This window comes from Mustela nivalis (genome assembly GCF_964662115.1).
Source record: "Mustela nivalis genome assembly, chromosome: 1".
In the NCBI taxonomy this organism is placed as follows: domain Eukaryota; kingdom Metazoa; phylum Chordata; class Mammalia; order Carnivora; family Mustelidae; genus Mustela; species Mustela nivalis.
The window spans coordinates 207,912,317-208,043,732 of record NC_139020.1 but is presented as its reverse complement, the minus strand read 5'-3'; the positions used below and the strand labels follow the sequence as shown (position 1 = coordinate 208,043,732).

The 131,416-nt window shown below is 54.1% G+C and overlaps 11 protein-coding genes across 46 annotated transcripts; 5 read left to right on the top strand and 6 right to left on the bottom strand.

Moving 5' to 3' along the window:
• Positions 1–18,033: 18,033 nt before the first annotated feature.
• On the top strand, positions 18,034–28,849 carry TSPAN16 (tetraspanin 16; the record flags this gene model as incomplete). Its single annotated transcript, XM_082728445.1, is given in 8 exon segments — positions 18,034–18,238; positions 22,085–22,196; positions 22,198–22,255; positions 24,449–24,538; positions 25,935–25,952; positions 25,956–26,018; positions 28,343–28,352; positions 28,355–28,849. Coding segments are annotated over 8 exon segments (591 nt in total). The 3' UTR covers positions 28,390–28,849.
• Positions 28,850–32,374: 3,525 nt separating this feature from the next.
• RAB3D (RAB3D, member RAS oncogene family) lies at positions 32,375–43,151 on the bottom strand. 2 transcript variants are annotated; one of them, XM_082731148.1, is made up of 5 exons: positions 42,994–43,151; positions 41,354–41,626; positions 40,563–40,681; positions 40,349–40,473; positions 32,375–36,068 (listed from the first exon to the last, which is right to left on the bottom strand). In XM_082731148.1, exons 2-5 carry the CDS (start codon positions 41,579–41,581, stop codon positions 35,881–35,883), a joined length of 660 nt encoding a protein of 219 aa, XP_082587274.1. In that variant the 5' UTR covers positions 41,582–41,626; positions 42,994–43,151; the 3' UTR covers positions 32,375–35,880. The 2 variants fall into 2 exon arrangements, with proteins under 2 accessions (XP_082587274.1, XP_082587275.1); XM_082731149.1 differs by having other exon boundaries at positions 42,942–43,138.
• Positions 43,152–44,485: 1,334 nt separating this feature from the next.
• TMEM205 (transmembrane protein 205) lies at positions 44,486–46,924 on the bottom strand. Of its 6 annotated transcripts, none has more exons than XM_082731088.1 (4): positions 46,772–46,924; positions 46,104–46,212; positions 45,836–45,999; positions 44,486–44,851 (listed from the first exon to the last, which is right to left on the bottom strand). In XM_082731088.1, the coding sequence occupies exons 2-4, from the start codon at positions 46,201–46,203 to the stop codon at positions 44,546–44,548; spliced, it is 570 nt and encodes a 189-aa protein (XP_082587214.1). In that variant the 5' UTR covers positions 46,204–46,212; positions 46,772–46,924; the 3' UTR covers positions 44,486–44,545. The 6 variants fall into 6 exon arrangements, with proteins under 6 accessions (XP_082587214.1, XP_082587213.1, XP_082587215.1 ...); XM_082731087.1 differs by having other exon boundaries at positions 46,674–46,841; XM_082731089.1 differs by having other exon boundaries at positions 46,708–46,822.
• A 151-nt stretch (positions 46,925–47,075) lies between these two features.
• CCDC159 (coiled-coil domain containing 159) lies at positions 47,076–52,905 on the top strand. 9 transcript variants are annotated; one of them, XM_082731009.1, is made up of 13 exons: positions 47,076–47,183; positions 48,456–48,574; positions 48,687–48,913; positions 49,650–49,683; positions 49,966–50,054; positions 50,143–50,224; positions 50,422–50,617; positions 51,248–51,315; positions 51,392–51,468; positions 51,783–51,904; positions 52,145–52,224; positions 52,562–52,675; positions 52,837–52,905. In XM_082731009.1, exons 1-13 carry the CDS (start codon positions 47,173–47,175, stop codon positions 52,839–52,841), a joined length of 1,224 nt encoding a protein of 407 aa, XP_082587135.1. In that variant the 5' UTR covers positions 47,076–47,172; the 3' UTR covers positions 52,842–52,905. The 9 variants fall into 9 exon arrangements, with proteins under 9 accessions (XP_082587135.1, XP_082587133.1, XP_082587132.1 ...); XM_082731007.1 differs by having other exon boundaries at positions 51,230–51,315; XM_082731006.1 differs by having other exon boundaries at positions 47,076–47,190; positions 48,456–48,566.
• Positions 52,906–53,037: 132 nt separating this feature from the next.
• On the top strand, positions 53,038–61,667 carry PLPPR2 (phospholipid phosphatase related 2). 4 transcript variants are annotated; one of them, XM_082730983.1, is made up of 10 exons: positions 53,038–53,536; positions 54,819–54,993; positions 55,777–55,856; positions 56,280–56,468; positions 56,580–56,715; positions 57,565–57,836; positions 58,761–58,937; positions 59,750–59,872; positions 60,169–60,220; positions 60,354–61,667. In XM_082730983.1, the coding sequence occupies exons 3-10, from the start codon at positions 55,791–55,793 to the stop codon at positions 60,695–60,697; spliced, it is 1,359 nt and encodes a 452-aa protein (XP_082587109.1). In that variant the 5' UTR covers positions 53,038–53,536; positions 54,819–54,993; positions 55,777–55,790; the 3' UTR covers positions 60,698–61,667. The 4 variants fall into 4 exon arrangements, with proteins under 4 accessions (XP_082587109.1, XP_082587110.1, XP_082587112.1 ...); XM_082730984.1 differs by having other exon boundaries at positions 55,737–55,856; XM_082730986.1 differs by having other exon boundaries at positions 59,750–59,856; positions 60,354–60,518.
• Positions 61,668–66,083: 4,416 nt separating this feature from the next.
• SWSAP1 (SWIM-type zinc finger 7 associated protein 1) lies at positions 66,084–68,038 on the top strand. Its single transcript, XM_082730920.1, has 2 exons — positions 66,084–66,371; positions 67,331–68,038. The coding sequence occupies exons 1-2, from the start codon at positions 66,123–66,125 to the stop codon at positions 67,832–67,834; spliced, it is 753 nt and encodes a 250-aa protein (XP_082587046.1). The 5' UTR covers positions 66,084–66,122; the 3' UTR covers positions 67,835–68,038.
• Positions 68,039–69,150: 1,112 nt separating this feature from the next.
• EPOR (erythropoietin receptor) lies at positions 69,151–75,224 on the bottom strand. The gene is made up of 8 exons (XM_082730814.1): positions 74,443–75,224; positions 73,472–73,607; positions 72,918–73,096; positions 72,682–72,839; positions 72,036–72,189; positions 71,864–71,951; positions 70,549–70,636; positions 69,151–70,454 (listed from the first exon to the last, which is right to left on the bottom strand). The coding sequence occupies exons 1-8, from the start codon at positions 74,555–74,557 to the stop codon at positions 69,843–69,845; spliced, it is 1,530 nt and encodes a 509-aa protein (XP_082586940.1). The 5' UTR covers positions 74,558–75,224; the 3' UTR covers positions 69,151–69,842.
• Positions 75,225–76,659: 1,435 nt separating this feature from the next.
• On the bottom strand, positions 76,660–90,773 carry RGL3 (ral guanine nucleotide dissociation stimulator like 3). Of its 10 annotated transcripts, none has more exons than XM_082730649.1 (19): positions 90,584–90,771; positions 90,022–90,135; positions 89,213–89,436; positions 89,031–89,084; positions 88,698–88,912; positions 83,332–83,480; positions 83,014–83,229; positions 82,187–82,290; positions 81,957–82,041; positions 81,030–81,086; positions 80,845–80,931; positions 80,611–80,643; positions 80,400–80,494; positions 79,592–79,687; positions 79,423–79,491; positions 79,245–79,338; positions 78,481–78,633; positions 78,275–78,389; positions 76,660–77,243 (listed from the first exon to the last, which is right to left on the bottom strand). In XM_082730649.1, the coding sequence occupies exons 1-19, from the start codon at positions 90,614–90,616 to the stop codon at positions 77,125–77,127; spliced, it is 2,112 nt and encodes a 703-aa protein (XP_082586775.1). In that variant the 5' UTR covers positions 90,617–90,771; the 3' UTR covers positions 76,660–77,124. The 10 variants fall into 10 exon arrangements, with proteins under 10 accessions (XP_082586775.1, XP_082586773.1, XP_082586778.1 ...); XM_082730647.1 differs by having other exon boundaries at positions 80,400–80,521; positions 90,584–90,770; XM_082730652.1 differs by having other exon boundaries at positions 80,400–80,521; positions 88,698–88,828; positions 90,584–90,770.
• A 394-nt stretch (positions 90,774–91,167) lies between these two features.
• Positions 91,168–100,340, bottom strand: ODAD3 (outer dynein arm docking complex subunit 3). Its single transcript, XM_082730799.1, has 13 exons — positions 99,358–100,340; positions 98,000–98,121; positions 97,801–97,878; positions 95,711–95,881; positions 95,525–95,626; positions 95,304–95,429; positions 94,989–95,111; positions 94,303–94,455; positions 93,215–93,375; positions 92,972–93,128; positions 92,182–92,337; positions 91,707–91,791; positions 91,168–91,525 (listed from the first exon to the last, which is right to left on the bottom strand). The coding sequence occupies exons 1-13, from the start codon at positions 99,596–99,598 to the stop codon at positions 91,407–91,409; spliced, it is 1,794 nt and encodes a 597-aa protein (XP_082586925.1). The 5' UTR covers positions 99,599–100,340; the 3' UTR covers positions 91,168–91,406.
• Positions 100,341–100,440: 100 nt separating this feature from the next.
• On the top strand, positions 100,441–111,524 carry PRKCSH (PRKCSH beta subunit of glucosidase II). Of its 8 annotated transcripts, none has more exons than XM_082730733.1 (18): positions 100,441–100,548; positions 100,937–101,089; positions 101,282–101,398; positions 101,983–102,078; positions 102,177–102,234; positions 103,111–103,228; positions 104,674–104,803; positions 107,313–107,397; positions 108,003–108,081; positions 108,720–108,806; positions 109,096–109,263; positions 109,356–109,455; positions 109,923–109,992; positions 110,266–110,355; positions 110,551–110,625; positions 110,736–110,835; positions 110,917–111,081; positions 111,195–111,524. In XM_082730733.1, exons 2-17 carry the CDS (start codon positions 101,014–101,016, stop codon positions 111,061–111,063), a joined length of 1,596 nt encoding a protein of 531 aa, XP_082586859.1. In that variant the 5' UTR covers positions 100,441–100,548; positions 100,937–101,013; the 3' UTR covers positions 111,064–111,081; positions 111,195–111,524. The 8 variants fall into 8 exon arrangements, with proteins under 8 accessions (XP_082586859.1, XP_082586857.1, XP_082586858.1 ...); XM_082730731.1 differs by having other exon boundaries at positions 109,096–109,284; XM_082730732.1 differs by having other exon boundaries at positions 109,093–109,263.
• Positions 111,525–111,903: 379 nt separating this feature from the next.
• ELAVL3 (ELAV like RNA binding protein 3) lies at positions 111,904–129,848 on the bottom strand. Of its 3 annotated transcripts, none has more exons than XM_082730864.1 (7): positions 129,416–129,848; positions 122,408–122,627; positions 121,978–122,081; positions 118,489–118,642; positions 118,108–118,333; positions 117,116–117,154; positions 111,904–115,639 (listed from the first exon to the last, which is right to left on the bottom strand). In XM_082730864.1, the coding sequence occupies exons 1-7, from the start codon at positions 129,422–129,424 to the stop codon at positions 115,288–115,290; spliced, it is 1,104 nt and encodes a 367-aa protein (XP_082586990.1). In that variant the 5' UTR covers positions 129,425–129,848; the 3' UTR covers positions 111,904–115,287. The 3 variants fall into 3 exon arrangements, with proteins under 3 accessions (XP_082586990.1, XP_082586992.1, XP_082586991.1); XM_082730866.1 differs by having other exon boundaries at positions 111,904–115,618; XM_082730865.1 differs by having other exon boundaries at positions 122,408–122,624.
• Between the last annotated feature and the right edge of the window lie 1,568 nt (positions 129,849–131,416).

Sequence of the window (131,416 nt, the reverse complement as noted above, 5' to 3'; positions counted from 1 at the left end):
GGTGGGTTTCCAAGGCCTCCCAGTGGGAGCCCGGGCATAGCCCTTCAAGCAGTGGGGAGCCATGGAAGGGCGCAGAGCCCCGCAAGGACACCCTGGGGTTTGTTTCCAGAAGAGCCAACCTTCCTGTCCATCACTGGCAGAGGCGTCTTTAGGTAAATGCCAAACGGAGGACAAATTGGCTGGGTATTTCAAAATTACAAACCTGCGAACCCTCAGACTCAGCAAGTCCCTTCCTAGAAATCCAGTCTTTCCACTGGAAATGACGATGACACACATGACTAAATGAGGTTGACGGAACAGTCAAGGTTGGAAATTACGATCCCCGAGGGTCTGAGTCCACAGCGCATGCGCAGCGGGGTAGGGCACGGCCTTACGGTGAGTGGGAATTCTCTTTCAATAAAAGACACAGTGAGGAGGGGCATCTATGCAGCGCATGGAATGGCCTGGAACGAGAAAAGCAAGGTGCAGATCAGGGTGTACAGAAAGCCGCCTTGGGTGTCAAATGTTAAGGAAAAATGTATGTGTATAACATCTTTACTTGATTTTCTAGATACTCTCTTAAAAAAATTTCAAGAAACCGGCGGGGTTGGGGTAGAGGGCAGGAAGGACGCGTTTCTTTTTATTTTTAACTAACAGATTTTATTTATTTATTTATTTATTTTGGTGGGTGGGGGGAGGGGCGGAGGGAGAGGGTGAAAGAGAATCTCACGGGGGCTCCCCGCCCTGCGCAGAGCCCCCCCACGGGACTCGACCTCACAACCCTGAGATCATGACCTCAGCCTTTTAACCGATTGAGCCATCCAGGCCATCCAGTCCTCCCCCCACCCCCCCGTAGATTTTATTTCTTTAAAAGAGTTTTCAGTTCACAGGAAACAGCAACTAGCGCAGAGTTCCCGTGTGTTCCCCGCGCCGCGCCCAGTTTCCTCCATTAGTAACATCTCGCTTTAGTGAGCGACATTTGTTGCAACGGAGAGGTCATTATGCACTGAAGTCCAGTAGTCCCCATTAGGGTACACCCTGCGTGTCCTACAGTCTATGGGTCTGGATAGACAGAATGACACGTATGCACCATAACAGGATCATACATATCAGAATGGTTCCACCTAACATAACAGAATGCTTCCACGTAACAGAATGGTTCCACCGCCCTGAAAATCCTCTGTGCTCCCCCGCTCACCCCACCCTCCCTCCCGGCCCTGGCAACCACTGATCTTCTTAGCATCTCCCTAATTTTGCCTTTTCCAGAATGTCACATGTTTGGGATCATACCATACGTGGTCTTTTCAGTCTGGCTTCTTCCACTTAATCACAGGCAGCCTCCCTGTCTTTTCATGGTTTGAAACCGCATTTGTTTCTTGCTAAATAATATTGCCGGGCGGTTATCAGGGAAAAAAAGAAATCCAGGGACAGGCACTTTTGCCTGACGTTCATCATTACATCAGCCGCAGTCTGGGCTCAGATTCTCGATCTCTTTGGTAGTGGGGACACTGAGACTGAGCGAGCTGCCCCAAGTTCCCAGAGCCCTCAGGCTGTCCTCCTTCCCCTGGACTGGTCCCTAAAGGACTTTTTCTCTGCCTGAGTTTCCTGTGCCATCTCTTTCACCATCAAAGCCCAAGTGTGGGTCCCGTGTGTAGGACAAACTCTGCAGGAACTTTCTCTCTGGCTGCCCAGGGCTCTGGGGGACATCTTGCCTCTGTGACATGGGACTTCCGAGACGCATTCACCAGGTAACTCAGCTGGGGTTCTGCAAGGTCCCAGCGACCCAGCTGACAAGTGGGAGACAATGGGTTTCCCTCTTCTAGAGGGACCTGATTGTCTCAGCCCAGACTATTCCTTTATCTTCAGAAAGCAGCTGTGCCAAGAAAAGGAGGTTAGATGCTCGGATGCTTGAGTTCGAATCCTGCACTCCCACTTTGGGTGCCAGGCTTAAACGATTTTTGTTTTATGCTTATGAGAACAACTAAACTAAAAATACCGACAATACCAAATGCTGACAAAGATGCAGAGAAACTGGACGTCTCAGATGTTGCGGGTGGTGATGCAAAATGGTGCAACCCTTCTGGAAAAGTTTGGTGGTTCTTCAAACACTAAACAGGCAGTCATCACATGACCCAACGATCCCACGGCCACATATTTGAAAATGAAAACTGGGTTGAGCCTCTGCCTTCAGCTCAGGTCATGATCTCGGGGTCCTGGCTCAGTCAGTTGAGCATCCAGCTCTTGGTTTCAGCTCAGGTCATGATCTCAGGGTCATAGGATCAAGCCCTGCATAGGGCTTTGAGCTCAGCACAGAGTCTGCTGGAGAGTCTTTCTTCTCATCTCCCCGCTCTGCCCCTCTGCCTACTCTTTCTCTCTCAAATAAATAAAATCTTTAAAAAATATATTTAAAAAGTAAAAAATAAAAATGAAGGGGCGCCTGGGTGGCTCAGTGGATTAAAGCCTCTGCCTTCGGCTCAGGTCATGATCCCAGGGGTCCTGGGATGGAGCCCCGCATCCAGCTCTTTGCTCAGCAGGGAGCCTGCCCCCCCCCCACTGCCTGCCTCTCTGCCTACTTGTGATCTCTGTCAAATAAAAAAAAAAATCTTTAAAAAAAATAAAAATGAAGATTTTGGGGGTGCCTGGCTGGCTCAGTTAGTACAGCACACAAGTCTTGATCTTGGGGTTGTGGGTTCAAGCCCCGTGTTGGCTGTAGATGACTGAAAAATAAAATCTTGGGGTGCCTGGGTGGCTCAGTGGGTTGAGCCTCTGCCTTCAGCTCAGGTCATGATCTCGGGGTCCTGGGATTGAGTCCTGCATCGGGCTCTCTGCTTGGCAGGGAGCCTGCTTCCTCTCTCTCTCTCTCTCTCTCTGCCTGCCTCTCTGCCTACTTGTGATCTCTCTTTGTCAAATAAATAAAATATTTTTAAAAAATCTTTAAAAATAATAAAACCCAAGAGAAAATTTATGTTCACATAAAAACCTGTCCATGATTATTTATAGAAGCTTTATTCATGATCACCAATAGCTGGCAACAATCCAATTGTCCCTCAACGGGCGAATGTGGAACAAATGGGCGTCCATGGGTACAATGGAATATTCTTCAGTAACAAAAAGGAACGAACTATTGATACAGGCCACAAAGCTTTGGGCTTAAATGCTTTATGCTGCAGTGAAAGAGGCCAGACTCAAAAGACTATATATTGTATGATTCCATTTATAGAACGTTCTCAGAAAGACAGAACTCTAGTGTGGGAGCGCAGATCGGTGTTGGGCTGGGGCTGGGGGGAGGGGCTGACACAAAGGGGCAGCGTGAGGGAGTTTAGGGATAGTGTGGAGTTTCGGAGCCAGCAGGACAGCAGATGATGATGACCCAGTAATCAGGAACATCATGGGGACTCCCGGGCACCAGGGGAGCCCTGAGGGCATGTCCGACCCAGCTGGAGGGCATCTCCGACCCAGCTGGAGGGCATCTCAGAGGAGCAGGCATCGAAACTGAGACCTAAAAGCTGTCTTTTAGGTAGCAGGCAGGTGAGCAGCCGGGCAGACAGTGGGAACAGCATGAGCAGAGCAGAGGCTCCGAGGAGGGACATTCAGGAAACTGGAGCGTTTATCTGACTGGAGTCCACAGGGTGTTTTTTGTTTGTCTTTTGGTTTTGATTCATCTGCTCTTGAGTTGAAAACTGGAGACTCCGCGGTGGGTGGCAGGGATCCCACCCAGACAGCTCCAGGCCGGGTCCAGCCCCGTGCTGTGAACTCCGCCCAGGTCTGCCATGCCCATTTTCCAGACGAGGAAACCCACGCTTAGAGAAGAGGTCCTTTATCACCTGATGTGACCTTGAGGATCCTTGAGGACAACTTTTGCACAGGATTAGTCACTCAGATTCTGGAATCAGACAGGCCTGGGTTTGCTGGGCATGTAAAAAGGGTGAGAAAATCCAGGAAGCCGGCCTGTGGAGGTGACCCTGGAGGCTACAGGATGAAAAGGAACATGGTAGATGTGGACCTCATAGTTGAGATCCTGGCAAACACGACTCCAGCATCCAGATGCCTTTGTTGGAGACTCCTCTCTGGAGGGTGCACAGAACTGGGAAGGGGGGGGGGTCCTGTCTCAGAATCAATGCCCCCTGGGAGTAGCCTTCAGCCAGTGGGGGTGATGGATAAACACCGCGGCTCCCTTGCCCGCAGATGGGATGACCAAGATGCGTGTCCTATGTTGTTTCCCAGTGGTCCCCAGGGGTACTGAACCCCCAGTTGCTTGCTGAGCTAACCTGCCTTAAACACCCCCCCCCCTTACAGGCTGCCTTCCCTTCTCAGTCTCATTTCCTTTCACAGACTGAATTATGTCACTCCAAATTTGTATGTTGAAGTGTACACCCACCCCACCACCCCCCCGCCCCCGCAGTTACTCGGAATCACACTCTATTTGGAGATAGGGTGCTTAAGTAGGTAATTAAGTTAAAACAAGGTCACATTAAGACAAAACCTTCTCAGGGTACAGAAATGGTAGAGGTATTGAGTCTCGGGCATCCGGGGTCAGAGCGCGCCTGCCAGCCACGCAGGGAGGAGCCAGGGTGCTCTGCCCCGCTGCGGCCAGACCTCAGTGCCACGGAAGCCGCAGTGTTTGCCCCAAAAACCCACGAAGAGAAGCTTCGGATGTGGGCGGGGCGATGCCACCGCAGAAGCCTCCTCTGCGGTTTCAGGCCACAAAGGAAGGTTGCAGCCCATTTCTTCCCAGCCACAAAGGAAACGGTTACTGGTTACTCGTTCGGGGCTGGGCGGGCTTGACCTCAGCCATCTGGGCTGAGCGGGCGGCGCTAAGCGCCTGCGGGCGTCTCCTCCTTCGTGGGTCTTTCTGATTTATTCCCGCGGTCGGAGAGCTGACCTTGGTCGTCTTCAGCGCGCAGCCTCTCTTGGCCCCCAGCTCAGAAGCAAAACACAATTCCTTTTAAAGATAACTTTATTGAGGGACGCCTGGGTGGCTGGTGTTAAGCGTCTGCCTTCAGTTCACATCATGATCTCGGGAGCCTGGAGATCGAGCCCCATTTTGGGCTTCTTCCCCTGCTCAGTGGGGAGTCTGTTCTTCTCCATCTGCCCCTCCCCACTGCTCATGGTCTCTCTCTCCAGCTCTCGAAGAAATAAATAAGATCTTTTTTTTTTTTTTAAGATTTTTATTTATTTCTTAGAGAGAGAGAGATACAGAGCGCAAGCACAGGCAGACAAAGTGGCAGGCTAGAGGCAGAGGGAGAAGCAGGCTCCCTGCCCAGCAAGGAGCCGGATGCGGGACTCGATCCCAGGACGCTGGGATCATGACCTGAGTCGAAGGCAGCTGCTTAACCCACTGAGCCACCCAGGCGTCCGGAAATAAATAAGATCTTTTAAAAATAGCTTTATTGAGAGACGCTTGGGTGGCTCAGTGGGTTAAGCCTCTGCCTTCGGTTCAGGTCATGATCTCAGGGTCCTGGAATCGAGCCCCGCATAGGGCTCTCTGCTCGGTGGGGAGCCTGCTTCCTCCTCTCTCTCTGCCTGCCTCTCTGCCAACTTGTGATCTCTGTCTGTCAAATAAATAAATAAAATCTTTAAAAAAGAAAGAAAGAAAGAAAAATGTCCTGCACCCATTAGCTGTCATTCTCCTATCCCCTGTCCCTTGAGCCCGAGACTACTCCAGCCCACTATTTTGGACTCCTGGAAGACTACGGTGTTATATGTTATATGTGGTCTTGTTACATGTTATACATGGTGTTTTGCATCTGACGCCTTTCATTTCGTGTCATGTTTTCAAGACTCACTCTCACTGTGCTGGCGCTTCCTTCCTTCTTGTGGCTAAATCACGTTCCATCATCCATGGAGGGACGTTTGGGTTGTTTCCACCTTTTCCACCTTTTTTTTAAAAAAATGATTTATTTATTGTTTTATTTATTTGAGAGAATGGGGGTGGAGATAGGTGGAGGGGGAGCAGAGGGACAGAATCTCAAGCAGACTCTCTACTGGGCACGGAGCCCAACGTGGGGCTCCATCTCATGATCCCAATACCATGACCTGAGCCGAAATCAAGAGTCGGATGCTTGGGGCGCCTGGTGGCGCTCTCTCTGTTTGTCTCTCTCTCAAATGAATAAATAAGATCCAAAAAAAAAAAAAAAGAGTTGGATGCTTAACCCACTGAGCTACCCAAACACCTCTGGATTGTTTCTGCCTTTGTTGGTTATGAATCACGGTGCTCAGAATATTCAAGTACAGGTATTTGTGGTGTATGTGTGGGTGCATATCCAGACAGGCCCTATGGTAATTCTAGGCTTAACGCCTTGAGGAAACGCAGGACTGCTTTTCCGGGGGCTGCCCCAGTGCACAACCTGCCCAGCAGTGAATGCGGGAATTTCTCCACACCCTCATGTGAAAACACTTCCTGAGCCCATTTTGCAGATAAGACTTTGGTACCTTGAGGCCAAGCAATGGATCTCGGTCCCACAGCCAGACGCTCGAATGAAGAGTCATGGGTATTTTTCAAGCTCCTGCTGTGTACCAAGCACTGAATAGAGTAGACAGGAAAACTTGTGATTGTGAGGTGTGGCATGGAGAGGACCTAGATGGTTCAAAATAAGAAGTTATAAAGCTTAAAGTAAGGTAGACAAATCTGGAGGACTATACGGGACTAAGGGACTTGTACTAGGTTGCGATCAATTTCTACAACTGGATATTTTTACACTAGGTTCTACAACTGGATATTTTACACTGGGTTACTTTTAATGTTCTATTAAAATCGTGGTAAAATACATATCAGATAAAATTGGCCATTTGAACTAATTTTAAGTGTGTAATTCCGTGGTGTTAATTACATTCACAGTGCGGGGCCACCACACCCCGTTTCCAAAATTTTTCATTGCCCCAAGCAGTTCTGCTCTCCTGTAGCAATGACTTCCCATTCTCTGCGCTCCCCTGTCTCTGTAAGCCAGCCTCTTCTAGGTATTTGTATCTGTGACACTAGAAAGCACAGCCTATTGGTGTGATGAAAAATGGCCAGACTTCATTTTGGTTTTTAAATCTTTTTTTTTTTTTTCTTTTGTTAGAGAGAGAGTGCAAGCAAGTAGGGGAGGGACAGGGGGAGATGGAGAGAAGAATCCCAAGCAGGCTCCAGGACCAGCAGCACAGTGTCTGATGTGTGGCTTGATCCCTGGACCCCAAGCTCATGACCTGAGCCAAAACCAAGAGTTGGACGCTTAACCCACTGAGCCAGCCAGGGACCCCTTCTTCTACTTCTTCATCTTCTTCTTTTTTTTAATATTTTATTTATTTATTTGACAGAGAAAGATCACGAGCAGGCGGAAGGGCAGGCAGGGGTGGGGGGAAGCAGGCTCCCTGTTGAGCAAGGAGCCTGATGCGGGGCTAGATCCCCTGACCCTGAGACCATGACCTGAGCCAGAGGCAGAGGCTTAACCCACTGAGTCACCCAGGCTTCCCTTCATTTTGTTTTTTAATAAAAGAAGCCGGCCCTGGTGTGGGTATTAAGGAGGGCACGTATTGCATGGAGCACTGGTGTGGTGCATAAACAATGAATCTTGGAACACTGAAAAAATATAAATTTTTTTTTTTTAAAGATTTTATTTATTTATTTGACAGTGAGAAGTCACAAGTAGGCAGAGAGGCAGGCAGAGAGAGAGAGAGAGAGAGAGAGAGAGGAGGAAGCAGGCTCCCTGCTGAGCAGAGAGCCCGATGTGGGACTCGATCCCAGGACCCTGAGATCATGACCTGAGCTGAAGGCAGCGGCTTAACCACTGAGCCACCCAGGCGCCCTAAAAATTTTTAAAAAATAAAAAGAAGCTAGGCATTGGCGTCAGCTGCCACACCTGCCCACATTAAACACATAAAAGTGTCAGGTGAGGGCACCTGAGTGGCTCAGTTTATTAAGCATCTGCTTTCTGCTCAGCATATGATCCCAAGGTTCTGGGATCCAGCCCTGCATCGGGCTCCTTGCTCAAGGGGGAGCCTGCTTCTCCCTCTTGCTCTGCCCCTGCCCCCGCCCCCACTTGTGCACACTCTCTCTCTCCCAAATACATAAATAAAATCATTTAAAAAAAGTGTCAAGTGATGTCTTGATGGTCTTCAGGTGTTAGAAGGACTGAGGATGAAGGGTCAGAGGCCACCGCGGGCAGACTCCCGAAGCCAGGCCCAGGAGAAGGAGACAGCAATTTGGATATAAGGCCAGAACTCCAAGGGGACAGCTGGAAGGTCAAAGTTCCGTTTGGCTTGTGGACATCTGAGGACTTCCAGGCCCAAGGAATAAGGGGCTCACACTGGGGTCCACCAATAATGGACCAGGTTGCTTTGTTGGGTAGTGAGATCCTTGTCATCCCGGATCCAATGTTGTCATTGTCTGTTTACACGCCTGGGTCCCTCGAGTATCTGAGTCTGTGACGGGAGGGGGCAGCAACTGTTTGGTTTGGTACAGCGGTTGGTATCCACTGGGCGCTCAGTGGATGCTCCCTGGATGAAAAGTTGAATGCATTAGTGAACAGGCAGATTCCACCCATCGGGAAGGAGCCCCTGGCTTTGGGCTCAGAAGACAGCTTCAGATCTTAGTAGTGTGGCCTGGAATGCAAGGCTGTCCCCCCACTAGGCCCCCCAGAGTATTGACGGTAAAACAGAAGAATGAGAGCGCCTACCTCCCGAGACAGAAGAGGAGATGCCGCTGAGTTCAACACTGGTGCAGAGTAAAGGCTCCAAGCATCGGACACACCAACTCCCTCGGTTCTTTTAAGAGACAAGGACCGAAAAGCAGTTGGCGAGCGGCCCGCAGAGGGGATTCCAGTGCTGGGGTGGATTGTTGTCCAGGATGCCTGAGATCATAGTGGAGTTTCGGGCCAGCGCTGTGTTTGTGTTTCTGCAAATTCTCTCTTACTTCTGTGGTCAAAGATTAGGTCGTGGTTTTCCGATATCACAAAACCCCCACCAGACAGCAAGGAGCATCTGCTGAGAGGGTGGGAAAACCCTTCCAAGAATACAGTGGTCCTGGTTGAAGACAGCACCGGTCACTCAGCCTGGGCACCTGTCCTTGGGTCCCCTGGGGTCTCCTTTTACAATCACAGCATTCTTCCATTTTCTTAAAAACAGTTTTTTTTTTTTTCTGGGACGCCTGGGTGGCACAGTCGGTAAGCGACCAGGTCTCGGCGTTGGCTCAGGTCCTAATCTCAGGGTCGTGAGATCAAGCCCTGTCAGCTCCCCACTCAGCGTGGAGTCTGCTCGCGATTCTCTCTGCATCCCTCTGCCCCCCTCCCTGGTGCTCTCTATCTCTCTCAAATAAATAAACAAATCTTCAAAAAATAAAAAAAACCCACAATTTTTTTTTCCCACACACCGAAGGAATATATGCTCATCATAGGCAATTTGAGAACATTTTCAGAAAAGACCACGTAGGAACAAAAATAAGCTGTTCAGCCGCTCACCAATGCTGATGCTTTTGTGGCTTTCGTTCTGGATGTTTTTCTCTACAGAACAGGTATCTGCTCTGCTCTTTTCAAAAGTTATGATTGAGGGGGGGGCGCCTGGGTGGCTCAGTGGGTTAAGCCTCTGCCTTCGGCTCGGGTCATGATCTCAGGGTCCTGGGATCAAGCCCCGCATTGGGCTCTCTGCTCAGCGGGGAGCCTGCTTCCCCCTCTCTCTCTGCCTGCCTCTCTGCCTACTTGTGATCTCTCTATCCAATAAATAAATAAAATTTTTAAAAATTTTTAAGAAAGGTTATGATTGCTCTGAAAACCCAACTTTGGAATCTGCTGTGTTGGGATGGTTTTTCCACACCATTGAACTTCCAAGGCTGTGATGGATTGTATATATATATATTTTAAAAGATTTTATTTATTTATTTAACAGAGATCACGAGTAGGTAGAGGCAGAGAGAGAGAGGAGGAAGCAGGCACCCTGTGGAACAGAGAGCCTGATTCAGGGCCCGATCCCAGAATCCCTGGGATCATGACCTGAGCTGAAGGCAGAGGCTTTAACCCACTGAGCTACTCAGGCGCCCCTGGATTCTATATTTTAACGTAAGAAAGACTATATGTATGTCCTCATGGGCAGAGAGCTGGACAGGGGTCCTGCAACCACCAAAAGGTCTATGTCGTGGTTAAGATTGAGACCCGGGGATCAAAATCTGACTTTCACCACTTCCTATATGTGACATCACCAAGGTGTTTAGACTTTCATGCCTCAGTTTATCCATCTGTAAAATGGGGATTTATGATTTCATTGATCTCAAAACAACCCTGGGCCCCCAGTGAATGACTAGCAGAGAAGAGATTTCCATGTTCTTTCTTAGAGATTTTATATATTTATTTGAGGGAGAGAGTGAGCACCAGTGAGAGGAGGGGCAGAGGAAGAGGGAGAAGCAGACTCCCTGCTGAGCATGGAGCCCAACACGGGGCTCCAACTCACGACCCTGATACCTGATCTGAGCTGAAATCAAGAGTCAGATGCTTAACCGACTGAGCCATTCAGGTGCCCCAAGATTTCCATTTTCTTTCTTTCTTTCTTTTTTTTTTTTTTTTAAGATTTTATTTGTTTATTTGACAGACAGAGATCACAAGTAGGCAAAGAGGCAGGCAGAGAGAGAGAGGGAAGCAGGCTCCCCACAGAGCAGAGGAACACACCGCACTGCCTTCCCAGCAAGTTATAAAAAATCATACCTACGGTACTATATTTTTTACACAAAGTTACAAAACATGCTTGCAATGTTGTCTGCTTTGTCATGATTCACTTGTCCCATTTAGAAGGCATATGTGTTTTATGGAGTTTTCTGCATTTGTGTTTCATTTCCTCATTTTAAAAAAGACTTAAAAAAAAGTCAAATTACATAAATGAGTTTGGAGCAAAAAACAGATGCCACCACCAGTGTTTTCTTTAAAAAACATTTTATTTATTCATTTATTTGTCGGGGGAGGAGCAGAAGGAGAAGGAGAGAAAGAATCCCAGTTAGACCCCCTGCTGAACATGCAACCAGGCACAGGGACTCGATCTCACGACCTACGAGATCATGAATGGAGCCAAAATCACAAGTGAGATGCTTAACTGACTGAGCTTATGCAGGCACCCCTTCTTTTTTCTTTTTCTTTTAATTAATAGAGTTTACTTTTTAAAAGTTTTAGGCTTGAAGACTAATTGAATGTAAAGCACAGAGAGTTACTACATGTCTCCTTTCTCCTCAACCCGCAGCTTGCCCTATTATTAACGTCTTGCATTCGTGATCAATTACTTACAACCGATGGACCAATATTGATAAATGAAGGTAAAACGATGTTCCTATGGATGGAACCTGATCCAATATGAATGGTGTCGTCATAGGAAGGATTAAGAGGCTGCCTGGGTGGCTCAGGCTATTAGGTGTCTGACTTTGGTACAGATCATAATCTCAGGGTCCTGGGATCAAGCCCCATGTCTTGTTCTCTGCTCAGCGGGGAGTTTGCTGGTTCCTCTGCTCCTCCCCCTGCCTGTGCTCTCTCTCAAATAAATAAATAAAATCTCTTTTTTTCTTTTTCAAAAAATTTTTAATTAACATACAATGTATTATTAGGCCCAGGGGTACAGGTCTGTGAATCGCCAGGTTTACACACTTCACAGCATTCACCATAGCACATACCCTCCAAATCTTTTTTTTTCAAGACGAATATTAAGAGACAGATTCTCCTGGAGGGAAGACCACGTGAAGGCCATAGAAAAGATGTCCATCAGCAAGCCAAGAAGAGAGACCTCAGGAAAAACCGATCTTTCTTTCCTGCTTTCTTTCCAGACTTTTCTGTTGGGTAGTATTTTCTGACTTCTCACCTCTGTCCCCAGTGATTATTACTAAAATAACTTAACCCATAAAATAGCCCCTTGTTAGGGTCGGGTCCAGGTTTTGTAGGACCTAAATGCACAAATATATCAATGCTGTTGATTTTGCATGATCAATAAACGAAGTGAACCTATCCCCTGAGGCTCCCGTTGGTGGGCTCAGCATAATGGGGTACTGGGGAGGGGGGAGGGCACCAACGTGTGTGTATTGTGTATTTAAGATGCTTGATTTTCTTGGTTGCGATGCTTTTGAAAAACATTTCCTAGGGACACCTTAGGTGGCTCAGTTGGTTAAGCATCTGCCCTTGGCTCAGGTCATCATCCCAGGGTACTGGGATGGGGCCCTGCATCGGGCTTCCTGCTCAGTGGGGAGTCAATTTCTCCCTCTCCCTCTGCCCCTCCCCCAACTCATGCTCTCTCCCTCTCCCTCAAATAAATACATAAAATCTTAAAAAAAAAAATCTCCTAAAATAAAACGAAGGAGACCAGGCGGGGGAGAACCAAATTAGGACTATCTTAACACACCTTAATCTCTATTCTTAAGCAAATATTGGAGTAGTTCTATTTCTACAATAATGTTTAAATGTCTTCCTAATGGGTCTGTAGCTTCCCTTCAAAAGAAGCTTTTCACGGTTTTCTAGAACCTCTGAACTATCACTGATAGATTGCACTAATTTTCTCTGTTTGTTTGTTTGGTTTTTTTGCCGAGCATCTGACATTTTACAATTTGCCGGATGCTTGCACAATTTGTAATTCGCCAGATGCCTGCACAATTCTGTTTCTTTGCACCAATTCAGTTGGCGTGGGTTAGGGGGACTTGCAGGGTGCGTCACAGACACACTCCGTTTCATCCCGCTGACCCGGGTGGGTCTAGGGCACCTAGGCGCACTCGGCGGGGGCTTGGCTGGGAGACTCTAGTAGGGGCCCACGTACGGCCGCGCTTTCCGCTGATGGCCGCCAGGGGGCGCGAGAGGCCGAGACGCACGCCTGGTCCTTGCAGGTAAGCCGGGGCGGGGGGGCGGGGCTTCTGCGCGGGGCTGCCGCGGGGGCGGGGCCTGGGGGAGGTACCTCACGCCTCCACCTAAGGGTCCTGTGTTCCTCTGGCTTTGGCAGGGTCAGCTCTCCTTCAGCCTCCAGTGGGCCTCTCATCCTCCCCGCCCTTATTTTTTTTTAATCATTACTTTTATTTATTTATTTATTTATTTGTCAGACAGAGATCACAAGTAGGCAGAGAGGCAGAAAGACAGAGAGAGGAGGAAGCAGGCTCCCTGCTAAGCAGGGAACCGATGTGGGGATCGATCCCAGAACCCTGGGATCAGGGCCGGAGCCGAAGGCAGAGGCTTTAGCCCACTAAGCCACCCAGGCACCCCCTCCCCGCACTTATTTATCCTTCATTTTCCCGCCTTCTTTGAGCACCAACCCTTTCCTGTGCACTTCTGCCCACATTTTCAAGCCCTCATTTGCATCCTGCATTTTCCCATACTCCCTTGCTCCTGCATTTTCTCACCCTCCTGTGCATCCTCATTTTCGGGCCCTCTGCACCTGGTTCTTGGGCTCTTTATTTCAGTGACCTTTTAGAGAAAGTCGTGAAAGGACACGCTTCTAGACGGGAACGTGACCCGCAGTCCGGGAGGAGATGGTCACTCCTACGTGCAAATTTTTAGTTCCACATATTCCAAGAAGCAGATAATTTGACAAACATTCGTTAAATTAATTCAAATGTGTGTGCGGGGTGGGTGTGTGTGTGTCTCGATGTCTACAAGCACCGTTTTTCCTCTGAAATGCCTGCTACCCACGTCTCATCAGGGCCCACTGATCAATGGCACTTGGGCTCAAGGAAATTTGCTGCACCTGCTGTGGCTGAGCAGAGGGAGAAAGGAAAGGTGTTGGCGGGAAATGGGGAGAGGGGCTGGAGTGGGGAGGGTGGAGCGCTGTCAGAGGTTCCCACGTTCCTGTCTCTCTTGGAGTTTCAAAGCCCAGCCTTGACCTTGATCCCTGGGTCTCCCTGAGCAGTTTCCTTGTCCTCTGAGCCCCGTGAGGAGGGTGAGGATGAGTCATGTGAGCGAATGCGAAGGCAGAAGCTTGGGCGACCTGATGGCTTGTAGCTCCTGCTTCCTGGAGCTCCTTCATTCATTCATTCCATATTGGTTTCTCAAGCAACTACTGTGGGCCAAGCTTTGGGAACACAACCGTGACTAGGGCAGAGCTCAGGACCCTGCCCACTTGGAGCCCCCAGTCTAGTGGGGGCATTAACCGCAAGAGCGGTCAGTGCTGAATGCTATGCCCAAAGGGCCCAAGTGGCATCTGGGGGTTACGAGGGCAGCCCATCATGCCTTTTCTCCACCCCAGGTGCAGCCTGTTTGGAGAATGAGGAACCGGCAGGGGTAGCTCAGGGTACCTGCTTCCCGGACACAGGGAGCCTCGCTCTGGCATCCAATTGTGACGTGATAGAGGCTTATGACTGCGGAGGGGTGGCTGCTGGGGCACCTTGCTGGCAGACGATCAGACAGCCAGGAGAGAGAGGGACGAGTCAGCCTTGGTGCCCCTGATCCTAGACCTATACCATCAGGGGAAACAGGAGCCCTGAGGTTTATTCAGGAAGATGCTGACCTGAACGTCCGGAACCCCCGGTCTGGCCAACATGGATGAAATGCACACTCTGTATTCTTCCCTGAAGAGACTGTTATCTTTCTTCAATGACTTCAGAGTTGTAAGTATGTCACCACCCAGGCCCTGGGGCTTTGCAGCCCTTCCTCCATAACTGGCTCCCTCAAAGACAGAAATAAGTTGATCCAAATTCACTGACATCCAGATCGGTGGTCTCCAGGGAAGCAGGAAAGATGTAGGGCAGACTGACGAGGAGCAGGACACACTGGGAACAGGTATAGGCTCTGTTCACCCAGAGTCAGTGAAATCAAGCACAGAGGTGTGTGATGGCAGGGGCTGGGCAGAAGGGGAGGGGGTTGTGGCTGGGATTGGTGGCTGAAGAAGAGCTTGACTCTAGGTCAAATCCTGTAGAACACTAAGTTTGGGAAGGACAAGAGAGGGTGACTGTTAGGCACTTGGATGGCTCTGAGCCATCCATCTGAGCCGTGTCTGCCCGCGGCTCAGGTCATGATTCCAGGGTCCTAGGATTGAGTTCCGCCATTAGGCTCCCTGCTTGGCGGGAAGCCTTCTTCTCCCTCTCCCACTCCCCCTGCTTGTGTTCTCTCTCTGTCAAATAAGTAAATAAAATCTTAAAAAAAAAAAGAAAGAGGTAGTGGTTGTTTTGGGCGGTCCTTTAAATTTTTCAAAACACCTTTTTTTTTCTTACTATAAAAGCAACCCAAAATGTTCATTGTTAACAAGGATTTGTTTTGGGGTACCTGGGTGTCACAATCAGTTAAGCAGCCAACTCTGGATTTTGGCTCAGGTCGTGATCCTCCAGGTGGTGATATCAAGCCCGTCCCCCGACCATGAGCTCAACACAGAGCCTGGTTGGGATTCTCTCTCTCCCCCTCGGGCCCTCCCCCACTCATATGTGCTTTCTCTCTCTTTCTCAAATAAATAAATAAATAAATAAATAGATCCTTAAAAGAAAAAAAAAAAAGACTCTTGGGTGTCTGGGTGGCTCAGTTGGTAAACGTCTGCCTTCGGCTCAGGCTGTGATCCCAAGGTCCTGAGATCCAGTCCCTCATCAGATCGATGGGGATCTGCTTCTCCCTCTGCCCTTCCCCATGCTCATGCCCCCTCTCTCTCTCTCAAATAAGTAAATAAAATCTTTAACAAAAAACAAATCTCTTCCTCTGCCCCTCCCCTCTCTCGAAATAAATCTTTTTTCTTTTTTAAGATTTTATTTGTTTATTAGATTTTTATTTTATTTGTTTACTTGTTAATTATTTGTTTATTAGATCACTGGAGCAGAGTGGGGGAGGGGCCGCGGGAGGGGCGAAGCAGGCTCCCCACTGAGCCAGGAGTCTGATGTGGAGCTCAATCCCAGGACCCCAAGACCGTGACCTGAGCCAAGGGCAGATGCTGAACCAACTAAGCCACCCAGGTGCCCCTAAAATAAATCTTTTTTTTTTTTTAAAAAGGCAATTGTTTTGATAGCAGAATGGCATTAAGGAAAGGTCACCAGGAAAAAGGAGGTTATTAAATATCACTCCTCATCTAGTTACTGGTGTTGTAACATTTTCATGGGAATTAAATGAGATGGAACATTTAAAGAGCTTATGCCTATCATTGGGAACAGTACTGAATAAATACCATCACCACTTTCATACCCTTCCAGATTTTTCTATATACCTTTTAAAAACAGCAAAATGAACACAGGAAAGCTATTGCTTTATGATCCACTTTTTCCCTTTAGAAGAATTTAACTTCCCCTCCTTTTGGATAGATTTTATTTTATTTTTTAAGATTTTATTTATTTATTTGACGGAGATCACAATTAGGCAGAGAGGCAGGCAGAGAGAGGGGGAAGCAGGCTCCCCGTTGAGCAGAGAGCCCAACGCAGGGCTGGATCCCAGGACACTGGGATCATGACCTGAGCCGAAGGCAGAGGCTTTAACCCACTGAGCCACCCAGGCACCCCTGGATAGATTTTATTTTTTAGGGCAGTTTTAGGGTCACGGCACAATTGAGCAAAAGGTACTGAGATTTCCCATATACCCCTGTTCCACACAGGCACAGCCTCCCCCATCAGCAACACTCCCCCCAGAGCAGTAAATTTGCTACAATTCAATCGATGAATTTCCATGGGCATTATCATCACCCAGAATGCATAGTTTTCATTAGGGTTCACTCTTGGCGTTGGACATTCTATGGCTTTTGACAATGAATCCACCATTTTAGTATTCATGGAGTAGTTCACCATATAAGGGTGCTCTGTGCCCCCCCCCCATCTTCCCTACCTCCCCACTCACCTCTGGCGACCACTACTGTCAGTCCTCTACTGTCTCCATAGTTCTGCCTTTTCCAGAATGACCTATACTTGGGATCGTACACTGCGTAAGCTTCTCAGATGGGCTTCTCTCATTCAGCAATATGATTGTGAGTTTCCTTCATATATTTTCACGGCTTGATGGCTCATTTCTTTTTAGTGCTAATAGTCCATTGATTGTACCACAGTTTATCCATTCACCTGCTGAAGGCTGTCTTGGTTGCTTTCCAGTTTTGGCAATGATGAATAAAGCTTCTGGAAACTTCCATGCGCAGGCTTTTGTGCAAACATTAGTTTTCAGCTCAGTTGCATAAATCCCAAAGAGCATGACTGCCATATTGGTAAACATCTTCCTCTGACAATAAGGGTCAGACAACTACAGCCTTGTAAATAGAGAGATAAATGGATAGATGGATATTATTTATTTGTAAATGAAATGTATTTGTTTATGAAGTGTGCATGGCTGTCTTTAAGCTACACTGACAGGGCTGAGTTGTTTCAACAGAGGCCTTATGGCATCCAAAACTCACAAAATCTGGGGCTTTTTGCGCGCATGTGCACACGCGTGCGGGCGCGCATGCACGCACACACACACACACACACACACACACAGATGGCCAACCCTTGTCCTGGAGCATCATTTGAAATAAGTGTCTAGAGTCCCATTGCATGGCTGTGCCATGGTTTACCTACCCAATCTGTATTACTGATTGCTTCAGCTAGTTTCATCCCTGACCATTCTAATGTTGAGGTATGTGTGTGTCTATGAGGATATCAGATATTACACTGAATATCTACAAATATAATTTCTTTTTTTTTTTTTTTAGATTTTATTTATTTACTTGACAGAGAGATCACAAGCAGGCAGAGAGGCAGGCAGAGAGAGAGAGAGAGAAGGAAGCAGGCTCCCCGCTGAACAGAGAGCCCGATGCGGGGCTCGATCCCAGGACCCTGGGACCATGACCTGAGCCGAAAGCAGAGGCTTTAACCCACTGAGCCACCCAGGTGCCCCTACAAATATAATTTCTAGATAAAGGGTTTTATTGTAAAATCTTTAAGATTTTAAATATGAATTGCAAAGTGTCCTCCCGCATGCCCTCCCCCTTAAAAATCTTGTTTTCCGGCAACAGTATATAAGAATGTCTCTCCACGTCCTCACTAACTCTGGGTATTAACATTTTTTAATGTTTTTGCTGATTTTATTGGCCTTTGCTCTCCCCACCCCCCTACCCCGCACACCCCCCGACCCCGCACACCCCGGGAGAGTTCTATTTGTATACAACTAACAGACTATCTTTTCCTGTCTGATTTCTGTCCTAAAGATGTCTGGTTTGATCCTCATAGATGGCCTGGGCATCTATGTCAAATTCAGAGAGGCTGTCCTGGCAAGGGTCCTTGGGTTATCCTCTGCATATCTCCTTAACACTGGCTGTCTGTGCCCGTCAGTGGGCTGCCTCACGGTGCTTCTTGGCTTTGTTGGGTGGTATGGAGCAACCAGAGAAAATAGGGGCACTCTTTTGTTTGTAAGTTGGATCTGCACCCATCCCCCCAAACTCCCACCCCACCCCCAGGTGAATTCTTCCTTGCACTTATTACAAACTCCTGCCATCAGCCTCCCCTATTTTTCAGTGCTTGTGGTGTCTCACTTTGAGCTCTTTGGCTTTTGGGAGTTTGCTTATGTGTGTGTGGTGTGAGGTGTGAGGTAGGGGTCAGTCCTCTCCTGCCTACACTAATTTCCATTATCCTTGGGTCTTTCCTGGGCACACTGCTCTGTTCCATCGGCTCATGTGTATGTGTCCCTACTAACACAACACCGTTGCTATCATTGTGTCTGCGTTAGCACACGTTCAAGTACACGAGATATGAAAGTTTGGAGCACGAGCAAGCAGACAGCGTGTTGCCGATTTTATGCATCTTGCTTATTCTCACGTGTAGCCTTGGCTAACTCCCCAAAGGCCAGCATCCAGCTTCCCCATTCCCATTTCCCTTAGAACTTTGTCTGAGTGGATAGGTGGGATAATTTGTCTCCAGCATTTTTTGTTTTCCTTCTTTACTGTGTTGCTGCAAAACTCTGGTTATTTCAATTTGGGGTTTCAGGGAGATCCTTAGTGCGGTTACCTTTCAGAGCATAAAGAACCTTCACTGTTAAAAGCACCCTGCCCCCACCCTCCTTCTCCCTGAAGCTTTATCATCTCGTTTTCTTTCTTAATTACTCCACTCAGCAAATATTTATTGGAGAGTTCCTGTGCCTGAAAAATTCTATTTCATTTTCAATAAGATGTGGACTCTATTTTATCCATAGTTTAGCTTGGAGGAATCAAAGAGTCCTCACCCCCTACGTCCAGCCCACCAGAGAATCTGATCGATTTTCCCTTTACACCTGTCCCTCCAAAGTCTCTGAGATCTCACTCAGAAAAGCAAAATTGTTTTTTTATGGTGTTGGGAGCTACAGAAGATTCTGAGCACAGGAGGGTCCCGCCGGGACTCAAGGGCTCACAAGCGCCCTCTGGTGGTCCTTGGGGGAACAGAGTGTGGGGGATGAGGGCCCAACCCAGAGATCAGGGTGGAGGGACTGTGCTGGTCTAGGTGGGAGACCGTGGGGGCTGGGCCGAGTGAGGCTGTGAAGCCGGGGAGAAGTGGGCAGATTAGGGACAGATTGTGAAGATGAAACCTGTAGGCCATATGGACTCCTGGATATCTATCCAGCCACCTTGGTCACCTAGAGACAGGGAGGTAGTAATATTAATATTAATCCCCACAATCTATTACATGAACCACTTGTCAGGGGTCCCACAGCTGCTAAGTCCTGCATCCATGTTTGTCCTTGTGGGCCCTGGCGTCGCTGGGTGTGTCTCCACAGAGTGTTCCTGCCTTTCCATATCAGGACTAGATAAGCCCAGCCAGGGGATGGTCTGACAACTCAGAGCCTCAATCAGCAAACAGATTTTAATAATCATAATCAGCTAGATGAAAGGAGAGCCAGGAGCTGACCTGCTTTGCCCCCATCTGGCCTTCAGATGATCTCCAGAACTTACTGATGCCGCTTGAGCTGGTCCCATGCTCACCCTGTTTCTACAGGGAAACTGAGGCCCAGACTGAGCAGCAGGTTCTTGATGGGTGACTTCAAGACATCCCCTCTGCTGACTGTCTTTCTCATTGTTTTCCACCGGGCTTGTGAATTTTGTCTGAAACATAGGCTAGCAAACAGAATTTCCTCCCGCCTCCCCACCAACCCTGCAGCCACCGACCTTTCTCACCTGGCATCTTCCCTACAGCACCCTCCTCCCCCATTTGCAAGAGTTCTCGCCTGCTTCTCCTCCCCTCCTCCTGTCTCCATTCTGTCCTTTCCACCGACCCTCCTGTATCACCACGGGCACCGGCTGTCAATGCACAGAGCCTTTACTGACCTGGAGGTCCCCTCCTAGGGCCTCCCTGGTGCCCAGAAAATGCAGGACATGAAACGGAGCTCCAGCTAGTGGCTCCAAAAACACCTCGGTGCCAGCATCCTGCGCAACATGCAGGAAAATGCCCCATGAAAGAAAGCAGCTCCATACCCCACCGGGGGCTGAGTTCTTATAAACAGAAGAGGCCGCAAGGCCTGGGGTTGGGGGAGGAACAGTCCCCACCCCTGCAGGGACACTGGCTGAGCAGGCTTCCAGCCTCCTCCGGCCCCTCTGTGTCTTCCAGTGTCTCCTGTCCACAGTTACCATTCTCATTGTTGAAATCATAGTTGTCGCCGTGGTCCTTGCCCTATTCCACATTGTTCCACATTGGTCGCTGTTCCCACCCCACATTAGAAAGAAATTCAATCAATAGAAGAACCACCCCTCCCCGCCAGGAGCCATCATGGGGTGATACCTGGCCCATGGGTCCCTGGGGCCGGAGATCGGGTCTCCAGACATGGGGCGAAGAACCAAAACCCTCCGCCGTCCCCTCAAGGGGTCCAGGAGATGGGCCGAGTTAATTTCATTCACCCTCTCCCTGGCGCTTGATGGCGAAGCAATGGGGCAAAGCTGTGAAAGCTGCTGGGGTTTTGAAAGGTGTCAGAAACAGAGGGCTATTGAGCCAAATCCGCCAAAATGACAAAGCACAGATGCTTTGACCCAGCTATCCCATCCCTAGAAATCATCCAAGGATTTGCTCGCTGGGGTCCAGAAGGACGTATATACCTGGATAGGCAGGAGATTGTAAGCATCAGTAGAAGGTGGTTCATTTATACTGAAGTTCTTGGATTATTTGAGAGGGGATCCCAAGAGGAACCTGGAGGGACGGGGGTGGGGGGGGTAGTGAGGCAGGGAAGGGAATGCTGCCCATAAAGGATGACCCTGCAGCCAGTTGGGCTCAGTCCTGTGGGGGGAGGGGGGCACCTGGGATCAGCACTGAACAGGGGGCTGATTTCCTACTCGACTGGCGAGTGAGCTGCAATACTGATTCATCTCCCATCAGTGTTGCTTGAGGGCACACGTGGGCTGAGAGGCCACAGGGAGCCCTTGGCTGCTGGCAGCGGGAAGGCAGACCCATGTGCCCAGAAATGATAAATCCCGCCTGGCACCAGGAACCACTGCTAGTCTTGCTAACAACAGCCAGACGCGGAACCACGAGAATAGGATAACACAGGGAGAAGAATAATGAGACTACGCTTTGCTTTGACACACATCGAATATCTCTTCGGGGACACAGGAAACAGTCACCGTCCCTGTAGTGGAGTGGGAGGAACTCGTTGGCTGGGAGAAAAAGGTGGGAGGGAGACTTTCCGCCGTCTACCCCTCTGTGCTTTGTGGATTTGGAACCCATGTGACTATTTACCTCATCCAGAAAACTTTTTAATTTAGACCTTGATTTAAAAAATAGAACATGAAATTTGCCCCTTTTGTGCAGCGATTGATTCAGTTGCTAAAGATGAGCTTCAAATCTTTAATTGCGTTCCAGCCAAATGAGGGGGGCGGAGCAGGCATGTGGGTGATTCAGAAGAGCAGATGATTCAAGTTTGTGGTGGGTACGACCAGATGCACGGAGCTCGAGACCCACGCTCTTCCCCATGTCCCTCTCTCGGGGGTGATGGCAGCCAGAATTTGTCCTCCTCCAGTGCAGACTCATAGCTGGGGGCCGGGGGGGGGGATTGTGAAAGAAGTAAAAGAAAGCAGAAGGGAGGGCACCTGGGTGGCTCAGTTGGTTAAGTGGTTAAGCATCTGCCTTGGGCTCAGGTCATGATCTCAGGGTCCCGGGTTCGAGCCCCACATTGGGGAGTCTGCTGATCCCTCGCGCTCTGCCCCTCCCCCCACCCATTCTCTCTCTTTCTCTCTCTCTGAAATAAATAAAGTCTTAAAAGAAAGAAAGCAGAAGGGGAACCCCACCCACCTGCTCTGTCCCCAGGAAACCTCCCTACAGGGGGCACCTTGCTGTTTTGTGGGCCCATCACTTTCAGTTTCATCTATGAGGTTCAAGAAATGGCCTTGGAGCACATCTTCACGACCCTGAGGAAGAATTAGAGGTTACGATGAGCCAGATGACTGTTCCACAGAATGGGACTTGGTCACGGAGAAGGTGAGCTCCATCCACATCCCAAGTGTGTTATCATGGTACAAGACCCCTAATCTAAACTGGCATTCTTTTTTTTTTTCTTTTTTCTTAAGATTACTTATTTATTTGACAGACAGAGATCACAAGTAGGCAGAGAGACAGGCAGAGAGAGTGGAAAGGAATCAGGCCCCTGCTAAGCAGAGAGCCCGATGCGGGGCTAGATCCCAGGACCCTGAGATCATGACCTGAGCCAAAGGCAGAGGCTTTAACCCACTGAGCCACCCAGGCGCCCCATAAACTGGCATTCTTAACCATCTTTAAGAGTTCAGTTCAGGGGTATCAAGTACATTCTTGTGGTTATGCGACCATCACTACCCTCCACCGCCTCTGACCCACCATTCTACTTCCTGTCCCTGTGAATGTCACTCCACTGGGGATCTCATGGAAATGGAATCCTGCAATATTTGTCCTTTTGTGATTGGCTTATCTCACTGAGCATAGTGTCCTCCAGGTTGTAAGCATGGGTCTGAATCTCCTTCCTTTTTAAGGCGGAATCACCTTCCATTGTACAGAGATATACCACATTTGATTCCTCCATTCCCCTATCGATGGACACTTCAGTTATTCCCACCTTTTACCTATTGCGAATATTGCGCACGAACATGGGCATATGCTTATCTCTTCAAGTCTCTGTTCAGTTCTTTGGGGAATGCATATCGGAATGAAATTGCTGGGTCATCTGATATTTCTCTGTTTAATTTTTTTCAGGGATTTTCATACTGTTTTCCACCGCAGCTGAACCATTTCACGTTCTCATCAACAATGCACAAGGGTACTAGTTTCTCGGTACCTTTGCCAACATTTGCTATTCTCTCTCTCTCTCTTTTAAAATTTTATTTATTTATTTGACAGACAGAGATCACAAGTAAGCAGAGAGAGGGAGGGGGGAAGCAGGCTACCTGCCAAGCAGAGAGCCTGATGCGGGCGGGGGTTGATCCCAGGACCCTGAGACCATGATCTGAGCTGAAGGCGGGTTTTTAAAAAAAAAAGATTTATTTATTCGGGGGCACCTGGGTGGCTCAGTGGGTTAAAGCCTCTCCCGGGGTCCTGGGATGGAGCCCCGCATCAGGCTCTCTGCTTGGCAGGGAGCCTGCTTCCTCCTCTCTCTCTCTCTGCCTGCCTCTCTGCCTACTTGTGATCTCTGCCTGTCAAATAAATAAATAAAATCTTTTTAAAAAAATATTTATTCACTCATTTATTTGACAGAGAGATCTCGAGTAGGCAGAGAGGCCGGCAGAGAGAGAGGTGGGAAGCAGGCTCCCTGCCAAGCAGAGAGCCCGATGCAGGGCTCTATTCCAGGACCCTGAGACCATGACCTGAGCGGAAGGCAGAGGCTTAACCCACTGAGTCACGCAGGTGCTCCCCCCTCTCTCTCTTTTTTTTAAATAACCATCCTCCCGGGGTGGGAGGCAATGGCGTTTACTTCTTGAGTCTTGGTATTTAAGGAGTAGGACCTGCCTGCCTATGTCATTGGAAGCTCCTGGGGCAGGTAGTTTAGAAGGGGCTCCTGAGGCCAGGGAGAGTTTGGAAGGAAAAAGCATTGTCTGTCTCTAGGATTGTTTCACCTCTGAGTTTTGGGTGCAGGAACTGCTGTGGGGTCCTGGGCAGGCTTGGAGGGCAGCCCACAATGGGTAGGGGGCTTCCGGCATCCCACTTTTGGCCGCCGAGGCTTGAGATGGTGGCGAACATGTTTCATTCATTCTTACAGCCCTTCTGCTAATCTTTATTGAGCACCTACTGTGTGCTGGGCACTGTTCAGGGCTCTGGGGACAAAGTGAGGGGACCGGTGTGATTGGGACTGAGTGAGTAAGAGGGAGGGTGGGGGCAGAGGAAGGGCTAGGGGCGACTGGGCAGGCAGATCATGCCTGGCCTTGGAGGCCGTGGTGAGGCATTCTGCTTTTACCCCAAGTAAGATGATAGCCATGAAGGGTTCCGAGCCATGATGGGCTCGAGTAAGGGAGGCTTTCAGCACAAGCCCCAGAATAGCATGATTGCTCTAGACAGTAGCCATGGTGACCGTGATTTCTATTGTTTTTTATTATTTTGATATTTGAAAGGGAGTTTTCAAGTGATTATCCTCCTCTCTGCAGTGGAAGTGCCGTGGGGAGAAGAAATACACAGATCTTTCCGTCTTCTCCTTTGAAATGACAACTGGTTGGTTACTCCTGCCCCAGGAGCCATGGTAGATCCATTAGGACCACAGCCTGTGACGGGCGCAACGTGTCCACGGACCTCACCCACCAGGAGGTAACTCGAGCCTTTGCTGGGTGTCATCTAGGTAGACCCCAAGGGCTGGTGACTTTTAGAAAACTTGCGTATTTGCCAGAACCCCAGCGAGAGGGGTCAAGAAGCTAAAGAGAACGACCGTCCTTGGGTGTTCACTTCATTCTGACTCCACAGCCTTGGGGGCTCAGTGTTCCCATCTTCATGTCTCCTATGGGGAAACTGAGGCTCAGGGACAATTCAATGTCGGTTTAGGCGGCTTTGGTGGAGCTGGGTTTGGCCTGAGTCCATTCTCTGGGCTACACTGCCTGCTTTACAGAGGGCTTAAAATATAGCAGTAATGATGGACAATGATCATTCTGGGAGAGTGATAGCTCCCACAGGGCTGGACGTTCACTTGGTAAATTCTGTCCCCATGGCATATCATCAGGTGGGGAGTGCTTTTCTCCCATTTTATAGATGAGGAGACTGAGGCACAGACAGTTTCCCAGCGCTTACTCACCACCTGACTGTGTTATCGCTGTTTTATTACCTGGGCTCGCCACTCAAATGGTAGCCCCACCAGGCAGGAATTATATCTGTTTTGTACATTGTTGGGTTCCCAGTGCTTAGCCTCATGGGAGACACTTCATCAATGCATATTAAGTAAAGGGCATTGAACCCAGACAAGCTGAAGGCAGCTCAAGCTTCCAGAACCAAGAATTGCCAGGGGCCTAGAAAGGGGAGCATGTCTGTGACTGCAGGGAGGGAAGTGGAGGCCCCATCACCCCACCCACTGTGTCTGGTCTCTTAATTTCTCTGAAACTGTTTCTTCACCTACAAAACAGAAAAAGGAATAGTACTCACCTCATGAGGTTAGAGTGATAAATAAGTGAGAAAACACATGTAAATAGCTGAGAAGGTGCTAGATACATGTTAGCCTTTCTGTTCATATGTAAAGAGCACCCAGAAATAACTAACAGTTACTGAATACTGGCTCTCAGGCCACTGTTATGTACTTCATGTAGATTTTTTTCTCTTGATCCTCACAAAAATCTTGGGTGGGAGATCCAGTGGGTCCCGTTTACCATTGGGGAAACTGAGGCACAGAGTGATGTGTGACTTCTCCAGGGTCACACAGCTAGCAATATCTTGGGGTATCTGGTCATACTCTTATTCACTACACTTGGAGGTCACAACAGATAGATACTGGGGAGTAAATGTATGTTCTGGGTGAGGCGAGGGAACGAGGAAGCCAGGGAAGATGCTGGGAGAGGGGAAGCAATCAAGCGAGAAGAAGCCAAGGTCCTTGTGGCTTTGTCCCCTTCTCTAGCCTGAATCTGAAAGGAATTTCATTGGCCCAAGGGGTGGGGCTGATGGGAACTTGGGAGTCCAGAAGCCTTTAGACAGGTCCTGCCTGCTTTGATATTTGTACCCTCAGGGCTGTTCCCTCAAGGTCTAGACAATAACCAAGACTCAGAGCTTCAACTTGAGTGGTGGCTCACTGGAGGCAGCAGTGATACAGGTAAGGTCTAGGACCTTTGGAACACACTGAGCTCTTTCACTGAGCACCTACTGTGTGCCAAGCACTGTTCTGGCCCCTGGGGATTTCTGCCATTCAAGTGGGCATGGGGGACGGATGATTGTTTCAGTAAAAGACTCCTTCTGGGAAGGGAGTAAAGCAGGGTGACACGATCAGGAAGGGAATCAGGGATGACTTCCCTGAGGAGGTGACATTTGACCAGTGACCTGAGGAGATGAGGGATAACCATGTGCATATGCGGGAGAAGCTGGAGGACGCAGCTGGTGCAAAGGCCATGAGGTAGCAATACGCTTGGCTTATTTTCGGACCAGTGGGGAGGCCCCTGTAGCTGGGGCAGGGTGAGTGAGAAGAGGCACGGGGAGAGATGAGGGCAGGGAACTGATAGGGTAGATCATGAAAGACCTCGTAGGGTGCAGAGAGGGGTTTGATGTTTATTCTGAGTAGGGTGGAGAGCTATTAGAAGAGTTTTAACATCCACTTTTTCACTCCGCAAACCTTACTGAGCACCTCCTTTGACCAGGCATTGTTGTAGACACTGTGGATACAACAATGAACTCCACAGGCAAAAATCTCTGCCCTCGTGGGCATTCTAATCAGCAGCAAAATATGATTTTTTTCAATTGGACAATTTACTGTATGGTAGTTTTTAAATTTTTTTTATTTTTGAGAGAGTTAGAGAGAGAGCATGAGCAGGGGAAGGGGCAGAGGGAGAGGAGGAACCCCAGGAATCCACACTGAGCTCCTGAGCTCCATCCCAGGACTGAATTTCCTTCTCCTACCTCATTTAAAAGACAACCGTAGGGACCCCTGGGTGGCTCAGTCGGTTAAGCGTCCGTCTTCAGGTTGGGTTGGGTCGTGATCCCGGGGTCAAGCCCCGGGTTTGGCTCCCTGCTCAGGGGGAAGCCTGCTTCTCCCTTTCCCAATCCCCCTGCTTGTGTTCCCTCTATCACTGTCTCTCTCTGTCAAATGAATACATAAGAATCCTTAAAATAATAAATAAAAGACATCAGCGCAAGGCAATACCTACAAAACTGTGTTTACTGACTGATATTAAGATGTAACTTATATGACCACAATAGCACAAAGAAGGGTGGAGAGAAAGAGACATACAGGAGTAGAGTTTGGATATGCTACTGAAGTTCACTTAGTATTGATCCAAACTAGATTGTGAACAGTTACGATGTCATCTGTAGTCCCCAGGGCAACCGCTAAGAAATAAACTTTAAAATCCAGCAAAAGAAACAAGGGCATAAAAACGCTGCACTAGAAAGTACTTAACATCAAAGAAAGTTGAGGTGAGCAATAGAACAAGGACAAAACCCAAATGGAAAACAAATAGCGAAACGGCGTATATAAATCTTACCTTCTCAATAGTTACGTTAAAGATGAAGGGATTACACCACTTAACCATACACTTTAGAAAGGTGAATTGTGTGATATATGAATTTTCTCAATAAAGCTCTTATTTTGTTTAAAAAAAAAAAAAAGCCTCCATCCCTCTGGGCTCCCAGGAAGTTGTTTTGTTTTGTTTTGTTTTTACTCAGGCGCTTCCCCCAGATTGATTTGCAAGATGCAATAGTGTTGTTCCGCAGATCACTGCCGGCTGAGATTCATCTGATCTGTTATTTTAAAAATGGGTATTTTTTTTCATGGTACAAATTTATATTGAATATATGTTTGCAAACTATACTACGCTCTCTTCCCCAACGAGGTCATAATAGTCAAGGCAGGAAACAGAATGCAGCCCCCAGGTGGTCCTTTTAAGTTTTCAGGGGTTTCCTTGCTGAAGTGTGAGGTGCCCAGGGGCTAGCAACACAGGGAGATTTTACTTCTTCTGGGCCTGAAGGTGGGGAAAGCAAGAGCCAAGGAAGAGGGGTCATCTGCCCGCAGCTGCCGTCTCGAAAAGCTCTGGGCGGACAGGAGAGAGGAAGCAGCCGGGAAGAAATACTCCAACTTTTCCTCCAATCTCATCTCCTGCAGGTGTTTACTATTGGGCAAACCTAACCGGAAATAAGGGCAGGGGTTTTTGGGAAATGTAGTTCGCAGGACCCAGGGTAGGTCAGAGGAGGGCGTTGATAAGATCTGTGGAAACAAAGGGAAAATGAAAAAAGTCGGCTCACGACTGAGTCTGATTGTGGAAACAAGTTCAAAGTGACTCTAGCCTGACTCTGGAGGTGGGGAGAGTTTTGGCTCTCCGTAAAACCCTGCCCTTCACTTCCTGGAGGAAGATGCCCCCTCTCAGTCTCTCCAAATTGCTTTGGGTTCGAGAGCTCCTTCGGGTTGGTTCAATATTTCTTCCATATCAGCTGCCAGGAATTCAGCCACTTTGCTGCTATTTATCAAACGAGGCTGACAGAGCTGGGGGATGGCCGGACACCTGACTTACCTAACTGCTGGAGATTCTGTCTCATTATTATTTCTCTGAGTCCCTCACTGCTTTTGGAAGAAAGATTGGTAATAAAAGATTCTGGAAAGCCCTGTTATCCGGACTCCTTTTTTTTTTTTTTTCTTTTTTTAAAGATTTTATTTATGTATTTGACAGACAGAGATCACAAGTAGGCAGAGAGGCAGGTAGAGAGAGGGGGGAAGCAGGCTCCTCACTGAGCAGAGAGCCCGATGTGGGGCTTGATCCCAGAGGGACCCTGGGATCATGACCTGAGCTGAAGGCAGAGGCTTAACCCACTGAGCCACCCGGGTGCCCCTCCTGACTCCTTTTTCCTTCATTTTATTTTTTATGCCCCTAGTAATGGTTTTAGCCCTAAGTACCCAAATGGGATGATATGGCCTCCCCTCTCATGCAATTGTCTTGTTTTTGTAAATTTGTGGGAAAAAAACCCCAAAGCATTCACACACACACAAAAACAAAAACAAAAGAACTTGCCCAAAGATTTCTTGGTATTTCGTTTGTTTATATAGAGATAGAATTGACATGAAAATATTTGTTTCAGGTGTCCAACATGATCTGAACCACAGCCATTGCCCATGATTGCACAGTAAGTCTAATGAACATCACCATACATAGTTAAAATTTTTTTCTTTTTCTATTTTTTAAAAAAAGATTTTAAGGGGGCGCCTGGGTGGCTCAGTGGGTTAAGCCACTGCCTTTGGCTCAGGTCATGATCTCAGGGTCCTGGGATCGAGTCCCGCATCGGCCTCTCTGCTCAGCAGGGAGCCTGCTTCTCTCTCTCTCTCTCTGCCTGCCTCTCCATCTACTTGTGATCTCTGTCAAATAAATAAAATCTTTAAAAAAAAAAAAAAGGGGGCGCATGGCTGGCTCAGTGGGTTAAGCCGCTGCCTTCGGCTCGGGTCATGATCTCAGGGTTCTGGGATCGAGTCCCACATCGGGCTCTCTGCTCAGCAGGGGGCCTGCTTCCCTTCCTCTCTCTGTGATCTCTTCCCTTCCTCTCTCCTACTGTGATCTCTCTCTGTCAAATAAATAAATAAAATCTTTAAAAAAAAAAAAAAAAGATTTTAAGGGCACCTGGGTGGCTCAGTGGGTTAAAGCCTCTGCCTTTGGCTCAGGTCATGGTCTCAGGGTCCTGGGGTGGAGCCCCGCATCGGGCTCTCTGCTCAGCAGGGAGCCTGCTTCTCTTCCTCTCTCTCTGCCTGCCTCTCTGCCTACTTGTGATCTCTGTCTGTCCAGTAAATAAAATCTTTTAAAATTAAAAAAATATATATTTTATTTATTTAACACAGAGAGAGATCACAAGTAGGCAGAGGCAGGCAGAGAGAGAGGGGGAAGCAGGCTCCCCGCCGATGTGGAGCTTGATCCCAGGACCCTGGGATCATGACCTGAGTCGAAGGCAGAGGTTTAACCTACTGAGCAACCCAGGAGCCCCTAAATTATTTTTCTTTTGATGAGAACTTTTAAGATCTGCTCTCTTGGTAACTTTCAAATAGTAATAATACAGTATTATTAACTATAGTCACCATGTTGTACATTACATTCCCAGGGCTTAACACATTTGGTTTCTTTGCACTGGATCCAAATAAAGTCCACAAATCATGTTTGCTTGTCATGTCTCCTAAATCCCTTTTATTCTAATCCAGTAGTTCTCAAATTAGAGCATGCATTAGAATCCTCTGAATGTTCTGTGAAAGCACAGATGCTGGAGGGGGCTGCACCCCCAGGGCTTCTGACTGTAGATCTGGAGTAGGGCCTGGGAATCTGAATTCCAAATGACTGCTCAGGCAATGCTGCCAGAACTTGCTCAGAAAAACACTGCTCTGGGTTCTTCCTCCTCTTCTCCAAGCCCACCAACCTTTGTTACAGAAGGAGACCAGCGTGCGCGTGGGTGGCTCAGTGGGTTAAAGCCTCTGCCTTGGCTCAGGTCATGATCCCAGGATTGAGTCCCACATCAGGCTCCTGCTCAGCGGGGAGCCCGCTTCTCCTTCCTCTGCTGCTCCTCCTTTTTGTCCTCTCATTCTTTCTCAAATAAATAAATAAAACCTTAAAATAACAACAACAAAAGAGCCTGGATTTACTCCTTGCTTCTACTGTGAATCCTTTATCTTTTTCCTCCTTCCCCCATATTTCCTGTAAGTCACTGGTTCTCAGCCCTCTGGGAACTTTCACAAAATGGGTCTGGGGACTCGGACATTCACCCAGAAGATTCTAAGGGCGGGACGTGGCCGCTGCTGAGAAACAATCCAAGGGCTTCATCCAATGACCACAACTACCTCAATCAGTTCTTTCATTGGAGATTGCAAAATGGTGGTTTATCTAATCTATCCATCTTTCTTAGGGGGGGACAGGGGGGGATTTTGAGGAAGCTAAAATGAGCACGGGTTGTGTTTGCTATTGCTTCAGTCACCTCCCATTGCAGGATAGAACACACCAATTTCCTCTGGAGCCAGCCCACCTCTGAGATTTCTGTCCCAGAACCAGATTCTGTCACGTGGTCTCAGCCAGCCAATCAGCGCGTTCCATCACTTCGGGCCCCAGGCAGGCGATGGTTTGGAGACTTGGGATGAGATGACCAGCTCCCTTGATGCTCACCTCACCTCGCAAGGGCCAGGCCACAGAGCAAAGGCACAGAGAACAGTTGAGAAGCTTGGGACAGTATTGTGAGTCCGTGGGTCTAGCTCCCCTTTGAGCTCTGCAGTTCATACATTCACTCAACAAACATCAGTGGAGCGCCTGGTCTAAGTCATGAATGAACTCTTTTTACTCAGATCCCACCCCCCCCCTTTTTTTTGAAGATTTTATTTATTTATTTAACAGACAGAGATCACAAATAGGCAGAGAGGTAGGCAGAGAGAGAGGAGGAAGCAGGCTCCCTGCCGGGCAGAGAGCCCGATGTGGGGCTTGATTCCAGAACTCTGGGATCACGACCTGAGCCGAAGGCAGAGGCTTAACCCACTGAGCCACTCTCAGAACACTTCTGACACCAAATGTGTGTAGGGATTTCACACCAATGGGGCACCAATGGGGTGTCCTAGAGTTCAGTTCTGACATTAACTACTCAGTATTGATGCAGATACACAAACTTTAGGGCTCAGTCCGACTAGACTGCCCCCTCTTCAGATGCGGGTTTCAAGTATTGGGTCTCGGGGTGACCCATACTTCTGTCTGACTTGGCTCCAAAATCAGGGGGCTCCAACAATACCCCTTCCCTGTCAGTCTTGATAATTAAAATCTCACAGTGCTCCCTAAACACTTTAGTTACAATTTTTAATTATGAAATGATGTAAATCAGAAACAGCCAAACGCATAGGGTACAATATGGAGAAGGGGCGGAGCTTCCATGTCCTCTCCCCCTTTCTAGCACCTTGATGGGTTTCTAATCTAGAAACTCTCTGAATCAAGCAGGGGGTGGGGGAGGGGAAGGAGAGGAGTTGAGGGGAGAAGCAGGGCTGAAGAGGAAGCCAACCTGGGGCTCCGTCCCAGGACCCTGAGATCATGACCTGAGCCGAAAGCACTTAATGGACTGAGCCAGCCAGGCCCCTCATTTTTAGGCTTTTTATGGAAATTTCATCATTTAGGTATGATGGATAAAATCACTGGCCATTGGTGATTAACTCAATCTCCAGCTTGTCTTCCCTCCACTTCCCAGTCAGGTGGCTGGGCTCAAGGCTCCCACCCTCTAGTCTTGGCTTTGTCTTTTTTCTTTTTTTTTTAATTTTAAAATTTGTCAGGGAGAGAGCTAGTGAGCTAGAGAGAGCACTCCCAGGAGTGCCACCCAGGGGTCCCATGGCTTGGTCTTTCTGGACAGCAGCCCCCATCCTAAGCCACCTAGAGACTCCAGGCCTCTCATTAGCATACAAAAGACATTCTTATCGCTTGAGAAATTCCAAGGATTTAGGAGCTGTGTGCCACGCCAGGAACAAAAACCAAATTTTGGTTTTTTTCTTTTTTAATTGTATCAAACAGGAACTGAGCTGGGTGTGGTAGTGAAAACTACATTTGAAGAACTGATATTATATTGAAAGGCACACTTGTTAAGTTAAACAAGTAAATTATATAGTAGTTTCCATTCTAGAAGCTATGGGGAGGAGGACACAGGAAAAGGACACCGGAAATGCTGCAGGGAGGCTGCAGTACCAAACAGGGAGGGGACAGAGGGAAAGGGGGGCCCAATGGGAAAGTGAGATTTGCACAAAGGTCTGAAAGAGGAGGTGAGTGAGAGGAGCCATTTGACTTCAGGCAGACAGAACAGTCGGTGCAAATGCCCTGAGGCAGGGGCCTGGTGTGTTCAAATAGCAACAAGGCCAATGTGACTGCAGCAGAGCAAATGTGGGGGGCAAGTGGGAAGAACTGAGAACATGATCTGACAGGTCAGATCATGCAGGACCTTGTGAGCTGCAGGGAAGACCCAGGCTTTTACTGAGTGGAGGAGCAATGGACAGTTCCGGTATGGACAGGATCCCACCAGCAGATCATCTTACTAGGACTAGTTGGGGCAACATCACCCTCCCTACCACACAGCAAACTTTCCAGGGCCAAGCTGGTGGGCATGAAGCCTGGCTCCCGGAGCCCCAGACCTGAGCCTTCTCCCTAGCCTGATCCAGACTCTGCTGCATTTCACCTGGCCCTCAACCCAGCATCTCCTTGGCTGTAAGTCAACTATCCTCTTCCTGAAAACCACTTAATAACAGCAGTAAAAGAAAAATTGCACAGGGACAGACGGCTTTATTTCCTCTTGTGGATAAACGTGCTTGTCTTTCCGAGTGGACACCAAAGAATTTCTTCCACGGGAGAACCATGTCTGATACAGAAATGACCCAAGTTGGGAGCTCACTCCGTAGTGTTTGGGGATCATAGGGGAGAAGCCAGTTCGTGGAATTACTGCTTCAAATCTCGCCCCTTACTTGCCTTTTGGAACAGATAGGAGAGAAAGACCCAAGAGCATGATCTCTGAGAAGGCCAAAGAAAGAAAGAAAATGAAAAAGCAGAACCCCAAACCCCCAACTGTGGTCATGGCCGTGGAAAAATGAACTGCTTAAAGCCAATGCCGAGAATGTAGGACCCAGTCTCAGGCTCCCTCTCCAGACCCCAGTCCCCTTGGAGTTAAAATGTGATTTTCCCACAGCCTCTGGCTTCATTTTTGTTTGTAAACTCAACAAATCTCCATCCCTCCGACCAGCCACTGCTGCCACCCCTGTGCCCGTGGGATCTCCCAGGACAGTGGTTTTCGTTCCCCAGAGACTGTCGTGAGTGAAGCCTCCCACCCAAAATTATAAAATAAAAACTTATATTTTTAGAAGAAACAAACAAAAAAAACCCTTTCCTACATTATTCCCAATTTTGAGAAGACCGAGGGGCAGCTAGCTGTCTGTTACTACTTAAAGCTCAACTGTCCAAAAATCACATATGAACATGAGGCTTACTTCACGTCAAGGGGAAGGCACAACCAGAGCTTTTTTTTTTTTTTCCCCCTTATCATGCGGGCTATGACAAGTTGGCTTGTCCCTTAGATAATGGCACTTTGATCCACCATTTTTTTTTTTTCTGGCAAGCAGCTTAAGGAAAATGGACTAGCCCACAGAATCTTGACAGCCCATGGTGCATCTTAACAGGCTTCTTTTTTTTTTTTTTTAAATAGCTGCTTTAATTTCTCTTTTATGTTAAAGTAACCAACATTTTTGACTCCTGCCCCCAAACATCCCCCAGACTCACTGTATGTGTTTCCAGGAACTTGACCATTTCACCTGTCATCTGGATTGTTGACTTACAGAGATGCCTCACTTTGAAGATCTAAGGGCAGCCCTTGGTAAGGGACGAATTGGGCCCTCTAGAAATAAATTCAAAGCAGAGCTTCTAGAAAGAGCCAAGTTCCACTTGAACCAGATCTTCCTCGCTTGCAGGAGGAGGAGGCTGAGATTTTTAAAGCTGTATAGCAAGTGGTTTTGGTGGCAGGGCCTGGGGGTGGAACTCAAACCATCTGTTTAGACCATCCTCCCTGGGTCTGTCAAATTCTGGGATGTTAGCTGGTGTTCCGGGCCATAAACAGGAGCCAGGCCACTGGAGTTTGGACTTGGGTGGGCAGGAAGGCCACTGAGCTGGAGTGGGGGTGGGGTGGAGATCAAGATAGAGATCCCTAGACTGTACATAAGCTCCCAGCAGGAGCTGGGGACCCCCAATCATGTGTCAACCAGGGACACTGATTCCCAGCCCATTGCCATCAGCCTGCCACTCCCAAGCACATCTGTGAAGAGTGTGTAGCAACAGTCATTACCCAATCTTGCCTTCTTGCCCCTTCAGCCCAACCCTACAGCTTCCCTAGGAGGAAACATCCTCCATTCCTCCATTAGTAGGAAACATCACCTCTCTGGTCCCCACTGATGATGTGGCTCAGGAAACAGGGCTCTGGGTCTTCAAGGGTCCTTGATGGGGAGGAGCCCAAGTCCTTCCATTGGCAGGTTGCCGGCAAGGGCCGGCGATGGGAACATTGCTCAATTTCCTTCTCTAGCAGGATGTGAGATGTGGAAAGACCTTGCTTAAAACATCACCAGCCAAATGGGGCCCGGGAGAGGCAGGTATGGGTGGGAGGGCCCAGGCTCCCGGCTCTGAGGTTAACTTCCGGCAAAAAGTCCCGAGTGGGAACTCCACGGGTTGGGCCATCCTCTGCCCAGCCTGATGGGGCCCAGAATTCCAGAATTCATTCCAGGGATCGGAGATGCTACAGTAGATAAGTCAAAAACAGTGGCGGGAGTGTGGGTGATGCGAAATCCTGGGGAAGCTCAGAAGGCACTTCTGGGGTCCCTGAAGCTGGGGTGAGGGGGCTCTGACTTCCTGTCCCTTTACAATGGGAAAGCTGCTCTAATTCGGCTTGCACAGGCAGAGGGTCTGCAGGCCAGCAGGGAAGGGTCTGCGGGGGCTAAAATCACCTCCCTGCCTTGGAAGCTTGAGGGCTGAGGAGTTTCACAGGCAGGCCTGGGACCACACCAGGGGCCTCTGAGAAAGGCATCGCCTTCCACGTCCCCAGGGATGAACTCTGAGGACCCACCCTACAGGAGGAAGACGATGAAGCATCTTCGACCAGCTGGTGAACACCAGGCAATGCCCCACAGAGAATGGACCAGGATGAGAGTTCTAACCCCAGAAGGCACTGTGGAGGCCCTCCCACCAGACTGGGGGGACACACTGCCCACCCTCCCTGTTAGGATTCCTGAAAGGCAGCAAGTTCGTGCATGTCAGTGCCCCCAGACTCTGCCATGCAGAATCCCCAGGGCCTGGAGCTTGTGTTAAGGCTCTTCAGGCAAGTCGGAAGTCATGCAAGAGCCAGGGCAGCCGGCGGGAGGGAAGGGGGCACCCTGAGCTTGGAAACAGCCCTTGTGGCTCATGCCTCAGTCACAGTCCCTGCCAAGGCCGGAAGGGGTAGGCAGGGATTGGGGACCATCTCTAGCAGCTGCAGCTGCTGGGCTCAGGGGGCGTGGTGTCCCCCAAGGCCGGGCCTTTCCCATTGCTCCCCGGGCTGGAGCTGGGGTCTAGGGACTCATTCATCTTCTCACAGATGACATCCACCAGGCGCTCAAAGACCTGCTTCACATTGATGTTCTCCTTGGCGCTGGCCTCGAAGAACTCAAAACCTGGAAGGACACGAGGTGGGAACAGCAGTGAGACCCCCGGAGGGCAGAGCCGGGGCTGTGACATCACCCAAACCTGGTCTCCAAGCCCAGGTCTGCCCTTCATGCGGTTGTGAGACCTTGACCGAGTGCCTTGGTCTCTCGAAGCCTCAGTTGGCTCATCTGTAAAAAGGGAACAATGCTGATGCTGATAAAAGTCTGTGGCAGCAGCCCCTGTTGGGGCTATGCCAACAGTCTCTTTGTCACAAAGCAATGGCTGCAAGTCTAGCTAGTAATGTTCCAGGACCCAGCAGGCATGTAACAAATGGTAGGTTTCCCAGCGTCCACAGGGCGTCTGCGATGCCCACAGTCTTGACCCACAGAACATATTAAAAGTGGCAATAATGAGGAGCACCTGGGTGGCTCAGTCAGCTAAGCATCTGTCTTTGGCTCAGGTGATGATCCTGGGGCCTTGGGTTCAAGTCCTTGGGATGAATCCTGCTTCTTCCTTTTCCTCTGCCCCTCCCCCGCTTGTGCCCATGCTAAAGTGTGCTCTCACGCTCTCAAATAAATCAATAAAATCTCGGGGTACCCGGGTGGCTCAGTGGGTTAAAGCCTCTGCTTTCAGCTCAGGTTATGATTCTGGAGTTCTGGGATTGAGCCCTGCATCGGGCTCTCTGCTCAGCAGGGAGCCTGCTTCCTCTTCTCTCTCTCTGCCTGCCTCTCTGCCTACTTGTGATCTCTGTCTGTCAAATAAATAAATAAATAAATTTTAAAAAGCAGTAGCAATAATGGTATTAAATAAGCAGCCGCAGCAGCAAACACCCAGGCGCCCCTAACTTGCCTTTCATTTAAAAACAAAAAGCTTGTCCTGGGTGCCTGGGTGGCTCAGTGGGTTAAACGTTGCATGCTCAATTTTGGCTCAGGTCATGATCTCAGGGCGTGGGATGGAACCCAGCTCCTTCTTCCTCTGCCTCCCCCCTCTCTATCAAAAATAAAAATAAAAAATAAAAAATAAACATTTTTTTTTTTTTAATTTACAAAAGTTTGTCCTCCAAAAGCTAGAAGGTAGTACAAAGGCTCTGGGGACTCGCCCATGGTCCCTCAGCTACAGAAAGTGGGCTGCCGACCTAACAATAAAGGGGTACATGGCAATCCTTCTTGTACCCCTAAAAGGCTGGCTCAGGCTCTGCCTACAGGGGGTTACTGCCCGGAATGGTCCGAGATAACATCCACACCCACAACACCCACCCAGCTGGGCCAGAAATTCAAACACCCACCCCATTACACAGTGCAGGGTAAACACAGCCCTCTCCCAGCACTTGTCATGCTGTACTATAAAAATGCAATTACAATTAAAGAATTATGTGTGTGTAATTATCCATTTACTAGCCGTCTCTGTTACTAGAACGCCAGGTTGGGGAGGGCAGGAGCCTTGTCTTGTGCCTGGCACAGAGCAGGTGCTTGGAAACTATTCGCTGAATGATGGATTGAATGACAGAGGCAGAGCATGAACTCAAATCTTCTACCCCAAGCCTACTGATCATCACTGTCACACCACTGTCTTCCTAGGCAAGCCTGGCATTTCCTTTTTTTTTTTTTTTTTAAGATTTTATTTAATTATTTATCAGAGAGAGAGAGAGAGAAAGAGAGAGTATACAAGCATGGTGAATGGCAGGCAGAGGGAGAAGCAGGGTCCCCGCCCAGCAGAGAGACCAATGTGGGACTCGATCCCAGGACCCCAGGATCAACCCAAGCCAAAGGCAGGTGCCCAACCGACTGAGCCACCCAGGCATCCCATGCTTGGCATTTCCTTATCTGTGCATGGCTCTGCCTCAAACAATCTGAGTTCTTTTTGTAATGCTATTTTTTTAATTATAAATAGTGAAGAAATTAATTAAAGTTAGAAACTACCAAAAAATATCCAGATGAGTAGAAAAGCTATTTATAATCTCATGATCCAGAAACAATTACTACTGGTGTTTTGATATTTTGCTTTCCACTTAAAAAAAAAAATACAAGTACACAATTACTGGGGTTGTGTTTGTAGGGGGTATTGTACGTACACGCGTGCATCAAATTCTGTCTCCTGCTTAGTACACCAGTATTTTAAACTTTATGATGGAGTAGGAAGCCCCCTCACCCCTAGTCATTAGATGTTCTCTGCCAAGGTGGGGGCAACATCTGTAAGTATCCAGCCCACGGATGGGAATTGTAGCTGATTTCACCAGTTCTATGACTGACTGGGGATCTAGCCCCAACTGTACAGGCTGACTCCCCATCACAGCTGGAAACGAGACCCCAGTTGGAGCGCCTAGAAAGCCCAGGGAACAGGGGAGCAAGTTCAATCACACCACAAGGGAGCAGACAGCCAGATCTCAAATGGGAGATTCCCTCGAACAAAGACCCAGTCTGTCCAACAAATAGTTGGTAAGAAAAAAAGAAGACTGTGTAGTCCAGGGTCCCTGAACTTTCTCCGTAAAGGGCCAGATAGTAAATATTTGAGGATCTGTGGGCCGTTATGAGGTGCCTACAGCTTTGTGTGCAAGCATCAACAAGAGTTCACAGTCATGGTGTCTGGGTGGCTCAGTGGGTTAAAGCCTCTGCCTTCAGCTCAGGTCATGATCCCAGGGTCCTGGGATCGAGCCCCGCATCAGGCTCTCTGCTCAGCAGGAAGCCTGCTTCCTCCTCTCTCTCTCTGCCTACTTGTGATCTCTGTCTGTCAAATAAGTAAATAAAATCTTTAAAAAAAAAAAAAAAGAGTTCACAATCATGCTAGCTAACACTCAGATGCAACCGCCTGTGTGCCAGACTGTGACACCAGCCTTATGTCATATTCGTTTAGTCCCCACGGCAGCTTGATGAGCTGGGGCTCTTGTAACCTCCATTTCACACAAGTGGAAGCACAGGCCCAGACAGATGAAATTACCAAAAGCAAGATCACAAGGTGATGGAGAACGAATACAAGTTAATGTGCAATCAGGGCCCGTGTTGGCTTATTTCATCTTTCTAACAGCGCCCTGAAGGAGACACGGTTTTCACTCTGTTTTCCAGATGGGGAAATGGAAGCACAGAGAGGGGAGGCGATGTGCCCAAGGTCACACAGCTACTGGGTTGCAGAATGGGAATCGAGCTCCTGAGTCTGGATTCTTACAAGCCCTCCCCTGCGGTGGTGGTTACGTTGCCTCCTGCAACGAAAGTTCTATGGAGGGCTTTGAATTCTAGAATACTCCAGGAAAGACTTCCTTTTAGCTTAGGGGTGCCTGGGTGGCTCAGTCCAGCATCTGCCTTCAGCTCAGGTCATGATCCTGAGGTCCTGGATGGAGCCCTGCTTCAGGCTCCCCGCTCAGTGGGGAGTCTGCTTCTCCCTCTGCCCCTCCCCCAACTCATGCACTCTCTCTCTCTCTCTTAAATAAATAAAACCTTAAAAAAACATTTCCTTTTAGCCTAAATTTCCATTTATGTAATTCAAAAACGTAGCCTGAAAACTCCTCCTCCCATCCCAGTGCCCTGGTCCCCAGTTCTTGGATGCACACGGGCTGCCCGTTACTAGATGTTTCCATATCCTTCTGGAGTTTCTTTGGGCAAACCTAAGTGTATATTCTTATTCATATATATTTTTATACACTCCTGCAGGGGTCAGCAAACTCTGAGTCACAGGCCGGATCTGGCCCATCACCTGCTTTTGTCAGCCAGGTTTTACTGACGGTCACACTCCTTCCTGTAAGCTCGCTGGCTGCTTCCAGGTGGAGCTGAGGGCGCTGGCAGTGACTCTGTGCCTGCAGATTACTTCCTGTCTGGCCCTTCGAGAAAACATTTGCTGAGCTGCGAACTAAAGGAAGCAGCCAAGCCCACTTCTCTGCCGTTCGCTCTTCCCCGAGCCCCGTATCCCAGAGATGTTGCCACAGCAGAGCGTAAAGAACGCGTCTGTCCCTTCTCACATCTGCGTAGTGCTCTGCCACGTCACTGTGCTCTATGTTTCGAGACGTCCCCACCATGAGATTTTCGGGAGGTTGCTAACAGTTCTTGTCCCTCCCGCCAACAGTGCTGTGATCTGAGACACTCGCCACTTCCCACACGAGTGGGATGTTTGGAGGATACATTTCCAGCAATGTTTTTGCCCAGTCTGGGTTCCAAGGACAGTGGGAAGGATCTGTCACTGAATTCCCTGAAATTAAATGCAGAAGGTGGCATACCTGTGGGTATTTTTCTGAGCAGAGCCTCAAAGGGCAACCCTGTGGTTGGACCCGGGCCCTAAGGGTGGGGATTGGGGTTTGGTTCTGGGGCCCAGGCTGGGCACTAACCGAGGTCATCGGCGAGCCTCCGGCCATCCTCAGTAGGCACGACCCGCTCATCTTCCAGGTCACACTTGTTCCCCACCAGGATCACCTGAGCGTTGTCCCAGGAGTAAGTCTTGATCTGCGTGGCCCTGTGGAGTTTGAGGGCCATGAGGCTAGAAATGGGAGAGTCAGAGGGATAGGGTGAAGGTCAGGGTGTCAGTGGCCTGCGAGCACTCACCAGTCCTGCACGGCGGCGAAGGACTCCTGGTTGGCCACGTCATACATGAGCAGGAAGCCCATGGCTCCGCGGTAGTAGGCTGTGGTGATGGTGCGGTAGCGCTCCTGGCCCGCCGTGTCCTAGACACACAGCAGGGTCAGGCCACCAGAAGCTACCCTGTTCCCCACGCCACCCCTACAGGGCCCTAAGTGGGCCACCACCCTGTGCTCACAGCCCCAACCTGACAGGAGGCATGGCCCTGCCTCTGTGGAGTTCCCAGTCTGAGGGGTCAGTGGCCTCTCACAGACTTGGACCTCATCTCGAAGAACAGACCCCATGACCCCATACAAGCACCACCCGGGCCAGAGAGTACGGTCTCCATGCTGACACCCCGGTGCGCAACACCACGCTCAACATCATCGGTGGCGGCCATGTTGGGAGCAAGAGCATGTCTCTGAGGAGCACATAGGTCTGTGGGGGATCCTGCAATGGGACCCACACCTCTTCCCCACTGGTCACCAGGACTTCTAACCCGCCTTGAGTTAGCAGCTGTCTGCCCCTCAGACCCTATAGGGCAGAGCATAGTCTCTTCATCCTGATGAAGTCACCTCCCAGATAGTCTGCCCCTCCCCCACTCTTCACACCTACCCCAAGCCCCCTCCCTGACTTTGGGCCACTCTCTCCCCCCCAGGGCCCCTCTCCACAGCCCTCCACCCTGTCAGGGATGTCTCTGGAAGAACCCCAGCCCCTCCTGGGCCAGCACAAAGACCCCTGTCCCTTTGCCCCAGATCCACAACGGCTGCCTGGCCCACCCAGATCTGCAGCTTGATCCTCTTGTCATGGCGATAGACCGTCTTGACCTTGAAGTCGATGCCCACGGTGCTGACAAAGGCAGGTGTGAAGGAGTCATCCGCGTAGCGGAACAGGAAGGACGTCTTGCCCACGCTGCTGTTGCCAATAAGCAGCAGCTTGAACATGTAGTCGAAGTTCTGGTCGGCTGCATCCCGCGGGCCTGTCGGGGGGTCTCCGGCTGATGCCATCTTGGCAGAGAGCCTCTAGAAGGGCGGGCGGGGAGGCCTGGAGTCCTGAAGAAAAATAAAACACGAGGAATGGCTCCAGCATATACGCCAGACCCGGATTCAAATCCTGACTCTGCCCCTTGGAGGCCAAGTGACCTCAGAACATCCCTTGCTCTCTCTGGCCTTCAGGGTCCTCCTCTGGAAAACGGGGACACTTATCCAATGCCAGGACCCAGGCTGTGGGGGGCACATGGGGTGCCTCCTCTGGCCACTGAGGAGCCAGACCCTGCAGAAGGTACAGGTGTGGACTTTGCCCCAGAGTGAGCAGCTGGCTTGGCCCAGGTGTGGGCTGGGGGAGGGGGGCCTGCCAGCTGGCTAGAGCCCCCCCTCATGGCCTGGGTGTTGACTTTGGCAGGGACATCTGCCCTGACCACCCCCCCCCACCACCACAACTCTGAGTTTAACCCCATCCCTGGCCTCCACAGGGAAGGGGGTTTTAGCGGATAAAGCCCGGGTTTAAAGCCCAGCTCTAGCCCCAAATGGGTCCTGACACCTTCTATTTGTCAAAGGGGTGGGCCCCATCTCCCTCAGGGCAGGGCTGACTCACCCCAGCCCCAACCCACAGAGTCGGCAGTGACAGTCCTCAATTCTAAGCAAGCCGCACTCCCCTCTACCCCTGATCCTTCCTTTCCTGTTAATCTGAAGAAGCTGGGCTGCTTCATCTGGGTCCTTAGCCCTCACTGCCTCCCTAGGCCTCAGTTTCCCCAGCTGTCTATGGCCACGCCTTGAGCTGCACAGGGAGGCTCCAGGAGGCCTGGGTGAACTGAGGGCACAGTGGCAGAGGAACCCTTAGCAAAGCTATTTCTCAACAGCCTGTGGGGCTTTTTTCCATTTTAAAAGAGGACCGAACCTGCCCGCTTTCCTGCCCAGCCCTCAGCCCCACCCGGTGTTCCGGGAGAACGAGTTCGAGGAGGGGAAGACAAGAGGCAGGAAACCTTTCCCCATGCTGGGCAGGGCTGCCAGACTGGGGCCCTTTCCCCAGGCCCAGACCCAGCCCACCTGTCAGCCGGTCCCACCTCTTCCTGACCATCTGGCCACCGTCCCTCACGCCTGGCACTAGATAAGGGTCCCCGGAGGGCTCGGCCCTGTCCCCCTGCTGGATGTGGGGCGCCCCCGCCAGTGCAGGGGGGCTCAGGAGCTTCCTCCCATCACCATATGGTCCCATCTCCTGTTCCCAGCTGGGCTCTCTGCCCCGCCCGCGCCCCATTAACGCTCCCCGAGCAGCCCAGCTGGGTGGGGGCGAGGGAAGGAGGCGTTCCCCCACCGCCCGCTTTTGTTCCCTGGGCCCCGGGCCCCCCCTCTAGCCCCCGGCCCCCCAGACCTGCTGGGACTCGGAGGTGCGGGGCGGGATGCGGTCCCTCGGAAGGGGTTACCTCGCGTCGGGGGGGCGCTGTCCGCGGGCGTTCCTTCTTCGAATTCGCTGCGGTCTGGCCCCAGCCGCAACTCCGACCCCGCAGCCGCCGCCGCCACCGCCGCTGCCCGCAGCCACCCGGATTCCGCGCGGGCTCCGCCCAGGCCGGGGAGGAGGGGCGGCTCCTCGGAGAGGGCGGGGCGGGGCGGGGCCGGTCCGGGGCGGGGCTCGCGAACGCGGGTGGGGGGGGCGAGGGGGGAGGGGCTGGACGCCGCACCGAGCTGGGAGCAGCCTAGGGCCCGCCCCCCAACAATAAACTTTTCACTTTTCCCAGCTATGTGTAGAGCTCCTACTCTTTGCAGGAAAATGAAGAGCGTGGATTCTGGTTCGAATCCCAGCTCCCCCACTTTCTAGTGCGGTTTAACTTTGGACGTGCTACTTAACCTAGTGGGGCCTATTGCCCCCATCCCTCCAGCAGTCCCTAACAAGAATCCCTACCTCACAGGCCTGCGAGAGCTAGGCCCCTGCGGGCTAGGTCCCTAAAGAGGGCTAGGTCCCTGCGAAATATTCCGCAGGTCCCTTAGAATTGAACCTTTTCCAGATAAGGAAATGGAGCCTCAGAGAAAGGCACCTCTGCCTGAGGCCAGACACGAGGAAATTTGGCATCTGGCCTTACGTGAGGCCCCAGAATTTTCTTCAAGGCATGAGAAGATCTGCAGGCTTTGCTGGAGTCAAATCCCAATGACTACATCTGAAGCCACTTGCTGAGCTTCTCTGGGTCCCCATTACTTCGTGGGAACAATAGCAGCTCCCTCCAAGAGCCACACGGATGTATGGAGATGACATGCATCGGGAAGGGCCAGCATATGATCAGTAACAGGCAGCCCCACAGTCTCCCTGGCACTCAACGGCGGAGGTGTGCTTCTCACTCATACCGGTCATCGTGGGGAAGGAAAAATGTAGCTCATTACACTCTGCCTTGCACACTTCTCTTTGAAAGTGACTCTTCAGTGGCACCTGGGTGGCTCAGTGGGTTAAAGCCTCTGCCTTCGGCTCAGGTCGTGATTCCAGGGTCCTAGCATCGAGCCCCCACATCGGACTCTCTGCTCAGCGGGGAGCCTGCTTCCCTGCCTCTCTCTTTCCTGCCTCTCTGCCTACTTGTGATCTGTCAAATAACTAAATAAAATAAAAAAAAAAAGTGACTCTTCACACTTCCTTGGCCACCACAGCGAGTCCTGTGGCCATCCCCAATGTTGATGGGGTGGAAAACAGGATAGTCCCCTGGGGCTCAGAACTGGCTATTGTTACTGTAATATAGTAATGTGTCATGGTTAGTGCCCTGCCTGGCACACAGCAGGTGCTCAATAAAGGCGCACCTTTACAGGAAGAGCTTGGGGTGTGCAACAGCTAACACCCCAGATCATGCCGCATGTTTATGGTAATAAAGGCCCTCGGCTCTACCTTTGCTCACCCCTCTTGCCCACTTTCCAGCTGGAGAAAAATGACAGCAGCCCTTTCCAAAGAAGTGTTTATTCACATCTGGGGCCTCAGCAGGGCCGGAGAGGAAGTGGGCGTTAGAGGCTCCCAAGGCCCAGGGCAAGGCTTGCAAGGCAGAGCCCATTGCTCAGGAGACAGCCCAGATTGCAAATGGAGGACAGACCGTGGTAGCGGAAAAAGGTCTGGCGGAGGACACTGTACTTGGGGTCCTTCTCCCGCAGCTGGCGGTAGGGATCGGGGCCCTGGTGGCTTCCAGGTACCTCCCCGCCCAGACCCCGCTCCTTCTCCACCCTGTGCAGGGCCCACATGGCAGCTGTGGTGCGGGGCTCCAGCCAGCGGGCGTTGACGGCGGCCATTGAGAGGCTCAGGAGCATCAGGCAGAGCTGGCAGGGTGGTGGGAGGAGGACAGGGTGAGTCAGGCCGGGGAGGCAGGAAGGAAGGGTCCCAGGGAGGGTCCTCCTGCATCCTCAAAGCCCAGAGGGGGATGAGACAGCATTAGATTAGATTAAAGCTAGGCCTCCCTGTCCTTCCCCAGACCCACTCCAGAGGCCCCAAACAGAGCTCCAGCTTTCAAACCAGAAGCTCCCAAGGAAAGGTTCCGTCACCATCTCCTCTATTCACCCCCTCACCCAAAACCTTCTGAGCGTTTCCTCCTCTGATATCCAGACTGGAAGTTTCCAAACACAGCCTTGTCTCCACCCTGGGTGTATCTCTCTGGCCAGAACCTCTCTTCCCCAGACTGGGACAGAGCACCATAACTCTTTCCCCCCAAAAGAGCCTAAGACAGGGCCCATCTCCTCAATGGTCCCTACCAGACTCCAGAAGCTGAGATTGGGCCCACCGGGAGTGAACAGAAAGTCCTCGAACTTCTAGTTACCCCAAATCCTCTCTGTCTCTTTGGGATTATTCTTGAAACCCTTGTCAAGCCTTTCCTGCCCGCATCTGAGAAACGTAATGGGGGCAGGGGAAAGGCAGGATAGAGAAATATGAGATGCAGAGATGGTTCCCTTCCTTGTGGCTGGGGAAATGTGTGGGGGACTGTAAATTCCCAGTCAGGCTGGTTTTTAAACAATGAGCTGGGGTCACTGCCCCAACCTAGCTGAGTCACCACAACTTGGCAGCAGGCCCAGCCAGGGGAAAGAGAGAGAGCAGCAGCCAGCAGGGAGACACTGAGGAATAGATAGGGCTGCTAGGGATAGTTGTGCAGGCTGTGCACTGCTCAAGGGTATCCAGAGCCCAGCTTTGTATCCACCAGGAAGGTGCAGTTGCTTGTTTGTTTTTTAATTCTCACAAAGGGGTAGCCATAGGTACTCAGTGGGGTTCTGGGAATGGATGTCCAGAAGACAGTGGAGCCCAAGCCCGCATACCTGGATGGCCTCCCAGAATGTGAGCTGAGTCCAGGCATGTTGCGAAGCCAAGATGCAGAGGTTGATGAAAGCACAGCCCATGGAGATGTGAAAGTAGAAAGGGAAGAGTTTGCTCTGCACAAGGCCAAAGGTATGTCGGGGAAGGCTTCGGAAAAGCAGGAAGCCTGTAGGGTATAGGGAACCACATGCCTGTTAGGAAACTTCCAGGTATCCTCTCATTCTTGTCTACACCCTGGGTACCCATGATGTTCAGGTGGAGGGTCCCTACCTGAGATGAAGGTCACCCACATTTGCATGCCCCAGGCCCCCGACAAGACCAGTAGATGGACCATCTTAGTCAGGCTTCCTGGATTCCCACCTTCCTCCATCTTGCAGGCCTGGGAAAGAGGCATTGGGTCTTTCAGAGTTTTACCTTTGACCCATGGTCTTCAGCCTGTGACCATGCTTAACGGCAGGGTCACAGCTAACCCAGCAGAGATAAAGGGCTACCAGCCCGGGCATGCGGGTGGGGAAGACCCAGAACAATCCTGAGACAACCTCCAACCCCACCTCTCCAAATGTCAGCCCTTAAGATCTCAGGCTCTCTGGACCCCAGCATCCACGCCGTCTCCAAGACCCAAAAATTTCAGTTAGCCCCAGCAGCTCAAACTCGCAGCTCTGGGTATTCAGATATCCCCCCCCATTGACTCCCCAAAACCAGCCCAGTGACCTAATTCTAACAGTAAAGACCCCTGGTCACATCTCAGGGTCCCAAATATCACCAGAAATATCCTCAAAACACCTCCGGACACCCCATCTAATCCCGGGAAACCCCAAATCTCATCCCGAGGACACCGACCCTGTTACTGCACCCAGACCTCAACCCTCAGCACCCTGGAGTCCGAGAACAGAAGTGCCAGGCCAGATCTCGGGGGCCGGGTGGGCTAGGCTCGCTACCTCACTCCTGCGCTCGCAGATGGGCCACGGACTTCTTCAGTCCCCTCCCAAGCATTCATCCCACCTCCCAGCTGAGCCCGAAGCCAATTGGATCGTAGATCTGCCGCCTCCCGTACCACCCTCTTAGATATTGACTAATCGATTAGCGGAAAAGAGCCTGGAATCCCGCCCCCTAGCCTGGTTTTTATCCAATTACGCCGCGGCTCCTAAGACCTGCGGAAACAGGAAGGCGCCAATAAGACCTTTGGCTGCATCGGCGGGGGCGGAGCTAAAATGTCAGCCCCACCCCTCTCTGTGACTCTACCTTCAGGCTTCGCGCGTTTTAATGCGATGGTGTCCCCACGGGATCAAATTTCAGCGTCACAGCTGGGGACTGGCTTCGCGGTCCTTGAGGGGAGAGCATGAGCAGGTGGTATGTGGTAGGTGGGGGTGGAAGGGGTTCTGGAGCCCGGCGGGCGCAGGATTCTCGCCCCGAGGGGCGGGGCTCAGATTAATGACCCCGCCCCCTTCCCCTCCAAGAATTCTCTCGGAGGCAGCGGGAGAAACACCTGACGCGGGAGGGGAAAGGGGAAGGTTAAGGGGAAGAGAAGGGGGCTCGACTGGGGACCTGCCTGCAGTTGACGCTCAGAAATGCATCTTCCCTTTTCCCTTTCGAGCCTCCCAGGGCTCCTCTGGTCCCATTTCCCAGGTTGTCAGTGTGACGTTAGAGGACACTTTCCCACCACTGTATGTCAGGTGCTGGCATAGGTTAATTTACTTAATCACAACAACCCAGTAAAGTGGCTAGTATGACATTCCATTTATACAGTTGGGGGCACTGAGGCATGGACAGGTTCGGTAAAATGCCGACATCACACAGACGGGAAGGGGCAGAGCAAAGATTCGAACCCAGGCCATTCAGCTGGAGAGTCCTGGCTTAATCATCATGTTGTACTGCCTCTGGAAGTAAGGGCTTCCTGGGACAGTGATTCTGGAAGGGGTAGCCCAGAACATTGCGGGCAGAAGAAAAGCTCCCAAATCACAAGATGATTGTGAAGTGAGTGCTTAGGATACTGCCCAGCACTCAGTGAGGTGCTCAGAAAATAAGAGCTTAAAAAATGGATTAAGGAAGATTTTATAGAGCTGAGTTTCCTCCGGTTCCCAGCCTCAGCTAGCACAGGGCTTCGACTCCAGTTCTGCTGACATTTACTAAATAGATATGCCTTGCCTCTCCTGCTCATACTCCATGGCTCCCACTTTACCTGGGGAGGCAGATCTAAATTCCCCAGTTTGGTTTTCAAGGCCTTGCTTGAGTTGACCTGCTGACCTCCCCCTGCTTCCTCTTGGACCCTACCTTCAGCCATCCTGAATTTACCAGCACATAGCATGTGGTTCGACACCTCCAAGCTTTTGTTCATGCTGTTTCCTGCCAGGAATGCCTTTCCATTAGTGCCCAGTGTTAAGATCCTTTTTTGCTTTTAGGCTCTTCTGAGGCCTCACTTTCTCCTGTGGGGGTCTTCTGGATCCTTCTCGCTACCCAGCCCAGTGCCTGGGGCTGGGATCATCTTTCATCCAGCTCCTGCTTCTGCCATAACTGGGAGGCCCTGTGTAGGGCTGAGACCTCTCTGGGGTATTAGGGAAGGTCTGGGAGTGTCAGGACTTGGGGGCTGGTCTCAGTGCAGCCCCCTGTTTCCCCCTGTTGAAGCGACCCTCTTCTGGCTGGCCTACCCCAGGACCCTGACTACTCTGTGCCCTGCTACTGCGCATCTCCCTTGCCCTCCAACGGGTGTTTGCCTGCTAACGGGAAGTGTGACAAGTACTGGGGTTTGTTGAGTGGCTTCCCTGGGGTTGGGGAGCTGGGAGGGACTGGAATGCTCTGGGTTGGTCCTCAGAAAGCCCTCACCACTTCATTCCCCCAACCACCCCCCCTGTTCAGGCTCTTCCTCAGACAAGACCTTGAATTATACAATTCACTGGTCCAGGACCCCAGAGCCAGAGATCGTGGTACCAGCTGCTTCTGAGAACACAGTGCCGAGTATAGACTGGAGGCTAGAGAGGGACTTGGAGCCTCAGTCGTATGGGTCTCCCATCTTCCAGAGCCCAGACTCGCGGGAGCAGTGTAATGATCAGGACCTTCTGAAGAGGCATCACAACACCACTAAGGTCACCCCCACCTGGGAAACACCTCCCAGCCACACCACATTCTACCGCTGTGGGGCTTAGGGAAGGGACCCCGGGGGGGAGGGGTGCGTCTTTCTCAGGAACCCTTATGATGTGTGACTTCAGCACCCAGAACAGCACCCAAGAACAGCACCCAACGCTCAGCCAGCCCACACTAAAAATGTCTTAAATGAATGGATGAAGGGACGAATGGAGCGGATGTGTGGTTGTGTTTCTTAGTGAGTGATACAACCTGTGAGAGTTTCTGGACATGACTGCCTGTGGGTCTGTGGTTATGGCTGTGTGTCTGAGTTGAGTGTGAGTAGATGCTCTAAGGTTCTTAACCACCTGGTGTGCATGGCTGTGTCTGAGCTTGCATGGCTGTAGTTGTGTTTCAATGCTTATGTGCCGTTGTGCTTTGGGGCTGTGGGAGCTCCCTGGGAGATGTTGTCTATGTCATTTGCCCTTAAGGAGGAGGGCCATTACCTGAGCCCAGTCCAGACACAGGGCTCTGCAGATGTGCTGTTGGGGGCGGCCTCCAGGTCTGCACACACAGGGGACAAACCACAAGAGTATACTTCTGACCATGTGTGGGCTAGTGGGGGAGGGGTGCACTCGGGGTCTGGGACACCCAGGACTCAGCAGACCCAGTTCATACCCAACCCCATACAGTGGGTTGGGGTGTGCGAGGAGAAGCACAGGGATGGATTTCTACTACCCACATGTCCTCCTTTCCTAGAAGCCCTTGGAGACCAACTCTTCCAAAGTCAAAGGTGAGAAACTTCTCTCCCAACAAGACTATGTTTGGAAGACCCGCTGGTTTTACCCCCACCCTCTGTCCCAGCCTGGGAGGAGCCACACCACCCGTGCCCACTTAGCCCTCCCCCAGCCTCAGCTGAGTTTTGCCCCTGACCTTGGCCCATACTCCTGTCTCTCCCTCAACCTCAACAGCCCCCAACCCCTCGCCCTCCCCTGAGCTTCTGCTGGTCTCTGACCTGACCTTGCCCCTGCCCCCACTCCTCCTAGCCTCAGCTGACCCTTACCTCTGCTCATAGTTAAGTCCACCATGATGATTCCTGACTCCCAGAAGCTCCTGCGCTGCGAACTGGAGTCACTCAAGGCCCAGCTACAGGCCCAGACCAAGGTGAGGCTCCTCTGCCCTGCCCTGGGCAACCTCTGGCCCTGTTCCCCCACACCTGCTCCTGCCCCCAACCTTGACCTCTTTCCCGCAGGCTTTTGAGTTCCTGAACCACTCAGTGACCATGCTGGAGAAGGAGAGCTGCCTGCAGCAAATCAAGATCCAACAGCTTGAAGGCGAGGACCGGCCAGGGGTTAAAGTCAGGCTGGAGGCTGGTCCTGCTGGGGTCAGCTGGGTTAGCCCGAAGTGAAAGAAGTTGGGTGGGTCTTGGGTCAGGGTCACGGTCAGGTTCTGGTCAGGGTTAGGGCCAGGTGCATTCAAAGGTGGGCTCATGTGTGGTTGGGGCTCAGTCATGATCCCATCTAATCTGCAGAGGTGCTGAGTCCTATAAGCCGCCAGACAGAGAAGGAGGGACCCAAGTGGGGTGTGGAGCAGGGACGCCAGGAGCTGTATGGGGCCCTGGCTCAAGGCCTGCAGGGGCTACAGAAGACCCTGCGTGACAGCGAGGAGGTACAGAGGACCCGCACCACTCGCTGCCTGCAGCTGCTGGCCCAGGAGATCCGGGACAGGTGGGCGTCACCAGGAGGGCAGCCTGGAAGCTGTGGCAGAGAAGGGAGGCCAAGGAGAGGGAGCCAGAGGTGGGATGTGGGATGAGACAAATGGGAGAGGCCGGAGTAAGGAGACCTGGGGGCCATGGAAGGTTTGAGGGACAAGATGGGGGTGGGGGTGAGGAGGCAGTGGGGAAGTGTGGGAAGCTGGGAGGCCAGATGGCAGGAGGAAGGAGGAAGACCGGAAGCTGGAGATGAGATGGGGAGGGAGGCCAGGAGATCAGGAAACTGGACATGATATGGGAAGCCGGAGGGAAGAGAGACTGAGGCTGGCAGATGCTGGGGAGTTTGGGAGGTCAGAGGGGCAGAAGGTGGGGAGACAGAGGCCAGACAATGAAAGGCTGAGAGAATGGGAGGCTGGAGGCCAGGAGGAGGGGACAAGGGGCTGGGAGATCGGAGGTGGGGGAGTAGAGGCAGGAGGGGCAAGGTGGACAGGCAGGTTGGGGAGGGGACAGATCCTAGGGGGATGGGAACATGACAGCTGGAGGAGGCTTGAGGAGGCGGGTGGGCAAAAGGGAGACCAGAAGACCAGGAAATAGAAGACCAAAGGCTGAGCAGGGAATGTGGGTCTAGGCTGCACTGTCCCCTCAGCAAGAAGTTCCTGTGGGAGGAGCTGGAGCTGGTGCGGGAGGAGGTGACCTTCATCTATCAGAAGCTCCGTGAGTGCCTGGAGCCCACGGTCAGGAGGGGGGTCCTTCTGCTGCTCTGGCCCCTCTGAGTCCCCTCCCCCCACAGAGGCTCAGGAGGACGAGATCACAGAGAACCTGGTGAACATCCAGAAGATGCAGAAGACGCAGGTGAAGTGCCGCAAGGTGAGCGGAGAGGGCGGGGACCCTATGTGAGTCGGGGACATGGGACTCTCTGCTGGCTTCCACCGTCATACTGGAGCCAGAAGGACGGGTTCAAATCTCGGCTCTGCCACTTAGCAGCTGCGGGACTGTGGTCAAGTCACTTCACCTCTCTGGGCCTCAGTTTCCTTATCCGTGTAGTGGGTATGCTGCATGGACTGCGTGCAAAACACTTTGAGGGCCGTCTGACATATCATCAGTGCTAAATAAGGGTCGCTTTTCACCATTCTGGTTCTTACCACTGTTGTCTCACACACACTTCCCACCCCCGGCCTTAGGTCCTGACCAAGATGAAGCAGCAGGGGTATGAGACATCCAACTGGCCGGAGACCGAGGAGGTGCCATCAGGAGGCAGTGGCTCCTGGAGGGATGACCTCCAAAAGGAGCTGAGTGACATATGGTGATGCCCCGCCCCCACACTAACCTCTGACTCCTGACCTTCAACTGCCTTGCCTTCCCACCAATCAGATCCAGCGGTGACTACCAGAACTGGAAACCCCCACCACCCCACACCCGAGTCCAGGCCTCCCTCTCCCCCGGGGACTCACCTCCACCACCACCACCACCACCACCACCCGCCCCTGGTCCCCGCCATGCCCCTCCCCCCGCCCAGGACCCCCAGCTCCCCGTCTCCCTGCAGGTCCGCTGTGCACATGCTGCAGAACTCCTTTGATGGCCTCATATCCTCTGGGGGCTGCCTCAGGGCCTCGAACCTCAAGGGTGAGGGGGGATGAGGTGCACTCTGGGCTGTAGGGGGGTCATTCTCCAGTTTCACACATGGCGGTCATGTTCAGAGGCTATATTTGGGGGTCACATCTGTTGGGGTGTTTTGGGGCCCATTAAGATTTCTATCCCGGGGTCACTCAAGATCACAGGGATATTTTTAAAGGATCTGTGCTGTAAAATTCAAGGATCCCTGAGGTCGTCATACTTTGGTATCACCTTGGGTCACATTCAAGTGACGTAAGGGACACGGGCCCCTGATCACGATGCCACTCAAGGGTGACATTCAGGGTCTGTGGGTGAAAGGCCAGAATTGTACCTGTCGCTCCCGCAGGCTACAGGGGGCACCAAGGCCTGAGCCCTCTGCTCCCCTCCTGGGACTCAGACTCAGACTCAGACCAGGACCGTTCCCAGCCACTCTTCATCAAAAGCCACTCCTTCCCATCTGGTACGGAACCTCCCCTGCCCTACCTTACCCTTTCTCTCCTGGCTTGCCCTCCAGTGCCACAGAAGGACCCTTAAAGCTCCCAACCTGGGCATCTGTTCCCTGATTTCCAGCCCTTGGGTCCTCAGGACTAAGCTGGGCCCTGACCCACTCTCTCTCCACAGCCTGAGCAGCCGGGACTGCTCTCCCTGAAGACCCCTCCAGAGAGAAAATAAACTAGCCAAGAACCTCTTCCACCTGTGGACTGTTGCTCCTGCTGCTTCCTGTGCCTGAGAATGACCACCCTCACACCCAGTTTCCTTTCCAGTGTTGGGGAGGGTGTGGGGACCCCAGATGCTGTTCAGAATGTGTAGGCTTAGGGGACAGTGTGAGGCCAGATTTAATAATAACAAGGTCAGGGGTCAGTCTGTCCAGATATGAGGATCCAGAGGGCCCTGGCACTCTAGTCTACTGCCCCAAAGGGGAAACTGAGGCACAGGGAGGGAGGGTCGAGGTCCAGGGTCACGCTCGCACCCTGCCCTCCTCCTCCCCTCTGCGCCCCCACCGCCTAGTTCTCCCTCAACCTGCATCCTTCATTCCCTCCCAAATTTGTGCTAACACTCTTCGGCCCCACCGAGAGCAACAGAGGCCCCGCCCCGGATCATGCTAATGAGACGCCGCGAGTCCCCGCCCGACTGGGTTATGCAAATGAAGCGCCAGGAGGCCCCGCCCCTCGCCCCTTCGCTGAGTCTGCGCGGCGCTGCCGGGCCGACGGCGTCTCCCATCTCCGTGTCCGCCCGCTGGGCCTGCCGTCCGTCAGTTCGTCCTGTCGCCCGGGTGACGTCTAAGCGGAGCGGGGGCTCAGACCGTGACAGCCTCGACCCGGTGAGGGAGAGGGGCTTGGGCCGCTCCCGGCATCCCCTCTCGCGGGCTACCGACCCTCGGTCTGTATGGTTCGGCCAGGGTTCGGCTCCTGCGGGTCGGGTCCCTTGTGGGTCCGGCGCAGGGAGGGGGAAGGGAGGCAGTGAGCTGGGGCTTGAGAACCGGCCTCGGGGAGGGGAGCGTGGAGATGGGGACCCCGGGCCGGTGAAGCCAAGCGGCAGGTGGTGAGGGTGACTGTGATTGTGTGCTTGTCATTTTGTGTCAGTGTGTGGTTGTGTAACTGTGATTGTGTGGCTCTGGGGATGCCTGTGTGGTGGATGGTCTGTGTGGTGGATGTGTGACTCTCCTGTGGCTGTGATTGTGTGGCTGTCATCACGGGTGTCACTCTGAGGGTGTGTGTGGCTGTGTTGTTGTGACTGTTGTGGGGCTGTCTCGGTGTCTGTACAGTTGTGTGCATATGACTGCCATTGTGTGTTCCTTCTGATGGTGTGTGGGGGCCCATTTCTATGTCTCAGTGTGTGGCTGTGATCATGCGCCTTTCTTGTGTGGCTCGGTGTGCAAATCCGTGTCGCGGTCCACGTATGTGCCCTTGTGGTGGCCATGTGGCTGAGCTCGTGGATGACATCGTCTCTCCTGTGAGTGTCAGTGTGGCTGAGACACTGTGAATGTGTGTGGCTGTCGCCGAGTGCCTGGTTGTTGGGGGTGTGACACCGTGACCGGTTTATGACCCCCATTGTGTGTGGTGACTCTTTTTGATGTAACTCTCCCATGTGTTGGCAGCTCTGAGGCTCTGTCCCTGGTGACAGGGGGGTGAGTGCTGGTGTGGGGCTGTATGCGGGGCTGTGAAGTGTTTGAAGGACCTCCCCTTGTGTCCCTGTGACTGTGTTTGTGTGGGGGATTGTTTGATCTGTGTGGGTGTCTGTGACAGGCCGTGTGCACACTGTGCCATGTGTGTGAGTGTACAGTTGTGTGTTGTGGGTGTTGGGCACCTGTCTGAATGAGCAGGCCTGTCTTGTTCACCACCAGCAAAGTGCCTGTAACCCAGCAGGCACTGGCTCCTTGTTGGTAGGATGGACAAATTCTGTACTCTTTGTGTGTGTGTGTGTGTGTGTGTGTGTGTGTGTGTATGTGTGTGTGGTGGTAGTGGTTGGGATGGAAGCCGTGGCTGAGTTGTATACTCTAGGGATGCCGGTATGTGTGATTGTGTCTCTGGAAGGGTGAGGGGCCGTGGCCACGTGGGCGTCTGAGATCTCTGGTGACCCTCGCCCCGCATGTCACACTGCAGAGCAAGCTGCGTGGATGGGGCACTGGACCCAGAGTGCCTACCCTCACCTTCCTGGGCCTCAGTTTCCACATCTGTGCAATGGGGTTGACCATCCCTGCCCTGCTGGCCGCCAGGAGCGGCTGTGAGTCTGTGGGTGTGGCGGAGGCCTGTGGGAAGCCATAGGGCCCTTTCACAGGTGAGGTCAGCCTGGGAGAATGGGTCGAGCAGGTGTGGCTCTGTTGGCCCCTCAGTGCTGGGGGCTGAGGTTCGATTGGGGGAAGAGGAGGCTTGTGGGGAGAAGATAGCCCCTTTGTGAGACAGCAAGGCTGACAGTCTGGGAGGAGGAGAAGAAGGGGAGGCATCTGGGATCAGAGGGCCTGGCCATCAGCACGAAACAGTCAAGGCGCAGCCCATGGGGACAGGAAAGAGAGGCCCTTGTGGGCCATGGGGAAAGGGGCTCAGAGGAGGAATTTGGTGGGGCTGGGGGACACAGAGCATGGGGTCCCTTATAAAGTATTTGAGGAAAGAGGATGGGGTCTCCTAAAAACCCATGGGGGTGAGAACCCTTCTAAGTGGGCCCTTCTCTGTGGGAGAGGGGTTCCGTTTAGCTGGCGAAGTCTTTTCCAAGGGCTGAGGGGAGGTGACCTGTGTGGTAAGAAGGAGAGACCCTCCTAAAAGGCATGAGGTCTGAATCTCCTATGTGGGCTGTTGGGGGAGAAAGCCACTGTAGAGCCTCTGGGATCCGGGCTGGGGATGGGCTGAGCTGCTTGTGTGGGGAGGCCTCCAAAGGGCAGGATCCTAGACATTCAGAGTCATGGCCAGAAGGTACAGTGGGTGGAACCAGGGCTCCTTTGTAGTAGTTCTGGGGTGGCGGTGGGGGTGGGGGTCATGGTGTGGCCAGAGGACTCTACTCAGGCAGGTGACCGGAGCCTCCCCCAGGCCCCGCCCTGGCGGTCCCATTCCCTACCCACGTCCACAGGCCCAGCCTTCACCATGGCAGGAGGGAGACCTCAATCGAAGAGGAGTTTCTCCATCATTCCCTGCTTTGTCTTCGTGGAGGTGAGAAACCCAGTAACTCTCTCCCTGCCCCTGCTCCGCCCATCTGCACCCCAGATTTGCTCCCAGACCCTTAGCGGGGAGGAGGCGCGTTCTGAAGGGACACTCCCAGGGTTCCAAGCCCGCTCTGTCCACCCTTAGCGCAGAACTCTGGGTACCTCCCATCCTCTCTTGAGTTCAGCTTCCTTGGCTGTCAAAAAGGCGTCATCAGAGTCCCTTTCTCCTAGGGCAGTTATGAAGGTAAGATGTATTAATTCACGGAAGGGGTTTAGTATCATGTCCTGCCCCCAGTGAGGATTGTACTTCTGGGAGCTGCCAGCACTTCTGCCAGTAGTAGTATCTTTTCCTCGGTTGGTCACCATGGCCCCAGCCTGGACCTGACCTTGTCTCTTCTCTCTCTGTCCCCCTGCCATGACTGGGTGGCAGTCAGTGCTTCTGGGCATCGTGGTCCTGCTTGCTTACCGCCTGGAGTTCACGGACACCTTCCCCGTACACACCCAAGGGTTCTTCTGCTATGACAGTACCTATGCCAAGCCTTATCCGGGGCCTGAGGCTGCGAGCCGAGTACCTCCTGCACTCATCTATGCCCTGGTCACTGCTGGGCCCACCCTCACGGTGAGACTGGGGATAACCTTGGTCAGACCCAGATGGCAGGAGGGCCAGGTGGAGGTGGGTGGAGGGTTGGCTTTGAAGGCCAGGAAGACCCCGCCTTGATCTTGCCCACAGATCCTGCTGGGGGAGCTGGCGCGTGCCTTTTTCCCCGCGCCACCCTCAGCCATCCCCATCATCGGGGAGAGCACCATCGTGTCGGGGGCCTGCTGCCGCTTCAGCCCCCCACTGCGGAGGCTGGTCCGCTTCCTGGGTGAGTGATGCAGCCAGGGGGTCAGCTATGCAAACGAGGTACGGGCGAGGTTCAGCCATAATAAGAATTTTATGGGGAAGAGGGCTTAGAACTGCCCTGGTGATGACCTCGAGAGGCAAAGAGGGATGTGGGTAAGGCCAGGCACAGTGGAGGGTCTAGGCACAGTGGTAGGCCTAAGCCAACCGTGGTGGCAAATTCAGGGCCCCAGATTGCTACAAGGAGAGTATCAAGGCAGAAAATGGGGACATGGGCCCAGGCCAAAGACCAGCCCAAACTCTATCCCACCCCAAGCAGGAGAATGAGAGCCTGGTGGTGGTGGCGGGGGGGGTCCCCCAGCCACAATGAGTGGCCATGGTGTAGGAGAAGGGCAGAGCTCATCCAAAATGGTGGTCCCTATGACAGAAGACTGGAGCTCTAGCTCTGGTTGATTGTTGACCCAGGGAAAAAGTGATCAACTCAATAACAGTGAGCCCAAGGCAGGTGTATAAAGAGGCCCAGAAATACCACCAGGATGGTCTTTGGAGATTTCAGGCAGGAGCCCAGTCCTGATGTTATGCTGCTGAGGGGTCCTAGCCCAACTACACTGGAGTTCCAGGGAAGGACCCACTCCTGAGATGGTAGTAATCTAAGGGGGACAGAAGCAAGAGGCTCAGGGTGCCATCACGTTCGTCCCAAGGGGGGAGGACCTTGGCCCAGGGATAATGGGATATGGCTTTAGGGGGATTCGCTGCTGTGCTTTAATGATGGTCACAGGAACAAGGTGCCCGGATGAACTACAGGGGCTAACAGGAGGAGGGCCCTGGGGTATCAGGGGCCCAGCATGAACTCTCTCTCCCACTTCACCCCCAGGGGTCTACTCCTTCGGCCTCTTCACCACGACCATCTTCGCCAACGCGGGGCAGGTGGTGACCGGCAACCCTACACCGCACTTCCTGTCGGTGTGCCGCCCCAACTACACGGCCCTGGGCTGCCTACCGCCCTCGCCCGACAGGCCAGGGCCTGACCGCTTTGTCACCGACCAGGGTGCCTGTGCCGGCAGCCCCAGCCTGGTGGCCGCTGCGCGCCGTGCCTTCCCCTGCAAGGATGCCGCCCTTTGCGCCTACGCAGTCACCTACACAGCGGTGAGCCCCAGAATAGGGGCACAAAAGTGGGAGGGGGGCGGCCAATGGGCAGGAGGACACTCTGGACTGGAAACTCTGATTCCTTCCCAGGATAAAGTCACACTCCAGAGCTGTGACACTGCCCTGAGGGTGGTCCCACTCTGGGGCAGGAAGGTCCACGCAGACTACCTCTTTTGAGTCTGGCCACGCCCCCTGGTCCAGGAATGCCACACCCAAGGGAGGTTGTTGGCTCCGCCCCATGGGACCAAAACACTGTTCCTGGAGCCCTGTACTCCATTCCCTGGAGCCTAGCCATACCCCTGATGCTACAGGTCCCTAAATTTTGGCTGGGAGACTGGGCAGTTGGGCTTTCAATTCGGTCCCCTGGAGCTTGGGAGGGAGGACCCTCCCCCAACCTCCCCATCCCGCTTTGTCCTTGCCCTTTCTAGATCTGGCCACTCCCCGACTTGACTGACTGGTACTTCCTCTGTCCCCAGCCTTTCCTTGGTTCGCACCTCCTGTTGCTTTGCCTCCTTTTTCTGGCGTCCAGGACTAATTAGTTTCTTCTTGTCAGTGGATCCCTGGGGCTTGGGGGTTCCACCTCCTGGAGTTCCTGGACCTGCCCCCCTGGGCCTTGACTCCACGCTCCGGTTCTGAAGCGGTGGGCTGACCTAGCAAGCATCTTTCTCCATCTGTGACTGGTCCTGGGGAGTCCTGGGCCCCCGACTCTGTCCACTCCTTTGGTGTCCAGACCACACCCCTATCCCTGAAAGGGCCCGCTGGGAGTTCACGTCTCCATCCACGAACTCCAGTCCCCCTGGCTCCGTAGCTCCTGGCCACACCCTCCAGCCCCAGTGCCATTCCCAGGGATTCTGGCCACGCCCTCTAGCCCGGAAGGCGGTAGCCACCTGCCATGCGTCCCCCTGATTGGTCTGGCTCCCACAGATGTACGTGACTCTCGTGTTCCGCGTGAAGGGCTCCCGCCTGGTCAAACCCTCGCTCTGCCTGGCCCTGCTGTGTCCCGCCTTCCTGGTGGGCGTGGTCCGCGTGGCGGAGTACCGCAACCACTGGTCGGATGTGCTGGCCGGCTTCCTGACAGGCGCTGCCATCGCAACATTTCTGGTGAGCCACCTTGCCATCCCATTCATACCAGTATGGGAGACCCTCTGTGAGCTCTCTGACCCGAGAAGCTGGACCTCACGATAGTGAAGGGTGTGGACTCTCTGTGACCTTGGGCGAGTGCCTTTACATTACCCTGCCTGGATGTTTTCATCTGTGAAATGGGATGACAGGACCAGGGTATGTAGAGTGAGGTCCTTGCTTTGAGTGCAGAATTTGAAGGCCCACTGAAACACTGAGTAATCAAGATAAATAATGTTTTAATGACATACATTTTAAAAACCAAAAGTAGGGACGCCTGGGTGGCTCAGTCGGCTAAGTCACTGCCTGCAGCGCAGGCCATGATCCCAGGGTCTTGGGATCGAGTCCCACATCCGGCTCCTTGTTCAGCGGAGAGCCTGCTTCTCTCTTTGCCTCTGCCTACCACTCTCCCTGCTTGTGTGCATGTGCTCTCTCTCTCTCTCTGACAAATAAATAAATAAAATAAAATCTTAAAACAAAATGAAACAAAAACCGAAATTAATGCAATAACACATGATGTCCAAAATATCAAAAACTTAAAAGACAGCACCAGATCCTGCCTTTGCACCACTTGGCCTTACTTGCCTCACCCTGTCATGGCCTGTGGAATAGATAATAATAGTACCTACCTCTTAGTAAGGTGGAAAGAACAGTGCTTGGCACATAAATGTATTGGAAAATGTTAACTGAAAACCTGAGCCTCAGTTTCATTATCTGAAAAATGGGGATGATATTTATGCCACTCCTACATTATTGGCTTCAGGCCTCAACATGCCCCTCTCACTCTGTCCCAGGTCACATGTGTCGTACACAACTTCCAGAGCCGGCGGCCCTCTGGCCGAAGGCTCTCCCCCTGGGAGGACCTGGGCCAAGCCCCCACCATGGACAGCCCCCTCGAAAAGTTAAGTGTGGCCCAGGTAAGGGGGGCCGGGGTCTGATCCCGGCTGGAGAGGGTGGTAGATGGAAGGGGACCGAGGAGGCAGGAAGTCAGGCAAGAGGTGGGGGTCTCCAGGCCTTGGGGAGGTAGAGGGATTGCTCGTCTTTGTGGACCTTGGTCCTGGGGGACAGTCACACAAAATAGAAGGGTGTGTTTTGATTAATCCGGAAAACTCTAGGTCTTTTCCACCAGCTCTCTGCCTGATGAGCCCCTCATGGCTGTGGCCAGTGGGGCCCAGGGGGCCACTAGCCCCTTCCCTCTGCCTCTTTGTCTCAGGAACCCGAAGCCTGCAGGCCGCATTCGACACCGGCACGGCTCACCCCATCCAGTGAGTGTCGAGGGAGTGGGGGGATAACCGGGGGGACTTCCAGGTCGCAGTCACTGCCACAGAGGTCTCGCCTATGCTCTCGTGGCCCCCTCCCAAGCTTTCTGATCCCCTGACCTCTGACCCTGACCCCCAGAGTCGCAGAACTGTGCCCGCCGTGGCCACCTGATCCCCAGCTGCGTGTCCTCCAGGGCTCCAGCCATGTGTTCGTCGCCCCGTGTGCCCCGCCCTCGATTGAGGTCTGAGCCGACGCCCCTGCCCCTGCCCCTGCCCCTGCCAGCACCAACCCCCAGCCAGGGTCCCTCACCCTCCTCCCCCGGGCCTGGGGGGCCGGGTGGGGGTGGCGGACGTGGTCGGAAGTTGCTGCTGCCCACACCCCTGCTTCGGGACCTGTACACCCTTAGCGGACTCTATCCCTCCCCCTTCCACCGGGACAACTTCAGCCCTTACCTGTTTGCCAGCCGTGACCACCTGTTGTGAGGCCCCCGATGCCCTCCCAGAATCTGCCAGGCCCCCTTTCCTTCCCCGCCACACGTGTGGGTGCGTGTGCCATGTGAGTGCCAAAGCCCTCTGTGCACAAACCAGCCCGGCCTAGGCATTAGAGGCTGGCTGGAAGGACATTTGGGGGGTCCCCTGCCTCTCTTGCCCTCTGGGACACCCAAGTGGGCATTACTGGGAGGTGGGCCCTTGCCCCTAGGATTACTCTTTTAAGGGCCAAAACCTGACCCCATTGGCCATTGCTCAGCCAATGGGAGCCCCCGGTTCTAAAATTTCTACTTAAAAGTAGTTTACTCCAGCCAGTGGGAGCCTCCCCTCATGTCTTAGAATCCTCAGGCAAGAGGGTAACTCCAGTTAGTGTTCAGCGTCTGAACAACCAATAGGAGTCCTTGGTTTTCAGAATTTCTAGGATGGGTGGGTATGATTCCAGTCAATGGGGGACCGCCAATGTCTAAGGACAAGCAAAGAAGAAGGAGATGGGGTCATCCTTTGTCATCGGGTCCTCTATCAGATTCAGAAGAGTCCAGCTGGAGCATGGGGGGCAGGCTCCCCCATGGCAGGGTCCTTGGGGCACCCCTTCCTCTCTTAGCCCCTCCCCATGTGCAAACTCTCACTCAGTCCCTCCTAACTCCCAACTTATACAGGGCTTGCCCCAGTTCAGAGGTTTTGGGGTTCAGGGTGCTGTCTCCCCTTGTCTGTGCCCAGATCACCCCAAACCCTTCTGTTATTAGGGCTATGGGAGGAGACTTTTTTTGCCTTGGAATCTGCCCTTGTTCTTTCCACTGCCCCCCATCCCGGGCCCCAGCCTCCTGCAGATGTGCCATCATGGGGGGTATGGGTGGAGCAGAGAGGGCTCCCCTGCCCCAGGCAGCCAAAGGCAGTGGGCAGAGGAGACACTGCCCCCCTTTCCTGCCCCCTCCTTATCTTTAATAAAGACCTGTTTGTAACAGAAGTTTGGCCACCTGCCTTCCTCCTCCCCCAGGTGTTGGGGCGTAGAAGAATTTAATCATTGGTATGTAGCCAAGGTGAGACTGGGAGTGTGTTTATTGTCACAGTGGATCTGAGAGTGATTATGGAAAAGCAGTGTGGGGTCACTGAGCCAGCGACTTTAAATCGTGGCTCAGCATTTCCTGGTTGCATGTTGCATGACCTCGGGAAAGTTAATTAACCTCTCTGTTCTATTGTTTCCTTATCTGTCGAATGCAGACAGCACCACAAGCTACATGTAAGGCACAAAAACACCTAGTGAGGGGCCTCACGTGACTGTCTCCTCCAGGCACCTAGCCTGTTTCTGACTATGGCCTGGGTGCTGAGGACACAGGGAATAGGGTGAAGGCACTAAGAGCCCACATGCTAACCCCCTAGCTGCATGGATGGGAGCAAGGGTTCTACTTGTGACATCGTGCTGAGACACAACCCAGTGGAAACCAGGAGGCATGAAGGCACAGACCTCCTCACAACTCCATCATGGCTCTGAAGGGCTTCCAACTGGCCACTCGGGGCATGGAGTCATTCAGGAACAGGAAAAGTGTTCTCTGATTCCCTCCCCTCCATTCTATTCATTCATTCATTCAGCAAACACTATGGATCACCTACTGTGTGCCAGGTGCTGCGTTGTAGGCACAGGGGCTGTAGCAATGAACAGAACGGACACAAATTTCCGCATCAGAGGGTCAACACTCTAATACATGAGACAGACAACAAGATAAATAAACTAGATACAGAGTCACAATACCAAATCCCAAAAAGGTCTGAAAAGCAAAATGGTTTCATAACCCATTTGTGGCAAAATCTGGCCTTTACGGATAGAAGGTTATTATAGCTTTTATTTATTGAAACTGATGTGAGTATTCTTATGTTTCATTCCAGATAAAGGAAAGTGTTTGATTTTGAGATGTTATCCCAGGCCCCACTAGGGATGCAATACAGAGTATTATACCATAGTACCTTTTTTAAAAATCTGAAAAATTCTGAATTCCAAGCTTTTGGACCAGGGATTCAGGTCAAGGTTTGGGATCTCTGACATATTAAATATTGATAAGTGATAGGAGAAAATTCAAGCTAGAGAAGACAATGGGACAACTTCGGGATGGGGGCACAGTTTGCAATTTAAAGAGGCATGAAGGAGGGAAGAAAGAGCCATGTAAATATGGCGGGGGAAGGAAAGTTTGAGGCAGAGGGAACAGCAAGCACAAAATCCCTGAGGTGGGAACGAGCCCTCCGTGTTCAGAGAACACTGAAGACGCCTATGCAGCTCAGCTGAGCTAGGGAAGAGACAGGTAGAGGGAGAGGAGATGGGGTAGGTGTTAGGGCTGATTTTGGGGCATGGGAAAGGAGGTGGGAGCATGAGAGGGCTTAAGGCAGAGGAGGATAGAATCACGGAGCCCCCTTCTTCACAAGACAGATCTCCTACTTTCAGGCATCGTACCCCTGAGGGCCATGTTTCCTCCTGTCCCACAGCTACCTCCCCGCAGGCAGGAAAGAAGCAAAACTTCAGCACAGCGGACAGCACTCCATCCAACCCCAGCTAGCGCTGTCCGCGGTCCTGAAATCAAGTGCTGGCCAAGAAAGGGTCAAGTGGGGACTGCCAGACACAAAGAAGCGTTCAGGTCTGCTAGAGAAGGTGGAGACAGCTGGCCTTGCCTTGTCCACACCCCCATCCCAGGTTCGATAATTTTAGGTAGAAAATCCAGACTAAGTTAGATGTACTTATTCAAAAACACTTCTCGACATGCCCCTGCAGGTTCCACGGAATCTCTAACTTAATGCAACCAAAACTGAGTTCTGGTTTAAAATGTAAGTCAGGGGGGCACCTGCGTGGCTCATTGGGTTGAAGTCTCTGCCTTCGGCTCGGGTCATGATCCCAGGGTCCTAGGATGGAGTCCCACATCGGGCTCTCTGCTCAGCGGGGGGCCTGCTTCCTCCTCTCTCTCTGCCTGCCTCTCTGCCTGCTTGTGTTCTCTCTCTGTCAAATACATAAATAAAATCTTTAAAAAAAATAAAAGGCTTCAGGGCCTTTGCACTTAGAGGGGCTACCACTTGAAATGTTCTTCCCCCTCACATCGACATGGTTTGCTCCCTCAGCTCCTTCAAGCTTTTTCTCAAATGTCATCTTCTCAGTGAGGCCTGCCCCTACCACTCTATTCCAAATTGCAAAAACCAAACAACTGATCCTTCCAGCTCTTTTTTACCCTGTGCAAAATTTGTTTTGCATACACTTGTCATCCACTCACAGACTATTTAAACTCCTCATTATGCTTAGTGGCCATTAGCTTCTCCCTCACTAGGATGTCAGCTCCACAAGGACAGAGACTTAGTTGTATTCTTTAAAAAAAAAAAAAAGATTTTTATTTATTTATTTGAGAGAAAGAGCATGAGTGGGGGGAAGGGGCAGAGAGAGAGGGAGAAGCAGACTCCCTGCTGAGTAGGAAACCTGATGCAGGGCTTGATCTCAAGACCCCAAGATCACAACCTAAGCCAAAGGCAGATGCTCAAAAGACTGAGCCACCCAAGCTCTCTTAGTTGTCTCTTAGGCCCTCTTAGTTGTCTTTTCACTCCTGAAGCCCTGATGCCTAGAACAGTGCCTGGCACACAGTAGGTGCTCAATAAAATTTTATTAAATGAATGAATGAGTCACTTGATGCTGAAAAACGAGGGAGAAACAGACTGATTCTGAGCTGTTTACTCTCCTGTCCCCTCACACTTTGGTCCTCCATTCTCCTGGGAGCTTCTCTACAGCAAGGGTCCTTCCATCAGGACATGAAGACAGGCATCTGAGAAGGGACAGGAGGAAGTGCTATGTGTACAAGAAATATGCCAAACATCTGCATCTCTGCCAACTTACTCAGTCTACATTTATGAGTACCTGTCGTGTGCTGGGTGCTGTTCTAGGAGCTGGTGGGGGGGGGGAGCGGCTCGCAATGAGCAAAAGAAATTCCCTGGTGGAGCTGGCGTTCTAGTGATGAGAGAGGCAATAAGGACATAATATTGTGTAATATATATAATATAATAATGTGTGTAGAGAGCGCTGCGGGCACATTAGCTGAAAGGAAACGTATCTATGTGCGTGTGCGCGCGTGTGTGTGTAATAGCAATGGTATGGCTGTATCAGAGTGTGTTTTAATGTGTGTGCAAGGGAAAGGGTGTGGGGACGTAAATGAGGGAGAAAGTGTGCATGGGATGCTTTGTGTCAAGGTAGGATAGGGCTGTGAACATGTGGGTTCTGGAAGTAGAATATATGCAGAGATGCCATGGTGTGTGTGTGTGTGCGCGCGCGCGCGCACGTGTGCGTGTGTGGAGAGGGTTGTGGAGGCGCCTGGCTGTGTGGGTGGGTGTATTGGGGGATGCTGTGGATCTGTTTTCTGGCCCCAGAGAGAGAAAGACCAGGAAATATCAGTTCCGCCCCGCCCCCCCTGGGTCTCCTGGCAACAGCACCACTTTGAAGTTACCAGGAGACAGAGTTGCCAGGGCAACAGGGGTGAGTGGCAGCTCTGGGGCGAAGTCTGGGTGAGGAGACCCAGCCAGCCAGCCATCACTTAATCACTCACCTTGTTCCTCCTCCTTTCCTAGTTTCTCATCAGTCCTACCTTCCTTTCTTCATTCATTCGTTTAACAAGCATATATTAAGAATGTACAATGATCTAGTTACTGTTCCGGGAGCTGGAGGCACCTAAGTGAACAAGACAAACAAGCTCTCTGCTTTGGCTGTCCCTTAGTCTTCCACCCTCTATGTGTGTCTTTGTCTCTTCTGGCACCTTTGGTCTATGGTCATGCCTGTCCCCCTCACTCCAAGTAAAACCCCGGGAGTCCCAGGCCAAAGAGGAAGCCAGCTGAGACTCCTCTTCTCACAGACCCTCAGAGGTTGCCCACGAATGTTTCTGAGCCTGCAGCCTCCAACACAAGCTGTGCCAATACTAAGGTGCAGAGAAAGAAACAAGCTTCTCCATCACTCACTTTCTTAGTTGTCATTGGGTGACATCAGCAGAAACACACACAGACACACTCATCGCAGTATTTCTCTGAGCTATCATGAGCTCCATTTTACAGGTGAGCAGACTGAAGCTAGGAGACTTTAAGTAATGTGTCAGTGATTAGGGCCTGTATTCTTCAACTCTTGACCCTTATATTTGTCTGATTAGCTGATTAGCTCACAATAATAATATTCGTGCTGCTTCCTCAGCCGACTTGGGCAAAGGGCCTTTTCTCCCAGAAACGCCTCCATTCCTGCTCCCTCAAACTAAGTTACTTGCCCCTTCATCGGGGGAGGAGCTAGTAAAGGCCAATCTAACTTTGACGGCAGGCCCACGAACCAATGGAGAAGCTAAATTCATTACAACCAATGAGACCTCGGTTTGGGCGGGATTAGTGGGCAGAAACGGGCTGCTGATTGGACGGAAGTATTTTGCGAATGGCGGAGGCGCTGAGGCGGGTGCTAAACCTGGGAAGCTCGGCAGAGTCGGAGTCGGAGTATACAGCAGAGGCTGGGTCGCCTTTGCTGCTGCTCGGCGGTCCAGGGTCTGGAAAGACGGCGCTGCTATTCGCGGCGGCCCTGGAAGCGGCAGGAGAGGGCCGAGGCCCCGTCCTCTTCCTGACCCGGAGGCCTCTTCAAAGCCTGCCCCGCGGGAGAAGAGCGGCGCTCGACCCCCTGCGGCTACAGGTAGCGGAGGGGTGGAACCAAAGGCGGATAGTTAGTACCCGAGCGGATTGAGGGTTGAATGACAGGTAGACAGACCAATGGAGGGGACGAAGGAAGAGCGAGCCGGAGCGGCCATTGTGGGGCGGAGTCATGAGATAACGGGGGAGTGGGGAGGATGGGGGCGGGACCACAGGTGCAATCTTTGTTAAGATTGGGAAACTGTCCCGTGAGGGGACGGAGTTAGCGAAGGGAGACGCTTGCGTCTGAAAGCAGAAGGTAAGAGGTGGGGCTAAACCAGTGTCTTTTTTGGACGCGGGGTTTTCTTTCGGGGCCAATCTGGAGGTTCCACTACGAACCTACCAGCGGGTTTTCCGTGGAAAGATTGCCTTAGTGACCTGGCCAAAAACCTTACCAGTTCTCCGCTAATAGGGGTAATGGTAAATGCAGGTTAAAAAAAGGGGGTGGGGGACGCCTGGGTGGCTCAGTTGGTTAAGCAGCTGCCTTCGGCTCAGGTCATGATCCCAGCTTCCTGGGATTGAGTCCCACATCGGGCTCCTTGCTCAGCAGGGAGCCTGCTTCTCCCTCTGCCTCTGCCTGCCTCTCTGTCTGCCTGTGCTCGCTTTCTCCCTCTCTCTCTGATAAATAAATAAAATCTTAAAAAAAAGGGGGGGGGTGCCTGGCTGGCTCAGTTGGTAGGGCATGAGACTTTTGATCCCAGGTTTTTAAGTTCCATGCTCACCCACCTTTGGTGTAGAGATTACTTAAAAATAAAATCTTTTTATATAAAAAAGGGGGGGAGGAGGTGGGGGTGGGTACGAATAGAAAAGTATTCGACCAGTCGAAGCTGCTTCACTCTAGAAACAGGTATCTGGGACCTGAGAGCTTAGCGCAGGAAAGTATACAGGGCAGTAGGGCAGCTATAGCTGGGAGCCTGGCTTTCTGGGCTGAATATGGTCTTTTCCTTTGTTTCCTCCCTTTAGAAGATCCGCTTCCAGTACCCACCGTCAACCCATGAACTCCTTCAGCTTCTGTGCTCTGCCCATGAGGCCCGGGGCCCAGCCCCCTCCCTCCTGCTGCTGGATGGCCTGGAGGAGTACCTAGTGGAAGACTTGGGGCCCCAGGAAGCGGCGTACTTGGCTGCCCTGCTTCTAGACACAGCTGCCCACTTCAGCCACCGGATTGGGGCTGGCCAGGGCTGTGGGCTCATTGTGGCCCTCCAGATCCAGGAAGAGGGAGACAGTGAGGAAGCCCTGCAGCTGTCGCTGGTCCAGCGGTATTTCCCTGCCCAGTGCTGGCTGCATGTGGATGCATCAGGGCCAGGACAGCGCTGCCTCCGAGCCTGCCTGGATCCAGGCGGGCAGGGTCCCAGAGCAGAGTGGTGGTTGGCTTTCCGACCAGATGGAGAGATGACAGTCACCCCATGGCCTGCCCAGGCCGGTAAGCCCAGCTCAGACAAAGGTTCAAGTTCTGAAGGCCAGCCTTGAGTTTTGGAATGTGCCCAACCTCTCTATGCCTCGGTTTCCCATGGCGGGAATACTTAACTTCAGGGACATGTGCAGATTCAAAGACCTAAAGAATGTAAAGTGCCTTTTCTCTTTTGATAAATAGCATTATCATGTACTTATTTTGCCCAGTCAGCATATTGTTTTGCTTTTTGAATTTTATAAAAAGTTTCATGATAAATGTAATATTCTGAGACTTTCTTCTTCTCCCACTCAGCATTGTTATTAAAATCAGGCCATGGGCACCTGGGAAGCTCAGTGGGTTAATGAAATCTTTTTTTTTTTTTTTAAGACATTATTTATTTATTTGACAGACAGAGATCACAAGTAGGCAGAGAGGCAGGCAGGGGGTTGGGGGAAGCAGGCTCCCTGATGAGCAGAGAACCCAGTGCGGGGCTCAATCCCAGGACCCTGGGATCATAACCTGAGCCAAAGGCAGAGGCTTTAACCCACTGAGCCATCCAGGTGCCCCGAGTTAATGAAGTCTTGACTTCAGCTCAGGTCATGATCTCCAGGTCTTGGGATCAAGGCTCGGGTCAGGCTCCTGTGCTGAGGGGGGAGTCTGCTTGTCTGTCTCCCTCTGCCCACCCCCAACCCACACCCTGGATCATGCTCTTTCTCTCAAATAACTAAATAAAATCTTTAAAAAAAAAAAAACTAGGCCATATTTTTTAGTTCAGTCCTTTTTCTCTACTGCATATAATGTCCTGAGTGACTGTACCCCATTTTGTTTTGTCATATTGACTTATTTACTGCTTATGAACATTCTCTTTTTTTAAAATATTTTATTTATTTATTTGACAGAGAGAGATCATAAGTAGGCAGAGCAGCAGGCAGAGAGAGAGGGGGAAGCAGGCTCCCTGCCAAGCAGAGAGCCTGATGCGGGACTCAATCCCGGGACCCTGAGACCATGACCCAAGCCAAAGGCAGAGGCTTAACCCACTGAGCCACCCAGGCATCCCGCTTATGAACATTCTTGCACACATATACTGGCTCATATCCATGAGGGCTTTTAAGGTATATACTAGAAGTGGAATTGGTAGAGTAGGTCTGCATATGTTCATCTTTCCTTGGTTATGTCAAACTTCTAAAAAGTGGTTGAACAGAACTCCCAGTGAGCCACCTGATAACCTGGGTCCCATCAGAGTACTTTCTTAGAACAGGGCCTAATTCAAAATAAAACCTTACAAAATAGTGTCATTATTATTAGTGGCAGAGGCTAGCTAGAGGCTCATTCAACAACTTTCCGCTCCTTGGGAGTACAGCTAAGCTGTATTTTCCCCCAGCTGCGTGTGGGATCCTGTGATCCCACAGGGATCCTTGAGTGTTTCTGGCCAATGGAATTTATGAAGAAGAGATGATTACTACCTCTTAGCCTACTCCCTAAAATGACCCACCAAATCTTCTGCTCTTTGTTCTGCTTGTTGGTTGGCAAGACACAGAGGACCCATCTAAAGATCTCAGTGTGGCCCTGGGGGGATGGTGAAGCCAGAGACCAGAAGAGTCCGGGCTTCTCACTTGTCCCAGAGATGGCTGCCCATCTACAGGTTTGCATTGAAATAGGAGAGAGAAAGCATTTGATGTGTTAAGTCACTCATATTTAGGAGTTGTTTGTTATGGCAGCTAGTACAACATATACTGACTAATTCATGCTATTATGATTATTATTCAGGTTGCCAGATCCAAAATTTGAGTTGGAGCTCGAGGCCTTTTACTGCTGCCCCTATGGCCTGGGCCCAGGGAAAGATGGGGCTTACAGGATGTTTGTAGAAGTCATGATAGGAAAGAAAAAAAAAAAAAAAGACACACATACATGCATACACACACACACACAACTCTATACAATTTCAAAATACTGCAAGGATGGACTGAGCAAGGATGGACTGGGCAGAAACCCAAGGGTGGCCTCACCAACCCTGCTCAATAAGTCTTAGGCCTGGACTAGCACTTGAGGTCATCCTGGGTCTCCAAGCATCTGAGGGCTGGAGTCCTAGGAGCAGGCCACGTAGCTGGGAGGTGAAGGCTCCAGGGCTGGGGAGAGGCTGTTCTCATAAGGATTCGAGAAGGGGCCATTCGATGAGTCCCCCTGGGCTCCCTGGGAGCCCCCTGAGCTGTAGTCAGTTGAGATGCCAGAGTCGGACACCATGAGGTACAGGTACTTTATGTGGGGTGGGGTGGGGGGCAGCTCAGGGGGCAGTGCCCTTGGGCGCAAGAGCTGGGAGCTGGGATCCAGGATGGTATACTCAAAGCTGGTACCCAAGGCCCCCTCTGGCCCAGGCTTCAGGGACAAAGCAGATGAGTAGGAGGATGCTTCTGAGCCTTTATCCATGGCTACCATGTCCAAACCGCCATCAGGCCCTGGCAGATCCTCAGTGGGGGGGTTCCGGGGCAGCAACCACTTGTCCAGCACCAGGTAGGTGTCCTGGGTATGTTCACTGCCCACTGGCTCCAGCAGGGGTCCCTCATCCTCTGCCCCTGGCTCCACGGCCTGTGTTGCACCCCAGCAGCGTTCAGAGAGGACTTCCAGGGGAGCGGGTGGGTCCTCTGCAAAGGGTGTGCAGGGGCTCCACCAAAGGCAGCCCTCATTCTGGTACAGCCACAGCTGGGGAAACAGCGCCAGCCTGCTCAGAGACCTGTGGTTCAGCCCTGGGAGCAGGGAAACCCCAGGCCCCCAAGGGAACAACCCCACCACCTACCTGGAAGTTACCCTTGTGGGTGGTGAAGAGGCCCTCAAACTCACTCTCAGGGCTTGGGATGCCAGGCCAGATCTTCTGCTTCAAAGCTCTGATGAAGCCAAAAGGCCCAAGTACATGGGTATGTGTCACTGAATACCCACCGGCACCCCCCTTAGGACCAGCCACAGGTCACAGACAGTTCTAGCCTCTTGTGATCACAGTGGAGGTAGAGGAGTGCATAGGGGAGGAAGAACAGAGGCTTGAGCTTGCACTGCAAGCCCTACAGGTGGGTGACTAGAACAGGGTTTTGAAGGATGCATAGGAGTTCAATATGCACTGATGGTACTTCCCTTCTTACTTCTTTCCATAATATTCCCCCAGTGTACTTAGAATAAAATTCAAACTTCCTCCCCACAGCCCTGTAGATGGCCTAGCATGTTCTGACCCCTGTCACCTCCCTCACCTCCTCATTCACCACTCTTTTCTAATGCATTCTGCTCTAGCCACAGAGTGCTTCTTGGTAGCTGCTTCAATGTTCTAAGCTCATTCCCACCTTAGGGTCTCTGCACTTGCTGTTTCTTTTCAATTTTCATGTGGCTGCCTTCTAACCTTCAGGTTTCCATTCTGATGTCACTTTCCAGAAGCCTTTTCTGATCAACCTGTCATGTCCCCATGCCCCATTTGTTGTGATATCACTTATCACAATGCATAATCAAATATCTGTTGGTTCCCTTGTTCTCAACCATGAGATCCACAAGGTGGGGACATACTTGTTTTCCACTTTCTCCCCAGTGCCTAGCACCCAGTTGGCTCTCCTTAGGTATTTTCCAACCAAGTAAATAAACAAGGCCTTGAAAGACACCTAGGAGACCACCTGGCAGACAAGGCAGGAAGGGCATTCCAGGCAGAAGGAACAGCATAGGCTTGAGGGTGTGAAACCACCTGCTATGCTCTGGGAATTCCAAAAACCTCAGGATGTCTGGTCCTACCATAAAGAATCTAAGGAGCTTGACAACAGGGGCAGGAGGCACTCAGGGTGTTAAATCTTTCCATTAAGCCCATCCCGGGATTTTACAAAAGTTGACAAACTTGGGAAAAGGAAAAAGCAAAGGAATTCAAGAAGGAGCAGCCACTGAGGTCGAAGGAAAACTAAGTGAATGTTCCCAGGGAATTTTAACTAAGGGTCTGGGTCTGATCTGGCTCACACCCCAGCCCTGCCACTGACCCCTCACTGTGTCTCTCTGGGCAAATGTCTGCCCTCTCTGAGCCTAGCTTTCCACAGCAAAAGAATGGGGTGGAGAGGAGTCTGGGCTAGGTGCCTGAATGGGGCGCTCACCTGCGGTGGGAGAGCAGGGCGAGCACGGCCAGCAGCAGCAGGATGAGCACGAGGATGAGGGAGAGCGTCAGGATGAGGGGGTCCAAGTCTGGGGAGCACGAAGGAAGTCACGGTGGTGGGAATGCCCCATATTGCTCCCCGGTCCCTCCTACGCCCCCACCTGGGGCCTCACCACTAACTGTCAGCAGCGACGCAGGCTCGGACCAGGCGCTCCAGAAGCCACCAAAGCTCGGCTCGGCCATCCGCGCGCGTACCATGAAGGTGTAACGCGTTCCACCCCGAAGGTTGCTCAGCAAGCACTCAGTGCGACCATCTAGAATCTCCACCTGGGGGCGGGGCCTGGGTGAGAGGCGTGGCCAGTGGGGCGGGGCTAGCAGAGAAGCATGGGGGTGCGGCACTGAGCCAATCAGAGGAAGGAAGGACAGCTCCCCAGCGCAGCCCTGAGGGCGAAGGGCGAGGAAAGCAGGACGCTGCTTCCAGGAAGGCTTGGGGCCAAACAGGACGGGCCCCAGGGAGCAGAGAGCGGACTATTGAGGGGCAGGGCCAGAGCCTAGAGGGTCGGGACCTTGAAGGGGTCTAGTGTTTGGGACACTGGGGTAAGTGGCATTGGGTCCAGGTGCGCTGGTGGGGCATTGGGAAAGAAGACCTGTCACTGGGCGTGGAGGTGTCTCGAGCAAGAAGATGACGGGCGTCAGAGGCTGGGCCTGGAGGGGCGAGACCAGGGGGCGGGGCCGTGGGGACCATCTGGGCGGGAGGGAGGGAGGAGGCGGAGCTGTCCACCTTGGAGCCTTTGGGGCTGACGTTCGAGGAGGCCTCACCTTCTGTGCGCCCGCTGCGATGTTGCCAGAGGAAATGTTCACTTCGTAGCGGATGAGGCTGGCCACCGGGGCCCCAGGAGGCGGGAGCCAACGCAGTACCACGTGGCCGCCCTCGTCCGCCCGCCGCGCCAGCAGCCCCGTGGGGGGATCCAGGAGCACTGAGGAGACGGGTTGATCAGGTGGGCGGAGGGCGAGACTCCCTCACCCGACAAAATCCCCATTCCCTGCTAACTTACCCACTTCGTTGATGTGGATGATACGGCGATAGCGTGGAGCGCCCGAGGATACCGCTGTGACGCGCAGCTCTAAGGGCACGAAGCTCGACGTGTCGGCCGTAGGCAGCGAGCACCAAAAACGCACAGCGCCGTGAGCGGTGGGCGCCTGGTGCAGGCTGCATGGCTTCCATGGCTCACCCCTGTGCGCCAAGGGGCCAGAGAGGGAAGGGAGCAAGTTGGGGCTAGGGTGCGACAATTTGCCTGGACCGTGGGCGCATTTGGGGCACGACCACCAAAGGGCGTACAACCAGCCCCGCACGCGACGCCTTAGTCCCATCGGAGGGGTGCTGTCCCCGGAATTGCTCTGCAACAGAGATCGCGGGAGTGTTCCAACCCCAGCCACTAGGGGCGCGTGTCAGTCCCGACCCCGCGGGCTTCCCACCCACTGGGGAGGTGTCACCCGGCCCCGGACACTAGCAGACATCCCAAAGCGTGAACTCCGGGGCGCGCTCAGTCCTGCCCACCCGCCCCCTCCTCAGAGCGTGGGGGCGCTCCTCTTGCCCTGCTGCACTCACTCGAGCTGGTAAAAGAAACTGTAGTTGTTGGGGCCGACCCCGGCGCTTGGCGCTTCCTCCCAGAAACACACCAAGTCCTCCAACCGTTCGGTGAAGCACAGAAGCTCTTCGGGCTCGCGGGCAGCCAGCAGGGCCGCTGCGGGTGGGAACAAGGGGAGGGGGTCGGGGCAACCCAGTCTTTGGGTCTCCGCGTCCTCCCCCTCCCTCCTGCCGCCTGTGCGAACCGATAAGAAAAAAGCCCCGCCTCGCTCTCTACCCCAAGCGGGGCCCCTCGAAGGGTCCCCAGAGGTGGTGCCCCCCGAACTCCCAGGCACAGGTTGCTTGCCTTACTGTTCCCACACACATCCCCGCCCACCCCACAACGCGCTGGACAGCGCGCAGCCTGCGGGGCCTCCGCCTCCCGCTGCCGGCCCCGCCCCAGGCCAGGCGGGCCCCTGGGTGTGTGCGGAGGTGGAGGGCTCCCCTATCGGCCCCGGCAGGCTGCCGGGGACCAGATAACGCCAACCGTGACCCCCTCCCCCGCCCCTTCCCTCGACCCGCAGGCCCGGGGATCTGGCGCCCGCATACAAACCATGTTTACAGTCGCCAGCGGCCCGGCCCCTCTGCCTCGACCCGGGCTTTGTCCTCCCTCCCTCAGAGCAGGGTGGGCTAGGTCCCCTCTCCTCAGGGACTCTGGACGTCGAGGCCTAGACCCAGCACCACCCCTGCCCCATTACGATATATCATGTCCCAGGGCCTCCTGAAAAGATAAAATGGGAACTCTATGTCCCCTCCAGACCCAGTCTGGAGTCTTAGACCCCGGCATGGTACACCAACTCCTAGTCTAAGAGGCTCAAAGACCAGTTTGACCCCCAGGATCTAAACTGGAGGTTCAGAACCCAATATGATCCCCAGGAGCCCTGCTGGAAGTTCAGGCCTGAGCAATGCCCTCCAGGACCTAGGGCGGGGGTCCCACCCCGATCTACCCTTACCTTTACTTTCAAACTTGGGGTCCAGGGATTTGGGTGGGGAAGCCCAGGCGGCCCCAGCGAGCAATAAACAGAGAGAGCAGACACCGGGCCAGAGGTGGGCCGGAAGGTGATCCATGATGCAGTCCCTGGCGATGGGGGGCCCAGGGCCCCTGCCCCCTGCCCCCCTTCCGCCCCTGGCACAATCCACAGCTGGGTCAGCAGCTGCCTCCGCCGGACACAGCTGACCAGGCCCTTCCCGGCCAGGCGCCTCCAAGTGGCAGCTCCCCCGAGGGGGCGGGACCACACGCAGCCTGGGCTGAGATAAGCCGGAGGAGGCCGCCCTGCTGGTCCCGCGGGAGGCGGCAGGGGCCCTGGGGGGCCCCCCCGCGGCCACTTGGGGTTCAGGAACAGTGCCGGTTTCTGGGTTTCTGAGGCAGGCAGACTCTTATTCTGTGACCCTGGACAGGTGACTGATCTGAGCTTCAGCCTTCTCATCTGTAAAACCCGGCTTGGCACATAGCAAACATTCAAAAAATGTAAGATCCTGTTATTATCGTGCTAATCAACATCTCTTCCCAGGATGGGTAGGAATAAATAATCATAATAGTGACGGGCGGTTGAGTGCACGGTGTTAAGCAGCGTGGCCAAACATATGATCCTGTAATAAAATAACATATATTCTAGATCTGTGATGTTTTTTTGAAAAGTTTTTTTTTTTTTAAACTCTTGGGTTTTTTGTTTTTTGTTTTGTTTTTTGCTGTTGGGATCTTATTTTATTTATTTATTTTTTAAAGATTTAAAAAATTTATTTATTTATTTGACAGAGAGAGAACACAAGTAGGTAGAGAGGCAGGCAGAGAGAGAGGAAGGGAAGCAGGCCCCCTACTGAGCAGAGACCCTGATGTGGCACTCGATGCCAGGACCCTGAGATCATGACCTGAGCCAAAGGCAGCAGCTTAACCCACTGAGCCACCCAGGTGCCCTCTTATTTTATTTTTAAAGATTTTATTTATTTATTTGAGAGAGTGAGAGGGCATGAGAGGGGAGAAGTTCAGAGGAAAAAGCAGACTATCCAAGGAGCCTGGAGCTCAATGAGGGACTTGATTCTAGGACTCCAGGACCAAGACCTGAGCTGAAGGTAGTCGTCCAACCAACTAAGTCTGGGGATTTTTATTTTATAAGGAATGTGCTGTTCTTTTAATAATCTGGAAAGTAAGTATATTTACACATGGTGAAAGCTATTTGCTTGAGCTGAGCTTCTCAAACTAGGGTAAACATCACATCTGTGGTACCTGCCTGGAGCAGGGCTGGATATTGGTGCCTGCCCTCCCTAGACTAGCCAGTCAGAACACTGCATTTCCCGCAGCACCGTGATTGGCTGGGGGTGGGCATGTGACCTAAATGGATCCAATGAGCCTCGGTCCTGGGACTTTATCCGAAGTTACTGGGAGAAAAAGAATTTACCTACATCCCATTGGTCAAGACTTAGTCACATGACTACATTTTGCCACAAGGTAGACTGGAAATGTGTTTTCTACTTTGGGTGACCAGCTAAAAATTAGGTTGTTCTGTTGCCACAGAGGGTGATTGGATTTGGTGGAGTGCGGGGGTAGGGGGTGGAGGGTGGACAGTCTCATTCTCAGAGCAAATCAGGGCCCAGAGACAGCAACAAAATCCCAATGACAATTTTTGCCTCCCTGAATCCAATTGTGATTGAAGCTGGACCCACCAAACTTCTCATTTATACGAGCCATTAGTTTCCTTTTTTGCACATCTGCTTGGACTGGATTTTTGAACACCTGAAGCACAAAGAACCCAAAGCCCCTAGTTGACATTCGGCACAGAGGAGAAGTTCCTCAGTGAACACATTATTGTTAGGATGGTGGTTGTTGACAGTTACGACTGTGTCGCAGTTGACCCTATGGCTCCCTTTGTCTCTGCCTTCTCCGATTCCTCTCCTTCCCCCAGTACAGGGGGACAGTGTACCGCTCCTCTTTCGTCCCCACATCCTGTTGGCTGATGGGTGATGATGGTATTTGACTCCGATCTCAATGGAATTTCATTTCTCCACTCACCCATATGTGTGGCAGAAAAGAAGGATAGTGGCCCCCAAATGCTGGGGAGTCCCAACCCCTGTGTGTGATAGGCAACCTCTGCGTGTGTGATAGTACCCCCCCCCCGCCCCACCCCCTCGCCTCTGGTCATGTCTCACCCAAACCCTTTCAGAAGGCTCTTAGATTTTTTTGTTTTTGGTTTTGGTTTTTTAATTTCTGTCATGATAGAGAACACAAGGCCTAGGCTCAGAACAGACAAGACAGACCTGTTTCATAACTTTGGTCACTATTTTCATCCACTTCTGTCAGTTCTGATGTGTCTCTGCCAGTTACAAGATTTCTCTAGGGAAGGGTCTGCTCCCCATCCCCAGCACCCTACAAGCTTTCTATGTTTATGGGATGAAGCTTCTCACAGCCCATCCGTGAGCTCATGGCTCTGGAATAAGGATCTGGTGCCAAGAGGGTCAGAGAGAGGGTGTCCAAAGGGCTAAAATTGGAGGTGGGGGGTCATGGGGTACAGAACGCAATGGGCTGTACTGGAGAATGGGACTTCTCTAGGAGAGGAACCCTCTCCCCACTTCCATGGTGAGGGAAGCTAATCCCCAACCTGCCCCTGGGGCCTGTGACCTAGAGGGAGAAGGGGGTCCCCTCAGGATGAGGAGGTTGTGGTTGTGGGTCGGGCCCCCTCCTTTCGCCGCAGCACAAAGTCTCCAGGGGCAGCTGGACTCATTGCATAGAAGACATTGGCATTGTCAGGAATCAGGAGCTCTGGCCAGGGCAGACATGATGGTCAAAGGCGGGCACAACCTCATACTTTCCCCACAAAAGACCTAGGTCACCTTCTGCCATTCACCAGTCTGCTCTGCAGAACAACCTTGGGTCCCTTCAGCCAGTGCTTAAGCCAACCTAATTCTCCTCTCATTCAGAACCCGGACAACCTCCCACACAAAGCCTGCACAACCTCATGTCTCTCCCTCCTCGCGCCTGGGCAACCTCCTGCTATTTCCCTCTGGAGTCTAGACAAGCACACTGCAAGGTGGGACAAACTCGGGTCACCCATCCCAAACGACTTCCTGCTCATTCATCCTTCCCCCCAGCCAAGTTCATGCTGCTCTCACCATGAACTTGGACAACTTGACTTCCTACATCCCCCTTGAAAAATCTCTGGCCCTCACTCTTGATAGCCAAAGCCAATAGCCTTCTATGTTCCTTCCTAAAATCCAACCAACCCCATGTCATGTCCTTTAGCGTGTCACTCTCTTGCCTCTCCTTCTTGAGAACTGGGAGACCTTCTACCTGTGTCTGTAATGAACAACATCGTGCTCCCCTACCCTGAATTTCAATACCATGTGGCCCTGCCCCATGGCAAGTTCAGATAACTTCAGGATCCCCTTGCTGAGCTGGAGCAAGCTCATTTCCTCACAGATTCAAGCCTAGACCCTCTTTAGACTCCTACCCCACCAGGTCGAGCCTGAATGACCTCATGATCCTACAAACTGAAGCCAAGACAACCTCCTTTCCTCCCTCTCCCATTTGACCTTGAACAACTTCACTTCCCCACAAATCCTAAGAAGACATCTTTAGTGCTCCTCTCGCTCACACAGCAAAGGCAACTGCAGGACCCTGCAAAATCAAGGCACCAATAACACTTCCTCTTACCCTCACCCTGTTTCATCTTACCCCTACTCTGTGGCAGAGCCACCTCCTGGCCCTGTTAGGCCAGCCTTGATTCTAGTCCGTCTGCTGCCCTTGGAGCTAACCCCCAGCCCAGGCTGCTCACAGTTGCTGCTCATGCTCACCCCTGTCCCCAGGAAGGACTTGGAAGAGCTGGTAGTCCCGAGCCCAGGGCTGAGCCACATTGTGCTTTTCCAGGGCTCGCTGCACCACGCTGGGGGCCTTGTCCTGACTAGTGAGCTGGGAAAAGATGGTGGGCGGTGAGGTGTGACAGCCAAGCCCCTGGGGGGCAGGGCTGCCCAGCATGTTCCCGTCCCCATCCCTCCCTCACCAAGATGCTCCGATAGAGGTTCCCATGGTCATTGTCAATGCTGACGCGGATGACTCGAGCCTCCGATCCTGGTTGCCCCGGTACAGAGATGTGAGAGCTGCTCAGGGGCAAAGCCAAGAGCCGCAGGGCTGGCAGGTCCAGGCTCAAGGGCAGCTGTAGGCAGTGGGAGGAGGGGGGTTGAGTGGGGGGGGAGTTTTATGTCCCCCTACACAAGCAGAACCTGGGGACAGGCAGTGAGGGTGCACTCACAAGCCTACATCCATGCAATCACATATGTGGGTCTGTATGTGATCCATGCATCACATACAGACCTTCGTGCCCTGTGACGAAAACAAATTTACATGTGACCCATACACATGGCACAAAGCTGCGCTTATGCACATGAAATCCCGCGTGCAAGACAGCAGCAAGTACACACACGCTTGTAATTGCTGTGCATCCACAAGTCCGTGAACAGCCCCATTCAGGGTCCCATGGATACTGTCGATATTTAAGCCCATGTGCCCCTTTAGGCATGCCAATTCCTGGGGACACGCATATCCTTGCAGAAATATTATCACACCCTGGAGCGCCCTGTGGGCGAGCTGACTTATCCAGAGCAGAGCATAAGCCAGACCGAGAGACAGTCCCTCAGACAGAGCCTTAAGATGCACATGGTTCTTATGTACATGCCTGGCTGTGACATCCCATGTACACACACAGACACACAAACACACACAGACAGACACACACAGCCCCGCAATGCACACAGGCAGGCCTAATACCTTGGTGTTGGGGCCCTGGGGCCCTGGAGAGGCCGGGGGACTGCCAGGAGGGTCTCTGGTTCTAGGACTAGATGGGGGGGACCCTGGGGACAGACTGCAGGAGACACAGAGTCTGAGGTCAAGTGGCTGCCCTGACCTCTGACCCTGCCATGTCCAGTCCCTTCACTGGGATGCTCACCTAGGGGTGGGGGATGACGGGTCCCCAGGACTCCCAGCAGGGGATGAGCGTCTCTCTCGGGACAGCTTTCTAAAGACAGACACAAGGGACGAGGATGAGCCTGGACTGGCGCCAGGAGCAGCCTCCCATCTCTGCCCACATCACTCCCCAGGTGCACCCCAAGACTCACGCGCTGAGGCGCTTGGTGGGGCTGATTCGCCGCCGGACGTGTGGGGAGCTGGGACAGGAGGCAGCAGGTGGCTCAATGACACGGGAGACCCGATAGCTGAGGAGTCAAGGTGCACGTTGGGGTGGGTTGGGGCCAGGAAGCAGCGAGGAATGAGGTGAAAGCTAGAAGCAGTTGGGAGCTGCATTATCGCTGTGTGTGGGGGGGAGCAGCAGTGGTTGGGCACTGAATCCCGGGGTCAGGATAACAAATAGGGACATATTCTGGCATCAGGGTCTTATTAGGGATGAGACACAATGGCTTGGTTGGCAGGTCATACAGGGATTTTCAGAGTGGGATTGAGGAGTAAGATTTGGTCAAAGATAGAGTTCAAGGTCAAGTAATCATTGGGGGTCAATGATTAGGGTAATGGATTCAACAGAATGAAGAGAAACAAAAGGGATAGTTGAGTTGGATGGTTGGTTATTCCAAACTGGGGAAAATGATCAGGCTCAGAGATTCAGACTGGGGTTACCAGTGGGGTCATAGGTCAGAGAGGGTCAGAAGGTGGGGAAGAGAACAGATGGGAAGGGGGGATGGAATGGCCCCTGTACATTCAAGGCTGAAGTCAGAAAGTCAGACGGGGTCAGAGTTTGAGGTCAGAGGTGAACTGGGGGCCTCCATGGGCTGGAAAAAAATGCAAGGTCATAGGATGGGAGTCAGGCTCAGGAGAGGGTCTGGGGAGTTGGAGAGATACATGGGGTAAGTGGGTCAAGCATGCCGTCCAGAATCAGCCAGGGTGGGGGCTGGGCCAGGCCAGGGATGGCGTCACCTCTGCTCCTCGCTGAGCTGGCACTGGGCACGCAGGGCGGCCAGGACTGGGGCGCGGGGACTCAGGCAGTAGCTCCCACACCGTTTCTGCAGCTGCTGGATGTGGGCCAGGATCTCCCACTCCTGAGGGGGTGGCCTCTCAGAACCAGCCCCTCCCCACCCCCAACCCGTCCCCCTCCCCCACCGGCCATACCCATCCCAGTGTCACTCACCTTCCTCCTCTTCTCAAAGTTGATGAGATCCCCCTGGGGGCAAACTTTGTCTGAACTGGAGCCTCCAGAATCAAGACCCTTGAGGGTCACGGTCAGGGGCTGGGATGTGGAACCCCACTGCACTAAGGGGGCTGGGGTAGGGAACGCGGGCAGGGTCAAGGGTGGGTTACAGGAGGCCCACTGTGCTGAGGGTAGGTGGTGCTAGGGTCAGGAGTCAAGGGTCAGGGGTCAGACCTCCAGCATGTCCGGCAGGGCTGTGTCCAGCATAACCAGGTCCGTGAGAAAGGTGCCAAGGTAGGGGACAGGGCCCGGGGGCAGTTTCTGTGGTCCCCAGAATTTCAGTCACTCTCAGCGCCATCACGTACCACCCCCTTGTGTGAGGATCCTGCTTGGCCCCCATCCCAAACCACCTCACTCACTGGGGGCAGGTTTCCTGGGAGGGTGTCCTCCTCTTGGGGGCCCTCGGTGGCCTCCTCCTGGGGGAGAGGGAAGAACTGAGCAGACCCAGGTTCTCTCCAACCCTGTCCTCAGGGAAGATGCCTCAAGACCCACCACATATGCCTGTTTTGCTTTCAGCCACCACGGGCACAGTGCCTGGCACCCAGCAGCTGCTGAATTCAGAGCTTCCCGTTCCTTGACCTCTTATCCTAATCTGAGGCATCCATTCACTCGCCGGTATTTCCTGAGCAGCTACTCTGTGCCCAGCACTGTTCCGAGTGCTGGGGAGGCAGCAGCGAGCAAGGGACAAAAATCCTGGCCTCCCGAGCTGACTCTTAGCCAGGGGAGGGACAGCAACAACCAAGTTCCTCATGTAGCAGGCACAGGTAAGGGCAATCAAGGAGCAAGCAGGGCGAGACCTGCGGAAGGCGAATGTGAAGAATGTTCTGGGCCGAAGGAACAGGCTTCACATTCCATCTGTTGTGGATTCACCCTAACAACCAGCATTAATTGTGATTCAAATCTCAATCTTGCCTACAGCAAGTCAGACTTGTTGGCAGACAATTCTGTTCTGCTTATCAAAGTCAAGTCCTAGTGTAATTTTGTTTTTTGGTTTTCTGGTTTTTTTACCCTTTACTCTTTGCTGTGTCTCTGGCCTCAAGTGACCTTTTCCGTGTAACTTCTGGTATTTGATGAATGAATAAATAAGGCGCTCACTGAGCGTGAGCGATATTGAGGGCAGCAGAGGCAGTAAAACAAGGGGAAGGTCATTGCTGCGCGGTAGTGAAAGGACATTGAATTTTTGACATTGGCAAGTGGTGCCCAGCCCCTGGTCTCGGTTTTCCCTTTCTGGGCCTGGGATCCTTGGTGGTGGGGGGCGGGGGGGGCGTGTCCACACCCGTCATTACCTGGGAAAGAATCTCTCTACTACTGAGGTGGTTGTTCTCATCGGAGAAAATCTGCGAAAGTTTTCTGAAAGTGGATAACCTTTCCCTGGGGGGTCAGGAGAGGGGTCAGGAGTCAGCGGCGGAGAAGGTCAGAGCTGCGCTGGGGAGGACATTCCGCCTCAGCGGCAAGCCCCCTCCCCCCCTCAACTGCTGACTGCGCCTGGGCTTCCCCCTCCCCCCCACCTCTTTACCTGCTGACGGCGCCCCAGCTGCGCTTGAGCCGGTAGATGGGGTTAGACTGCAGAGCGGACAGTATCGCGCGCAGCGAGGAGAAGTTGCGCAGTTCCCGGCAGCGCTGCGGGTGGGCGGGGAGCCGGTGACACCCCACGCCCGACCCCCAGCTACGATTCGCTTTTGATCCGAGACTTCGGACCCCAGGCCAGACCCCTAGGGACTGCCCAATAAGCTCCAGGGGTCAGCCTCTCCCCTCAGGACTCGCCCCCCTCCCCCACCTGCAGCCCCAGCCCCTCCCCCACCTGCAGCCCCAGCCCCTCCCCCAGCTGCCCCTCCATTCCCTACCTCCCACCTTGGCTTCCTTTGTCCCCACTCCTTACTTCTCCTGGGCCCTAGACGTGCCCAAAGTATCTCTCCTGGACGCAGACCTCTCCTCCCCCGACCTGGGTATCAGCCATCTACCCCCTTCCCTTCCTCCCTGGCCACCCCCCCCCTCCTGGGCCCCCATTTCTTTCTCTTCAGCCTTGAGGCTATTGACCTGCCCGCATCCAGTCTCTCTCGGACCCGCTGCCCCCTTCTCTGGGCATTGGGTCCTCCTCCAACCCAACCCCCCCTCTTCTCCCTAGAACCACCCAGTGTCCCTCAGTAGCCCTGGCCCCCGCCCCCCCCCCCCCCCCCCCCCGCCCTGGGTCCCTGTTAGGTTTTCCCTTAGGGGAACCTCCTAACCCCAACCTTCCCCTCATTCCCAGCCCCTGGTCTTCTGCCTCCCCTCCCCTGTCTCTCACCAGGCCTGGTCCCTACTCCCATGCCCCTCCCCCCATGTCCCCTTTCCTCGGAGGCGCACCTGGGCCACACGGATCCACTTCTCCAGCCGCTGTGCCCTCTGCGGGGCGGCCAGGCCCTGCTCTCCCAGCACGGAGCCCAGCACGCAACCAGTCACCAGGTTGAACTGGGTCACAGTGGCGCGCACCGTGGGGGCGGTGCTCGCGGCCCCTGGACGGTCCCGCTGGGACCACACGGAGCCCAGGCACTCGCAGGAACGCACGCGTGCAAACAGCTCCTGAGTGGAGGTGGGAAGGGTGGGAGGGCGCGTGTGGGTAGGTGTGTAGGTTCTGTGCTCAACCGAATCTGCCCCACAACCGCGGCCCGCCCCGGTGCTCACCACGTCCAACAGCGTGAGCTGTTCGGCCAGTTCATCTACACTAAAGTCTAGGAGCTCAGGGCCTTCCCGCACCGGTCCTGCCTCCGCTTCCGCTTCAGAGCAGTCCTCGGAGGAGTCTGGGCGGGGGGAGTGGACAGCTCCAGGAGGTCCTGAGGGGGAGTATTAGGGTTAAAAACTCTCAGGTTTGAATCCAGGACTGGCTGTGTGATCTTGGACTAGTTCCTCAGTGTCTCTGAGTCTCACTTTCCTAATCTGCAGAAGGGAAACCTCTCTGGGTATTTTTAGGGGTGTCAGAGCAATGGTAATGTTCATTTAGCGCCTATGGTGGTAATCCACCCTAGGTACCTGGTAACTGAGCACACTAACCCAGTGAGGGAGGTACTATTATCCACCTCCCATGGATGGGGAAACTGAGGCAGAAACAGTTTGCCCTAAGGTACACCTACAGGAAATAACAGGGTGGGGATTTGAAGCCAGGTTCTTAAAGGCTAGAGTAGGAAAGAGTGGTGTTTTGGGTTTTGAACCTATACTAAAGTAAGATCTGAGGGCGCCTGGGTGGCTCAGTGGGTTAAAGCCTCTGCCTTAGGCTCAGGTCATGATCCCAGAGTCCTGGGATCAAGCCCTGCCTCGGGCTCTCTGCTCTGCGGGGAGCCTGCTTCCTCCTCTTTCTGCCTGCCTCTCTGCCTACTTGTGATCTCTGTCTGTCTAATAAAATAAATAAATAAATAAAACAAAGTAAGATCTGTCTGTGGTGAGAGGTGGTATATAACTTTGTAGTTAAGGGAAGGCTATAGTATCAGTCCCAAGGTCAAATCCAAATTTGTCCCCCCGGGCTTGCTATGTGAACTAAAGCAAACTCTTTAACCAGCGTGTGCCTTGATTTCTTCATCTGGATTTTTAAAAATCAGAGATCATACGTACTAGACAGCCAAAAAGTACCCAATAAATAGAGATGATTTTTCTGTAGTGGGATTCTCTAGTGGCGTCCCCTAGGAGATATTTTGACATCGAAATCTGCCACAAGGGGGCCGACCTGCACAGTGAATTTGTGTGCTCAGCCTCCAACTGTCCCTCCAAGACATTTGTGTCCTTGGAAAACCTGTTTACAATAATCTGCACCTAGAACAAAGCTATCTTTCTCATAAACACCCATTAGTTTGGCTCCAGGAATGCAAAGACTGCCAGAGTTTGGGTTCTGTTTTGTTTGGAATATATGAGTGTTATTCACCATTCTAGAAAGTGAGGTCACCAGTGTTTATGCTGCTACACCTGTGTGGCCAGTTCTCTCCCCTGCATTAGCTGGTGTTTGTGGCTGTTACACTGACCGTGATGCTGTAAGAGACAAAGGCTCTGGACAACTTCGCCATGTATCCTAGTAAGACATGGCCACAAGTATAGTTTATTATTGTGTAAACTGCTTTGGCTTTCTTTCTCCTTCATATTATAGTTACAGCACTATATTATTATTTTTAAATTGTCTTTGTAAGTCCACTTATCTGTCTTTCATTTCAAATTAGGACAGATGGCGTTGCAAAATACTAGCTTGAAAAAGTTGGCATTGGAAAAAAATTGCACTTAAGCTAATCGAATCTGCAGATCTTATGGCAAATAGGGGGATAGAAGAACATGCTACATGTCACCATGAGACAGCAAACAGGTAAATGGAGAAGGTGAGACACTCCTCAGGACAAATGACCCATTTTTTCCCCCTTATGACATTAAACAAAAGGCAAAGGGAGATTGTCATAGAATAAAACAGATTTAAGAAATGAAAGATCAGGGACGCCTGGGTGGCTCAGTTGGTTAAGCAGCTGCCTTCGGCTCAGGTCATGATCCCAGCATCCTGGGATCGAGTCCCACATCAGGATCCTTGCTCTGCGGGGAGCCTGCTTCTCCCTCTGACTCTGCCTTCCACTCTGTCTGCCTGTGCTCGCTCTCGCTCGCTCTCTCTCTGACAAATAAATAAATAAAATTAAAAAAAAAAAAGAAATGAAAGATCAAGTGCCTACAATAGATGTTTGCATTTCAAAGAAATAACTGTAAAAAAAAAAAAAAAAGACAATTTAGGGCACCTGGGTGGCTCAGTTGTTAAGTGTCTGCCTTGGGCTTGGGTCATGATCCCGGGGTCCTGAGGTCAAGCACCGCATTGGGCTCCCTGCTTGGCAGGGAGCCTGCTTCTCCTTCTCCCTCTGCCTGCTGCTCCCCCTGCTTGTGCTCTCTCTTTTTCGCTGTGTCAAGTAAATAAATAAATAATCTTAAAAAAAAAAAACAACAATTTAGGGACAATGGGGAGATTTGAATATGGACTGGGTTTTTTTTGTTGTTGTTTGTTTGGTTTTGTTTGTTTTGTTTTTGAGAGATGGTAAGATGGAGAAGGGCAGAGAGAGAGATAATCTTTTTTTTTTTTTTTAAGATTTTATTTTCTTGAGAGAGAGAGAGAAAACATAAGAAGGGGGAGGGTCAGAGGGAGAAGCTGACTCCCTGCCAAGCAGGGAGCCCGATGCCGGACTCCATCCCGGGACTTCAGGATCATGACCTGAGCCGAAGGCAGTCACTTAACCAACTGAGCCACCCAGGGCCCGAGAGAGAGAGAGAGAGAGAGAGAGAGAGAGAGAGAGAATGAATCTTAAGCAGGCTCCACACCCAGCGTGTGGAGCCTGACTTGGAACTTGGATCTCATAACCCTGAGATCATGACCTAAGCCAAAATCAAGAGTTGGACATTTAACTAACAGAGCCACCCAGGCCCTCCAGGACTGGGTAACTTTTGATATTAAGCAATTATTGCTGATTTTGTTAGAAATGATTGTACACATGAGGTTATATTAAAAATAAATAAATAATAATTTAAAAAGTCCTTCTCAGTTAAGATGTATAGCGAAGTATTTACATGTGAAGTGACGGAAGTTGGGGATTTGTTTTCAAATCATCCTAAAAATACATTTTTGTGTCAAAAGATAAAGTATTCTTTATACTATTCTCTCTACTTTTCTCTATGTCTGCAGTTTTTCAGAGTAAAAAGTAATCCCAAAATAAAGATGTTAAAATAAAGTATATCCAGGGCACCTGGGTGAATTAGTGGGATAAAGCCTCTGCCTTTGGCTCAGGTCATGATCCCAGGGTCCTGGGGTTGAGCCCCGAATTGGGCTCTCTGCTCAGTGGGGAGCCTGCTTCCCCTTCTCTCTCTGCCTGCCTCTCTGCCTGTGATCTCCGTCTGTCAAATAAATAAAATCTTTAAAAAAATAAAAATTAAAAATAAAGTATATCCCAGAGCAGGACACACAGTCAGTGTGAACACCAAAAATGTGGCTAGTGTGACCAAAGAACTGAAATTTTTATTTTAAATTCAATCTCAATAACAACATGTGGTGAGCAGCCACCCCCACTGGACTGTGTAGCTCTAGTGACTTGGAATCAGCTGGTGAAATCCCATAGGCAGAGGAAGATGACACTTAAAAAACCAAGGGGGAAGACAGAGGGATAAAATATATATAAATAACGGATTTTGTCCAGGGAAAAAGAAGTGGCTGCTACTTTGTAAAGCAGAGATGAATGCAGCCACTTTAATCTGAGGATTAAAGGATGGGGATTAGGGATTTTTTTTTTAAAGATTTTATTTGTTTATTTGACAGAGAGAGACAGAGAGGTCACAAGTAGGCAGAGAGGCAGGCAGAGAGAGAGGGAGAAGCAGGCTCCCCGCCAAGGAGAGAGCCCGATGTGGGGCTCGATCCCAGGACCCTGGGATCATGACCTGGGCCGAAGGCAGAGGCTTAACCCACTGAGCCACCCAGGTGCCCCTGGGGATTAGGGATTTAGATGCTTTTGAGATCGGGATCAGGTCCAACACAGATGGATGAAAGATGATACCTTATAAGCAGGATGCAATTATTCAATCAACAAATCTTTTTTTTTTAAGATTTTATTTATTAGTTTGACAGAGATCACAAGTAGGCAGAGAGGCAGGCAGAGAGAGAGAGGCGAGGAAGCAGGCTCCCACTGAGCCACCCAGGCACCCCTCAATCAACAAATCTTGATTGTTTCTGCCCCTGGGGACAGAGTCAGGGAAAAGGCCAGTGAAGGCTATGCATAAAAATAAGGCAGGCAGGGCGCCTGGGTGGCTCAGGGGGTTAAAGCCTCTGCCTTCGGCTCAGGTCATGATCCCAGGGTCCTGGGGTCGAGCCCTGCATCGGGCTCTCTGCTTGGGGGGAGCCTACTTCCTCCTCTCTCTCTGCCTGCCTCTCTGCCTACTTGTGATCTCTGTCTGTCAAATAAATAAATAAATAAGAATTTTTAAAAAAAGGGGCACCTAGGTGGCTCAGTGGGTTAAGCCGCTGCCTTCGGCTCGGGTCATGATCTCAGGGTCCTGGGATCGAGTCCCGCATCGGGCTCTCTGCTCAGCAGGGAGCCTGCTTCCCTCTCTTTCTCTCTCTGCCTGCCTCTCTGTCTACTGTGATCTCTCTCTGTCAAATAAATAAATAAATAAAATCTTAAAAAAAAAGAATTAAAAAAAATAAGGCAGGCAAGGCAGAGTGAAAGGCTATATTTGCTTGGAGATCAGAGAAAGGGACAAGTTGAGCAAAGACCTGAATGAAGTATGTAGATATTTTTCCCTCTCCCCAAAAGCTCTCTGTGACAGAGGTTGGCAAACTCTATGAAGGACCATATAGGACGCCTGGGTGGTTCAGTTGTTAAGTGTCTGCCTTTGGCTCAGGTCATGATACCTTACTCTACAAGAAAGTATCAGTATGGGTTCTTATGTCTTTTCACCTTAAGTGGTAGATTCTAATAAGTAAGAATCAGTGATAACAACAATGATGAAAATAACACTATTGCCAAGCCCTCAATGTTTATTTATTTACTGGTTTACTGTTGCCTTCCCTAGGAACTAGGAACCCCTGTCCATTTATATGCCAAGAGCCAGTAGCTAACTATTTGTTGAATAAATAAAGAGGTCAATGAGGGAAATACTATTATCTCCCCCATTTTACAGATATGGAAACAGAGGCTCAGAGAGAGAAGGGATTTATCCAAGGTCACACAGTCAGCAACTGGCAGAACTGGGATTTGAACCCAGGTCTCTTGGCTCCTGAGGTAAGCAGCAATGGAATAAATTGTAGTGAAAAACAAAGGGCACCGTGACACAATGGCAGAGTATTTTTGTAGTTAGGATGGAGGTGTAGGGGGAAGTGTTAGACAAACGCTGATATGTCCCACAAAGGGTCAATACTCCCATTACACAGGTGGGGAAACTGAGGCTCAGACATGATTAAGAATTTTTCCCAAGACTTGTCACTCTGTGAGGGCAGAAGGCCACTGGGGGACAGATGATGCAGGGAAAGGCTTGCTCCGGGACCCTATACCCCTCACCTGTCCATGCCTCAGGCTTCTCCTCCTCTTCCTGCTTTGGCTCAGCCTCCTCCAGGAAAGCTCCCAGCAGCTTCTCTGCCTCCTGGGCCTCGGGCCCTGCTGGGGCCGCCCAGCCCAGAAAGGTGCGGACACTGCCGAGGTCCGAGTGGGCAGGGGGGTCCCGGAAATCCTGAGGGTGATCCCGCAGCCAGGAGCCCAGCACGGACACCACAGCCCTGGCCAGAGTGGGGGGGCCTCAGAGAGGAGCCCGGAACTCTGGATCTTGGGAGCTCCTAGCCTCAGACATGACCTTGGACCTCTAGGACCCCCCACCCTCACCTATGGGAGACCAACCTTAAATTCTTGTTGACACGCAGACCTCCTCCCTCTGTCTTCTTGATCTCTGTCCTGGGAAAAGCAACTCTCCCATCAGGTGCAGAGGGAGGCTGGGGGGGCTTAGGGGTAGGGAATGCCGGATCGAGTACCCTGGTGAGAGTCTGGGGGTGGGAACACGGAGGTTTCCCCTTGGTACTGACCCTGGAGGCAGGGGCGGTGGCGGTGGTGGCAGGAGAAGGCCCAGCACGCGGGCGGTGGACGTAAAGGCTCTGTGGGTGGCCAAGAAGGCAGGCACGAAGCCCGGGTCCTGCTCGCGGTCCCCAGACACCAATTCCTGCACCAGCCTCTCCAGCCTCGCCGCCCTCAGCGCCCGCACCTTGCTCGTACGGTAATGCAGGAAGGCATCCGCAGCGGGGTTGGAGGCCTGCGGGACAGGGGGGCGGCAAAGAGACACAAGGAGTGGCCCCCAGAGCACCCCTTTTTCCAATCACACCCATCGCTAAGTACAGCTCTTGCATCTGACCTTGACCATTTCTCTGAACCCCGCCTCTTGGATTCACGATTCTGCTCCATATTCAAAGGACCCTCGAAATCCGCGCAGGACACGGCTCTCCCCCCAGCCCCGCCCCGTGCCCTCACTCGCTGCGCGCTCCCATGCGGTTCCCAGCTCTCCAGCCGCGCTTCGCTAGTCGCTCCCGGGCCGGGATGCCAGCCCTCCACCCGAGCCCGCTCTCACCCGGCTGCTTCTAAAGACCACCCCCCACTCCAGCTCCGCCCCACCCTAAACCTGGCCCACTTAGGCCCTACGGTCGGGTTTAGTCCCAGGTTCCACACTCATCAACCCCATTCACCTGGCCGCCCGCAGGCGCTTTTCCACCCTTACCAGGGCGCTTGTAAGCCCCGCCTTTCCCACCGGCCTCAGCTCCGCCTCGCGGCTGTGCCCTCGGGCCGCTTTACCTCCAGGCCCCTCCACACCGCCCCGCGCTCCACCCTCCAACCCCTGCCTCACCTGGCTGGCCCCGGGCGCTGCCCTCGGGCTCAAGCGCTGACTGAGCTGCCGACGCAGGGAGACGCTGTACACGGCTCCGTCCTCGGCCTCCTCGCCCCAGTCTTGCACCGGCGCCTGCACGCGGAGTCGGGCTCAGGGCGCCGCGGGGGGACGGGCCGCGGGACCTCGGTCCCCGCTCTTCCGCGCGGACTCAAGCCGGGCCTTCTAGCACCATTCCCCCTTCCCCGTCAGACTCAGCGAGGCTTGGGGCGGGGTCCCGGGGCCGCAGGCAGCCTCCTCCCCTGTCCTGCATGGAGTGGGATCTGGGGACGTCCCAGGGTCCAGCCTCACGGAGTCTGTCTCTGTCCCCACCCGTAGATGAGCTCAGAGACGCCCACCTCCCAACCTTAAGAGGTACCAGCCACTGCGCTGGGGCAGGGGCCGGGAGGCCCAAGGTTGGGACTCCTGGGCGGGTACGAAGGGTCCGATTTGCGGGGAGATAAGGTCCAAAAAGCAGGGACCTGGCGTTCCTGGACCTCAGGGTCGCCAGGGATGTGGGGTCCGAGACCTCTGGTCCCCTTACCAGGGCGAGCTCTTTGCCTGCTGTCCGATCCATGACCTGTGGCCGTCCGACTCCACCGCGCGGCTGAGTGAGGCGGAAAGGCCGATGGGCGTCGGGCAGTGGCTGGGCATTGGGGCCCGCGGGGCAGGGCGGGGCGACCCGGCGGTGCAGGGGCGGGGCTGGACCCGTGGCTCTCGGTTGCCCCCAGCTGGACCCCAGCGCCCAGCCCAGACCCAAGGAGGTGAGGTCCCAGCTCTCCCTACAGGTGTGTATCAATATGTGCCCAGGAGAAAGGACCCCTCTCTCTCCCAGGGAAGGAGAGCGGTGTCTCCAGATGTGGGTGAGCTAGGGTGTGTAGCTAAGTAAGTGGGGGAGCCAGTCTGCTCCCCTGGGGAGAAGAGTACCCTGTCAAATGCGGAGGGCTGTTTCACTCCAGGTGTGGGAGTAGCTCTTACTATCCTGGAAGTGGGGGTGTTCAATCTGTGTCCCCAGCTGATGGGGAGTCCGTACTCCCCAGGTCAGAGAAGGTGGAGTCTGGGTCCTGGATTTTAAGGGCAGCAGTCTTTGCAGCGGCGCAGGGTCAAGGAGAGGCAAATACCCAGGGGGTTGATTGGTGACCTTTATTGAGCGACTCTGAGGCCAGCACAGGCTCGCCTTGTAGATTTACTGTGGGAACATCCGGTGGCCCGGCCCCCTTCTCTACTCCCGGGCGCCACCGGCCCGTTCTGCTCCCTTGCCTCGGCTGCATTTAGCCCTTGAAGGGGCCCATGCGCCCGAGGCTGGACCCAGAGGGGTTGGGAGCTCCGCAGGGGCCCGGAAGCGCCAGGTGGACGCAAGGGTGAGTCTAGGTCTTCTTCGAGCGATTGCGTTTCTTGCTGCGGGATTCAATTAGTTTCTGGGAACGAATCTTAAGCTCCGCGCGGCTCACCACGTCGTTGTCCTCCTCCTCACTTTCCTCTTCGTCTGCGCAGGGCAGTGAGGGGATCCGGGTTCCCATTCTTGGCTCAGATTTCCCTTCCCCGTCTTTACCACCCCTTCCCAACTCGGCCCCGCCCCCCAACTTGGCCCCCCGCCAGGCCTCGCACCGCTTTCCCTGGGTCGGCTTGGGCCCCCAGCCCCGCCTCTTTTCCCTGACCGTACTGACCGAAGAACTTGTCCTTGAGACTGGCAAGGGGCAGGGTGATGCGGGTGTTGTACAAGGGCAGCTTTCCCTCTAGGGTGGAGTAGAACTGGGGGAGGAACGGAGCGGGAGGCGAGAGTGGGTGCGGTAGAGGCGGCAGGGGCGTTCTGTATCCCCTCCTCACCCCATTCTAAGATATACCCTGAGTCCACACGACCCCTCTGCCCACTCTTCTTCGAGTTTTTCTCGATCCCAGCCGACTGACTCGTTCTTCGAGCTCCCTGGCTACCCAACCCCGCCCCTTTGACCGCCCCTTGATTCCCCCCATCCCCGCGCACGTGCACACACTCCCCAGCCCTGCCCACTGGCCTCGCGGGCCCTCTGGAAGTTCTCCTGTCTCCTCAAACCTCACAGATTGTCCGTAAAGGTCATTTCCCACCCACAGGCTCCCCGGTTTTCTGCCCCTGCATCCTCAGCCCCGCTCTGGCTGTACTCGGACCTCTTGATCGGTGAGGTGGCGCAGCATCTCGGGCACGTCATGGCTCTCGAGCTGTGCCTGCAGCTTCAGAAGCTTTTCTTCCACGACGCCCAGCAGGTCTGGCAGATAGTTACCTGCCTGGGGATCCAGCTCCTTTCCCGCGAAAGGGCCCTCCACCTGCGGCGGGCGCGGAGCCGATTCAGCCCAGAGGGGGCGGGCCTCGGGGGCGTGTTCCGCCAGGGGCGGAGCTTTACCCTCCTCGAGCTAGGCTTTCGAAAGCGAGGGACGACCAACAGGGGTGGGGCTAGCGCCTGTGGGGCGGGGCCTCTGAACTCCGGAGACCAACGACAATAGGTGAACGAAGAGTTTGTGTGGAGGAAAAGGGTAATAACTCACCAGAAGTCATTTCGGGGATGACTTTTGGGGGGAAAAATGGGCCTCTGCTGCAGGCAGTGTGGGGCGCCCCCCGTCGCAGGCTGCCCAAGTGTTGTAGTGGGGGTCTCTGAGGTATGGCGTGGGGAGGCAAAATGGGACCTTCCCGTGAAGATGCAACAGGGTCTCTGAAGTCCTGAGCCTCTTGAGAAGTAAGGGGGTCTCCCCGCAGGAACCGCAGGAACCGCAGGTGGGGACTCTGAGGAGTGGGGCTGGGTGTCCCCTCTCGGTGGGCTTCTGACATCCTGGACGGGGCCCAGGGTCGGTCCCCTTTGAGTAGGGGCAGGAACCCACCGTCTTGGGCTGCAGAAGGTTCTGCACTGAGCTACCTAGGCGAGGGGTGGCGGGCTGGGGGAGGTGGGAGAGTGCGCAGGCCTACCAATGTGATGTGGTTCATCTTGCCCGCCAGGTGTTCGAGGCCCTCCTTGATCGTCTGTACCGCCCACAGGGCGCGCTCCAGCTCATCCTGTGCCTCAGTGCGCCGCTGCTCTTCCGCCTTGAGGCGCTCCTGCAACTCAGCCTGCAGCTTCTGCTGACTACAGACAGTTGGGAGGTCACCCCTGGAGAGTGCCTCCGAGCCGGGAGGGCCCCCCAGCCTCTCCCTTGGGCACCCAGGCCTCACCTCACAATTGTGGTCTCCCCGGAGTACTTGAGGTCTTCCAGCTCTCGCTGCAACCTCTGCTTCTCTTGCTTCAGCCTCACCAACGACTGTTCGTTCTCGCTCTTGAGCGTCTCCAAATGTGTGAAGGTGTCACCCTGTGCCAGGAACCGCCTCACCACCGCCTGTGGGCCACCCGGCCCCTTGTCAGGTCAGAGGGAGGCCTCAGGCCTGACTACAACCCCTCTTCCTTTCCTCTGGGCACGCAGGACAGATGGCCTAAGCTGGTGGCTTCTGCACAGCGATGTTTAAGGACTCCGTGATTCAGACTCAGTGCTGCCTCAAGGATGTGCAGCCCCCCCAACACATAATTTTTGCCAGGCCCTTGTCTATGTAAGGAATTTGAATCAGCCCAGATCGGTGTGTGGTGAAGGATAGCAATGAGCATCGTTGCTTTCCAAAATCAACCCGCCATCCACACTGTGACTGCGAATCTTGCCCAATCCATGGAGGAAATAAGGCCAATCTCGGGAGCTAGCTGCCCACCAGGCCAATTTCTGGGAAGGTGCCAGGCCACACTGCCCCACATGACCCCATACCCGAGTCCGCAGAACTCCTCGGGGGGTTAGTTACCCTATGGGAGAAGTAGCAGTGGGAGAGTGCGCAAAGGGGAGAAACTGGACTGGGGCCCAGTGGGATCAGCATCCGCCCGTGGAAAACATAAGGGTCTTAGCAAATGGCAAGGAAAACGCTGCAAACCGCAGGGCCCAGGGTCTGAGAGTGGCACCGGGCAGTCTACTGAGCCCCAGACCCTGCCTGTTACAGGGACTGGAGACACAGGAGAGACCAAACTCGCAGTTCTCACAGAGCTGACATGCCCAAGAAGTTAGCACCCGCATAAGAGCAAGCAGGAAAGGGACTGATGGCCAGGGTAGACAGCTAGTCTGGGTTTTGCTGGGAGGAGCAGCAGCAAAACGGGTCAAAGGCTGGAGGAGGGAGGAGTGTCTTTGAGGCTGCAGAAACAGGAGGCTGCGCTTGTTGGCCTCATGGGCCTGGGCTCAGTCTGAACAGAACTAGAGGGCGGAGGGTTGCGGGCAGCGGGCAGCACTCACGTGGGTTTCGGCCACGCCGGTGGCGTCCTTGACCTTGCCAAAAAGCATCTCTGTCTGGTACATGCTCCAGCGCTGCCTCAGCTCCTCCTCTTTGGCGCGCAGGCTGTCCTGGGTCGAATCCTCGGACTGCAGCAGCACGTGTTCACGCTGGGTCTGCTCACAGGGGGGAGTCAGCTTTCAGGGAAGGATTTGGGGTAGAGGCCAGAGAGGGGGAGCCGGGAGAGGGCGGGGCCCAACTGGGGAGACAGGGTAAAGGCTCGGGGTCAGGTCAGGGAACCCAGCCTGGGGTCAGGAGTGCAGTAAAGGGCTGGTCAGCGATGAGCAGCCTCAGAGGCAGGGCGAAGAGGCGGGTCAAGGGAGCGGGGGCGGGACCTCGAGTAAGGGGCGGGCTAGAGGCGGGGCCAGATTTAGGAGTGGGGCGCGGTGTAATCAGGTGGGGATGGATGGGAAGGATCGGTGAATGAGGGGCGATGTGGAAGCTCCTCCAAACAAGGCAATCGGATGGAGGGAGGGCGGGGTCAGGGAAGTGGGAGGAGCCCTAGGTATCCAGTGGAGATGAGGGCGGAGTCCGGAGAAATGTTAAGAGCGGGGAAGGTCTAGGGTATGGATCGACTTAGGGGTGTGGCGGTACCCGCGAAGTCAGGTCTAGGCTGGGGCTGCACCCCGGGACCTGTGGACACGCCCACCTTGCGCTCCATGCGTTCGTTCTGCAGCTTCCTGTCCTCCGCGCGCTTCTTGCACTCGGTTATGTAGCGTTCCCGCTTCTTGCGCTCCCGGAACACGGTCTCCTCCAGATACTGCAGCTGGTTCTGGAGGCAGGGCCGGGGGACAGCAGGACCAGCTGGTACCTACCGAGGCTTAGGGCTGGGGGACACAGCTGGGCCAGGGTGCAGGGTCTTGGGAGGTAGGCGGGAGGAGCTCGGGGACAGCTGGGGTTCAGATTCTGGGGCCAAAAGACCAAGGCGTCTGGGTGGGAACCCCAGGGCCTGCCAGGCTGGCACCTTGGCGATGTCCCGGGCGTTGATCGCCTCCTGGTTCACCACTTGCAGCTCCTCTAGCTCGCGTTTTGCCCTCACCACCTCCGCCTCCATGAAGTCCAGCCGGTTTTCCAAGTGAAGGCTCTCCTCCTGCGGGTGGGGGACAGGCCTGTGACCGCTGTCCCTCTGCAGGCTGGCCCTCCGACTTGCCTCCACCCCATCCCCCAAGTCGCCCTGGTCCTTACTTGGAGATAGGCCTTGAGCTGCAGGTACACATTGGTAATGTGTTCGGCTTCTTCCGCCTTCATCCGGGCCTTCTCCAAGCGGTTCTCCAGGTTCCGCATGGTCTAGATGGGAAGCAAGGCTGGGCCGAGTTCCCCTCCCCTCTGCAGTTCTCCTCAGGATCCCCACCCCTCCTCAACGGGCCTCACCTTGGCCACCTCTGTGTTGCTATTTTGCGCTTCGGCCATCTCCAGCTGGCGGAGGCTGTGCCGCAGCTGGAGCTCCTCCAGCCACTTCTGCCGCACACCCAGCTGGTGCCGCAGCGCGTTCAGCTGCTTCACCTTCTCGCTCAGCCGGTGGTCCAGGTGCTCCAGGGCCTGCTGGAGAGAGGCGAGCCCAAGCGGCAGCCTGAACCTTCCCACCTAAGCCTTCCTCCCCTTCTCCTCCAGATCTTGTTTCTCCTCTCCCCGGGCTCAGCGGCATCAGACCCAGCGGCCCCCCTGCTCCTGCAGATCGTCTCCCCACCCCCCCAATTTGCCACCCTGGCTGCCCTTCTCCCTTACTGGGCCCAAGGAGAGACAGCCTCTGAGGCTTCTCAACTCTGTTCACACCCACCCCCTCCATGGACCTAACCAGGCTCAGGGTCTGAAAACTCACCATAGCTGAGAACATCCACATTTAAGCGCCCCTTCCCCACACCGGGAACTGCAGGCTCATATACCTATATCTACACTGCCATCCAGACACCTCAAAACCATTGTGTCCAAAATCGAGTACATGATCTTTCCCCAAGTCCTTCCTGGACTCTTCTTCTCCATGTCAGCGCGTGGCAGCTTCATCCTTCCAGGCACGCATGTCCCCCAAACCCGATGTCCTCACCTTCACTTCTTCCATCCCACCTACAGCCAGCTCGTTAGCAATGCTTTGTTCTATTTCCAAGGTTTTCCCAGAGCTACCCCGTTCTTCCTGTTTCCACCATTTTTGTCGAAGTGCAGCCAACACCATCTTCTCCTGGAGGACCTCCGCACAGCTTCCCTCTGCTTCCTCACACTCTACGTCATAAAATCTAAACTCTTGAGCCTGCTGGAAGGTTCAGCCCCTGCTGACCTTCTTTTTCTTTTTTTTTTTTTTAAAGATTTTATTTATTTATTTGACAGAGAGAGATCACAGTAGACAGAGAGGCAGGCAGAGAGAGAGAAAGGGAAGCAGGCTCCCTGCTGAGCAGAGAGCCGGATGTGGGACTCGATCCCAGGACCCTGAGATCATGACCTGAGCCGAAGGCAGCGGCTCAACCCACTGAGCCACCCAGGCGCCCTGACCTTCTTTTTCTTAATTAAAGATTTTATTTATTACTTTGAGGAGAGAAAGAGCCTGAGCAGGAGGGGCGGAGGGACAAGCGGACTCCAGGTCTTGATATGGAGCTCAGCTCCAGGACACTGAGAGCACGACCTGAGCTATATATAGTCAGAGGCTTAACACACTGAGCCATCCAGTCATCACTGACCTCATCTCCTACAGAGCCCTGCTCAAGCACTCCCATCCAGCCACACTGGCCAGGCCTGTGTCTCCAATGCTCTACTCCCTTGCTTCTATTTCAGGGACTTTGCACTTGCTGTTCCCTCTTGCCTGGATTGCTGTTCCCCAAATCATTTCCTGCCTGTCTCATTCTCAGCTCAGATATCAATGTCCTAGAGAGAGGTGGCTTTCCTGACCTCCCCAACCCAATCTAAAGTGCAAACCCCTTGGGGCACCTGGCTGGCTCAGCTGGTTGCCCACCTTTGGCTCAGGTCATGATCTTGGGGTCCTGGGATTTAGCCCTGTGTTGGGTTCCGCGCTCAGTGGAGTGTCTGCTTCCCCTCTCCCTTTGCCTGTCCCACCCCCCCTGCTCATGCTTGTGCTAAGTTAATCTTAAAAAAAAAAAAAGGTGCAAACCTCTGACCCTATCTATTTCTGTTTATTTCTGGTCACTCCTGGAAATTACTTTATTTCTGCATTTGTTCTTGGTGTTTTTATTTTGTTCTTGTTTTGTTTTCCTCCACTCTCTTTTCCCCGCTAGGATATGAAGGTTTGGGAAGTGGAGGTTGGTCTGGTGTTTTGTTTTTTTACTGCATAGTCCCCAATACCGAATATCATGCCTATACGTGGTCGGTGTGTGATAAAGATTAATTGAGTGAATAAATTAGCAGTGGAGAAAGGATTGGAGAAGGTGAGATGAGTCAGAGAGTCCAGTGGGGGAGGGGACACAAGTTGGAAACGAAAGGAGAAGGGAGAGGGTCAGTGGAGTTGGGATGGCGCAAACCTGTCCTGTCCTGTTCTTCAAATACGGCTTCTCTGACTTGCACTCCCGAATCACCGCCTGGACCAATTTCTCATCTCCCTGCAAGGAAAGGAGCCCAGTCACTACTCATGAAGACCACGCCAACCTGAGGCAGCGCCCTGCCCCACTGGGGACACTGCCCTGACTCTTCAAGACCCTTCGACCATTTCAGCATCCTCACCTGCAGCAGGTCCGCCAGCTGAACTTGCAGGACCCTGGTCTCCTCCTGGAGCTGGTTGATGGTCTCCTGATTCTTCTTGATGTTCCACTGGGTGCTCTCATAAAAGGCCTTCCGGTCACCCTCTGAGGTCATACGAGGTATACAAGACAAGTGTGTCAGAGGGGGTCGGGGGCTTCCCAGAGGAAAGCTGTTTTTGTTATCGTTGACTTAATATCGCAACGATACTTCAGTGGGAACACTTGTCATATACTCGATGCTGGACAAAGAACCTTCCAGCTGTCAAATACCATATGTCAACAGGTACATATCCATATCATACCCCATTACAGATGACAAGGCTCAGGTTTATTAGATTGTTCAAGATCACAAGATGTCTGATTCCCGAGCCTGTACTTTCAACTACTGTGCAAGATTACCTACTAATAATAATAGTTACCATAATGGTTCACATCAGAATTTTCCAACCTTGGCACAACTGATATTTGAGGTGGATAATTATTTGTTTTGAGCTGTCCCATGAATTGTCAGATGTGGAGCAGAGTCCCTGGCCTCTGGCCACTGGATGACCAGCACCCCTAACAATGTGACCGCCAAAAATGTGTCCAGGCATTGCCAAGTGCCCACTGCGGAGCAAAATAGCCCTCTTCCATTGAGAAACATCGGTTTACACTTTATAGTGTTTTACTATGTGCCAGTCACTGTTCTCGGCACTTTGTACATTTCAACCCCTTATGGGGTTGTATTCTTACTATCCCCATTTTTTAAAAAAAGAGTTTATTTATTTGACAGACAGAGATCACAAGTAGGCAAAGAGACAGGCAGAGAGAGAGGGAGGTGGAAGCAGGCTCCCTGCTAAGCAGAGCCCAATGTGGGCCTCCATCCCAGGACCCTGGGATCATGACCTGAGCTGAAGGCAGAGGCTTTAACCCACTGAGCCACCCAGGCTCCCCTTACTATCCCCATTTTAGGAATAGAGAAATTGACAGCACTTAGGCTACTCATCCTCCCCTAAGATCAGTCTTTGCAGAGCAGAGCCAAGATTTGAACCCAGGAAATCTGGCTTTAGAATCTGTGTTCTTTACCCCCCCCCCAATTCCCCCCCCCCCCCCCCCCGGGCCAATGCGTGGTAGAAGAGTTGAAATTACACGAAAGTATGAAACACAGTCTAGTTGGTTCTGAGCGTAGGAAAGATTCCATAAGAGAGATGAGGAAAACCATGAACAAGTATGAGTTTTTGCCTCCCGTTTTTGCCACCCGGATGAAGACCGGTGGAAGGCCCTTGTCACACAGTGCCTGGTCGCAGGGCTGGGCGGGCACTGTTGACTCCTGATTCTTTGTGCCCTTTCGAGCTGTCTTACCTAACAGTTGTATCTTCCTTTGTAACTCTGCCACCTGCGTGTGCACAGCAGACTTGCCCCGAAGGACTTGGAGGGGTCCCGCCTTGGAATGGAGTGGAAGCCAGGCCTGGGGCACACCCTTTACTTGGGAGTGACTGTGCTGGGCCTTAGTCTGACTGCCCTGGACCTTGCGGGAGGTCGAAACCTGGTCCTGAGAAGGCGGGATGTTGGTGGAGGCCGCCCAGCACAGGGGAGACGTCATGACTGGGTTGGGGCCTAGGGTCCCTGGGGATTAGGGTGGCAAATAGCAATTGCCCCGGTCCTGGATCCGTCAGCACGGGTTCCCCGGGCTCTGGGAGAATGCACTTTCCCACCGCTTGGCGGGGCCTCTCAGCATTTCCCGGTTGCTGGGTAACTTCTGCCCCGCCCCCTCCTTCCAGCGCTCCCATGGAAACCGTCCGCGTTCCACACCACCGCTTTCATTGGCTAACGCTGTGCAGAGGGGCGGCCCAGTTGCGGGCTGGCCAAGCCTCTCGGCTGGATATTAGAAGGGGAGTACTATGGAGTCACCTGCTCATCTTTTTTTTTTTCTTTTTTTTTTTTTTTTGCGTTTTATTTTTGAGTAATCGCTACACCCAAGGTGGGGCTGGAACCTGCAACCCTGAGATCAAGAGTCATACGGTCTATGTCGGAACCAGCCAGGCAACCCCTACTTTAAAAAAGAATTTTTTTTTTTATTTTTGAGTAATCTCTACACCTAATATGGGGCTGGAACCCACATCCTCAAGATCAACAGTCCCGCTCCCGGACTGAGCCAGCCAGGCACCCCCTACTTTTTTTTTTTTAAAGCATCCCCCCACTCCCGCAACACCACTCCGCTGGGTTTCCAGGGCATTTTTCAGGAACCTTCTTTTCCGGCTGCAGAACCTGCCACTCCCAAGATGGAGGAACGGAACGCCGCCATTAAGCGCGAACCATCAGAACGATCCTCTCTAGGGCTTCACAGTCCTATCCAAGATGGCCGTCTGGGTTCCAGCCCACCCCTCCCCCATTTGCCACTCTCAACATGGCACCCTTGGGTCGCCGCTCCGCACGAGCGGCGTGACGCCGGAAGTGACGCGTCCCACATATTTCCGCTTTCTTTTTTCTGGAGGAACGGTTGGCTGCTGGGCTGGGGGGCGCGGTGGATATTGACCTTTGCCCCGGCCTCGTGTAGGTGGTGAATTAACGCGCGGGGTGGGGTGGTGGGGGTCACCCCAATTTCTTATTGGGGGTAGCTCGAGGGTGTTCGTCGGTAGAGTGGGAGACTGTTAACCCCTTTGGCCAATTGGCGGGAATTGGATAGCTCACCAACCCTACTCATCCGCGCCCCTCCCCGGGCAGGGAGCGGAGGTTTTGAGCCTTCCCCCTTGATAAGAAAAAAATGAGACTCCCTCTGGGCAAGACTGGGGAGAGCCCCCCACCCCGCCTATATTGGAAGCAGAGTGAGCCCCCATTGCCCGGAAGCGATGGAGGATTCCAGCTGGCCGGAGGAAGAGGTGCCTTCCTTCCGCTGGAAGTAGCCCTCTCCCACTGACCGGCGGTCCCTTTCTTGCCGCAGCGTGGGTGCACAGCACATCTCCCCGCGGCCGGCTTCCTCCCCCCAGAACCTCTTTCCGGCCCGCGAGCTTCTGCGAGATGTTACTGTTCCTGTTGCTGCTGCCCCTGTGCTGGGCCGTGGAGGTCAAGAGGCCCCGGGGCGTCTCCCTCACCAGTGAGTCCGCCACTGGAGGTGGCTGGAGGTGGGGGTAGGGTGTGGGAGGGGCCGACTTGGCCCCTGGGATAGACACTTTGAGCCTTCTGCCTCAGTTTCCTGGCCTCTGGGTAGGGAAGGTGGCAATACTCAGCGGCTGAGAGGGCCTCTTCGTGCCTTGGGCTGATGAGCCCCGTACCTCCTCCATCCCAGACCATCACTTCTATGACGAGTCCAAGCCTTTCACTTGCCTGGACGGCTCTGCCACCATCCCTTTTGATCAGGTCAATGATGATTACTGTGACTGCAAGGATGGCTCAGATGAGCCAGGTGAGTCTTTTCTCTGTTCATTCATTCATTCATTCATTCGAGGTTTTCTGAGTGTCTGGGATATGCCAGCCCCCCTGCGGTGCGGTAGTGACCAAGACAGACAGATCCCCTCCTGCCCTCCCATGGCTCCCTGCTGAGTGGGGGAAAGCAGGCATAGAAATGAGTGGTTTGGTGAGGAGGGTCATAGCTGCTGGGGGAGCCCAGAGAGCCCCTCCATTCCCACCCCTCGCCCAGCCTGGGGGGTCGGGAAGTCTCCACTGAACCCTGAAGTGTGCTGAAAGTGGAGGTGCCAGCAGGTGCAAATACCTAGAGACGGGAGAGAAGGTGGGACTGAAGGGCAGACAAAGACAGAAGTGGAGGCAAGGGATAGAGCAGTGGGCTGGGCCTCGTTCTGAGGGCCTTGGTGAGAGGCAGAGGAGAACATGGGAGAGTTTGATTTCAGTCCCCGAGGCCCTTCCTTCCCTTTCTGTGCATCGGTGGTCCTCACGTGCCGTGTGTGTGCACGTGTGTCCGGGGGATCTGTCTGTGGATGGATGTGATGAGTTAGCCCTGAGGTCACCTGGAAAACGACCTTCCTCCCACAGGTACAGCCGCCTGTCCTAACGGCAGCTTCCACTGCAGCAACACTGGCTACAAAGCCCTGTACATCTCCTCCCGATGGGTCAACGATGGAGTTTGTGGTGAGTGAGATCACACCAGGGTTGGGGAAATTGGTGGTGGCGGGGGAGTAGGGAGGAGCCACGGCCGGGTCTGACCCCATGCCTGCTTCTGCTCTCAGACTGCTGTGACGGGACCGATGAATACAACAGCGGGATCGTCTGTGAGAACACCTGCAAGTATGTGGCTGGCAGCTGCTGCCCTCCCCCGCCCCCCCCTCCCCTCCCCAGGGTTCTAGCCTCACCCCATCCAGTGAACCAAGCCCCTCTCTTTTCTGCTTTGGTCCATCAAGTGCTCACTCTGCCATGGCCTTGTCAATGAACCCCACGTCACCACTTCATCCCCGGCCCAGAAGCGGGCACAGTTGTTTCCCAGTTCAGCAGATGAGAAAAGTCAAGCTCAGGATAAAAAGTGACTTCCCCAAGGTTCCCACATCTAGGTCAGATCAGAGCCGGGACTTGAACCCAGGCCGGTCTGACTTGAGATTCCCATCTCTGAATCACTCCGCTCTCGTGGCAGACCCTGAAAACTGAAATGCCCTGAGTGTGGCTGAGTGTGAGGCAGTAGAGAGTGGTGGGCATTGTGGCATCTAAAGGAAACACTTGCCCCTTGACTTTGGTCAGTTGAAGGCAGGCAGCCAAGCTAGATTCGTTTTTCAGAGAAGCTGAAAATCCCGATACTTTCGTAAATTTGCCTTATGGAAGATCTTTTAGGTACAGGGTGGGTCAGGGGCAACCCAGTTACCCATCAGATGGCCTTCTCCTCCAGGAGTCTGATTTCTGTGCTTTTCTTTCTCTTTTGGGGGCCAACCTCTGTCCCCACCCCTGAGTGTTCCCTAGCCAGGTCCTTACAGTGAGCAAACTCTGACCGCTATCCCTCCGCTCGGGGACAGGGATGAAGAGCTCTGAGCCTGGGGAAGAGGGAGAAGGAGGGTTTGCTCTTTATGTTTTCCCCCGTGGGGCGGGCTGCAGGTGGGTTGAGCCCTTTTGGAAGAGGCCAAGCTGGTGAGCCCTAAGGGCCTCCCTGGGGGTGCTCCTGTGTTCCCTCCACCCCAGAGAAAAGGGCCGGAAGGAGAGAGAGACACTGCAGCAGATGGCAGAGGTCACGAGAGAGGGGTTCCGCCTGAAGAAGATCCTTATTGAGGACTGGAAGAAGGCTCGGGAGGAGAAGCAGGTGAGAGATCCTGTGGGGACCGCCCAGAACATTCTGGGCCCTGAGGCCTAGAGTCTGGGGCTGGTGAGGCTGGGTGGGATTGACACCCGCCCCTGACTAATGGAGTCCCAGGGCCAGTTACCGTCTATGTGTGCCTTGGTTTACCCATTTGTCTGCTGGCTGTTCAGTCGTTAGTTAAGCCATTATCAGGTGGTGGTCAGCATGGGTGTTGTGCAGAACCTTGAGGGGCTGAAGTGGGCTCAGAGGAGCTCTCCTCCTGCATCTCAGAATAGGAGGGGCGCCTAGCTGCATCCTAGTTCTGTGGTGCCCTCATCTGGAGGATGAGGCCAGTAACCATGCGACCTCCCTGTTCGAGGGGAGGACTCAAGACGTTGTCGCAGCAGCCTGGGTAGTTCTATAGGGCAAGTGCTGCAAGGGCTGGAAGAAATCGTGTGCCCAGGCCACCCCCTGGGCTGCCGGATGGGTCAGAGTCCTCAGCCCTGTCCTTGGACTTCTGCCAGGCTCTTCGCAGAAGGACTTCAGCTCTGTTTTTCTGCCCAGGGAAGGTTCCGGGTCTTTTTCCCCTCTATGCCCTGGCTGGTCAGGCCCTTCCTGAGGTTGGGGGTTGGGGGGAAAGCAGTGATGTCCTCTCTGGGTTCAGAGGATAGTGGGGAAGCCATGCAATGAGGTTGGCTTTGAGTGACTTTTGCCCTCAGGGGGGCGGTAGGAGGATCCTGGGAACAGCCCAGGCTGAGGTGTGGGGCAGGGCATTAGGACGAAAATGATCCCATGGCGCGGCTTAGGCTAAGACCCTTCAGCTTGGGGCCCCACAGCACACTCGTTTCTTCTCGAAATATCCACAGAGGCCCTGGATGTGCTGCGGTGTAGTGGGCAGAGACTGGAAACAGACCTGGAGCTGCCTCAGGGGCCCACTGTGCCCTGAGAGGGACAGATACCAAAGTGACACTCAGAACCACTGGAAAAGGGGACATTTGGGTTGGGGCTGTGAGGCCTAGAGGAGACTTGTGCCTGGTCTCCCTCCTCCTCCCGCCTGTTGTGGAGGCAGGAAACAGGGACGGCTTCTGGAGGAGAAGGCCTCTATCTAAACTGAAATCTGTGGGATAATTCAGAGTCAGCCATGCAGAGTGTTCTAGGCAGAGGGAAAGCATGTGTGAAGAACGGGAGGCAGGGGGCCTGTGGGGGATCTAAATGCTGTCAGGGGAGTTGGACCCTGTGGGGTAAGAAAGCATTGGGGCAGTTGCGGCTAGAGCGGTGGGCCTGGTTTGGCAGGCCCTCAGGGGCTGCCTCAAGGTGTTCAGGGTTCTCTGCGGGGAGCTCGGGGGAACCACAGGAAGGGAACCTTCGGGAAGGTCACCGGTGGCCGCCCTGTGGAGTGGAGGCAGGGAGGTAGCACTCGGGAAGAAGGCAGAACAGGAGACATGGCATCTTGCCTTTTGCCTACCCAGGAAAAGCTCGCTGAGCTACAGGCTGGAAAGAAGTCCCTGGAGGACCAGGTGGAGATGCTGCGCCTGGTGAAGGAGGAGGCCGAGAAGCCAGAGAAGGAGGCCAAAGACCAGCATCAGAAGCGGTGGGAAGGTATGTCCCGGGCTGGCCAGGGCTGGCCCTTGTCTCTGGCTGGGAAGTGCCTGGGCCCGGGAGCGCCGCTCATTACCTGTTGGCTCGTGTGTCTGCTGACTGTCGATCATGGTGCCTCGGTCCCTCACGCACTCTGTTGGCCTCACCTGTGCGTCGGTCATTGCATTTGAAAGTCATTCGTAGGAATAATCTGCTCCCTAGCAGAAGGGATTTTTTTTCCCAAGAGGAGATGTTCTTCTTTCTGCCAGCCACATGGAAACACTGCCATTGGGGGACCTCCTGAATTTAAAGCAAAGGCCGGAGGCCCCTCCAACCTGTCAGGCAGCGTGAACTGAGGTGGGAGCACAGGCTGGGGATTTCTGGCCCAGCCTCTCCTTGAGGGGACAACCCTGGGGTGAGGTCACAGCTTAGTTATGGGACGGGGAGCGGCTTGATTTCCTCTCCCTTGCCTCACAAATTCTCATCAGCACAGATCTCCGGATTTGCTGGGAACTTCTATGTTCTTTAATCTTCCTGAATGGCTTATTTCCCTGGCAATTGATGTCACTTCAGTCAGTTGAAGATGGTTTTTTATACTTTGTCCAGCATTTTCTTTTTTTTTTTTTTTTAAAGATTTTATTTATTTATTTGACAGACAGAAATCACAAGTAGACGGAGAGGCAGGCAGAGAGAGAGAGAGGAAAGCAGGCTCCCAGCTGAGCAGAGAGCCCGATGCGGGCCTCAATCCCAGGACCCTGAGATCATGACCTGAGCCGAAGGCAGCGGCTTAACCCACTGAGCCACCCAGGCGCCCTGTCCAGCATTTTCTTGATTTTGGCAGGTTGTGCTGCCATTCTGGTAAATTGTGAGCCTTGGGCCTCGTCCTCAGTCTCTCCAGTGGGGGTCACCCTGTGGAAGCAGGCCAGATGGGAGAGGTGGGCCAGAAACCCCCTTCAGACTAGTTAGAGGACCAGGCATTGCAGGAAGAGATTTGGAAGTGTGGCCGTGGCTGCTCCCCGGGCTGGTAACCAGGAGCTGGGCAGCCCGTCGCTGAGTCCACACTGCTGATCTCTATCTCCCTCGGCACCTGCTGCATTCTTTGTCCTTTCCTCTCTCTTCCTTGGTTCCTCACAATCAGTGATGCAGCAGTTCATCCAGTGTTCATGGGGTACCTGCTGCGCGCCAGGCACACCCCACGTGCCAGTAGTTTAGCACTGAACGAGATGGAGCTAGCCCCTGCCTGCCAAGAAGAGTGAGCCAGGCAGAGGGCACAGGTGCAAAGGCCCTGAGGCAGCCTCATGTCTGGTTTTTAAGGGACAGCAAGGAGGCCATGTGGCAGGAGGGAGGGAGGGAGGGGAGAGAATCAGGGTGGGTGGGGAGAGACCAGGGCGGGGCCTTGGGGACTGTGGGGAGGACTTGGGCTTTTACCCCAAGTGTGGTGGGAGCCATGGCCCAGGGGCAAGTGAGCAAGGGGGCCTCTGGGCCAGAGCCCCAGTGGCATCTGCAGCCTCCCCTTCTTCCCTCAGCAGAGGCTATTTCTGCCTCCAGACCCTGACTCCCACCCCCGCTGCTCTTGGGAGACCCTGAACTTTGTTATGTCCCCTCTTTCCTGGGCCCTGTCCAGCAGGTACCTCCCCTCTGCTGAGAAGCACACTCAGGCCCCGCCACTCAGACAGCTGTCCCCAGCCTCTGCCTTCCTGCCCAGCGCTGGGAAGTCGGGGAGTCTCCTCTCTCTGTTCATCCCAGTGGAAGCTGACTTCCTAACCCATCCTGTGTCTCTGCACCTGGCCCTGCCCTTCGCCAGCCAAGTGACCGTGGGCAGGTCCCTTCAGCCAGCCAGCCTCACACCCTCGTCTGGGAGAGGGACAGTTGCCAGCCTGGTCTGCTGGGGCGTGGCGGGCCCTCTGGGGATGAGGCACAGGGGGGCCAAAGGGAACCCCGCTGGGCCCGTTGTAGACGGCTGAGCAGAGGCCCGGAGTGGGCTCCATCCCTGGAGCGGCATGGTGGCCGCTTTCCTGTCCAGCTCATCTGGTGGGGGTCAGGCCAGCAGAGGGGGCACCGTCCACCCAGGTGGAGGTCCATCTGTGGCCCTGTGGCAACTGGCTACAGCCCAGTTCCCTTGCATTCCTGGGACACTCCTGGGACCCCCCAGGAAGCCTTCCTGTCTTGGCCACACCCCGCCCCAGTCTCTGTCTTGACCTTCAGTGTTCAAGAGCGGGCCTGGGGCGCACGGGCTGCTGCTCCTGGGGGCTCTCAGACATGGCCGATGCGTGATCGCCCTCCCAGGCTTGCACAGTCTAGCCCCTGCTTATTCAAACCCAAGGTCCCAGGGTGCCTTCAAGCCCCACCCCCCCTTGTCTGCAAATCCTCCCCAACTCCCCACTTTGGAGTCTCCCCGCTATTGGCACTTCTTGCCTCTTCCTTGGCCTGACTCGGCACCAGTGCGGGGCCAGGCGTACAGTGGGACACGTGGCGTGTTGGGGCGGGGCAGGCCTTGGGGCCGTGGGTGACAGAGCTGGCCCCTCCACAGAGCAGCAGGCTGCCTCCAGGGCGCAGCGGGAACGGGAGCTGGCGGCCAGCGCCTTCCAGGAGCTCGATGACGATCTGGATGGGGCGTGAGTCTGTCTCTCCTGCCCTGGGCCTGGGGTCCCTCCCCATCTCCTGCACCTGAGCCCCCCCGCCCCACCCCCGGCGCAGGTCTCTAGTGAGTTCCAAACCATAGCTGATTCCGCCCTTGTTACTCAAGTATAAAGCAGATGCAGAAAAACGCTGAGGGTAGATGAAGGACCCTCCCCACCCCACCCAAGGAGCCAGGTCAGGTAGCTGGGGGGTCCTATTACTTTTCCCAAGCACGTTCTGTGGCCTGGGTCACTTTGACAAAAGCCAGACCCCTTCTAATCCCACTGTGCCCCTGAACTTGCTGGGTGACCCAGGCTAACGGCTGAGTGAAGGGGGGCTGTCGGGAACAGGGAGTCTCTGTCTCTCCTTTGAGCCCCTTGAAGGCTGCAGAGTTCTCAGGCCAGGGCAGGAGACGGGGCTGGGCCCCCCTCCGACCCCAACCCCAGAGCTCACTACCTCCCAACTTCTGCACCCACCCCCCCAACTTTGAGGTCCTAAAATAAGTTCTAGGGGAAGGGCCCTGACAAGAGGGGAAGCAGGTAGCAGTGCCTGGAGCCGGTGGGCCTCACCGCTCTGCCGGCCTCTCCGTGCACGCCTGCAGGGTCTCGGTCACCGAGCTGCAGACCCACCCGGAGCTGGACACCGACGGTGACGGGACACTCTCAGAAGGGGAGGCTCAGGTACCCCATCCTTCTCCCTGCCCTGGGACTTGTAGAGGTCTCGTCCCGGGGTGACCTCAGGGCCAGGGGGGTGGGGGGCCAGGCTGGCCTAGGGCTGCTCCCAGGGCTGCCGGGGTGCCTGGCATGGCCAGTGCTGCTTGGCCTTGCCTGGGGTGGGGGGCAGGAGGCTGGAAGCCCAGCTCTACTCCCTGCCCTTTGGGACCGGTTAGGAACACGCCAGATTCCCCACCCACCTGGCCCCACGTGCCCCCATTCTGCCCTCCTCCCGTGCAGGCCTTGGCTGTCTGTCCTGACTGGGGCTGGATCCCTGCTGGTGGCTCCTTCCCTGTCCCTCCCTGGCCTCTGCCTCTTCCCGGGGGCCCAGTGACCTCTGCTGCTGGTGCTCTGGAGCTCCCTCTCCCTTTCTGTCTCTGTTTCTTTCCCCCCCACCCCACATGTTCCTCTCCTCTGGGGCCGCCCTCTCTCCCATGGGCCTGTGCTGCCCCCTTCGGGCTGCTCGGCCTCAGTGCCCAGGCCTAGCCCTGGGTGGTCAGAGCACAGCGGTGCCTGGCACCGTAGCCTGAGGCCCCCACTCGAGAGTGCCTGGGGCACAGGGGCACACGTGGAGGCCCCTGACGCTGCCCCCACCACGCACACAGGCCCTGCTGGGTGGAGACCTGCAAACTGACGCTTCTGCCTTCTACGACCGCGTCTGGGCTGCCATCAGGGACAAGTACAGGTCTGAGGTCAGTGGGGGTAGGGGAGGAGATGCAGTACCCCCTCCGGCCCCCCCCCTCAAATGCCTCACAAAGGAACTGCCTCTGCTTCTGGCACAGGGCCACCCTGGCCAGCTGGGTCATCCAGGCTCCCTCCGTGGAGGGCCCCCCCATCAGCAGTCTCTCCCTCGCCTCCAGGCCCCTAGGAAGGGGCGGAGACACGGAGGCTGCCCATGGGGTGATGGTGTGAGCTTGGACTTGAGCCGAGAGGCGGGCAGACCACTGAGCCCGTAGCACCCATTACCCGCACACCCAGCAGGTGCTCCCCACCAGCCCCCCGCCTGCACCTTCTGAGCCTGACCTGACAGAGCCCAAGGAGGAGCAGCCCCCAGTGCCCTCGCCGCCCGTGGAAGAGGAAGAGGAGGATGAGGACGAAGAGGAGACGGAAGAGGAGGAGGAGGAGGAAGAGGAGGAGGAAGATTCCCAGGTGCAGGGGGAGCAGCCCCAGGTGTGTGTTTGGGGGAGAAGGGGGTGACGGGGTGGGGGCTGGGTTGCCGGCTGACTCTGCCCCTTCCCCAGGAGGCCCCACCCCCACTGGTTCCCCCGCAGCCTGCTGCCAGCCCCACGGAAGAGGACAAAATGCCCCCCTACGATGAGCAGACTCAGGCCTTCATTGATGGTGAGGGCCAGGCGGGGGAGGGAGGGGACCCGGGCCCGATTTCATGCTTCTGGTGATCCGCACCTGCGGGGACCGTGGGCCTCACTGGCTTCCCAAGATGGGCTTGCACTGGCCCTGAGCAAGCCTAGGGAGGGGCATCTGGGGCCTGGAGAAGCCATCCTTGCCCCGATGGGCCCCAGGGGCCCTCCCACCTCCTCCGGCTGCTGCTTGTTTGTGCCTCCCCGGCAGGAGGGCTGGGAGCCAGCGAGGTCCCAGGAGTCCTGGCCCTCCTTCCGCAGGAGTGGAGAGCCTGTGCTACGGGGCGGGGTCTGCCCTGAGGCTGTGGAGGCCTGGGCCGTGGGGTGGGTGGCCTAGCAGGCCTGGGAGCTGGGGATGTAAGTGTGTCCTAAGCACCCCCTCCCTCTTCTTCCGGGATGGGAGCGGTTGGGGCCCCTCAGTCCTCTTCCCACACTGCCCACCCCCTCCAGCCGCCCAGGAGGCCCGCAGCAAGTTTGAGGAGGCTGAGCGGTCCTTGAGGGACATGGAGGAGTCCATCAGGTAAGGGGGTAGGGGCTGGCCCGGGCAAGGCCATGTCTCCACCTGCCAGGCAGCCTCCCCCTGCTGAGCTCCCCAGAGGAGGTGGTAATGGGGAGTTGCCCCGGCTACGTGTGCTAAGACAGGGGTGGCTCCCCTGGGGAGGGTCCCCAGACGGTGGGGAGCCTGAGCCCAGCCCCCGAGTGGCCCTCCACTGCTGGAGTGGGACAACACAGTGGGCCTCCCTGTGTTGTCCTGAATGACCCTGCCCCTTAGTGGCTTGGCCTCCCCTTCCAGGAACTTGGAGCAGGAGATTTCCTTCGACTTCGGCCCTAACGGAGAGTTTGCCTACCTGTACAGCCAGTGCTACGAGCTCACCACCAACGAGTGCGCCCCCAACTGGCCAGCGGGGCGGGTGGAGAGTGGACATGGGGCCCTGCGCCAGCCTGAGCGAGGAAGGGGGAGGAGGGGGTGGGCTCAAGGGCGGTGGGCGGAGTTTGAGGTGCCCCTGTGCCCTGGGTGTTGGCGCATGGAGGAGGTTAGGGTCCTGTGTCCCCGCCCACCATCCCTGTCCTGTGACAGGTATGTCTACCGGCTCTGTCCCTTCAAGCTCGTCTCTCAGAAACCCAAGCTCGGCGGCTCCCCCACCAGCCTCGGGTGAGTGGGGTGAGGGCGTCGAATGGATCCCCTCCCCCAGCACCCCTGCCCTGGCCAGCGCCCCCCGCCCCTCACCACCCCCGCTCCTCACCACCCCCGCTCTCCCACAGCACCTGGGGCTCGTGGGCTGGCCCTGACCACGACAAGTTCAGCGCCATGAAGTACGAGCAGGGAACGGGCTGCTGGCAGGGCCCCAACCGCTCCACCACCGTGAGTGCCGGGGGCCTGGGGGTTGTGGGGGGCGGGTGTTGGGGGGCCAGGCCCACCTGAGCCCTTACCTGCCCATCCCAGGTGCGCCTGCTGTGTGGAAAGGAGACCGTGGTGACCAGCACCACGGAGCCCAGCCGCTGCGAGTACCTCATGGAGCTGATGACGCCTGCGGCCTGCGCGGAGCCGCCGCCCGACCCGCCTGCCGATGGTGACCACGACGAGCTCTAGCCACCCCCAGGCGCTGAGGTGGGCAGGAAGCTGTGGTGCTGCCACCGCCTGGGGTTGCGCTGGTTTCTGAGCAAAACTTCTCTCCCCGCCTCCGTCTCCATCTCTCTCACATGGTCTTTCTCTGGCCTCAGAACCTCAAGGCACGGAAATACCCTCAGCGGTGTCACCCACCCACCCCGCTGTCTGTGGACCAAGGCCCCCGCTCCGGTCCCCTCACCCACCCAGCGGGGGTCGGAACCGAGTGGAGCTCCGGGCCCTGCTCTCTGCCCTGCTCTCAGGGGGGCCAGGCGGGGCCCAGCCACGCTCCCAGGCCCCAGCGGCCTCCAAAGGTGGAATAAAGCAGTTTGCCCACTCTGGGCACCCCAAGCCCACCCCTGCCCAGGGTGTCTGCCTCCCTTCCTGGTGGGGATGAGTGACTGGACCTGTGACCTCAAAACAATAAACACGATCCCCCCACCCAACCGGCCTATGTCTGCCTTTCTTTGCTCAGGTGTAAAGGGGCCAGGGATGGGAGGAGGGAAGAACTGGGGAGAAGTGACTCCGGGGCTGGTGCCACAGCTGGGGTCTCATCAGAGCCTGATCGACATCTGAGCTGCTCCCTGCGCCATGGAGCAAAGCCCAGCACCACAGGGCAGACGGATCCCAGGCCACTGACCTCTGGGTTCTTGCCTGCACCCATTTCCCACCCACCCCGAGTCCCAGGTGTGTCCTCGGGGAGCCCCGGGGCTCCACGTGACAGCCGGGCCCAGCAGCCTAGGTGGCTAGTGTGGCGACCGCACAGCCCCAGCCGAGGAGAGCTGCAGTGCTCCCCACCCGCCAGCACACACACAGCCGAGGCGGTAAGATTCTGAACTTTTATTTTCTGGCATGAAAAGTACAAATAATTAAACAATTCCATGTAAAAGTCTGTTACCGCGGCCAGGCCTGTAATCCCGGTAATAAATAGTCTAAACGCAACGCAAAGTGTTCTTGTTGGGTTTTGGGTTTTTGTGATTTTTTTTTTTCTTTTTCTTTCTTTTTTTTCTTTTTTTCTTTCTTTTTTCTTTTTTTTTTTTTTACAGTTCTTTATCACCTCCAACATGGACTCTGTCGTGATTTGAAACCTTCTGAATAAATAACAAGATGAAGGGAGGGCTGGAGGGGCTGAGCCCCCATCCCACGGGCCCTGCCCCTGACCCCCAGGGATGTGGAAGACCCCCGGCCCCCCCTACCCCAGCCCCTGGGGTGAGGGGCTGGCCTCTGGAGAGGGGGCCTTGCTGGGCTGAGTTCTGTGTTTTAGAAAAAGAAGTCCCCTCCCAGACTCAGGGGTGTCAGGGGCCTAGGCCTCAGTGTGGGGGGGGGTGTGGGGAGGTGCCCCCTCTGCAGAGCCCGGCTGCCCCCAGGAAGGGGACAAACCCAGCCCTTATTGCTCACAGACGCCTCCTGCACGCTGCCCACGTGTGCACACGTGTCCCTGCGCTCGGAGGGCGGAGGGGAGAGAGCCCCAAAAAACAGCAGAGGGAGGGGGTGGACCCGCTGGGGGGTGCGTGCCCTGCTGGAGGGGAGCTGGGAGGTCGGGAAGGACTTAAAAACCACAAGAATAAATAGGTTCGTGTATCAAGAACAAGCTAGGGTTTTCACCAGCTAAATAGGACTGAAAAAATTCTCAAGACGAGCAAAAATAATCCCATTAAGACCCCGGACGTCGCTGGCCGCGGGGACCGCCCCACAGAGCACGCGCCCCCCTGGGCGCCGCTCAGCTACCATTACTGTTATTAATAATTATTATTACTTTAATGATTCCACTTCCCCTTTTATAAATAAATTAGGCATAACCACGTCTCAGCAAAACTTAAAGAAACAAAGAGAACATCGTGGTTCCTTTAAACTTGCAAACTGGATGAAGGAACAGAAATATACACAAACGTCCTTACAGGGCAACGAGGAGAATAAATAGTTAACAGAGCAATAAGTTAAAACTACAAGAAGCTAAATTCGGCAAAAAAGTACAAGAAAGTTAACTGGTGCCAGTTTATGTCTTTTTTTTTTTTTTTCCTTTTTTTTTAAAATCTCTTCTGTGTTTTTTTTTTCTTCCTTTTTTTGTCGCTTTTTTCCTCTTCTGTTTGTGTTTTTTTTTTTTTTGTCGCTTTTTTGATTTTTTTTTTCTTTTTGTTCCTTGCAGCAGAAGCTCCACAGACGTTTACTAACAAACACCGGGAGGGGTCGGGGAGAGAGAGCTGGGCAGTCAGATGGGGCCATGGCCAGACACCAAGCGCAGGGACACCGGAGAAAGGGCGACTGAACTCAGGGTTTGCAATTCTCAGTTCCGACTGGGCCCGCTGCGGGGGGTGGGGGGCTGCGAGGGCTCCCAGGGGCTCCGGCCTTCGGCTTCTGTTGGAATTTTTTCTTTCTTTTTCTTTCTTTTTTTCTTTTCTTTCTTTTTTTTTTTTTTCTTTTTTTCTTTTTTTAATAAAGAATGAAAACTAGGGGAATGGAAAGTGTCTGGACTTTCCAGACAGAAGCCGGGGCTGGGGCTTGGGATGGGCGCTGCATCCCCGGCCCTCAGGAGTTTGGAAAGACGGAAAAACCCAACAAACTGAAAGGGGGTGACAAGTGGTGGGGGAGAAGGGAATTCGGGGCTGGGCCCCTGGGCCTGGCCACCGCAGGGTGAAGGTGGGGGCCTGGAGGAAACAGCGGGTACTTCCTGCTGGGGAGGCCTTGGGGAGGGAGAAGGCTCAGGGCCCAGCCTCCCCCCTCAGCCTCTGGGCCAGGGCCTCGGCCCAGGGAGGTTCAGCCCCGGGGACAGGGGGTCCTTTGGCCTCAAGTGTTTGGGGGGGGGGGGCTGCCTCCAGCCCACCATGACGCCAAAAGTGAAACGAGGTATCGTGTGTTTGGATGCATGGATGTTGTGTGTGCACGCCTGTGTTCGTGGGCGGCAGGGACCACTATGAGCCAGGAGAGAGCTCTGAAGAGAACCTGGGGCCGGGCTGAGCGGGGCCACGCGTCCAGAGGAGACCCAGGCGGCCTAGCTGGAGGAAGTAGACTGGGCCAGGCTCTGGGCCACGACCTCTCACCTGGGCCTGAGGGATGCTATGGGCGTGTTGGTGTCTCCTGGGTGTTGTATCTCTAGCTCCATGACGGGGTGTCTAGGTTTGTGTGTCTGCACGTATCTGTCTCTGCTCTCACGTGTCCACGTGGAAATGTTCTCCTTCCGCACCCACCTGTGGCCGCATTTGCCCATGACAGTGTTTTTGACCGTGGCCACGTTTGCGGAGCCCCCCCCGCTTCGGTCTCCTGTGATTATCTGTGTGTGTGTCTGCACGTCGGGTTCTAGCCAACGAGCTCCTGAAGGTGTCCGGGGCGTGTCTCTGGGTCTGTCAGTGCTTCTGTGTGTCTCTGTGGGGTATGTGTGTGTGTGTGTGTGTGTGTGTGTGCGTGCATGCCCCCATGGGTCTTCGTGTGGCTGTGTTTCTCTGTGTGGCCCCATGGACCCCCAGCCCCCAAGCCCTGCTCCCTACCCCTGCCCCAGTTGGTAAACATAACCTGCCAAAATATTTTCTTTTTTTTTTTTGTCTTTTTTTGTGTTTTTTTTTTCAAGTTCAAGAATCCCCAGTAAAAATTCTCCACGAGGTCTTTTTTCCCTTTTTACAAAAATAGAGTTTTTCTTCCCCTCCCACCCCCCCTTTTTTTTTTCATTTTGTTTCTGTTTCCAGCCCCTCCCCCTGCGCCTCATACTCCATCCAGCTGCTCTGGGCCAGGGATGCCCACACCCCTCCTCCGTTTCGCTTTTTTGGGGATTTTTAAACCTGTCCCCCCTCCCCTCAGGCTCATCTAGGTGTTGGGGAGGCCTGGGCAGGGGGGTCTGGGAGTGCACCCCCGGCACCCCTGCAAAGCCATCCTGTGGAGGGTGGTTGAAGGTGGGGCGGGGGCACATCTCTGCTTTCTTTTTAGCCGAAAAAAGAAACAAAAACCATCGCCGTGAACAAAACCAAGACGAGAGAGTGAACAGCCCAGCCTGGGGTGGGGGCAGGAGGATGGGGTGGGGGACCCCCAGGCACCCCCCCATTCCCTGCAGACTCTCCCGCCCCACCCCGAGTGCTCACCCTGTGGCTTCCGCAGGGACGCGGGGCCCTCGTGCCGTCGGTGGTCTGCCTGCGCTGTCTCTCTCGGGGCCCCTCTCTCTCTCTCTCTCTCTCTCTCTCTCTCTGCTGCCCAGGGAGGGTGGGGAGGGCGGGCGGCTGTGGCTCAGGCCTTGTGCTGTTTGCTGGTCTTGAAGGACACCTGCAGCACGCGCTCGCCCAGGCGGTAGCCGTTGAGGCTGGCGATGGCCATGGCCGCTTCGTCATAGTTGGTCATCGTGACGAAGCCAAAGCCCTTGCACTTGTTGGTGGTGAAGTCGCGGATGACCTTGACGTTGGTGACTGCCCCAAAGGGCCCAAACAGCTGCCACAGCACGCTCTCATCCGCCTCGGGCGACAGGTTGTACACGAAGATACACCAGCCAGCGCCTGCCGCACCCCCCGACAGGCCCACGCCCGCGAGGCCACTCATGCCGTCGATGGCGATGGGCGAGAACCTGGCGATGAGCGACAGGGGACTACTTTGGGGGTCACGCGGGCTCTGCCCTGACCCCCGGCATACCCCTGAGCCCCTGGGACCCCTGACGCCGTGGTGACCTCAGGCCATGTGGTGATCCCTGCGTTATCCTGACCCTGCCACGGTCTCGTGACTTTTGCCCCCTCACCCCACCCAAGCCTCCATCCTGACCTGCAGCTGTGGCCTGAACTCTGACCTGCTCTGAATGTCAGGCCCTCACCCAGTCTTGCCAGGAGCCTCCAGCTACACCCAGACCCCCTAACCTCTGATCTTACTGGGTCCTTGGCCCTGTGGACCCTGGCCCCACTCCTGATGAACTACCCCTCCCTAGGCACATGTTCCCCCGCACGGACCGCACCCTGTCACCCCTCCCTGGCTAGAGGCCCCCCACCAAGGGCAGTGCTCATCCCAGGCGGAGAGTGGCTGGAGGAGCCCCCCACTCTGGGACCAGGTCTCTGACTCATAAAGCGGTCTGCTGCCTTCCTCTGCCTCTTGCCAGCCTTTTCCTGCTCAAATTGTATATTTAGGATCCACTCTCCTTTCTCTGCAAGGTTTTGCTCCAGCCAGAAAGGCTCCGAGCGCAGCAGCACCGGGGAGGGTTTGTTGACTGACTGTCTGAGGGACCGAGTGAATGAACAGACAGGACTGGCTCCACCCTTGTTCCTCACTGCCTCCCTACAGTCCGGGCCTCGCTCAGCTCAGAGGGGGCCCCAGCGGGGACGAACAGCTTGCTGGCTGGCACCCTGGTCACGTCCGCGGTCTCGGCAGGGTCCCTGTCACCCCCTCTCCTGCCCCCTTCACAGCCCTGTTCACTGTTCCTCTGTCTCCTGCCCCACCAGGCAGAGATAATGAATAACGATAACAATAATCACAGGAGCTGCTGCCTTTTATTGAGCGCCCACTACGTGCCAAGCGCTGTGCTCAATGCCATGTCATCTCCACGGGATACCAAGTCTGGCTGGGCCACATTGGGTCCCCAGCCCTAAGCCCAGCGCCCGGCACTCAGTGTGTGCTCAACAGCTCCCCCTGTAGTAAACGCAGGGACCCTCTCGGGGGCAGGAATGTGGACAGTGCCATGTGGGCCACAAGGTCCAGCCCAGACTCGGGGGTGAAAGGGGGTGTTCTGTGACCCTCAGCAAAAATCATTAGCAGTGGCAGATGGGACTCGGACAGTGTGGGAACCAGGGGGCATGGCTGTGACCGGGCCCATGGCCATGACCCCTTCCATGGGCTGGAGAGCGCCCTGGACAGGCCCTCCTGGGTTCGAATTCCAGTAGCTCTTTCCAGGCATTTACTAGGCTTCGTAGCCTCTAACTCTCCTAATGGACACACGACTCTCTGACCCCAGACAGGGGGCAGACACAGCTAAGCTGGCAGTCCCCGGGGGGAGGTGGGGGAGGGTGGGTTCCAGCACTGGGCCAAGAGTCCGAGGAAGGACAGTGGGGAGCTGGGGGCAGCAGGGCGGGGGCACTGTTACCTCTTGACTCCGTAGGCCATGTTGAGCAAGTTATCCAGCCTGTGGAAGCAAAAAGGGTGGTCACCCGTGGCCTCTGGCCACACCCCCAGCTGTGACTCTGGCCGGCCCTGGCCTGACTGCCCTCCCCGCCCCCACCCAGCAGGCCAGCAGCCCGGCCCTGCCCCCACCCGCCTGCTCCCCGCCCGGCTGGACACCGCCTGGCACGGAACCGTGGTCACTCGGGCACTGCCTCTCGCCCGCCCTGCCTCTGCCTGGCCTGTGCCCGTGTCCTGTCCTCCCATCCCAGCCTGCCCAGTCCCATTCGCCTGCCCCCAGCCTGCGGGGCTCAGGTCCCCAGAAGGGGAGGTTCAGGTCTCTTTGGGGTAGTGCCTGGGCTGGGCAAGTGACAACACTTCGTGGTGCCTCAGGGTCCCTGTTTGTAAAATACAGGCACTCCTCTCCCATGAGCACACAGCATGGGACCCCAGCCCTGAGAGAGGGGCACTCTGATCAGGTGACTCTGAAGTATTTTTTTTTTTTTTACTCTAAAATTCAAAGATTTTAGGTGCCTGGATGGCTCAGTTGGTTAAGCATCTACCTTTGGCTCAGGTCATGATCCCGGGGTCCTGGGATTGACTCCCCCCAACCCACCCCCTTTGAGCTTTCTGCTCAGCTGGGAGTCGGCTTCTCCCTCTCCCTCTGCCCCTCGCCCTCCCCCAGCTTGCACTCTCTCCCTCTCTCTCTCTCTAATAAATCTTTACAAAAAATAAAACTCTTAATGCCGATGCCACTCATAGTGCCCTGCGTACATTGAGTGCCTGCTGTGTACAAGGGCTTGGCCTCAGCATCTGACATACTCACACATTTCCTCTTTGCTGCCCTCAGTGGCCCCAGGGTGTGGACACCCTCCCAAGGTCCCTCTGCCCTGCAGGAATGGGGTTCAGGGAGGCTGGTTGCAAGGCTTGGACCACCCCCCCCCAGTCTGTGGGGGTCCAGGGTGCCTGGGACCTTACCGGAAGCGCTGCGTCTGATGGTGTAGGGGGCCTGCATAGCGTCGGGCTGATGACTGGTAGAGGTGAGTGAGCAGGGCCTGGCCAGTCTTCTGACTTGGGTTGTTGGCGAACTTGACCGTGATGGGCTCCGCCGCGCCCAGCGGCTTCTGCCCGTTCAGTCCTTTGATGGCCTCCTCAGCCTCGATTCTCTTGTCAAAGCGGATGAATCCCACACCCCGAGAGACGCCTGTCAGGGAGTGAGGGCGTCCTGAGGACCCTGTCCCCTGATGTGACCCCCTTTCCCACTTCTCTGCCCCCGCCGTGCCCGCCTTCTCCACTTTGGTCCCACCTCCGTGCCTTTGCCCAGTGCCCTGCCAAGTGCATCGTCCTTGGCAGCCTGACCTGTGACCTGGTCCACCAGGATGCGGGAAGTGATGATGCGGCCATACTGGGAGAAGAGTTGCTCCATTTCCTTCTGGCTCATGGTCTTGGGGAGTCCACTGACATACAGGTTAGCATCACGGATGGATGCCGAACTGGGTCTGGCATAGGACACCTGCAGGGAGGGTAAGTGGACAGAGGTGAGGGAAGACCCGTTTCACAGATGGGGAGACTGAGGCCGTGTCTTGGCCACCAGCGAGCAGCAGAAGTGCCTCACCTGTTCATGCAATAAATATCTCTCAAGTCATCTCCGTGGGCGGTGCTGAGGGCTTGAAGGAAGGGCCGTGGCCATGGTTGATAATGTGGCCCAGCCTCCATAAAGGGGAAGGGAAACCTGTCCCTGGGTCCCGAGGTGGACCTCGAGTCTCCCTGAGGACCTCGAGTCCCCAGCTCCTGTTCTCACGCCATATATTCCGTCAACAAGACATTTTCCGCTCCTTTGGAAAGTGAGCCTGGGACTCTGGCCCTCAGGGTCACTCAGGTCTTTAGCTGCCAGCTCAATGCTGATGGCTCCCAAATGTCCGTCCCTGATCCTGATCCCCAAGCTGCATACCTGTGTGACACCTGCCTCTGGGCACCCCCGAGGTCTCGCAGGGGATTCCACTCAGTGAGGCTGCATCTAGCTCCCAACTGTCCCCGTGGACGCCCCAGTTCAGTAGTGGTAGCTTTATCCTCCTGGGTGCTCAGGTCCCCAGCCTCCGTTGTCCCTGATGCCCATCTTTCACACCCACATCCAATCCACCATCGATTCCGCCTCATTACCCAGAATCCACACTTGCCCCCTACTTCCACTGCTGTGTCGTGGCCCACCACCCACCATGGCTCACCCAGGCCAGTACAGCAGCCTCTACCCTGGTCCCCACTCCCACCCTAACCTCCCATCTCTTTCCACCACAGCTGCCAGAGGGCACCTGTGAGAAACTGAGTCAGGGCACATCCTTCCTTTGGTCAGAACCTTCTGTGGCTCCCACCTTCTCCAGAGTAAAAGTCCTTCTCACAGCCCACTAGGCCCTGAAACCTGCCCATCAGCTCACACCCTCTCTCATCTCTGCCTAGACTTTCTCTGTTTCAGCCTCACCAGTCTCCTCTGTGTACCCCAAACACACCAGGCACACTTCTGTCTCAGGGCCTTTGCTCTGGCTGTTCCCTCCAGCCTGGAACACCCTTCCTCTCCTTTCTTCTTCCAGTCTCAGCTGAAGGGTCCTCCCTGTCCTCTTCCATCTGAATTGGGTCCTCCGCTCCTCCCCGGCCCTGTCACTCTCTCCAAGCACTTCTCTCAGTGGTGAATTAGACACGTTTTAGTATGATCATTCGATTTGTGTCATTAATTACGGTCCAGCCCAACAATGAAACTCTCTGCAGCTGTTTTAAAAAATGGTGGACACGTATATTTATTTCCCAGAAACAGTGGTGAGTATTGTAAACGGGGGGAAAGAAAAGTCCATTTATAGAGCAGCCTGCAGTGTGAGATGTGACCCCGTCTCATTGTGTGCTTATCTGTGTCCTGGAAACACAGTCTGGGGGGGCTACCCCAGATGCTAACAGGTCGACCCAGAGCTGGCGGGGGCCCTGGGGGGCATGAGCTTTTCTTTCCACTTATTTCTGCCACTGTCTATCCTCTGTAGCTTTCTAAATTAACCTCTGGGTAGATAAGGGTCATTGTCAAGGGCCGGGCTTTTTGTTTGGCGTGGTGAGCTGGGAGGGCATAGAACCTCATTAGAAATGACTAATTAAAAAACTAACAAAAGGCGAACATTGGGCTGGGGGGCGGGGGTCAAGGTGAAGGCGCTCCTAGGCTGGAGGTAGAGGGGTTCTAATTAACACAATTGTGCGCACCTGGGGTCCTTCAGGAAACAACCCGAAACCCAGCAGCTGCTCCTCTCCCCGGTAATATTCATTCAAAATCACAGCCACGTACTCAAGGGTTTCCACTCTGGCCCACGGGGCTGTGAGTTTTGAGGCGTGAGGGCTTGTTGATGAATCAGACTTAGGGGTGAGGGGAAGATAGGCCTGAGCTCCTGGGTGGGTGTTTGGGGTAATCAGGGCTCATTTGAGGCATTGAGTAGGCCTTCTGGGGTATTTCCCATCGCCCCCACGATGGGGGCTGACCCATGTCCCTCAGCTGGGTGTGGCCTCAGCCACACCCCCTCACCAGGACAGGACAAAGGCAGAATCTGCCAGAACACCTGGTTGGGGCTGACCATACAACTGTGCCGCCCAGGCAGACACAGACACACACACACACACACACACACACAGGGCCACCCCGCGCTCTGCATGACCCCGGTGCCTAGACCAGCAGAAGGGTAACTCAGGCTACAAAGACATTCCCAGAGGCTCTGGGGGTCTTGGATAAGTACAGTTAAGAGTCACAGAACTACACCGGTCACCACCGCACAAACCCACATCCCAGACACACCCACACAGCCCCACCAGGTCACGGCCAGAGTTGCAGCGTGTCACAAAGCACCCGAGCGATAAACACCACGTCCCACAGACACACAGTGACACAACGTCTGTAATAGCCGGACTCACGTGACAACAGACACACAGTCACGGTGTCCCACAAACACAATGGCTCACAGCCCAGGGTATCGCATACACACGTTCACTCATGGCATTGCGTGCATACAGTGGCCCTCTGGATTTGTCGCTCTCATGCCCCAGCGCTTCTGAGTCTAGTTGGCCATGGAGCAACCCATCAGGTCATGACCTCATCCTCCCCCACAACGCACAATGGGGAGAGGGAGAGATTCCTGCACCTCTGTTCCCAGAGAGAACTGGGGGCCAGATGGGCACCCCCAGCTCCGCCTCCCCCAAGGTTCCAGAGCAGATTTGTGGGGCGGAGTCCAGACACCCCCAGGCGAACCTAGAGAGGGGGGTTTCCATGGCGATCCCCCTCCAGGGAATCTGGGCTAGCAGAGTCCCAGCTGCAGCTGCTGAGAGGGGAGGTCATGGGGGGGGAGGGGCGTTGCACAAAGGTGGGGGAGGGGCTCGCCCCTAATCCCGCCCTCCCAGACCCTAATTAGGCTCCAGATGGCAGATGGGCCCCCACCCCTCCTCCATTTCCATGACAAAGGCGAGGGGGACTGCCCATCCGACCCTGGTCACTCTGCTACCGCCAATGGTATGGCTACCTCCCTGAGCTACCAGAGAATGTGCGGCTGGTATTCTGACAAATAAGGAAACAGAGTTTCAGAGAGGCAGAGACACTGGGCCCCCGATGCCCAGCTAGGAACCCTTAGAGGAGAGTTTCAACCACTCAGGGGATGAGCCGTGGAGAAGGGCGGGTGGCAGTGGGGAAAAGGGTGCGTGGTGAGGGTGAGGGGCTGTAGGGGTTCAGTGGCAGTGACGGGGGCAGTCCAAGAGGGCAGTAATACGGGCAGATTGGGGACAGTCGCAGACGGGCAGTCATGGGGGATGGGCAGCAGAGGAAACGAGAGCACTAACCTTGATGGTCTTCGTCTGCAGTTTGAGGCCGTTGAGGGTGCTGATGGCTTTGTCTGCATCGTTGGGATCAGAGTAGTTCACAAACCCGTAACCGAGGCTCTGCCCTGTGGGCAGGACCAGAATGATGACCTCCCCAGACCTACCAGTGTCCTCCCAGACCCGGTCCTGAGAGGCTGACTGTCATCACTCAAGGTTATGAGACACTGGATCCCCACCTTACTGTTCCCTGAGAGTACTACCTTGTCCCCAGGACACCTCCGATCCCCCAGAGTCCTGCCTGCCCCCATCACCCCTGAGATACCCTGCCAGGGGTCACACCTGTCTCCCCATCACACCTCAGATTCCCCAGGGTGCTACCTGCCCCCACCACACCTGTACTTCTGAGACTATCACCTCTGTCCCCTCCCTCCCCACCTGCCAGCAGCCACACCTGTGATCTTATCCCGAACCAACTTGCAGGATTCGATGTCACCAATGCTGCCAAAGAGACTCTTGAACTCATCCTGGGTCATGTTCTGGGGCAGGTAGTTGACGATGAGGTTGGTCTTGCTGTCATCAGTGGCTCCGTTTGTACCAAGGAGTGGCCCGTTGGGCAGGGCCGGGCCGGCCGGGCCCCCCGCCACCTGAGACTCCATGGCCCCGAGTATCTGCTGGAGACAACAGGCCACACCCGCTCACGGCCCAGTCCCCACACAGGCATCAGTGGGAGTGAGAGGGGCTCAGTGGTGATGGATCAATCAAGTCTGACATGGGCTTAAACATGGAGAGAGGAGAAGTATTATTCCAATAATCCCTTCCACTCCTCCAGCATCAGGCATGTACCTTGCATGTGATTTTGCTTTCTATGTTTACTTGCTATGCTTGCTAGGTTTGCCTGTTTGTCTAAAATCAGTCTGTGCATTTCTAGAAGAAGAGATGAACACTCTTGTCTTCAGAATAAGAAATATAATACCTCCCTGACGATGTCCTGCCCTCCTCCCACCAAAGGGAATTCCTATCCCCAATGTGTTAATATTTCTTTTGTTTCATGCATAATTATCCCCCTAGACATTTATCCCCCTCCCCTAGTTTTTCCGCTGAGCTGTTTTTTATTATGATTTTTAAAATGTATTTATTTGAGAGAGAGAGAGTGAGTAGGGGCAGAGGGAGAGGAAGAGAGAGAATCTCAAGCCGACTCCCTCACACCCAACACTGAGCCTGATGTGGGGCTCAATTCCACAACCCTGAGATCATGACCTGAGCTGAAATCAAGAGTTGGATGCCCAACTGAGTGAGCTACCCAGGAGCCCCAATTATCATGATTTTTTAAAAAGGATTTTATTTTTAAGGGGCATCTGGATGGCTCAGTTTGTTGAGTATCTGCCTTTGGTTCAGGTCATGATCCCGGGGTCCTGGGATCAAGCCTTGCATCCGACTCCCTGCTGAGCGGGGAGTCTGCTTCTCCCTCTGCCTCTCCCCCTGCTCATACTATCTCTCTCACTTACTCTCTTTCTCTCTCAAATAAAAAATAAGGGCACCTGGGTGGCTTAGTCTGTTAAGCGTCTGCCTTGGACTTGGATCATGATTCCAGGGTTCTGGGATTGAGTCCCACATGGGGGTCCCTTCTCAGTGGAGAGTCTGCTTCTCCCTTTCCTTCTGCTCGTGTTCTTTCTCTCTCTCCAAAAAATGAATAAAGTCTTTTAAGAAATCAATAAAAATTAAAATAAAGTCTTTTAAAAACATATTTTAAGTAATCTCTACATCACATGTGGGGCTCAACTCACAGCCCTGAGATCAAGAGTTGTGTGCTCTGACTGAGCCAGGTAGGTGCCCCTGAGCTATTTAAATATACAACATAATAACACCAGCAAATAATGACAGCTTTATTTTTTTTATCTCCAATCTACACCTGTTATTTATTTTTCTTGTCTTATTGCAGGGGCTACAGTGCAATAGTGGCTTTTTAATTCATGATGTTAAGTGAAATGCTTTAAACATTTCACAGATAAATTTGATTTTTGCTGTGGGTTTTCACTTATGAATGTTTAATTTTATTCTTATTATCCCAAGATGATTTTTTTTTAAAGAATGGATGTTGAATTTTATTTAACGTTTTTTCCTCCTGCATCTATTTCTTAATAATTGACATATAATATTACATTAGTTTCAGGTGTGTAACATAATGACTCAATATTTGTATGTATTGCAAAATTATCTCCACGATAAGTCTAGTCAACATCCATCACCATTCATAGTTATAATTTTTTTTTCCTGTGATGAGAACCTCTAAGATCTACTTCTTTAGCAATTATCAAATAAATTCTTCATGTATTTTACATATAAGGACCACATAGAGAAGAATTTTAAGGCCACATCTGTGCTCAGCAGGAAACAGTACTGGGATTATCTGTAACGGATGTAGGAAGGTAAAGCAGCCAGCGTTTCCTTAGGTATTCTCGATGGCACGGTTGGCAGATGGGTGCCCTTACTTGAAAAATCAAATCGATTGGTAGGGTTTTCCGAAAGGGATGAATTAGGAAGGTTTAGAAGCCATATTCAGTTTCAGCAGGAGAGATCACTGTGATTGATTAGCAATGTCTTTGAGGCTACAGAATTAGGAAGTCGGCAGGTACATTTTATCTCAGCCCTCCCTGAGCCAAAACACAATACCATACTTGTTCCCAAATATTGGGCCTCCTGTGTGCCAGGCACAGTGCAAAGCCTTCTATAGGCAATGTTTATTTTTTTTTCTTATTCACAACCACCCTGAAAAGAGAGCTTAGTTTCCCCTGCCTAACAGATGCTGTGAACTAGATGGCTGTGTCCCCTCAAATTCATATGTTGAAAACTTAATCCCCAATGTGATGGTATTTGGATGTGGAACATTTGGGAGGTAATTAGGTCATGAGAGTGGAGCCCCCATGAATGGGATTCATGTCCTTATAAAAAGGGGCAAGGATGGGGAGCCTGGGTGGCTCGATCAGTTAAGCGTCTGCCTTTGGCTCAGGTCATGATCCCGGGGTCCTGGGATGGAGCCCTGCGTGGGGCTGCCTGCTCGGCAGAAAGCCTGCTTCTCCCTCTCCCACTCCCCCTACTTGTGTTCCCTCTCTCATTGTCTCACTCTCTGTTAAATAAATAGAATCTTTAAAAAAATAAAAAGGAGGAGGGACAGGATAGAAATGATCTCTCTCCACCAGGTCAGGACACAGCAAGAAGAGGTCCATCTGCAAAGCAGGGAGCAACTCCTTACTAGGAAGCAACTCAGATGGTACCTTGATCTTAGACTTCCCAGCCTCCAGAAGATTTATGAGAAATAAATGTCTGTTGTTTAAGCTCCCCAGTTTATGGCATTTTGTTAGAGCAGCCTAAGCTGACTAAGACACCAGAGGGGGAAAGTGAAGTTCAACAATGTTTTAAAAATTACTAAAGGTCACGCAGCTTATAAATGGCGAAACGGGGATTTGCACAGGAGCGTTTCTGATCGAGTGTCTGCATTTTCAGCTTCCACTGCCAACGGAAGAATAGTGCTGGCCCTAACCTTTCTCAGCTCTGTGTCCTCGGGTAGGCTTCATAATGCTCCTGGAGCTCTGCTCCACTTTGCTGCAAACTCCAAGTTATTGGCACAGTGACCCCAGGGAAGGATCTAAAACCACACGTGGGTGCAGCTGGAAAGTATTCTGGGATCAGGTCTGCCATGGGGACAATCACAGGAAGCAGCTTGTCGTGTCTGCCATCCCTGTTTCGTAATCCCGGCTATTAATACTGGTTCTGCCCCATTGACATCTGTGGGCCAGGCACCGCGCGTTGCGAAGTGCTCCCAGACATCATATCATGTATTTCTCCCAGTCATCTTTACAGACAGCAACAGTCTCCATTTTATAAGTGAGGCAACGGAGCCCAGAGACGCTGAGTGATATCAATGGCGAAGTCGATCTCAAACTTGGCTATGTTGGACTCTAAAGCTGTTTTTAATGACAGAGACCAATGCATGAGGGCGGCTCCGGCACCTTACAGGTGTGTATTCTCAGGGATGATCTTAGCTCTTCTGCCTTTCCATTTACTCTTATTAAAAGGATGGCACAGAGGGTCAACTCCCCTATGTCTCCAGTTGGCTGAGTGGCTGTCCGGGGGCTTCTGGGAGAGTTAGTTATTCTGAAGCCATATCCAGACTGAGCAGGAACACACCCCGGGGGGTTGATTAGCAATGTCTGCCACAGGCACTTGCCATCAAATGGGAATGCACGCTATAGATCCCCGTCCAGTTTCGTAAGGTTAATACTCCACTGATGGCCATGTATCGAGGCCCTGCTATGTGCCAGACAAAATCCTTTCTGTGACAATTTCTTGGCAATTCTTCCAACATCGAACATTATGGGACTCTTTCCTTCATTTACCAGAAGAGGAAACTGAATCTCAATGAAGGGTTTAGGAATTTACACAAGGCTGGGTGGCATGCAGATGGTGGATCAAGAATTCAAATCAGGAGTTTGGCCATCAGAGCCCACTTTACTAGTGGCCAAAAAGGCCAATAATAGTAAAAAAAAATAAATAAATAACAAAGTGAAACTGAGCCTGTACTCTACACCTAGCCCAGGCATCATGACATTTAAACCCACTCTGTTGGCTGAGTCTATCCATTCAATTCAACAAACAATTACTGGGTACCACCACATGCTCCAACCTCCTCACTGTATATCCGCTGACACACTGCCTCTCTGGGCCTCTGTCCCACCACTAAAGATATGGCACCAAAGTTTCCCACGCATGAAGATGGAACCGGAGTTCCCTTCCGGGCTTGGCAAACTAGAGTTCTGTGATTGGTTGATGACGTCTGCTATGGGACCCCTGCCCCCACCAAATAATTAGCAGTAACACAAAACGCTGTTTCAGGACCCAGCAGGTTGCAGCTTTGGAACCCCTACTATGTGCCAGGCACTGAACAGGTGCAAAGGTTTCACTGACTTCCCACAACCACACTGAAAGCTGGAGGTCATCTGCTCCATTTCTCTCATGGAGAAATTGAGGGTCAGAGGGATTTGTGATTTGCCTGGGAGTGACCGGCAGCAGAGGTAGTGATGAGGTTTGACTACTGGTCTGATTATCCTAGAGAGTACAGAGCCACCGCAAATGTCCTCAACTTGGACGGGGTTAAAAGGTAATTGGGATCTTGAGGCCCAGCCGACTAATCTCCCCAGCACCCCATCTCCCTCCCATCTGTGCCAGAGCTTAGCAGGATCAGTGTCGCGTTTCCTCTGCAGCTCAGCCGGCTGAGCCGCTAATAGGGATCGGATTGGTGGAGATCACACCCGCCTGGCCCCAGCCCATGGCAAACGTGTGGCCTGGGATGACTCGGGGAATCACAGGGACCTTGGAGGGCTGTTCCAGGTCAGGAGTGGAGGGGCGAAGTCAGAAGGGAGGAGGGCAGATCCAAGATGGGGGGGCAGAGATGATCCGGGAGCAATGGAACCTTTCCTCCCAGTCTCTCCAGCTTTTCCTCTGGCTCTCTCTCTCTTTTTCTCTCCCTCTTCTCCCCCTGTTTCTCTGTCCTCCTGTCCCCTCTGAACCCGTCTGTCTCCCCCTCCCTTTCTCTGCTACTCTTTCTTCAACTCTTTTGCACCATTGCACACACATATGACATACGGTTTTTGCAGGGAACACACCTGAGGTCACTTGTTCTGCAGACTCTCCTGTGACCTACCCCTTTGGCCCCTGCTGTGACCCCCTGGTCCCAGGAGCAGTGATAGATGTCTGGATACTGGCCACAATAGGGCATTGAGTGACTATACATGCTAAGGCTGGGCCACCACGTGGTGCTAATTAGGCTTCTCACTTCTGGGTCCTTCTTCCTCCATATAGGGCCCTCACTGTCTTAATTTATCCCCTCACTTTCTCCCAGCTTGTCCCCCAGGTGGACTTCCAACGAAGTGCTCTCCAGGCTTTCCAAGGCTTCAAGGCCCTTCTGTGACCTCTGACCACACCCTCGCCCCTTTGTGCATCAGTTTCCCTCTTTCAAATGAAGGAACAGATCAGAGGAATGGATGCTGGATAGCTGTGCGGGTTCTGAGGGTCCTCAGGAGGCTGCACTCCCGTTCCTGCGACTGGGTTAGCCGCCTGAGGCCCAGAGAGAGGAGGGTGCCTGCCTGAGGTCACACAGCAGGGAAGCATGGCCTCTCGGTCCTCATTTCTCCGAGCCAGGTGGGCGGGTCCCAGGGTCCCATGCAGGGAGGGAGTGCTGAGCATCCCTCCACCCACTGTGCTCGCCAAGACTCCAAGAAGAGGCCCAGAAAGAGACACAGTGCACAGAGACACACACACACAGAGACCGGAAAGACAGTAAGTACGGAAGAAGGAGGCCTGGGCGCTGGGACCAGACAAAGGACGCGCGGCGGCGCGGGGAGCGGAGTCGCGCGGCGGGGGCGGGGGTGGAGCCAGGGTGGGGCTAGGACTGGCCAGCCCCGCCCCCGGGATACGCCCGGGTTGCCGAGTGGAAATCCGAGGGCTCGGGCGAGGCCGGGCCCTGGGGGCCCAAGGGGGCGGGGTCCAGATGGGCGGGGCAGGGGCGTGGTTATACAGGGCGTGGCCGGGCGTGGCCGCGGGTTCGGGAGCTGACCAGCTCGGTGGTTGCTGAAAGCATCCGGAGTGGGGCAAGCGGCGCGGGCGGGCGGGCGCTCTCAAGGTCACCCCGAGGCCCAGGGCCCTAGCGGGGTGGGGCGCCTGGCCCTGGGCTAGGAGACATCCCTGAGTTTCTTACCCCATCCCCCGTGAGGCGGGGGCCCAGGAGTCAGGAAGGCGCCCCCCCCCGCAGGCCCTCCTCTCCCCTCCCCCTCCCCGAAGCCTGAGGCGCCCGCGCGAGGCTACGGCCCGCTAAGAAGCTCCGAGAAACAAAGGGACGCGGCGGCAGCGGCGGCGGGCCCGCGGGGCCTCCGGGCGCGCCCCCTCCTCTCCCCTCCCCGCTTGCCGCAAGGTCGACAGGCTCGAGGACGAGACGCCCGGTTCCCCGGGCGCGGCCAGGGCCCGGGGCGCGCGATCCGACGCTACCGGCTTTCCTGAGGTTCTCAGGGACGGCTTGCCGCCTTTTCCTGGCCCAGCACCAGTGACTGGGGCCCTGTGTTTGGCTGGGCGGCCTGCGGGGTCCGGGCCTGGATGGAGAAGGCATCCTCCGCCGCTGCGGCCCCTCCCCCATCAGGCCTGCTGGAGGGGGGCAATCCCGCTCCCAGGGCGCCCTAGGACGCCTATCCAAATCAGAGTTCGGCTCCCTAAGGCCTCTCAGGCCAGACTCTATGCGCCCCCAGCACTCTGGGTGCGGCCCAGCCCACTCTCAGGGCCCGAGGATCGGTCCTACCCCCCCACCGGGGCCTAGCTAGGCCTGGTCCTACCCCCCCCCCCCCGCCATCTCCGCGGAGCCTGTGCCTAACCCCTCCCCAACCAGGTTCCATCTCAGCGACAAGGGAATACCTACAGTGACCATTCTTGTGTGCCCAGCGGGCGCGGTCCGTGTTGAGGGCGGCTCCGGGGGTCGTGCACTCCTTGGGGGGCGCTCGATGCTCACGCCGGGGTCCTGCCCGGGCGGCCTCTGGCGCGGCCGCTGCAGAGGTGTAGATGAAGGCGGCGGCTCCCTCGAGGGCCGGGGACGGGCCCGAGCCCGAGGACGCGCGCGCGGATAGCCGGGCCCCGGGGTGGCCTGCGGGCGGCAGGGGATGGAAAGAGGGAGCGGACGCGGGATTGAGAACGTCCCCTGCGCGGCCCCGCGGGGCCCGGGGAGGTTGCGCTTCCTGACAGAGATCGCGGCGCTCTGCCTTTCACCGCCGCCCCTCGGCCGGGCCTGTCCGGTCCTGGGTGCTCAGTCCTCTCCCCTCGCCCGCCCTCCCTCCCACCCTCCAGCCCGCGCTGCGCGCTCCGCGCTCTGGGCCGCGCCGCCGCCGCCCCCAGCCCTTTATAGGAGCAGCTGCCAGAGCCGGCGTCCCTTATTGGCTGCGACAGCTGAGCCCCGCCTCCTCCCGGCGCCCGACGGCGCGGCAGGTGGAAGCGAGCGCGCGCTGGCTGGGACTCCGCACCCCCAGAAAGCACGCCCTAGAGGCTCGGGTTGCCAGATTCGGGCCCCTTTGCCCCGTAGACCCTGCTCCCTACATTGCCGCCCCTTCTCGGGCGGGCTTTCTGCCGAAAAGACAGGGACGGGTCCCCTCCTCTGTCCAACACTCTTAGCTCTTGGAGGGAAGAGAGCGAGGAGATATCGGTGGCCCGATTGGACGAACTTCTGGAGTTGCTGTCCACCAAGAAGACTGGAAAGGGACGAGGAACCAAGATTTCTATGAGCCGAGGCCCAGATTTGGGGCAGTAGGTGTAGCCCACCAAGACCAATGGAGAAAGGTGTGTGTGTGGGGGGGTGGTGGCAGGAGCTCTCCTCTGCCTGCGGAAAGAACTGGGACCCTGCAGCTTTTGAGTGGGCTAGGTTCAAAAGATTCGTTAGAAAGGTGGGAACTGGCATCCCACAGTGCAAGGGCACCCGGCACTTATCCAAGGGGGGGGGTGAAGAAGTTTGGGTCTTAGGATTCCAGACCAAACCCACTGGCGCCTGCGGTTCCGGGAAACCACCCGGCCTTCTCAGACCCCATAAATTTTTGGTGGGTGGATCTGTTGTATAAACGTCCTGGCTTTCCGGGCTCCGGATTGGCCCGCCTGTGGAGTCACGGTTCTTCTCAGCTAGGAGGAATCTGGCTCCTCTCTTAGGCAATAGCGGTTGGCGCAGCCTCCTTCGGTGCGCAGGCTCAAGGGCACATTTACGTCGGGACCGCTATCAGGCGGGAGGAAGTGTTCTCACTAGGGCAGGGTCGCTTTCAACTGAGACTTCAGCACCACAGACAGCGGCCCGACCGTCTGACGGAGGGCGCTGCGGGATGCTTAGCGCGGGGCCCCTAATCCAGGAGTCACAGCCTCCACCCTACCCTCGTCCCTGCACGCCCTTTTAGGTTCCAGACTGTCCAAGAATGCCATCAAACCCAGCGAGGAGAACCGAATTTGACCAATCAGGGACTGTCCTCGAGAGAACCAATTGCGGGAGGATGCCCTCGAGATTGAGCCAATGAGACAGCGCGCAGCAGAGAGCCCTGCCACGCTGATGGAGAGGACAGGCCAATCACAGTGGCCCGCGCAACCTGGGCGGTGGCGTTGCAGGTCCTTGGTGGCCCCCTCTTGGGTTTGCCTGGGCGACCTGGGCTGCCGACCCTAGAGACCCCGAACGAAGGCTTGTTCCCACCCCGTGTTCCTCCCGGCTCCTATCGTATTGCAAACTGTGCCTTGCCCGGGAGGGGAGCTCCTCCTGGGCGCGCGGACCCGGCTGCGGTTTCCATGGAAACTGCTGGCTCTGGATGTGCGAGGATAGCTAAGGGGACTGAGCCCTGGGAGATTTGGGGAGCTCGCGTGGGTGGCCCCAGCGGCCAGACTTGCTCATACCCGCCGACAC

Excerpts from the sequence above, each read along its gene's own strand:
- CCDC159 (XM_082731005.1), top strand. The coding sequence starts at position 47,097 with ATGCGATGGTGTCCCCACGGGATCAAATTTCAGCGTCACAGCTGGGGA. Across the intron at positions 50,618-51,229 it reads GCCCAGGAGATCCGGGACAG|GCTGCACTGTCCCCTCAGCA; the intron begins GTGGGCGTCACC and ends ATGTGGGTCTAG. Across the intron at positions 51,905-52,144 it reads AAGGAGCTGAGTGACATATG|GTCCGCTGTGCACATGCTGC; the intron begins GTGATGCCCCGC and ends GTCTCCCTGCAG.
- PRKCSH (XM_082730730.1), top strand. The coding sequence starts at position 101,014 with ATGTTACTGTTCCTGTTGCTGCTGCCCCTGTGCTGGGCCGTGGAGGTC. Across the intron at positions 101,090-101,281 it reads CCGGGGCGTCTCCCTCACCA|ACCATCACTTCTATGACGAG; the intron begins GTGAGTCCGCCA and ends CCTCCATCCCAG. Across the intron at positions 101,399-101,982 it reads GGATGGCTCAGATGAGCCAG|GTACAGCCGCCTGTCCTAAC; the intron begins GTGAGTCTTTTC and ends TTCCTCCCACAG.
- RGL3 (XM_082730647.1), bottom strand. The coding sequence starts at position 90,616 with ATGGATCGGACAGCAGGCAAAGAGCTCGCCCTG. Across the intron at positions 81,087-81,956 it reads GTAGAGAGATTCTTTCCCAG|GAGGAGGCCACCGAGGGCCC; the intron begins GTAATGACGGGT and ends CCTCTCCCCCAG. Across the intron at positions 79,492-79,591 it reads CCCACCAAGCGCCTCAGCGC|AAAGCTGTCCCGAGAGAGAC; the intron begins GTGAGTCTTGGG and ends GTCTGTCTTTAG.
- TMEM205 (XM_082731088.1), bottom strand. The coding sequence starts at position 46,203 with ATGGAGGAAGGTGGGAATCCAGGAAGCCTGACTAAGATGGTCCATCTA. Across the intron at positions 46,000-46,103 it reads GTGGGTGACCTTCATCTCAG|GCTTCCTGCTTTTCCGAAGC; the intron begins GTAGGGACCCTC and ends TATACCCTACAG. Across the intron at positions 44,852-45,835 it reads CATTCTGGGAGGCCATCCAG|CTCTGCCTGATGCTCCTGAG; the intron begins GTATGCGGGCTT and ends CCACCCTGCCAG.
- SWSAP1 (XM_082730920.1), top strand. The coding sequence starts at position 66,123 with ATGGCGGAGGCGCTGAGGCGGGTGCTAAACCTGGGAAGCTCGGCAGAG. Across the intron at positions 66,372-67,330 it reads TCGACCCCCTGCGGCTACAG|AAGATCCGCTTCCAGTACCC; the intron begins GTAGCGGAGGGG and ends TCCTCCCTTTAG.
- EPOR (XM_082730814.1), bottom strand. The coding sequence starts at position 74,557 with ATGGATCACCTTCCGGCCCACCTCTGGCCCGGTGTCTGCTCTCTCTGT. Across the intron at positions 73,608-74,442 it reads CCCCAAGTTTGAAAGTAAAG|CGGCCCTGCTGGCTGCCCGC; the intron begins GTAAGGGTAGAT and ends TCCCACCCGCAG. Across the intron at positions 72,840-72,917 it reads CATCCACATCAACGAAGTGG|TGCTCCTGGATCCCCCCACG; the intron begins GTAAGTTAGCAG and ends CCGTCTCCTCAG.
- PLPPR2 (XM_082730985.1), top strand. The coding sequence starts at position 55,791 with ATGGCAGGAGGGAGACCTCAATCGAAGAGGAGTTTCTCCATCATTCCC. Across the intron at positions 58,938-59,749 it reads CTGCCATCGCAACATTTCTG|GTCACATGTGTCGTACACAA; the intron begins GTGAGCCACCTT and ends ACTCTGTCCCAG. Across the intron at positions 59,873-60,168 it reads AAAAGTTAAGTGTGGCCCAG|GAACCCGAAGCCTGCAGGCC; the intron begins GTAAGGGGGGCC and ends TCTTTGTCTCAG.
- RAB3D (XM_082731148.1), bottom strand. The coding sequence starts at position 41,581 with ATGGCATCAGCCGGAGACCCCCCGACAGGCCCGCGGGATGCAGCCGAC. Across the intron at positions 40,682-41,353 it reads GGATCAAGCTGCAGATCTGG|GACACGGCGGGCCAGGAGCG; the intron begins GTGGGCCAGGCA and ends CTGTGTGTCTAG. Across the intron at positions 36,069-40,348 it reads GAGGCTCGCCGATGACCTCG|GTTTTGAGTTCTTCGAGGCC; the intron begins GTTAGTGCCCAG and ends GTGTCCTTCCAG.
- ELAVL3 (XM_082730864.1), bottom strand. Across the intron at positions 122,082-122,407 it reads GGTTCGGGATAAGATCACAG|GGCAGAGCCTCGGTTACGGG; the intron begins GTGTGGCTGCTG and ends TCCTGCCCACAG. Across the intron at positions 118,643-121,977 it reads TGCAGACGAAGACCATCAAG|GTGTCCTATGCCAGACCCAG; the intron begins GTTAGTGCTCTC and ends CCCTCCCTGCAG.
- ODAD3 (XM_082730799.1), bottom strand. The coding sequence starts at position 99,598 with ATGACGTCTCCCCTGTGCTGGGCGGCCTCCACCAACATCCCGCCTTCT. Across the intron at positions 97,879-97,999 it reads AGCTGGCGGACCTGCTGCAG|GGAGATGAGAAATTGGTCCA; the intron begins GTGAGGATGCTG and ends CTTTCCTTGCAG. Across the intron at positions 95,627-95,710 it reads GCAACACAGAGGTGGCCAAG|ACCATGCGGAACCTGGAGAA; the intron begins GTGAGGCCCGTT and ends CTTCCCATCTAG.